General features: G+C 40.9%; 5 protein-coding genes and 1 long non-coding RNA gene across 6 annotated transcripts in view; 4 read left to right on the top strand and 2 right to left on the bottom strand.

Moving 5' to 3' along the window:
- Positions 1–5,295, bottom strand: part of LOC124282903 (transmembrane and ubiquitin-like domain-containing protein 1) — a 5,971-nt gene extending 676 nt beyond the window's left edge. Inside the window, 4 exon segments of the mRNA XM_046718946.1 lie at positions 1–406; positions 408–582; positions 1,695–2,691; positions 5,145–5,295. The exon segment at positions 1–406 is cut by the window's left edge and continues 676 nt beyond it. Of these exon segments, the coding sequence (XP_046574902.1) occupies positions 200–406; positions 408–582; positions 1,695–2,611 (1,299 nt within the window). The 5' untranslated portion in view covers positions 2,612–2,691; positions 5,145–5,295 and the 3' untranslated portion in view covers positions 1–199.
- A 2,152-nt stretch (positions 5,296–7,447) lies between these two features.
- On the top strand, positions 7,448–18,102 carry LOC124282904 (V-type proton ATPase subunit F-like). The gene is made up of 5 exons (XM_046718947.1): positions 7,448–7,531; positions 8,873–8,954; positions 13,207–13,289; positions 15,255–15,377; positions 16,726–18,102. Exons 1-5 carry the CDS (start codon positions 7,481–7,483, stop codon positions 16,753–16,755), a joined length of 369 nt encoding a protein of 122 aa, XP_046574903.1. The 5' UTR covers positions 7,448–7,480; the 3' UTR covers positions 16,756–18,102.
- Positions 18,103–28,342: 10,240 nt separating this feature from the next.
- LOC124282886 (contactin-like) lies at positions 28,343–104,356 on the top strand. The gene is given in 28 exon segments (XM_046718919.1): positions 28,343–28,968; positions 65,721–65,824; positions 66,302–66,396; positions 69,822–69,907; positions 71,118–71,266; positions 72,874–72,987; positions 73,516–73,668; positions 73,671–73,850; positions 75,017–75,112; positions 75,650–75,883; positions 77,593–77,698; positions 78,541–78,725; positions 80,711–80,841; positions 82,668–82,809; positions 83,124–83,414; positions 84,533–84,699; positions 85,540–85,666; positions 86,282–86,437; positions 86,990–87,137; positions 87,268–87,361; positions 89,055–89,144; positions 89,782–89,929; positions 91,023–91,144; positions 92,030–92,216; positions 99,735–99,850; positions 101,690–101,772; positions 102,196–102,290; positions 103,187–104,356. Coding segments are annotated over 27 exon segments (3,678 nt in total). The 5' UTR covers positions 28,343–28,968; positions 65,721–65,757; the 3' UTR covers positions 103,303–104,356.
- A 679-nt stretch (positions 104,357–105,035) lies between these two features.
- On the bottom strand, positions 105,036–127,001 carry LOC124282900 (PP2C-like domain-containing protein CG9801). Its single transcript, XM_046718941.1, has 5 exons — positions 126,671–127,001; positions 115,496–115,653; positions 114,539–114,652; positions 113,075–113,256; positions 105,036–111,660 (listed from the first exon to the last, which is right to left on the bottom strand). Exons 1-5 carry the CDS (start codon positions 126,679–126,681, stop codon positions 110,428–110,430), a joined length of 1,698 nt encoding a protein of 565 aa, XP_046574897.1. The 5' UTR covers positions 126,682–127,001; the 3' UTR covers positions 105,036–110,427.
- On the top strand, positions 108,978–112,986 carry LOC124282902. The gene is made up of 3 exons (XR_006900278.1): positions 108,978–108,988; positions 111,869–111,875; positions 112,769–112,986. It is a non-coding gene; the product is annotated as an uncharacterized LOC124282902 (long non-coding RNA).
- A 7,289-nt stretch (positions 127,002–134,290) lies between the features above and the next one.
- Positions 134,291–144,179, top strand: part of LOC124282901 (HCS2 neuropeptides-like) — an 87,168-nt gene continuing 77,279 nt past the window's right edge. The window contains exons 1-2 of the mRNA XM_046718943.1: positions 134,291–134,437; positions 135,236–135,271. Of these exons, the coding sequence (XP_046574899.1) occupies positions 135,250–135,271 (22 nt within the window). The 5' untranslated portion in view covers positions 134,291–134,437; positions 135,236–135,249. The remainder of the gene's footprint in view (positions 134,438–135,235; positions 135,272–144,179) is intronic.

Genomic DNA, 144,179 nt, shown 5'->3' with positions numbered 1-144,179 from the left:
AGATTTCAATGAGACTTGAAATAGAAATGAAACTGGAACATTTCTAAAATTGATTAATCATTCTGCTCACTTTCAACTTGAAACATATATCAGTATTTTCGAGTGCAGTAAAGAATCACTTGTATACAGTTATCTCCCTTTGAATGCCATAAGGAGAGACATTTTGCCACTGCCAGGGTAAGGGTTGACACTATTGGATCTAATCCATGTGTTGATGCTCTCTGTCCCCACCTCCCCGCCACACTGAAGCACAGGCTAGAAGAAAGAGAAACGTCACTCCTGCCAGAGAGAGAGTGGACACAGCATTGAAGTATTGCTTCTGTGTGATACGCAGGTACCAGATGCAAGCCAGTATCAGGGCAAAGAGAGGCAGCATGAAGGAGCCAATGGCTGCATCCCCATCCCCCGTTGTCCATCTGAGGCTGGGCTGTCTGCTGAAGGTTCTGAGTGACCAGACAGTGTACTACACTGTTGTCAGTGATGTTGTAGCCCTGTAGGGTGTTCCGGTCATTGCGCATGTCTTGTCCATTGAAGATTAGACGTACTAGCTTGTTATCTGCTAATTCAGTGGAAAAATGTGCTCTGCAAAACAATAATACATATCTAAATGTGGTTATACACTTCCTTACAATGATTGGTTGGTTTGTTGCTTAATGCCGCACTCAGCAATATTCCAGCTATATGGCGGCAGTCTGTAAATTATGGAGTCTGGACCAGACAATCCAGTGATCAACAGCATGAGCATTGATCTACGTAATTGGGATATGTTTTTTTATATCGTCAAAAGTTAAACATTGACCTGATTGCATCCTGAAAAGAGGATCAGAATTTAATTTTTTCATATGCACTTTTGGATCACACATGCAGTGTTTGCCATGACGAAGAAAACCTGCATATCTGACTCCCAAAAATGTTTCCATGACTCGCTCTCATGACACAAGGAGTCATAATGACTCGTAAATTTTTATGCATGGATGCAGAAAACCTGTTTATTTGACTCCCCAAAACATGTCCATGACTCCCCTCTCATGACACCAGGGTGTCATGATTACTCCTAAATTTTTATGCCTAGGGCAAACACTGCATGTGTTGCTGTCACAAATCCAATGTTACTTAATATTTCTACCAAGCAGTGAAATATGCAGTATGTATGTGCAACAAATGCACAGCTGCAAGCAAGATAAGAAGCATTCCATAACATGCTAAACGAAAGACCATTTTCTTTCAAAACAAATTTCAACAAAAAAAAAAACCTAGCAGAATAAATTTACATCGGTATCATGAACAGCCTCTTTACAAAATGTCAAACAGGTTTCAATTAACTTTTGCAAGATCAATATTAACATAGGAAAAATTATAATGCTGACACAGTTAAAAATAACGATGTTATTGGCAACCGAACAACCTTCTTCTCAAGCTATTCTTATAGAAGCAAGTCCCTTTTAGCATGTTTAGTGACTGAGTGAGTTGTGTGGAAGGCAGCTTTTGAACAACATTTCAGTCACAACATCACAGCATGTCAGCTGCTGACAGACCTAGAAACATAATCAAGGCAAGCAAGGATTCACTACAACTAGCAAAGGTTTCTGTCTAGCCAAAGGTATACACGTCTCACGCAGCCACTTGAGGCACATCCGAGCACTTGGACACTCAGTTATGCAGTTTGAATATCGTCATAGTTGTACTGCCCTCACCTTCTGAACTGGCCGATTGTATCTCCTGGGTTACTGTACACCAGTCGCTGGGTGTCATTCAGGTATTTTAACCTGATCCGGATCTGTCCTTGATTATCACTGGACTGGTTCAGTAAGTCCTGATGTGTTCCACTTGACACACCAGTAGTGGTGGGGGAGGGGGTTGGGCAGGAGGAGGAGGAGGAAGAGGGTGTTGGGGAAGGTGGTTCTCTTAAAGGCACATGTCTCTGCCTCACTTGTGTAGAGGCTATAACAGGCTGAACTGTCTCTGCAGAAGACGAAGATGCAGCTGTATTTTCGTCTGCATCCTCAGAAGATTCATTGTTTACATCTTGACTATCTACATTGGATGTCTGAAGTATTGGTGATGATTTGGTAGTCCTGCATATCTCTTCGACTATCACATTTGCTGAGTCTTCTGTCTTTCGAAACTCTACGCCATCATCCACTCCAGCCTTATCGTCACCAAGCTGGTTAGTTCTGGCTAGCTCTGTGTCCTCTACACCACTCTCTGATGTGCCTTCCACACTGTGGACATTGGCCACATCTTCATCCTGGACAGAAGCATCCTTCTGTATATCATCACTTTCAACTGTAGGGCTGTCAGTTTCAGAAACTGGGATTGCATCACTCACAGCATCAGAAGCAGCATCACCAGGACCAGCATTAGCTACTCCTTCCTGAGTTCCGCCAGCATTCTGAAGCTGTGGCGTCTCTGGGTGTCCCTGTGTTTGTTGATTTGCTTCCGCAAGTTGTCTCCGAAGAGTCGCCCGCTGTGTGAGCTCCACCACAATGAGGCTGAAGAACGGTATGTCCCTGGTGTGTGTGGACAGCCATGCTATGAGCAGCACCACAATGAACGTGACCAGGCAAAAGATGAGGGTCACCTCATCACCCAGCCCTTCTATGAGAGGCATGGAAAGCTTTGAGGACCTTCTCCAACTCCTATCTCTTGTGTTAAGCTTCAGCTAAAACCCCAGTCCATCCTCAGCAGCATCTGGAACATCAGTTAATGAGTCAAAACTTCAGCAGAAATGTCTATGGGTCCTTGTCATAACCCTTATGTTCAAAGTGTACAAATAGGAGGCTATGGAGAAGAAATGGCAGCCATGTTTAAAAATAATGAGATTTCTGCTACCTTTCAGAGAAGCTGTGGCTGGGATCATTCAAGTTTGAGTAACTTAGTACTTGTGAGAGATTTTGAAAATGAATTACAAAAACTACAAATGGGGCTTGTGAAGCTAAATGTTCTGAATGACGAAATTTGAAAATATGTAAGAAACTGTTCAGTATGTTATTCTGAATACTACGAATGGTGAATGCCAGGGTAACTGACAAAGATAACATATTCAATACATAATAATTTGAAGAAGCCATATTTAATGAAAGACCTAGAAAATCCTAGAAAATCATTTATCCAAAGTTTCAGCTCCATAAACTCTTACAGATCTTGAGATGTCAAAACTATTAAAATAAACAACAGTTAGCCTGCCTGAAATACTCACCACGTCATAAGGTCAAATGGTGAGTCGGGTGAACTAAAATTGCACGGTTTCCAAAAAATACAATATGAACAAGTGTCCAAAAATACAATATGAACAAGTGTCCAAAAAGCCAAAACTTCAGCTTTTTTCAAACATTGTGTTGATTTCACAAATCTGCCCTCATGGGTCAATGTCACCATTATCGACTAACAGGAAAACTTATATCAAATTTGGGTGTGATTATAGAATCCAGCCAATACCCAATAAAGTATGATATGAAATAGAGCCAGTGAGTTTAGTTTTATGCTGCTTTTAGTAATATTCCAGCAATATCACGGCAGGGGACACCAGAAATGGGCTTCACACATTGTACCCATGTGGGGAATTAAACCCGGGTCTTTGGTGTGACAAGCAAACGCTTTAACCACTAGGCTACCCCACTGACCCTCATAAAATAGATATATCTCATATATCTCAAGTATCTCCTCACTGATTTCTCATGCCTCCTTATCCTTCACCTTAGCATCTTTTGAAATAAATAGTGGCAAACATACTCTAAAGTTGCGCCAAACTAAAGGACAGATGAGAGGATATTGCAAATAGAGCTACATTTAATCAACCGACTTTAGCTCTGGCATACAAGCGAGTCCGGTAATTATGCGCAGCTGCAATAGCTAACTTCCGTACAAAGGTAAACATCGTCTGCTACCACATTTACACTTGAAATCGGGATATTTCTATAAGGGACTGACTTTTAATCACTAAAGGTAAGTAAATAACAGTAATTGACAGATAAATTGACTGTTTTATGAAAATTCGTTTTCTTCAGACTTTTAAACCTTTTTCTTCATTATTCATAATTGGATTTAATATGAAACACTCTTCCTTACATTGATGAAGTGATTTTTGAAAATAATCTGGCCCTACTACACTTCCATACTTTGGATCTCCAGCTGGATGTTATGCGCATCAGTTGCTGCGCAGAATTACTGGACAGCAAGCAATGTCGCCAGAACACCGGTAAGGTCAACCGTATGGCATAATGCAATGTATACCACAAAAAGAAGAGACATTAGTTGCCATGTTGCGATCGATGTGCTTAGGAGCACGGAATAACCGGACGGCATTGTAGTAAGATCATATGATTCTATCCGTTCTCTTGCACTTTTACAATGATCTGCTTTAAGGGACCGTTCATGATTTATGGCTGTGTGTGTGTGTGTGTGTGTGTGTGTGTGTGTGTGTGTGTGTGTGTGTGTGTGTGTGTGTGTGTGTGTGTGTGTGTGTGTGTGTGTGTGTGTGTGTGATGATGATGATTTTAAGGGGGGTTCACCCATTTTGTTCTGGGGAGCTAGGGGGGTCAGCAATTTTGTACACATACTAAGGGAGGGTCAGCAATTTTGTATATAAAATTATTATATGTTTAAAATTATGCTTAGAAATTATGGGAAGGGGATGGGGTTCATTGATTTTGTACATGACATGCAAAGGGGGTGGGGGTGTCACTTTGTATATAAATTTTAGTGGGGATCATTCACATTGTATGTTTCTCCAGACTTATGCATGGTCAGTAATTAGGCTACAATTTAACACTTGACAACATCTTCAATAAAAAAAAAGGAAAAATCAAGAGTAAGTGCAATGACAGATGTCAAATAAAGTCATATAGGCTGATATAGCCGGCTCCAAAACCACTTTTGAGTTTCGTTCTGCGATGTTTAATAAGACCAGTTCAGTATTAACGGATGAGAAGTAGACGTGCTATCTATATGTGTAAAAAGGTGACATAACTGCGTCATGTGCTTGAAAGGTTTGATAAACAAGTCTATTGAACATATTACCAATCTTTACACGTCACGAAACTGGATGTGCAAACATATTTCGTGTTAATGTTGTCAATCCTATCTCCTCCCGAGTGACATTCACGCGTATCTGCGTTTGTGAGGATGTTTGAAAGTGAAAATACCTTTTATGGTCCGTAGCTTCTATCATTTTAGACACGTAATGTTTCACAGAAGATGTCGTTTCTTTTCCCCGAGTCTTTACTTCCTCTGACTATGTTTCGGCTAACGTTTGCATTTCGTGGTGTGATTGAAAGACGTATGCGCAACAGGATGGAAGAACTAGTTTTATCGCTGCCTCACCCGGGAGCCGGAAGTTTAGATTCTCATGAATTTCCATGTTCGCGTTAAATGAATTTTTACATTTGCACTAATGCTGAATAATTTTAGGAAAATGTATTACTACCAAATGATAGCGTAAACATTTTCTGTCAATATTGTGACACCGGCGTATTTTCTCCGAGTATATTTGCGACTATTTCCCCAACCACTACTCGGATAGCTCTTGTGACATATATATTATATTGGATAACATAATACAATACAATACAATTCAATACAATACAATCTGACACAGTTTGTCGACAATTATTATTAGACGATTGAAACAATCCATTGTGGTACATGGTAAAATAAAATAGGAATACTCTCGACAAAAAAATGTAAAACGTTTCAATCACTAATCATGTACTTAATCATGTATAAATCAAACGACATTATTGTTTGTGTTCATTGTATTTCTTTCCATAGATCATTATATAGACATGTTTTTTTACCAAAATCTGGCCCTGTTATAGCCAATATCGTACCGCTCTCGTCAGGCTAGGTTGGAGTCGTTTTCACACGGTGTAATTTATGGCCTGTTCGAAGCATCTTCATTATGAATACACTTGTAAACAAACGTTGTTTTCAAATTCATAAAAAAAATAACAACAACACATTTGAGGTCCCCACCACTATCTGTATCCAAAGAAGAACAATTTGTATGCATCTTGAAGCAAGTCATGACAAGGGCATAAGCATCTACACCGAAACGTCGCATCCATAAAGCTTCGTCTTACCAGCTTCCAAATGCCACTTAAAGACGTTTCCTGTATCCAGTGAGGAGTAAACAGACATTATAAAATGGTCATGGACATGTACGTGGTTTGTACTGTTCAATCATTTCTTTCTCAGAATAACTAAGTTCAATTTTAAATTCAACGTAAAACCAGAGACCGCATAATAGATGGTTATATGGTCTCTGGTAGGAGAGGGGGATACCCTCCCACTGGACCGTCCCTGATAATAGTTACTTTTGTGTCAGTAATCTATATGTATGTGCACCAGACCAAGGTTACAAATGAATATTTTCACTCATTAGTTCAATTCTGTGCTGCTATGCACAGGCCCTCGTGTCTTTGCGAAGATTAAAGATTCAGAAAAATATTTTTTTGAGATGACCCCCGACTCGAATTGCCTCACAGTACAGTACAATACATTATGACATTATGTATTGTACTATGAGGCATTTCGAGTCGGGGGTCATCTCAATTTTATTTTATTTTTTCAAAATCTTTAATCCTCGCAAAGACACGAGGGCCTGTGCTGCATTGATCATTATACAAGACACATATCAGTTTCTCTGGAGCAAATTTGCATTACATTGTTGCCAATGGCCCCCAGATTATTGGTCACCATTTTTATGGTGTAAGATGCTCCTATTCCACACACACAAATCTGCTTGCAGTACTAAATGTACTCTGTAGTTATCTGTATATAGATGTATGTTTAGTGCATCTGAAAAGTCTGTAGTTACCCATGTGCATGCAACCTTCCATATGAATATGTACAAATGGGTGTGCATGATACTATACTCATGGAAACAAATAAGGGAACACACGAAAGTAAAAGTGTTCGTTAATTCTTTTCCAGAATTTCACCCAAAGTGCAATACAAAGCTTGTGAAGAAACCTGGAAAAGAATAAAGGAACTCTTGTACTTTCAGGTGTTCCCTTATTTGTTTCCATGAGTATATTTTTGTGTACAAATGTGGGCATGCACATTCCCGTGCCAGGTTCCCTTGCAACTTTTGCAACAGGAACATTATATATAGAGACGTAAATGTGTCAGAAGAGACAACAATGGAATCTTTAATCACGAAAAATAGGATCAGTCTTAGTTATTGTGAAATTAGAGACTGTTCATTTCTTATGTCCCGAACTACAACTCCAAACATGTCAGGCCGTCAGTGAGACCAAGTTAGCCAAATACTTTCTCTGATACTTCATTTATTTTTATGTGTTTTTGTGAAATACAATACATAGCGTGTTTGGTCTGTTGTAGGGTTTTGTATCATTATTGCCACAAGAACTTCACCTGGGCCATTGGAAGACGGCAACACGAGTTTGTAAATAGAACTCCTCTCGTGGTTAGTAGTATATCATAATTTCAATTGGTCACATGATTGCACTTGTTCAAGATGGCGATATCAGCAGCAAGGGGACGGCTGATAGCTGTCATTGGCGATGAGGTAATACATGACACCAGTCCTTGTTTCCCTGTCATCTAACCCATGTTGATTTACGAGCACGTGCAGGAAAACAATAACCCGGTCTTATAATTTCAAAATACACTAGCAATATCCCTAGAGATTATGGTATGCCGGATCCTGTTTGCGCTTCGTTGTTGACGCATCATGTTCACGAGTGCAATAATCATTTCTAGTTGAAAGTCACCTTGTCGGGAAAACCAATAAATTTAAATTCATTTTTCCTTCAGCACATCTGTCATGAAAAATATGCCAACAAACCCCGAATGCCAAATCAATTCACTTGTTTCTCAATTAAAAACAACAACAAACGAAATAAAAATGTTGATATCATATCAATATCATTGAACACAGGGGAATGGGCTTCACATATTGTGAAAATGTCTAGGTCTCACAGATTCAAAAGGGTAAAGGAAAGTGAAGATTACACCTTGCAGACAGATTGGCTTATGGATAGCATAAGAGAAAACCTACCTGAACCGTTACCTTACATATACATTATACAAGAGACAGAAGAGATCAATGAAAGGGAAGCCAGTTACCATGGTTAGTGGAATACTGCTGCAAGGAATGTTTCTAGAATTCCAAACAAAGTGCCTTTTACAGGCAAGCTGAAGAGAACACCCCAGTATTTTAGCATGTTTTGAGTTATTAGTTTCTTAATTATATGCATTAAATACCACTAACTTGCTAAGTTACCATTTAAACTTACCATATTGCCTTATTCTATTCAAGCTGAGACCAACATTTTCATAAAGTATGCCTATATGTCATAATTCACTTTTTGTCTGCACATATATACATTTGTGTACAAGTGTGAGAATTCAGTGCCTTGTAAGTTGTATACTAAATTAAAAACGGGGAATCTAAACAAAAACAAACTTTGACCATTGCGAACATAAAATTTCATTCAACATGTTCAATGCAATATCTTAAACTTGTGCATCAGCCTCTATCTCGGTTGTTATCAGTGATATACAAAGCAGCTTGACCAAGCCACCACATTTGAATATATTATTTTCACTACATGTATATAATGTAAATAATAAATTGGAAAAATTACTTTTTCTGGTACAGTTCAAGAAGTTTTATAGGAGATATGGGACCAAATTCAGACTATGAACAGTTCTACATTAATACCAGGTATCACTCAGTATTATGGTTATAGTGCAGAAATAAAGGTGCAACCAACATGATGAAATTATGAAAACAGTCATTGTATCATCAGTGTATGTCTACAGGCCATGTGTCATAATCACTATTTTCCATAAAATTCTGTTAAAAAGAATCCAGTGTTTAACACCTGTTTGATCTCTGTTCCAGGACACCTGCACTGGTTTTGTGTTGGGCGGAATTGGGGAAATGAACAAACACAGACACCCTAATTTCCTTATTGTTGACAAGAGTAAGTGATGTTACTGAGCCATCCTCTCACTGGCTACTGTAATCTGACAAAAAATCTTACATTATCAAGATCACTAAATGAAATATTTTCTTACTGCAGTCACTTGGATATGTCAATAATTCTTGCTTTGAGAGAGAATGAGCACTTTCATTCTACAAATTTCTAGTCGTATGGTCAGACTCGTTGACTTGGTTGACACATGTCATCGTATCCTAATTGCATAGATCGATGCTCATGCTGTTGATCACTGGATTGTCTGGTCCAGACTTGATTATTTACAAACTGCCGTCATATAGCTGGAATCTTGCTGAATGCAGCGGAAACAACAAACCAAACCCTAAATATCCAACCTATGTTTAAGAAGGATGTTATCAGAACCATATGTTTTGTTTAGAAAACAGGATCTGCATCTGTTACAGGAAACATGTATAATCAGTAAATATGTATAATTACTGAAAATTTCAGTTATTATGTATATTGTCTGATTCACTCAGGAATTATGTATGTTTACTGAAATTTTCAGTACTTATACATAATTCCTGAAATCTAAGAAACAAAATTATACATATTTACTGAAATCATTTGAATTACTGAAATATTGATATTACTCTAAAGTCAGTCAGATTTTCATAGATATCTCTTCATTTTAAGGAACAAGGTACATTGATTTTCATGAATTTTATTTCATTGTGTTCGTGAATTTTTATGTGAACTTGGGAGTGTTGAGTGACACCTAGAACTAAATTGAACCTTTGCCTTGTAACACTTGCAGCGATTGGTCTGACAACGCTTTGAGCCAGCACAGTTGCATTAGTGAAACCTTGTCCACTACAGTAAGAGTGTTGGTGAACACTCTGTGTTGAAGTCATCTGCTGAGTACAGTCTCGGAGCACACACGTCGGATGGGTTACGAGCATACTTCCTATCGAGCACACCACTTCTCACTGCTGTAGTACACATTTCGCTGTCACTGCACTCAATCACAACACCCATCACATTCCGAGGGTCAGCTCTGCCTCTATCAACATTGGGAATGTACACAGCTACATTATCTCCTACTTGGACAGGTGTGAGAACACGTATGCTCCTCTGTACCATACTTTCTACCTGTTCAGTTTGAGCTTCTCACGCTCTTTTCCTCTGCAGCTGAATGGCTTCTTGGTTGGATGAAATGGCTGACTGTTCTCTTCAGTAGTCTTAGGTTCATCATGTGACGCTGTAGTGTTCAGTTCGGAGATGATCTCCTCATCAGGTTCAATTGTTGACCATTTTCCAGCAGTAGTGCCAGATTCCTCAGAGATATTCCCTTGGGCAGCTTCAGCTGTCAATGCTGTAGTGGCATAAATGCCTAAGGCAGCAAGTAAATCGTCTTCTGACTGCAACTGGTGCAAGATGTCAGTCGGCAAGCTAGTTGATGTCAATTCAGTGTGAGCGTCAGACCCTAACAGCACCGCAAATGGAGATCGCTTGATTTCGGTATGGAGACTGGAGTGCTTCTGAAATTGAACGAACTTTACATTCTAAACCCAAGTGTTCTAGTTCTGTGAGAACACCCTTCCTGTAACAGATTTAGAACGCAGTCGGCGTGTTCTGATTTATACACTATGTGTCCTGCCGTCAGAACACTAGTGTTCCACTTACACAACGCTCGTGTTCTAGATTTCAGAACACTCTTTGTGTGTTCTGTATGTGTTCAATTCAGAACACCCCCGGAGGCCTCGGATGCTGTAACAGATTTAGAACCCCCTTTGAGTGTTCTGATCCTCATTTCAGAACACTAGTGTTCTCAAACTTCCACCAGCCAAACATGAACGAATAAAAACAACAACCATATGAAATGATTCAAAACTTTATTAACACCTATATTGAATATGAAATTATTGTTATTATCGTTTTGTTAGACCGCGGATGGCTAAATGGAGTATAGGATAAGCTAGCTTTAACTGCAACAACTCATTCATGCACATCTTATTACATCTGCAGTTAAAGTCATCATTGAAGAAAACGCTGGAAAAAAGAGCTCCTATATGTCAGGGTCGGGAGAGGATGAGATAACTTCCCATTTCTCTGACGAAGTGTTTATACTTTGAGGACACATCTCTTGAAGTGAGATCAGCTGTTCTAATCAGAACACACGCCGCCCGAACAGATATCATATCAAACCTTATAGAACAGTTACAGTCTTAATGTGTTCATTTTGTCAAATGTAAAGGGACACTATGCGTTCTGATACTCTAGGGGCGGTGGGGTAGCCTAGTGGTTACAGCGTTGGCTCGTCACGGCGAAGACCCGGGTTCGATTCCCCACATGGGCACAATGTGTTAAGCCCATTTCTGGTGTCCCCCGCCGTGATATTGCTGGAATATTGCTAAAAGCGGCGTAAAACTAAACTCAGTCAGTCAGTCTGATACTCTACTTTAGAAGTTGCTTATTCAGTTATTATCAATTGTTAACCATATATATCCAGATTTTACACAGTTATTTAGAACATATGAGGAATCATTTTCCTCTTCAAAATACATGTATTTGTATTCTCCCGTGGGAAGAAAAGGTTAAAGTTAAAATACAGGAATTATTAACAATTTCTTTAAACCTTTTTTAAATGTCCCCTTGCGTAATGTTCAACATAGTCTGAAAATATCTTAACAGGTTAATGATAAAAAGTATTTTATTCTTTTGATTTACGAAATCACAGTCTTTTAACAACACATTGTGTTCTGAAATTAGAACACCTACCTCACAGACTTTGAACACGTGTGTTCTAAAACAGAACACGCCTGTTCTAAATATGGCCTATGTGTGCCAATTCAGAACATGCACAGACGCGTCCACTGTTCTGTATGAACACTTGTGGTTTAGAGTGTAGTCCCACAGACCAATCACTTGTATCATTATCACTTGTATCATTGGATCACCCATCCAAGCAACAAGCATATCCTTGATGTCACAATTTGCCCTTTCTACAGAACCTTGACTTTGGGGGTGTCTTGGTTTTCCATGTACCATCACCAATGCTGGCCACATAATCTTCAGCTCAGAAATAACCTGGGCAGTAAATCCAGATCCATTGTCACTTTGAAGAACGCATGGGGCACCTAAGAGGAGGAAGATGTCAAGAAGCTGATATGCCACTTCTGCTGTGCGTTCAGAAGTCAGGGGCCGCAATACACAAAACTTAGTCAGAAGGTCTGGATACACCATGATGACTTTGAACTGTCCTTGAGTCATGGATTGCATGTCGATAAGATCGACTTGTGCTCTGGAGTTAAAGTCTTTTGAGATGATTGGCTTTACTACGGTCCCTTTTGTTGTGGCTCTCTTATGCTTTCGCTGGCATTCAACACACAAGTTCTTAAAGAGGGTCAATGCTTCAATGGTTATGTTTGCTTGGACAGTTCATGAACCATTTTGTCCCGTCCGCAATGTGACCCCGTTTGACAACTTCATAGGTCTCTTCTATGGAAATGAAGTACTGCTTCTTCATGCTGACGTCTTCTTATCAGTCTGTAATGTCACCACACTGAAGAACTTCATTATTCTTAAGTGAGTGAGTGAGTGAGTTTAGTTTTACGCCGCACTCAGCAATATTCCAGCTATATGGCGGCGGTCTGTAAATAATCGAGTCTGGACCAGACAATCCAGTGATCAACAGCATGAGCATCGATCTGCGCAATTGGGAACCGATGACATTTGTCAACCAAGTCAGCGAAACTGACCACCCGATCCCGTTAGTCGCCTCTTACGACAAGATAGTCGCCTTGTTATGGCAAGCACATGGGTTGCTGAAGACCTATTCTACCCCGGATATTATTCTTAAGAAGATAGTGCTGATGAAGAGTCTTCTTGGAGGTCTTGGATGCTTCTTGGAGGTCGCTGATGGTGTTGTAGTATTCTTCCTTTGGTATCAGAACACGTATCTGCATGACTTTAAGAGTAATATCAATATTTCAGTAATTCAAATGATTTCAGTAAATATGTATAATTTTGTTTCTTAAATTTCAGGAATTATGTATAATTACTGAAATTTTCAGTAAACATACATAATTCCTGAGTGAAACAGACATTATACATAATTACTGATTATACATATTTCCTGTAACACATATACAATCATTGCCATTTACTGTCAAACATTTTTGCTCTGATAATATCCAATATGTATTGAAATCTGGATACCAGTATCGCAACATATTTCAGTTTAGGATGGATCTGAGATGCTGGGTTAACCTGCAGACCTTTGCTTTTACTTCAGACACAAGTGTCACAGAGATAGAGGATGTATTCCGGTCTTTCTTGAAGCGGGATGACATTGCCATCATTCTCATCAACCAAACTGTAAGTGATGGGACTCTGCCCAGGACCATCCTTAAGTGAAAGTGTTTGTTAACCTCATGGCAGCATCAGAATACACAAGTTCATGCACGGTTCTTTAGACAACATCAGAATATACCAGCGGCTATACTGTCCTCAACTCATTACTACATATATATATGCCACCTGATAAACTGCCCTCAACACAACAACAGAAAATATACTAGCTGCTATACTGTCCTCAACTCATTACTACATATATATGCCACCTGATAAACTGCCCTCAACACAACAACAGCAAATATACTAGCTGCTATACTGTCCTCAACTCATTACTACATGTATATGCCACCTGATAAACTGTCCTCAACACAACAACAGAATATATACTAGCTGCTATACTGTCCTCAACTCATTACTACATATATATATGCCACCTGATAAACTGCCCTCAACACAACAATAGAATATATACTAGCTGCTATACTGTCCTCAACTCATTACTACATGTATATGCCACCTGATAAACTGTCCTCAACACAACATCAGAATATATACCAGCTGCTATACTGTCCTCAACTCATTACTACATGTATATGCCACCTGATAAACTGCCCTCAACACAACAACAGAATATATACTAGCTGCTATACTGTCCTCAACTCATTACTACATGTATATGCCACCTGATAAACTGCCCTCAACACAACAACAGAATATATACTAGCTGCTATACTGTCCTCAACTCATTACTACAATATATATATACTGCACCTGATAAACTGTCCTCAACACAACATCAGAATATATACCAGCTGCTATACTGTCCTCAACTCATTACTACATGTATATGCCACCTGATAAACTGTCCTCAACACAACAACAGAATATATACTAGCTGCTATACTGTCCTCAACTCATTACTACATGTATATGCCACCTGATAAACTGTCCTCAACACAACATCAGAATATATACCAGCTGCTATACTGTCCTCAACTCATTACTACATGTATATGCCACCTGATAAACTGTCCTCAACACAACAACAGAATATATACTAGCTGCTATACTGTCCTCAACTCATTACTACATGTATATGCCACCTGATAAACTGTCCCTCAACACAACAACAGAATATATACTAGCTGCTATACTGTCCTCAACTCAACTCATTACTACATGTATATGCCACCTGATAAACTGTCCTCAACACAACAACAGAATATATACTAGCTGCTATACTGTCCTCAATTACTACATGATAAACTGTCCTCAACACAACAACAGAATATATACCAGCTGCTATACCACTCATGACTACATGTATATGCCACCTGATAAACTGTCCTCAACACAACAACAGAATATATACTAGCTGCTATACTGCCCTCAACTCATTACTACATGTATATGCCACCTGATAAACTGTCCTCAACACAACAACAGAATATATACTAGCTGCTATACTGTCCTCAACTCATTACTACATATATATGCCACCTGATAAACTGTCCTCAACACAACAACAGAATATATACTAGCTGCTATACTGTCCTCAACACATTACTACATATATATGCCACCTGATAAACTGTCCTCAACACAACAACAGAATATATACTAGCTGCTATACTGTCCTCAACTCATTACTACATATATATGCCACCTGATAAACTGTCCTCAACACAACAACAGAATATATACTAGCTGCTATACTGTCCTCAACACATTAGAATATACAGCCTTACAAAATGACCTAAACACAACATCAGAATATACCAACTGACAGACTGAACTTGTTCCATTCTTATGACAAACTATAGACCTCCGTCATATAGCAGGAATATTGCTGAGTGTTGTGTTGAACAGCAAACAAACAAAAACATTTTGATAAGTCTGTGAATTCCTGGCTCGGATTCAACTGCAACAACAATAAAGTATATTGTTTAATAAATAAATGGTTTATGAGCATGGGGTGTGTTTCAGGTTGCGGAGATGATTCGTCATGTGATTGACTCTCATCTTGAACCCATTCCTGCTGTGCTGGAGATTCCCAGCAAGGATGCACCATATGATGCTTCAAAAGATTCCATTTTGCGACGTGCCAAGGTGGGTAGCAGTAGTCCTTAATGGAAACCATTTTCTTGTTTATTGCATGTGGCAATGCTTTGATGTAGATTCTTATATATTTATTCAGTTGAAACCTACATCTAAACATTGCAGTGGACAAGTTATCAATAAAGTTGTATGTTCAATTATTTACTTATCAGCTTACCAATACCAGACAGTTAGACATTAAGCTGATAGACCTTGATGGAATGGTGATAAAATTAAGGACAACATCACAGACTCAACTGTGAAAACCTTCTGTTCTTTATTAATCAACAGGGGCGGTGGGGTAGCTTTGTGGTTAAAGCGTTGGTTCGTCACGCCGAAGACCCGGGTTCGAATACCCACATGGGTACTTAGTGTGAAGCTCATTTCTGGTGTCCCCCGCCGTGATATTGCTGGAATATTGCTAAAAGCGGCGTAAAACCAAACTCACTCACTCACTCATTATTAATCAACACTGATACCACTGAATGCATGTATTAATCTAAAATGTTTCATGGACTATCCTCAAAAAAGAACAATGCTGCCAAAAATAACCACCGAGTCAGAAAACACTCCTGAGCAGGAGCTGTCCTGGACCAGGACTCAAAGATATAATTGTAGGGAGTCTCAGTTTGAGAAATAGGAAATGTCTAAAATTGAATACAGTACTCACAAGATGTGATGTAAGACTGCACATATTTAGAGGTAGTTCATAAAAAATGATGGTTAGAAATGGAGTTCCCCAAGTCTTTTTGATATTGGGTCGTGAAACATTTGATTGTGTGTTTCTTTAATGGATATATATTTGTTCATAATTTATGAATGAGCAACATTTATTCTTAAATAATTCTTACTGCATTCATATCCAATTCGCGTAAGTATAGAATGTAGGATTTGGCATCTGGTAAATCTCTGGTGAACATACTCAATCTCTTTGAACTTTCCTCTGACACTTGAACCAGTCAAAATCTGTGTTGGAATTGGTCTTCAGCAACCCATGCTTGTCCTAAGAGGCTACTAACGGGATCGAGTGGTCAGGCACGCTGTCAGACTTGGTTGACACATGTCATCATATCCCAATTGCGTAGATAGATGCTGATGATGTTCATTGTCTGGGGCAGACTCGTTGACTTACAAACTGTCTCCATATATCTAAAATATTGCTGAGTGCTGCATTAAACAACAAACAAACAATCCAACACAGGTGTAACACAGGGTGTAGGTGGGAAACTGGTGGATAAACTCCTACCCGGATAGCAATGTCCGTTGGGCCAATGTTGGACCAACGAACATTGCTATCAGGGTATTGTGACCAACTGTGCTATATGCATAAGTCTATATGGCAACTACATTGTCTTTCCAGGGCATGTTCTCTGCAGAGGACTTGCGGTAGAAGATCTTACTGGAGTACAGTGCTCAATGTGATGTAGGCTGGCCTACCTCCAGTCCCATGGAGTCAACCCCGTGTTGAGGGACACAGTCAATATATATTAGCAGAGGACACAGTGTGCAGGGAGCAGACAACAAGAATCAAATTTGATAAATAATTCTTTGTAACTCTAGAGCCTTAAAAATTTGTTTCTTTTTTTTGTTACTAGTCCAGTTTGTAGCTGGTCCGGCTTGAATGAGACGGTTCTAAGTATTTTCTATGTTCACATATTTTGTCAGTTTAATTTCGTTCATTTTGTAGCAAAACTGAAACTGGTGCAGAATTGTGCTCAAATGCCATGAGTCAATAAGGACCACCATCACTGGGCTTCTGATGTCCTCAGTACAATTGTTTTGTCTCAGGCTGGAGGGATTCCATCAATTTCAAAGGCTGCTCCATCAGTTATCAGGTTTAAAATGTTTAATAAATGAAGATAATATTGACTTTTTGTCAGAGTGGATTTCAATTTATGATTGTTCAAACCTTATATGACATTATGACTTGATGTTATAAAGTGAAGTTTAAGATGCCTGTCTATAATTGTCATTGAAGTGAACATGACATGACATGACATGACATGAACTTAAAAGCTGATCGTAGTCTGAATCTCTCTCTGCACACATGCTTTGGTATTGGGTATTCTATGATTTCGAAATCATTCTTATATCTTCTTGTAATGTAATCAAAACTAGATTGTAGAATTTTTTTCCCGTTTTCAGCCATAACGTTAAAATATTTGTAAGTCTTCGCCATGATTTAAATTGTCGCCCAATTTTTCTTTAGTCCAACTTATTTTCAGAATGCCTTTTCATTTTCTACTGATTCACACAGAAGCGAATCATTTTTTTTGCTTCATTTCATTTTAGGGGATTGTTATATATTTCTGCAAGCTATAAAATGATCTCATGAGACCAATGAACACTATCTGATGTCGAGTTTCACTGTTTTCATGTCACATGTCTGAGTTGGTTAATAATAGGTGTTACTACCTATGTATCAACAGAAACACCGATATCTAGTCAACACATTATTAATGAATTGCTTGTGTTACTTGTGAAAACAAGGGAGGTAACTAATGTGTTCACGTCATAGCACTAAAGGGAAGTAACTGTTACACCCAGTAACTCTGAAACAAGGCTCTCACAGTGTCAGATAGCTGTCAGAGTTATCATATCTTTGTTGTTTACAGGTTGTTTCAGCTAGTTACACAGGAGGGTTGGCTGCTCTTTGCTATAAGTATTTGTTTGTCTTCATGTTATTTGAATAAGAAATAGATATTGGAACTAAACTAATAAAATAGACCAGTATTAATGTGTGACTGTTATTTTGTTTAAGTGACATTTTGCCTTTTATGAAAATGTAATGCAGACCAATTTCTGAATAGAAATATTTACACTTTACATTGTAGATGCAGACTTGTTATTTATATTAATGGCCGAATTTGCCCCCCCCAAGTATTTATTCGTGATACTGTGTGCTGTTGTTAGTGGGTTCTCATTCCATCAACCACTAGTTTGTCTGGTATACAGTTTCTCATTTGGTGAAGAGAAATTCGCTTTGCGTGGTGTTAAATAGGATTGCTGGCTTTTATTCCCTGTTCACCCTGCTGATGTTTCTTGCTTTGGTTGGGTAGCCTAGTGGTGAAAGCGTTTGCTCGTCAGGCTGGAGACCCGGGTTCGATTCCCCACAATGGTTGAAGCCCATTGGTGGTGTCCCCCCGTGGTGATGTTGCTGGGATTGTTCTAAAAGCCGCGTAAAACCATCACTTACTCCCGACAGGCGATCGTTGGTTTCACCAAAGCCAAAGTTGAGTTGAGTTGGGTTTTGCATCACATCGGCATTATTCCAGCCATATAGTGACGGGAACAAGTTTGCATTAATAAACATTGTAAGTACATACTCGGAATGAGTTTTATTTCAAAAACATATATTCATTACATTGTCATTTAAAAGCAGAAAAAGTCATAGCACTAACTTTAAAGGCAGGCAATTTGTTAGTCACATTTCACAGTTATAATTTATGATAGTCACATTTCACAGTTACAATTTATGATACAGATCAACTTCCCTCAGGTAGTTCACTATCAGATGAGCGCTCATGCGGGAGAACAGATCTTTCAGGTTTGTTGCATCATAATGTGAGTCCCTTGCAGACGATAAGTCCACGCATTCAAGCAGGATATGCTTGATGGTGAAAACCTCATCGCAAGAGACACACATGGGGGGTCCATCCCCATCCGTTTTCAGCAGATAGTCATGAGTAAACCGACTGTGGCCAATACGACATCGTCGTAAAATTACCTCATCACGTCTTGACTGACAACCCAAGTAGGTATAACAAATTGTTGGTTTCAATTCATACAGTTTATTTCTTCCTACTTGTGTGTCCCATCGTTTTTGCATGAGGTCCCGAGTATAGCTTTTGATAGTGGGTTTGACCAAAGCCAAAACATGTATGACCTACAGCACTTCGGGCTCTGCTCCCAAATTAAGCAGACACACAGTGATGCAACTGAATCATTGTACAAAGCGGGGTTAAAACCAAATTCGCTCTGGCCCCGACCAGGAAGCGTGCTGTGGAGTACTGTACAGGGTATGTCTTCACCCTCACATATAGTAAGACTGGTAATTTGTCTCTCTGTTGCGCACCCTACTTGCACTACAGTTTGCCTGTGCTGTGCTTCACCACATGATATTACAAACGTCGACAATGATCACTTCATCAGTATTATTATATGTACAAAGAATATAATAAAACACTTGTCACGATTAAACAGGTTCACAAAGTTAGTAAACCAGGTTCACAACCAGGCCTTAACAAGAGGCAATCCAAGCTCCACTGGCGAAGGGCTAGGACGACTGCCAACAAATAAAATATGATTCCTTGTCACTTACACTACATAATACGTTTCTGGACCTTGTTTGGGGAGACAATGATCCCAACTATACCCTCATTTCACGTGAGATCCTACTTCAAATTAAAGGTTTCGGTAAGTGACCTCGTTCGTAAACCATATTTAGTGGTTTAAGAATCTCCACATCTTTGAAATGCTGCGGGGGTATAAAAAATAGGAGCAGGAGCAAATGAGGAAAACAAACATATTTTAGTATTCATATTTAAAATTGTTCACACTGATTGCGAAGTAATACCTTTCTTTTGTAACCTTCGCTTATTAATGTTTGGTGGAATTAAAAAGTGACTGCATGTAGTTATGTTATAAACCACTGGTTTACCACACGTTGTCTATACTATCTTTCCTTTTTGAGGATCATGTGGTCAAAAATCAGGGCCTATGACAACGTTCTCCCAGGAACGTCCTGATAATACCCACACTTTTGCCACTATTCAACCGAAAGTTTCAGGTCAAATCCGCCTATGACGTGTTATATTGGGGATTACACTGTCTTAGTAAAGTACTCATTCAAGTACTTTTGTTGTGTTGAGTCCCATCCTTGATTTCCAAAGTGTAATCCCAAATATAACATGCGTTATAAGTTTAGGACCCTCAACGCCGCTGGATATCATTCCACCTCTGGTGTCCCCCGCCGTGATATTGCTGAAATGTTGCTAAAAGCCATACTCGCTCGCTCGCTCACTCACTCACTCACACCCACTCACTCACTCACTCACTCACTCGCAAGAGATGAATCAGGCGGTCTTGTTGGGCCCAGTTACTAACTTGGTTGACTGCTTGTTATCCAAGGCGAAAGAAGTTGCTTAATTATAATCTTACTTGAATCAATGGTTATCTGATTCAAATGTCTGTAGTATTCGTAACTATTCGCCACTTTTCGTGACCTACAAGACTCGTATCCCTATCGCAGTCGTAACTACTCGTGTCATTCTGGCAAGCCGGATGGCGTGTCACGGAAAGAGGCGAATAGTTACGAATGGAAAATGGTGGCACCGTTGGACTTTGAAACTTCGCTAAACTATGCAAAGCACAATTTAAACATTAAGTTTGAGCTAAAGGATCAACAGCTTTAAACTCTGAAACATATTTACAAAGGGAATGACTCAGTCTAAGTAAACTTAGTCTCAGTACTATTAGTTAAACTCAGTATAGTAGGGTAACGAATAATACTGAGGCTAAGTTTACTTAGACTGGGAATGACTGTATTGCTGTTTACCCACGTGATATATAGGATATTCTAGGAGCCATGTTTGGAAATTCAGAGTTATCTTTCCTTGATAATAGTACTAGACTATTTTCACCTCAATGACCGTTTGCGTTTAGACAGGACCCAGTCGTAAACATGGTCACGAGAGGGGTACGAGAAGCCGTCCGGCTTGCCGGAATGACACGAGTAGTTACGAATGATGTCTATAGGTCGCAGTGACATTACGGGAATATTGCTGAACACACCTTTCAATCCACCTGCCCTGCAATTCGTAAACTTCTTAATTGTGTCATACTGCACATATATATACGAAATACATACTAGTATATAATCGACATATATTCGACTAAACAAAGCTCCAAGACATATGACCATAAAAGCCATTTTATTCATTTTACTTTACTAAAGTACACTATTATACATGATACTCCGAAAACCTGGTTCAATAATGTGTGAAGCCCATTTTGTTGTACTTTATAACGTACCCACAACGTAAGGAGCGGTGGGGTAGGCTCATGGTTAAAGAGTTCGCTCGTCACGCCGAAGACCCGGGTTCGATTCCCCACATGGATACAATGTGTGAAGCCCATTTCTGGTGTCCCCCGCCGTGATATTGCTGGACTATTGCTAAAAGCGGCGTAAAGCTAAACTCATTCACTCACTCACTCACTCCCACAACGTAAAATGCAACGTCACGACAACGTGAAATGCAACGTTGGCACAACGAACTCAGCGTTCCCATACCATTGTGACGACGTGAAAATGACGTCACGCCACAACGTTGTGACAACATAAATGGGAGCCCACAGAATAACGTGACACGGATGTAATATAACGTTTCAACAACGCAAACACAAAGTTAAATTTGTGACAACGTGAAAATGATTGCTGGGTTCAGCTTTCTTTTTGTGTTTAGGAGCGGTGGGGTAGCCTAGTGGTCAAAGCGTCACTCGTCACTCCGAAGACCCGGGTTCGATTCCCCATATGGTACGACCCGTGAAGGTCCGGGTTAGAATATTGATCTCAAGTTCAGTAACCCATGCTTGTCGTAAGAGGCGACTAACGGGATCGGGTGGTCAGGCTCGCTGACCTGGTTGACACATGTCATCGGTTCCCAATTGCGCAGATCGATGTTCATGCTGTTGATCACTGGGTTGTCTGGTCCATACTCGATTATTTACAGACCGCCGCCATATAGTTGGAATATTGCTGAGTGCGGCGTAAAACTAAACACACTCACTCACCCATATGGTACAATATGTGAAGCCCATTTCTGGTGTCCCCCGCCGTGATATTCCTGGAATATTCCTAAAAGCGGCGTAAAACTAAACTCACTCAGTCACTCTTTGTGTTTACATTCCCCCGTAGCGACCTTTCTGTGACATTATAAACTCAACATTATTTATACAAGCCATGGTGATGCTTTGCCATTCCTTTAACAACCCTTGTCTCCACCTGTCAGTGGGTTGATCAGCTTTAATACCTTTATTATTAATAATAATAATAATAGTGCATATTTATAACGCGGACATATCCACGCTCAGAAGCATGCTCTTGGCGCTACATAAGTACCTTAAAATAAATACATTATATATACAAAGCAAGAAAACTACAATGAATAGGTGCATAATACATAAACAATAAAGGCTATTGAGGATAATATTTAGCAAAGAGGTAGGTTTTGAGATTTGCTTTAAAAGAGTCCAGAGATTCAGAGTGTTTGAGGTCAAATGGGATAGAGTTCCACAAGACAGGGGAAGTGTAGGAGAAAGTTCTGTATCCAAAGGTTTTAAGTTTGTAGTTCGGCACTGTCAGAAGGTTTTGCTGCTGTGAGCGAAGTTCGCCCGATGGACTGTAGGGGTTGATCAGATCTCCAATGTAGGGTTGAGCCTGGCCGTGAAGGGACTTGTATGTGAGGCAGAGTGTCTTGAATTGAATCCTGGCTCTCACAGGTAACCAGTGGAGCTGCTTTAGAACTGGAGTAATGTGACTGTGTTTGGAAGTACGGCTGACGATGCGGGCGGCTGTATTTTGGACTTTTTGTAGTCTGTCAAGTAGAGTGTCAGGGAGGCCAATATAGAGACTGTTACAATAATCTAGTCTGCTGAGAATTAGAGCACGGACAAGGGAAAGAGCAGATTCTGTGGTAATTAGAGGACGTATACTGCCAATCACTATTCTTGTACATAAAATGTCTTTGATCAAATCGAAAAGATTATAAGATTGTTATTGCTTTGGGGGTTTTCTGTTTGCGCTTTTCCATCGTCCAATGATTAATGAACGTTAATCTTTACTTGAATGTTTTGCTGGTACAAAATGTGAACTCCCTTTGAAGTTTTACCTACGTGTAGGGATGTGGGTATATTGGGGTGTAAGGGTTCATATGAATTGGGCAGTATGGGTATTGGGATATAGGGGTATTAGGATGCTTGAGTATATGGGAATTGTGGTGTGGGGAATAGGATAGTATATGTATTGTGGTATAGGGGTTTCGGACTGTATGGTAATTGTCGTGTAGGGGATTTGGGCAGTGTGGGTATTGGGGTGTAGAGTTTGGGGATGTTAAGGTATTGTGGTGTAGGGGAATTGGGTATTGTGGTATAGAAGAAGTGAGCTGTATGGGTATTGGGGTGTAGAGTACTAGTCTTTGGGATGTTTGGGTATTGTGGTAAAGGGGAATTGGGTATTGTGGGTATAGGAGAAGTGAGCTGTATGGGTATTGGGGTGTAGAGTTTGGTGATGTTTGGGTATTGGGGGATTGGGTATTGTGGTATAGGAGATCAGGGATACTGGGGTGTTGGGGTTTGGGAAGAAAACCGACACAGTCCAGACTCGATAATTTCCGATTGTGAAAACGGGTGGTCGCAGTTCAAGTTTAATCTTGCAGATTGTGTGACGTGTGATCCCAACAACCTGGATCAGCGTCCCTCCGGCAACCAGTGACCTACTTTCTATCATACACAGACCTCCCAGATAATACCTTTTGAATACAACAAACGGTTTAAAACAACACTCATATTGTCTAGTGTGTGTACATCTACTATCTTCCTGGTTGTATCGAGGTCATGTATTTAAATATGCAGCAACGGTTTGTTGGTTTTAGAATTTGTTAACTGAACCATATATAGTTACACTTTACATACAACCAAGGTTAAGAGGGTCCGTGTGCATAACACTGTCGTTTACATTGGGTTTTCAGACCAGCGAGGTGGATGTAATCAATCCAGATCGTCTGTGATGCCCTTTTGACCCAGGTATTTAGTTACTCTCTATAACTGGTACTGCGCTTTAGGGGCTATCCCTTGAACGCCCTGCCCCAAAACGCCGCGAGGCCTGTCTCTGAGAGCCATTAGCAAGTAAGGGGCGATTGTATCTTGGTGCTAGGAGAGTGAGGGGTTCAACTTTTCAGTACCCCTGTACCCGAACTACACTTAAAATAACCTCCCTCTACTCACACTGCACTTACAATAACCTCCCTTTACCCACACTACTCTTACAATAACCTCCCTCTACCCACTCTACTCTTACAATAACCTTCCTCTACTAACACTACCCTTACAATAACATCTCTCTACCCACACTACCCTTACATTAACCTCCCTCTACCCACACTACTTCTTACAATAACCTCCCTCTACTCTTACAATAACCTCCCTCTACCCACACTACTCTTACATTAACCTCCCTCTACCCACACTACTCTTACAATAACTTTCCTCCATATATCCACAGTACCCTACAACATCACATCATAACACGAGTGTCCATATACGTTGTACCTGCAGAAGATCCTCAATTTGCTCACATTATGTCAGCAATACATGTTGTAATACCTCCCACATCCAGTGCGTGCAAACGAACGTAGACAAACATCTAGTCTTTGAATTGAACATTTCTTACTGAAAAAAAGTTCTTAAGTTCACTTAATATAATGCAATAAGCTGCATGTTGTAAATTGCCACATATTATAAATGGGGTTCTTGGATATAATTGCTTCGGCGTCTGTATGAATAAAATGAACCGTCTCTCTGCATCAGCTGATTCCTCAGTCCTGGTATCCCCCTTCCCCCCTCCACTCCCCGCTCAGCTGTGGGATTAAGTGGCCTGTCACCGCATGACGCTAGCCCCAGTATCGCAGTGACCGTGTTTGATCTCGTCTTGCAGCGGGCAAAAACTTTATGTTAAAAACTTAAGCTGAAGTTTGACATATGACGCACGGTCGTACGAGACTAAGACGTGGTTGCAGAGAGGATTGGTACAGTACTGTTGGGGTTTATTGCACAAACACACGCGGTCACTGCGTTGTAGACGGCGAGGGCCATTAGCATGATGTTTACATGTACAGAAAACATGCATAAATTTATTTTTATGTGCATGAAGAATGTGATGAAGACAACTTGATAACAGACGTATGTCTCCATTTACAATGCCTTTTCGTGTAGATATCATAGAGTCAAATATTTGTCGATTGCATTATCTATCTGTAGAAGGAGAAATGTCAGTCTTCACTGGACTAGCGAACAACGATGGTCGTCGAAGTTGTAGACTGACTGACTGAGTTTAGTTTTACGCCGCTTTTAGCAATATTCCAGCAATATCACGGCGGGGGACACCAGAAATGGGCTTAACACATTGTGCCCATGTGGGGAATCGAACCCGGGCCGTCGGCGTGACGAGCCAACGCTTTAACCACTAGGCTACCCCACCGCCCCTCGAAGTAGTAGTAGTAGTGGTAGTAGTAGTAGTAGTAGTAGTAGTAGTAGTAGTAGTAGTAGTAGTAGTAGTAGTAGTAGTAGTGGTGGTGGTGGTAGTAGTAGTAGTAGTAGTAGTAGTCGTGGTGGTGGTGGTGGTGGTGGTGGTAGTATAGTAGTAGTAGTAGTAGTAGTAGTAGTAGTAGTAGTAGTAGTAGTAGTAGTAGTAGTAGTAGTAGTAGTAGTAGTAGTAGTAGTAGTAGTAGTAGTAGTAGTAGTAGTAGAAGTAGTCACATCTTGTCACGGCCAACATCATGTAACACCGACATGTAAGGGCCGTCGCCATCTACATTGATAATTTACTCTTACTGTCCAGCAGCATAATTTGCTGCAACGTAATTTGTGAAATGTTTTCGTGACTGCAAATCCTGCTTTTAGCGTCGCGTGACCGCGGAAGGATTTTAGATATGACTCACTGTCCGTCAGTGGCGAGAATATCAACCCATGTGGGGAATCGAACCCGGGCCTTCTGCGTGACGAGCGACGCTTTAACCACAAGGCTGTCCAACCGCGGCTAAACAGAAGGAGAGCAGAGGCGCAGAAAGCTGAACCCAGCTAACAATTTCACGCTGTCGCAAAGTCACGTCACAACGTTGAGTTTGCGTTGTGAAACGTCCCATGTTGGGAATGGACGAGCGGACGCTTTAAACACAAGGCTACTCACCGCCCCTCATGCAGTGAGATCATCATCCTCCTCTTCTTCGTCGTCATCAATGCGGAAAAGATTAATTATTAACTGTGTCTCGAACAAGTTTGTTTGTTACATGTTACGCACCTATCCGTGACATATGCAACAAGATAGATGAACTCTATAAATGGATGTTTGTGATTATCTTCGTTGCGGTATGTTGAATGTAGACAGAATGCGTCAGAGCTATCGTATTGTTGAATCATGTAATTTGTGGCCTGTACCACATGTAATGCACATAGCATGTAATTTGCAGCTAAGCACCAATATTTAGGTCTGACAGGTGAAACTTTAGTTTGATACAGATGGCCTTGGTTGACAACTTGACCCCACATAAATCATCTGCGTCAGGCCACGTGAGACAGTATGCGTTTGTCGTCGCTGTCGGCGAAGATGCAACGTCATCATGCAGTTTACTGTATGCATTGTCGGCGCTTCTGATAAATATACTGAACAACATTAGAAACGCACCACCCATATAATACAAAAATATCCCCGTCAGACTGAAATGTACCTATGATATCTGAGCATCGTCGGTGTTTTATAGTGTGGTGCGTTTCTAATGTTGTTCAGTATATCTATTTAATTAATCTATATGGATCTAAAGCACTATGTTTTACCACACAATAATCATGAATAACTGCGAGTGAGTGAGTTTGGGTTTTACGATGCTTGGAACAGTTTTCCCACTGTATTACGGTGTATCGGGGGGAACGCCCGAAGTGAGGAAGGTCCCTAGTCTGTCTCACAGTCCCTGTACCGCATTATTTCCCCTCTGTCCTGCACTTCAGCACTGCTAAAGGATGAGGAATCATCACAACTCAGCAGCCGCTCAAGCCATCCTCCAGACTGCCTCCAAAAAGCTTATTATTGAAAGGATCAGGCATCATCGCAAAAAGAAAATCATCAACTTCGGCCAAATAGAACAACACCTTCAAAAACTAAATTCAACAATGTCGCCTGACCTCTACAAAACACTACGTAGTGCCCAGAACCACGCCAACAACAAATTGGACTCCAAAATGTATATATACCCCTCATCATCTGGTTCTATTCGCTTTTATTCACGCTTGATAACGATGTAAGAATCTACATCGAAACGTCGCTCACTAAATAAGAAGTTGTCATCCATGAATTTGTATGTTTCATTTTTGAGTCACCAACTTCTAGAATGCCGATCAAACAATTAATGCTAAACCTCTAAATGAAGCAAGTCTAGATTTCCTCAGGTCTAAATCTTCCTTCTCAGTGGGACTCCTTTCCAAATTAAAATGAATAATATTACATGTATTTGTTTCTATCAAATTTATTTATATTCAGAGACTAAGCCTTAGTCAAGGGAGGTCCCCAACATTAACCACTTTGATGAAACCCGTTAGCACGGTGTGGTGATTAGAAAACAAGAAACAATCTGGATTCGATCCCCGATCTTTGGTTGATGATGTGTTTCCATGCTACGCAACTCCTCACAAGGACATGCTGCCTTGGGCACTCCGGTTCATGTGCGCGAGTATTTTGCGGTGAAATCGAGAGTTTATGGCCTGTTGTTCTAATCGATTTACTTTGTGAAATACCAAGGAAATTACCTCGTAAGGATGAGAAAGCCGCAATAACTCGGTGCGCCTCGTGGCTGCAAGAGTTGGATGCTCCCCGGGGAGTTGAGATTGATGATAAGATGTGCCGTTGAGACTGACATCCAATGAACAATACCAGCATGTACTAGCTGCGTGGATATGTGCGCTATATAAATATCCTATAATAATAAATTGTATAGCATGTAATTATTTCGATTCTGCTATCAATACCATGGCGATAGGATTATCAACTTTGTTCTATACACTGGTTTTGAAATCTCCATTAGCACTACCCGTCCCCATTTTACACCTCCCTTGTTCAAATACGTCATATAATTACCGGCTAAGCGTACAAGGTTCTGAAACAAGCATATCACAACAACCCAAGGCGTTGAGCAAATATCATATGTCACAAAACCCGTGTTTACGCAATTCTTGATTCTACAGACGCTATTGCGTAAGAGTTTGTTGTCTTGGTTTAAATGTGTGTCCAATGGTCATTACACAGAGCAGTGGGGGAAAATGGGGTGGCCGGTGATGTAACCCTTGGCTTACCCCTCAAGGCAACGCCTTCCAGACCAGTTGTCGAAACATACATTGAGCGATGGTGTTGGGTCTTATAGTGAATGCCTTACGTGTGGTGACGGCATATAAAGGCATTGTTCCCCATTTTTCTGTTGACGTAATTACCAGGTTAATTCAACTCGGACACAACCGTCAAAAGAAAGTTATTCAACTCCCACTGGAGCGTAACGCCAAGCAGTCAGTGGATGATCTGATAGCTGTCTCGCCCGAACGATTTGTAATCTCCTTGCTGCAGTCGATTCTATCAGCCGCGTCTACCCGTGTGTTGGGCCTGCGTGTCTGAAAACAGGCTCTGTCTTTCTCAGTAGTTACAGATGGTAAAACCTGCGAGCTTAAGAACCCAGATGGATCTTTAGCAACGGGAGAAATACACTTTAGCGAGGCCCCAGTGTAGAGACTAAGGATACCTAACTCAAACTGAGATCCAGTGGATATTATATACGTGTGACACTAAAAGGTAAGACGCGTCCCTTATTCGTCTTATTTACATGAATTTAGAGATGGTGATATGCGATGTTATTGGTTGTGTGCCATCTTAAGATGGTCTCAAATTTGTTGACAGTTATATCAATGACATGTACACAATCTGTATCGCCCGTGAAGACTGAGTACATAAATTAAACTTTTAACAGTACTCAATAAGGTGATGTCCAGTTATAATTATATATGTTCAGGGGCGGATACAGCTTTTTCAGAAAGGAGGGGTGCACACTTCATTTTCACCCGTTTTCATGGGTCATTTTATAAACTTTCAGTACAAGGGGGGGACCCCTGCACCCACCCACTGGATCCGCATATGATGTTAACTGTGATGTGCTTCAATAATACCTTATAGCAGGGAAACCACCTTCTACTGAAAGAATGTATATAACAAGATCAGTGCCTATGCAAATTTAATGTTTAAATATGCTAGATCAACGGCGTTAGTATTTTATATGGTGCCCATGATGTTGTTATGATGTGCGGTGTGAGACAGGTTGCGTCTGTATGTCGATCCTTGGATCGTCGTGGCATACCTGTGTTAAACACAACTCTTTTAAAGCGCTTTGTCACGCATTGTCACAATGCTTCTGTTGCCGATGAATTTGTGACAATTGTGACAGTTAGGTTTCCGCAAACAAACAGGTTTGTCACCAGCTCATAATGTCCCATGTTGGAACAAACAAGCCATCGTTATTTTTCTTGAAAGGTTCTATATCTGTTTTTGAAACAATAGTTCTAAATGTTCCAATATAAAACAAAACAGTCTAAACTTTCACGTTTATATATATATATAAATATATGTAGTTATTCGAGTTAAGTAAACAACGGTTATAAAGAACTCGAAAAACCATACTAATTAGTTCATTATAACCGTATAGTTCGTTATACACATTTCGACTAAGAGACAGTTCGTTATATCCGATATGTCGTTATAGACTTAGTTTATTGTAAAAAATCGGATCACAACAAAGGTTAACTACGTTTATAACGAACTCGAGGAGACCACTGATTTAGTTCGCTATAACAGTAGCTCGATACATGCATTTCGACTATGCAGCAAGTGGCTGGGACCAAAATCAGTTCGTTATATCCGATATGTCGTTATAAGCGTAGTCGTTATAGACATAGTCTAATGTATTTATTCGGATCACGGTTTTAGTTCGCTGTAACCGTAGTTCGTTATAAACATTTCGACTATGCAGTTCGTTATATCCGATCTGTCGTTATAAGCGTGTTTATTACAAGTGTACTTTATTGTATGTACTCTAGAACTGGGCAAACAATCCACATGCTAATCCATACAAACAGATACTATTACTTCCCACCGAGTGTTTGGGGATCGTATTGATCCTCCTTCATTGCCCTAGCCTGAGGCACCTTCAACTCTTACCCTTCCTAGCCCCGTGACATGATTGAAGGGTCAACGGAAAGCATTGTTGTACATCGAAATTGACCATGTCAGTTAAAAGTTCAATCTTAAGTTTCAAACAGTGATTACAAATGCCTTGTTTGAAATGCCTAGATGTAAATCATTCTGGTAGCGTCGGTATCGTGAAAGACTCTGTAGCTCACCTTTCAGCATTAGGCACGACAGCTGGTTTGTTTGGATACAACCTAAGCTAACATGCACCGACTGTACGCACGCGACACAAAAAGAAATGTAAATATAACCAACAAAACCAGGAACAAAAAAACCCTGAAAGACGCAATCCTGTTTAATCCGATGCTTTGTAAAATGGTGTGGTTAACATGTTGGGACTTTGTATTGGACACACATCTTTTACTTTCGATAAAAGAACTGTTGGAAACCACGAAGGTTTTTAATATTCTGAATTAATGTAACACTGTATTATTTAATATTTAAGAAATACAGTTCGATCTCCCGCTATTTATAGTGTAATAAAGTGCTCTTTTGCCCTGAGCTATTATAGTTAAAGTACTAGGACGTTTGCTTCCGAGTGTGTAACGTTATAATAGTTCGGGGGAAAAGTGTACTTTATTACACTGTACATTGGGGTAGAGCGAACTGTATTTCATTTCTAAGATGCCAAAATTAATACACACAGGAAATAATCTAGGCTGAAAACAAACAGAAAAGCTACGGTGTCGGTGACCTAAATTAACAATCCCTGTTCAGGGCTAACTGACGGGCTCTTCCAGTGACGTGTCTGCCCCCCTACGTAAAGACGCACGTTGTCGTGAAAACAAAAGATAAACAGTTTGGACACGGTTTACGTTGGAGTTAAATATCTTTTCTATATTATTGTAGTTACGTCTGTGATTATTGTAAACCACATTGGGAAATGTGAACGTCGCACTTCTACTACCAACCAATATGTATGGATATTTACATGACTTCAAGTTACATAATCGTTATAAAACATAATGGAGTGTGTTTTCGTTTGGATAATTCTGCGTCGCGGACATGTGTATGTAAACTCTTTTGATCGTAATACGGACCACTGACGCTAACTCATTTATTTCAAAAGCATAAAGATTTAGAGTGACAAAACAAACTGTCCACAAGACTGTATGACAGGAGGGATGCCTTTCCTACTGCCAACTCTAACTTCACATTGAGCAATATTCTTACTACTGATGCAACTGGTGTTTATATTTCACATCTTTTAAGGTACAATTACACATGCTCATTAAACACTTATTTCAATTAGCGTCATATGACTTCCGCGAAATTGTTGTTTAGAGTTACAACAAACAATAGACCGATCCAGTCTGTCAATCAAAACTGGCGCATGCGTCAATTTTGGCCAATCAGCAGGCCGGGCCCGTTGTGTGGATTTGTCAGACTTATTTCCAGGGTCAAACGATGCATCCGAAGCGATGTGCTTCAAATTATGCCATTTACACTCGCTATATTTATTACATATTGCTGCGATTTGATGTGTACCTTAACAAAACCATTACGGTCAAGACAACAAAAATGGAGGCGGATCAAGAAACGCGATAGGCCTGACGATCAGTTAAATGTCTGCACCATCGTTCAGGAAACCTACGTCTGCCTGCTGATGAGAATTTGCACGAATTTGCACACTTTTGCACATGTGCAAAATCATTACCAATTGATGACAACAAATAGCAGTTTAAGACTTTGCAAGTGTTATAAACACGGACAATTCTTGTAACTACAAAATTGTTTTCGCTTCACATTTTAGTCACTACTAGGCATTGAGTTGGTACGCCACAAAGCTCAAAAGAGACAGGCGAGAAAGCCGTGACACAATGTAAACAAATTTTCATTTCGGTTAGGTTCAACCGAAATAGCAAAACATGTTACATGAAAGAACAATGTGGCGGATATTGTCCCCTTCGCTCTTAGATATTCTTCAATTTGTCACACATTTTAGGATGTTTTAAGTTTCATAAGCACAATCTGAAGGCCTACGGTATCTTGTTAACAGAGCAAAATATTCGATGAGTAATATTTTTTATTCAAACGGAAATATTGTCAGTGTCAGCAGTTGCCTATCATGCAATATCCAAGTATCAAAATTAGTTCATATGAGTGCCTATAAAACCATGCTTTAAATATTTCAGATTTTTTATATAGAATTGCATGGGACTTTGACCTGAATTACCATCCTCCAGGTTGATCGAATACGAAAACTATGTGAGAAGAATAGTGACTTTCTGGAGTATTGGACAGAGTGAAATAAAGTGTATATCTTAATTATGAGAACATTATTTGAAGTTTTGTTACCACATAAATTATTCACATATAATGGTACATTTTAGGAGTAATATTACAACTGTAATTTTGATTAATTCACTGGAAATGATATCAAGGTACATGTTTTCAGAATCTTGCTTTTTAGTAAACGTGGAAGGGAAATAAAATTAATAATAATCTAATCAATAATAAATAATTATTTAATTGATTGACATATCAGATTTTTAGATTTTAAAGGCAGAACTAGGCAAACAAACACCATACATATCAAGGCAGGACAATCACTTGGTATTAACTTAGTTTCTTGGCTCCTGCTTTTAGATGTTTTTTTTAAATACTACATTTACTAATAAGATAATTCTGAAAGTGATTGCTAGTATCATAACTCATTAAAGTTATTTCAACATCCAGAATATTTGAAAAAGCAAAGGCTACATTTTGGTCAAACCCTGGACAGGCACTATCTAGTCCTGGAACAGAATAACTTTCAAAAATCTCAGGTGACTTTTCATGTAATGGAATAAAGATTGAAACATATATTAAACCCACATTTGATGTAATTCTTCTGATTAATCATAAGTTTTTTAGGAGGTTACTACTATTTGAAGACTGACCCAAAGCTAGTGTTTATTAAGATGGTGGATTTGGACAAATTGTTCAAGGTTTGTTGATGGTTATTTGCAAAATGAGCTTCATATTAAATTGCACACAGGTTTGTAGGAGGTGAACGCTTCAGGACATTTTCATGTCTGTTTTCCTAAACCTTTGTTATGACTTTTACCAAATTTTGAATCAACTTTAACTACAACTTTTATGACACCAGTAAGTATCTCAGAAAAGGAAATAGATCAAAATCAGTGTTATGTCCCCTAGGGATATGGTCTCAGATCTAATAAAACAAAGATTATCATTGTTTAATTAGGAAGCAATAATTGTATTGACAGAAGGCTTTGAACATAGGATATATTCTTTGCACCTTATTTACACTAGTAGTTAACAGTTAGGCATATCTGATAAAAAAACAATAGATCTACATTTGTATTTTGTGTAACATTCTATTTCAATGCTAGTTAATTGTTCGAATAACTGTGGATTCTCTGTTCCAAAGTTTTGCATCGCATGTTTCCTATTTCTGGAAGATGGGTCAGTTTGTGTACAGGTGCAGACTGTATCTTGGATCTTCTTTGTGTTCTGGTGCTGTGACATACCTGTACATAAACGTTGGTAGTTCATGAAGTCCAGTATTGTGGAACCCAAGTAGCATGCCATCATCGGCCCGACATCGGCCCGACATCGTGTGCAATATCGACCCGACGTCGGCAAACTTCATCGGGCCGATGAAGTTTTGCTCATCGTATAGACGTCGGCCCAACGTTGGCAAACTTCAATGGCCCTGTATCGGCCCTGCATCGGCCCTACGTCGGCTCAGCGTCGGCATACTTTATTGGCACTGCATCGGCCCAACGTCGTCACTTTATAGACACTGCAATATTAAACTAACGGGCAAAAGAACCGATACCAAGTCGAAATAACTGATATTACAAAACGACAAACCACCATTGTGTAAAGAAAGTGAATTTTGATAACAGGTGTATGATACACCTGTTATTAAAATTTACTTTTCCTTTACACAATGGTGGTTTGTCGTTTTGTAATATCAGTGATTTCGAGTTAGTATCGTTTCTTTTAACCCGTTAATTTAGCTTGCTCACTTCTTACTTCTCAACCGTGAATACATATTTGATAGCACGTACCACAATTCATAAATGAATACTATCTTAAATGTGTATCAAAACACATATATAAATGTGAAGAAATATCCCCTAAACATATCATGTTTTTAAAACGATTTATTCATATGAATTTGTATGGTTCCAGAAACAGTGTGTTCTATGAACGTTTGGTTATAAAATTCAGTAACCACCAAAAGGCTTATGAAAACCTTTTATCCATGTGAATGTTTATGGTTCAGGAAACGTTTTAATAACATTTTCTGTCAAGATATGGTTTTAACTTTTCAGTAAAACACTAACCGTTAACAATAAGGTTACATGTCTATGGAAAATAGACATTGTTACTCTTAACAAGGAACATAAAAAACAGAATGGCAGACATATAATCAACACTCTTTATTAATTGTTTTCAGAAAACGCGTACACTTTTCCAGATTATTTCAGAATCTTCTTCTTTGGTTTCGACTTTATCCATTTATCTGAAATGAAGAAAACAAATGTATAGTACGTGTATATTAAGTCATATCAAGAGACAATAATAATCAGTTAATGAAGTCTTCCAGCACCTATGTATATGCAAGTAATTGATGGATACCAGCACACAATGGAAAATAATGGAAATCCTTGAATGCCTAATTTGGTAATAGTATCAAATCACATTGCATAGCAACCACTTCCCCATCACTCTTGTTGGTCAGAGGCTGAGTGCAGGTACAAATCCAATTTTTGCAATAAAAAGTCAAAACGTCATCAACAAGTATATAGACAATGGCATTTAACAGATGCACTTACGTTTACTGATTCACAGCTCCTGGATTATTTGATGTAATCCTCAATAAATCCATCGCTTCTGTTTGCATCTGCCGGAATTCTTTGTGTCTCATATTCGCCCTTGCTGCAACAAAAATAACAATGTTCCGCATTATAACAAGTTAAAAATTGAACTAGATTCCCCAAGCATATATAAATCTAGTTAGTCCGATGCTGAAATATATTGTGTAATAATTATAGCCTAAAGTTTTGGGGGGTCAACGTGTGTAGATTTAACACCAACGTGTATAAAGTTGGGTTGGAAATAACTCTGCCCCTTTACAATAGACATGGATTACTGGACAGCGCTTCTATACATTCTAACCTGGAATACAAACTTGAATTGATATATTAAATAGCTATTGTAACTAGCTACATGATTCACGTCTTACACTCAGAAAAGTTACTGCTACAGTATGATTTTGTTGCGAGCATTGTAACCAGATTCGTTCAGTTTTCGATCACTATATTTTTTTCTCATTGGCAAAATGTTTCGGTGAATTAAGTAAACCATAAGAAATTTATTTGGTCTACATTTCCTGAACAAAGACTAAGTAAATTTGAATAATTAATACTGTATCATGAAAAAAACATGGTGATCGAAAACCGAATAACATTGCCGAGGACCAGTCATCGCTAACACCCCGTTATAGCGCGGGAAACATGTTTATTTCTGGCTCTCGTTGAGAAGAGAAATATATATATATATATATCCGAAAAAGATAAATTGATTCGTTTGGGGAAAATTGAAGAATACACAATGTAAACACTTTATTTTGAAAATAGACCTAGCCTTTTACTGAAAATAACGTGGTAATGTTAGACAAGCAAAACCACAACAAACATGTGGATGATCAACATTTAGTTTAGTCAGTGTTACGGTAATTTACCAAGTATGCTTTGGTCATTTGTGACTGAACAATCATTTTAAATAACATACTTAGACTATGACAGTAACATAATAGCCCACAGTCAGGTCGACCAGAAAGTATTTAATTCCCCATTTTCGTGGTGTACATTTGATGCAACCTTTTCCACCGACTGCAGTGAGCAAACTTTTCATAGCTTAAAAATTTGATAGCAAGTTGTAATGTTAAATTAAAATTATATATTTCAGAAATAACAGGGAACAAAATTAATGACGATAAGTGTCACTGGCTTGTGAGCTGTGCATACGCTTACTAGATCGAAAACCGAACGTAATAGCGACAAATGTCCGCTTGACATGAACTCTGGTTAAGAACATACTGCTTGCAATTGATAGCTGAATAAAATTTGGTATCCAAAATAAAATTAATATGGTGCAAACTCCCTTAGGTCTCCTTCACAACAACATACATAATACTCTCTGTTGGAAACCTAACAACACCGAATCTACTCGAGATCGTGTACGGCTGCTCAAAACTTCGTGATTTCTGAGTAGCACGATCAGTGAATATCAAAATGTACATAAACATAACAACAACCGTGTAGTGACTGTAAAGTTAACTTACCGCAACCGAGGTCAGATCGATGATTCAGTTCCATTTGTTGCTGCACAATGACATTGTCGTACCGTCCTCAATAAACTTCAACTAAGATGGCGGGTGCGAAAATATGACGTGAACGTGTGACGTCATTCCGACGTCCTTTCCCGCGGTAACATTTCTTTCTCCATGAACAAAAAAACATTTGAATAATTAATGCTTTTAAATAGTTGAGAGAATTGTTTTAAGATTGTGACTGTGTTTTGACGAAAATATTTTAGATAAATCAGTTTGAAACCTTATGAACATGTTTGGAAAATGTTATGTGTTAGCTGGGTTACATTGGCCCGCTGTCGGCCCAGCGCTGTTCAACGATGCCGATATTAGCCGACGGTGCCGACCATCAGCCGACGTCGGGCCGATGATGGCATGCTACCTGGGAAGTTTGTTTGTAAATTAGGATTCCACAAGAAAGTACATATAGAAAAATTAAATGGAAATGATGATTAAAAAAAATGATTTCCTTATATTCAGTGTCATTTTATCATGGAGTACAGATTTTGAAGAGAGACACTTTACTGAGAGTTGCTGCAGATCCATGGAAACATATTGTTTACAAGCCCAATTACCTTTTCCAGATTTCCAAATAAGATCAAATAGGTTATGCTGTGATTGATTTGTTTACATTAATTGTACAGACAAATAAGGTGCATGAAGTAGTAGACGGGAAATATTTTCTGCTTTTTATTTACCATTCTCTTAATTCATTAAAAGATAGAAACCCATGTTTTCAGATTATTGAACTAAATTTGAACAACGCCAACGGATAAGTAAAGGCGCCACGCGCAGTGTTGATAATCTATTTATAGATACCGAAACGATCTGCAACATGAACATGTGTTTGTGTTCACGAGGTTTAAAAAATTATAAACCCAAACAACAAAATTCAGTTATCCTTTCCCTGCTAATATCTGTGACGGAGGTGAATTGCCAGATAGATTAATTGATTCGAAAGAAATTACGCTTACTACAGTCTCAGCAGCTAGTCGAGACGCTTTTTCATCGATTACCTTTTCCAGATTTCCAAATAAGATCAAATAGGTTATGCTGTGATTGATTTGTTAACATTAATTGTACAGACAAATAAGGTGCATGAAGTAGTAGACGGGAAATATTTTCTGCTTTTTATTTACCATTCTCTTAATTCATTAAAAGATAGAAACCCATGTTTTCAGATTATTGAACTAAATTTGAACAACGCAAACGGATAAGTAAAGGCGCCACGCGCAGTGTTGATAATCTATTTATAGATACCGAAACGATGTGCAACATGACCATGTGGTTGTGTTCACGAGTTTTAAAAAATTATAAACCCAAACAACAAAATTCAGTTATCCTTTCCCTGCTAATATCTGTGACGGAGGTGAATTGCCAGATAGATTAATTGAGTCGAAAGAAATTACGCTTCCTACAGTCTCAGCAGCTAGTCGAGACGCTTTTTCAGCGGGCATGTAACTCATTTTCACTCGCCAGTTGTAATCTGCCAGCTAAAATATATTAAAGATCACATACGTATAACTTGCCTCTTTAAATAACATTCACAAACGACGGATACCAAAGTATCACAAGCAGAATTCATCAACAACGTTCGCAATCACGTAACGTTTCGCCGGCGGTGACCGCCATTGTGATTTGCCAGTGGTTGTCCCCCCTAACGTCAAAAACGAAGTGGGCGGGGCTTATCGGCCGAGACTGGATCGGTCTATTCCTCTGTTCAGCTTTCAAATGGTTGAAAGGCAGAGATGTGGACTGTTTCCTATCTGACATATTAGTGACAAATTCTTGTCCGACTCTATTCGCTCTTGCGACTTATTCTTTATGTTCCAACGTTTCTACGAACCGTGAAGATCGGGGTTAGGATTGGTCTTCAGCAACCCATGCTTCTCGTAGTAGGTGACTGTTGATCACTGGATTTTCTGGACGAAAGTCGATTATTTACATACAGCCGCTGTATATACTCATGGAAACGAAAAAGGGAACACATGAAAGTACAAGTGTTCCTGTATTTATTTCCAGAATTTCGCCCACAGTACAATACAAAGCTTGTGAAGAAACCTGGAAAAGAATAAAGGAACACTTGTATTTTCATGTGTTCCCTTATTAGTTTCCATGAGTATATCTAGAATATGGCTGAGTGCGGATTTCTTAATAATTTTGTTCCGTATTTGCGTCGCTTTTATTGTTATGCCGAAAAAATATCTGAAGATCATCCGTCCGGAAAACAGAGTGAACTGCAGTCGACTATTTACCTTGTCATCACTGAAATGTATATTGGATATGACAGGTTATTTTGACATAGCCGACTGTAGGGAAGGTCGGTTACGCAAGTCAAACAATATGTCAAATCTTGTTTCAGAAATTCAATACTTATGCCCCTGAAATTTGTGGCCAGTCCCATCTTCTTCCCGGACCTTGTGGTCAGTCCAATCTACTTCCCGGACCTTGTGGTCAGTCCCATCTAGCTACTTCCCGGACCTTGTGGTCAGCCCATCTACTTCCCGGACCTTGTGGTCAGTCCCATCTATTTCCCGGACCTTGTGGTCAGTCCCATCTACTTCCCGGACCTTGTGGTCAGTCTCATCTACTTCCCGGACCTTGTGGTCAGTCCCATCTACTGCCCGAACCTTGTGGTCAGTCCCATCTACTGCCCGGACCTTGTGGTCAGTCCCATCTACTGCCCGGACCTTGTGATCAGTCCCATCTACTTCCAGGACCTTGTGGTCAGTCCCATCTACTGCCCGGACCTTGTGGTCAGTCCCATCTACTGCCCGGACCTCGTGGCCAGTCCCATCTTCTTCCCGGACCTTGTGGTCAGTCCCATCTACTTCCCAGACCTTGTGATCAGTCCCATCTACTGCCCGGACCTTGTGGTCAGTCCCATCTAGCTACTTCCCGGACCTTGTGGTCAGTCTCATCTACTTCCCGGACCTTGTGGTCAGTCCCATCTACTTCCCGGACCTTGTGGTCAGTCCCATCTAGCTACTTCCCAGACCTCGTGGTCAGTCCCATCTACTTCCCAGACCTTGTGGTCAGTCCCATCTACTTCCCGGACCTTGTGGTCAGTCCCATCTACTTCTCAGACCTTGTGATCAGTCCCATCTACTTCCCAGACCTTGTGGTCAGTCCCATCTATCTACTTCCCAGACCTTGTGGTCAGTCCCATCTATTTCCCGGACCTTGTGGTCAGTCTCATCTACTTCCCGGACCTTGTGGTCAGTCCCATCTACTTCCCAGACCTTGTGATCAGTCCCTTCTACTTCCCGGACCTTGTGGTCAGTCCCATCTATCTACTTCCCAGACCTTGTGGTCAGTCCCATCTATCTACTTCCCAGACCTTGTGGTCAGTCCCATCTATCTACTTCCCGTATCTTGTGGTCAGTCCCATCTACTTCTCAGACCTTGTGGTCAGTCCCATCTATTTCTCAGACCTTGTGGTCAGTCCCATCTACTTCCCGGACCTTGTGGTCAGTCCCATCTACTTCCCGGACCTTATGGTCAGTCCCATCTAGCTACTTCCCGGATCTTGTGGTCAGTCCAATCTACTTCTCAGACCTTGTGGTCAGTCCCATCTATTTCTCAGACATTGTGGTCAGTCCCATCTACTTCCCGGACCTTGTGGTCAGTCCCATCTACTTCTCAGACCTTGTGGTCAGTCCCATCTATTTCTCAGACCTTGTGGTCAGTCCCATCTACTTCTCAGACATTGTGGTCCGTGCTATCTACTGCCCGGACCTTGTGGTCAGTCCCATCTACTTCCCAGACCTTGTGTGGTCAGTCCCATCTACTGCCCGGACCTTGTGGTCGGTCCATCTACTGCCCGGACCTTGTGGTCAGTCCATCTACTTCGGACCTTATGGTCCGAGTCCCATCTAGCTACATTTCCCGGATCTTGTGGTCAGTCCATCTACTTCTCAGACCTTGTGGTCAGTCCCATCTATTTCTCAGACCTTGTGGTCAGTCCCATCTACTTCCCGGACCTTGTGGTCAGTCCCATCTACTTCCCAGACCTTGTGGTCAGTCCCATCTAGCTACTTCCCAGACCTTGTGGTCCAGTCCATCTACTGCCCGGACCTCGTGGTCAGCCCCATCTATTTCTCCAGACCTTGTGGTCGAGTCCCATCTACTTCCCAGACCTTGTGGTCAGTCCCATCCTAGCTACTTCCCAGACCTTGTGGTCAGTCCATCTACTGCCGGACCTCGTGGTCAGTCCATCTATTTCTCAGACCTTGTGGTCAGTCCCATCTAGCTTCCCCAGACCTTGGAGATCAGAGTCGAATCTGCTTCCCGGATATTGTGGTCCAGTCCCATCCTAGCTACTTCCGACCATGTGGTCAGCCCATCTACTTCGGACCTTGGTCCAGTCCATCTATTTCCCGGACCTTGTGGTCCAGTCCATCTAGCTACTTCGGACCTTGTGGTCAGTCTCATCTACTTCGGACCTTGTGGTCAGTCCATCTACTGCTTGAACCTTGTGGTCAGTCCATCTACTACTTCGGACCTTGTGGTCAGTCCATCTACTGCCCGGACCTTGTGATCAGTCCTTCTGCTTCCAGGACCTTTGGTGGTCAGTCCATCTACTGCGGACCTTGTGGTCAGTCCATCTACTGCCCGGACCTCGTGGCCAGTCCATCTTCTTCGGACCTTATGGTCAGTCCATCTACTTCCCAGACCTTGTGATCAGTCCATCTACTGCCCGGACCTTGTGTCAGTCCCATCTAGCTACTTCCCGGACCTTGTGGTCCAGTCTCATCTACTTCGGACCTTGTGGTCGGTCCCATCTACTTCCCGGACCTTGTGGTCAGTCCCATCCTAGCTACTTCCCAGACCTCGTGGTCAGTCCATCTACTTCCCAGACCTTGTGGTCAGTCCCATCTACTTCGGACCTTGTGGTCAGTCCATCTACTTCTCGAGACCTTGTGGTCAGTCCATCTTCTTCCCAGACCTTGTGATCAGTCCCATCTACTTCCCAGACCTTTTGTGGTCAGTCCCATCTATCTACTTCCCAGACCTTGTGGTCCAGTCCCATCTACTTCGGACCTTGTGGTCAGGTCTCATCTACTTCCCAGACCTTGTGGTCAGTCCATCTACTTCTTGTGATCAGTCCCTTCTGCTTCCGGACCTTGTGGTCAGTCCATCTACTTCCCAGACCTTGTGGTCAGTCCATCTATCTGCTTCCCGGACCTTGTGGTCAGTCCATCTATCTACTTCCCTGATCTTGTGGTCAGTCCCATCTACTTCTCCAGACCTTGTGGTCAGTCCCATCTATTTCTCTGCAGACCTTTGTGGTCAGTCCCATCTACTTCCCGGACCTTGTGGTCAGTCCCATCTACTTCCCAGACCTTATGTCCAGTCCCATCCTAGCTACTTCCATCTTGTGAGTCAGTCCCAGACCTTGTGGTCAGTCCCATCTACTTCTTCAGACCTTGTGGTCAGTCCATCTATTCCAGGACCCTTGTGGTCAGTCCATCTACTTCTCAGACCTTGTGGTCAGTCCATCTATCAGACCTTGTGAGGTCAGTCCCATCTACTTCTCAGACCTTGTGGTCCGTGCCATCTACTGCCCGGACCTTGTGGTCAGTCCCATCTACTTCCCAGACCTTGTGGTCAGTCCCATCTACTTCCCGGACCTTGTGGTCAGTCCCATCTACTGCCCGGACCTTGTGGTCAGTCCCATCTACTTCCCGGACCTTATGGTCAGTCCCATCTACTTCCCGGATCTTGTGGTCAGTCCCATCTACTTCTCAGACCTTGTGGTCAGTCCCATCTATTTCTCAGACCTTGTGGTCAGTCCCATCTACTTCCCGGACCTTGTGGTCAGTCCCATCTACTTCCCAGACCTTGTGGTCAGTCCCATCTAGCTACTTCCCAGACCTTGTGGTCAGTCCCATCTACTTCCCGGACCTCGTGGTCAGTCCCATCTATTTCTCAGACCTTGTGGTCAGTCCCATCTACTTCCCAGACCTTGTGGTCAGTCCCATCTAGCTACTTCCCAGACCTTGTGGTCAGTCCATCTGCCCGGACCTCGTGGTCCCAGTCCATCCTACTTCCTCAGACCTTGTGGTCAGGTCCATCTAGCTGCTTCCCAGACCTTGTGATCAGTCCATCTACTTCCCAGACCTTGTGGTCAGTCCATCTACTTCCCGGACCTTGTGGTCAGTCCCATCTACTTCCCGGACCTTGTGGTCAGTCCATCTACTTCCCGGACCTCGTGGTCAGTCCATCTACTTCCCGGACCTTGTGGTCAGTCCATCTACTTCCCGGACCTCGTGGTCAGTCCCATCTACTTCCCAGACCTTGTGGTCAGTCCCATCTACTACTTCCCTAGACCTTGTGGTCAGTCCATCTACTTCCCTTGTGGTCAGTCCCATCTACTTCCCGGACCTTGTGGTCAGTCCCATCTAGCCACTTCACAGACCTCGTGGTCAGCCCCATCTATTTCTCAGACCTTGTGGTCAGCCCCATCTACTGCCCGGACCTCGTGGTCAGTCCCATCTACTTCCCAGACCTTGTGGTCAGTCCCATCTACTTCCCGGACCTTGTGGTCAGTCCCATCTACTTCTCAGACCTTGTGGTCAGTCCCATCTTCTTCCCAGACCTTGTGATCAGTCCCATCTACTTCCCAGACCTTGTGGTCAGTCCCATCTATCTACTTCCCGGACCCTTGTGGTCGGTCCCATCTACTTCCCAGGACCTTGTGGTTGTCTCATCTGCTTCCCGGACCTTGTGTGGTCAGTCCCATCTACTTCCCAGGACCTTGTGATCAGTCCATTCTACTTCCCTTTCGGACCTTGTGGTCAGTCCCATCTATCTACTTCCCAGACCTTGTGGTCAGTCCCATCTATCTACTTCCCAGACCTTGTGGTCAGTCCATCTATCTACTTCCCGTATCTTGTGGTCAGTCCCATCTACTTCTCAGACCTTGTGGTCAGTCCCATCTATTTCTCAGACCTTGTGGTCAGTCCCATCTACTTCCCGGACCTTGTGGTCAGTCCCATCTACTTCCCGGACCTTATGGTCAGTCCCATCTAGCTACTTCCCGGATCTTGTGGTCAGTCCCATCTACTTCTCAGACCTTGTGGTCAGTCCCATCTATTTCTCAGACCTTGTGGTCAGTCCCATCTACTTCCCGGACCTTGTGGTCAGTCCCATCTACTTCTCAGACCTTGTGGTCAGTCCCATCTATTTCTCAGACCTTGTGGTCAGTCCCATCTACTTCTCAGACCTTGTGGTCCGTGCTATCTACTGCCCGGACCTTGTGGTCAGTCCCATCTACTTCCCAGACCTTGTGGTCAGTCCCATCTACTGCCCGGACCTTGTGGTCAGTCCCATCTACTGCCCGGACCTTGTGGTCAGTCCCATCTACTTCCCGGACCTTATGGTCAGTCCCATCTAGCTATTTCCCAGATCTTGTGGTCAGTCCCATCTACTTCTCAGACCTTGTGGTCAGTCCCATCTATTTCTCAGACCTTGTGGTCAGTCCCATCTACTTCCCGGACCTTGTGGTCAGTCCCATCTACTTCCCAGACCTTGTGGTCAGTCCCATCTAGCTACTTCCCAGACCTTGTGGTCAGTCCCATCTACTGCCCGGACCTCGTGGTCAGCCCCATCTATTTCTCAGACCTTGTGGTCAGTCCCATCTACTTCCCAGACCTTGTGGTCAGTCCCATCTAGCTACTTCCCAGACCTTGTGGTCAGTCCCATCTACTGCCCGGACCTCGTGGTCAGTCCCATCTATTTCTCAGACCTTGTGGTCAGTCCCATCTAGCTACTTCCCAGACCTTGTGATCAGTCCCATCTACTTCCCAGACCTTGTGGTCAGTCCCATCTACTGCCCGGACCTCGTGGTCAGCCCCATCTACTTCCCGGACCTTGTGGTCAGTCCCATCTACTGCCCGGACCTCGTGGTCAGCCCCCATCTACTTCCCAGACCTTGTGGTCAGTCCCATCTACTGCCCGGACCTCGTGGTCAGCCCCATCTACTTCCCAGACCTTGTGGTCAGTCCCATCTACTGCCCGGACCTCGTGGTCAGTCCCATCTACTGCCCGGACCTCGTGGTCAGTCCCATCTACTTCCCAGACCTTGTGGTCAGTCCCATCTACTGCCCGGACCTCCTGGTCAGTCCCATCTACTTCCCGGACCTTGTGGTCAGTCCCATCTACTTCCCAGACCTTGTGGTCAGTCCCATCTAGCTACTTCACAGACCTCGTGGTCAGCCCCATCTATTTCTCAGACCTTGTGGTCAGCCCCATCTACTGCCCGGACCTCGTGGTCAGTCCCATCTACTTCCCAGACCTTGTGGTCAGTCCCATCTAGCTACTTCCCAGACCTTGTGGTCAGTCCCATCTAGCTATTTCCCGGACCTTATGGTCAGTCCCATCTAGCTACTGCCCGGACCTCGTGGTCAGTCCCATCTACTGCCCGGACCTCGTGGTCAGTCCCATCTACTGCCCGGACCTTGTGGTCAGTCCCATCTACTGCCCGGACCTCGTGGTCAGCCCCATCTACTTCCCGGACCTTGTGGTCAGTCCCATCTACTGCCCGGACCTCGTGGTCAGCCCCATCTACTTCCCAGACCTTGTGGTCAGTCCCATCTACTGCCCGGACCTTGTGGTCAGCCCATCTACTTCCCAGACCTTGTGGTCAGTCCCATCTACTTCTCAGGACCTTGTGGTCAGTCCCATCTACTTCCCGGACCTTGTGGTCAGTCCCATCTACTTCTCAGACCTTGTGGTCAGTCCCATCTACTTCCCAGACCTTGTGGTCAGTCCCATCTACTTCCCGGACCTTGTGGTCAGTCCCATCTATCTACTTCCCAGACCTTGTGGTCAGTCCCATCTACTTCTCAGACCTTGTGGTCAGTCCCATCTACTTCCCGGACCTTGTGGTCAGTCCCATCTACTTCCCGGACCTTGTGGTCAGTCCCATCTACTTCCCAGACCTTGTGGTCAGTCCCATCTAGCTTCCCCAGACCTTGTGGTCAGTCCCATCTACTTCCCGGACCTTGTGGTCAGTCCCATCTACTTCTCAGACCTTGTGGTCAGTCCCATCTACTTCTCAGACCTTGTGGTCAGTCCCATCTACTTCCCGGACCTTGTGGTCAGTCCCATCTACTTCCCGACCTTGTGGTCAGTCCCATCTACTTCCCAGACCTTGTGGTCATTCCCATCTAACTACTTCCCAGACCTTGTGGTCATTCCCATCTAGCTATTTCCCGGACCTTGTGGTCAGTCCCATCTACTTCTCAGACCTTGTGGTCAGTCTCATCTACTGCCCGGACCTTGTGGTCAGTCCCATCTACTTCCCGGACCTTGTGGTCAGTCCCATCTACTGCCCGGACCTTGTGGTCAGTCCCATCTAGCTTCTTCGGACCTTGTGGTCAGTCCCATCTACTTCCCGGACCTTGTGGTTAGTCCCATCTACTTCCCGGACCTTGTGGTCAGTCCCATCTACTGCCCGGACCTTGTGGTTATTCCCATCTACTGCCCGGACCTTGTGGTTATTCCCATCTACTGCCCGGACCTTGTGGTCAGTCCCATCTACTTCCCGGACCTTGTGGCCAGTCCCTCTACTGCCCGGACCTTGTGGTCAGTCCCATCTACTTCCCGGACCTTGTGGTCAGTCCCATCTACATCCCGGACCTTGTGGTCAGTCCCATCTACTTCCCGGACCTTGTGGTCAGTCCCATCTACTTCCCGGACCTTGTGGTCAGTCCCATCTACTTCCCGGACCTTGTGGTCAGTCCCATCTACTTCCCGGACCTTGTGGTCAGTCCCATCTACTTCCCGGACCTTGTGGTCAGTCCCATCTACTGCCCGGAGCCAATCTAGAGTTACCTGAACCTTTAACCTATATAATCATATATGATGCTTATCAAACTGATAGTCGCTATATTTCACTTTGCCATTAAAATGATGGAAGGAGAGGCAGGTTTACGATTGGTCGGTTTCCCACCATCTACTCATCTCCTGAAGCAGAGAATGTTCGTATTGTAAGAAGATAAATTCACTTTAATTTACGACTGCATAATGATTCAAGTATTCGCGATGATCGTTCCGTGTCTGTAGTTACATAATTAACATAATTACACCTGGTTTTTATGGCGGTCCTTGGCCGGAGAATGAGTGAGTGGGTTGTGTTTAATGTCGCTTGGAACATTATTTTATTGCCATCTTACGGCGGGATCATGATGGGGGATGTAAGTCTGAAGTGGCGTGGGTCTTACACGTTTATAACTGGCCCCATAGGCAAGGCTTTTATGATGCGCAAGCGCACAATAGGGGTAATTCTTGGATAGGAACCCACGATCAGTCTATTCAGGCAACGACGGGGCGCAACTCTTGAAGCATTGGTTTAGACGTTTGTTCATTGATTGGTTGGTTGTTTAACGTCACACTCAGCAATATTCAAGCTGCATGCGGCGGTCTGTAAATAATGGAGTCTGTACTACCAGAAATTCTAAGATGTTTCGCTAGAAGATCAAAGTCGCCGACAGTACTTTATCAGGCGATAAAGTACACGTTTTGCATTACATCACACTGTATTGACGTCACTACGCCATTCTCGTCTGCCCCCTCGTTATCAAACGTCCCCTTGGTAACCGACGTCACGATGCATGTCAGTTATCATCGCCTCGTACAGTCTCCTACGGTAAACTACTCGGTTGCACCCCGTTCCTTGGTTTGCAGTTGCTTCATTCGGCTAACATCAATGGTGGAACCATTACGTTTATGCTTTCCGACGGATAAAATGTCTCAGTTCGACTCACAATTAAAAAGCAACGTTCGTAATGCATCCCACAATGCATCCGTGAAATGTCGCGTGGCTAGTCCGCTTCATCTGGATGTACTGATCTAAACTTACATTGGTAGTAGAAATATTGAAATTAAAATACTTTAGAGAAGATATTTTACCTGAATGTCAACCGTCATCAAACTGTTTATTATTTGTTTTTTCTGGTAACGTACGTCTTAACGTAGAGGGGCAGACACGTCAATAGAACAGCACGTAAGTTAGCCCTGAACGAGGATTGTTAATTTAGGTCACCGACACCGTCGTTTTTCTGTTTGTTTTCTGCCTTAGTATTAAATTTGGCATCTTTGAAAAGAGCGTTCTCGTACTTTAACTATAATAGCTCAGGGCAAAAGTGTACTTTATTACACTATACGTGGGGGTAGAGCGAACTATATTTCGTAAATATAGTGATCAACAACATGAGCATCGATCCACTTAATCGGGATGCGATGACATGTGTCAGTCAAGTCAGCGAGCCTGACCACCCGATCTCGTTAATCGCCTCTTACGACAAGCATGGGTTGCTGAAAATCAATTCTAACCCGGATCTTCACGGGTCCGTTTGTCCATTAGAAGGGGCACATCAGTACAATTATACTTTAAAAACGTTGTGTCGAACTTCGAAGTGCCGTTCTACGGTCGAGGTGAAAGTCTGGTCCCTGAGTAATCTTTAGTGATCGCATGTGTCGCATCTCGAAGTACCGATCTACGGTTGTGTCGAGGCGAAAGTCTGGCCCCTGCGTAATCTTTAGTGATCGTTTGTGTCGCATCTCGAAGTACCGATCTACGGTCGAGGTGAAAGTCTGGTCCCTGAGTAATCTTTAGTGATCGCATGTGTCGCATCTCGAAGTACCGATCTACGGTTGTGTCGAGGTGAAGGTCTGGCCCCTGCGTAATCTTTAGTGATCGTGTCTGTCGCATCTCGAAGTATCGATCTACGGTTGTGTCGAGGCGAAAGTCTGGCCCCTGCGTAATCTTTAGTGATCGTTTGTGTCGCATCTCGAAGTACCGATCTACGGTCGAGGTGAAAGTCTGGTCCCTGAGTAATCTTTAGTGATCGCATGTGTCGCATCTCGAAGTACCGATCTACGGTTGTGTCGAGGTGAAGGTCTGGCCCCTGCGTAATCTTTAGTGATCGTGTCTGTCGCATCTCGGAGTACCGGTCTACGGTTGTGTCGAGGTGAAAGTCTGGCCCCTGCGTAATCTTTAGTGATCGTTGTGTCGCATCTCGGAGTACCGATCTACGGTTGTGTCGAGGTGAAAGTCTGGCCCCTGCGTAATCTTTAGTGATCGTTTGTGTCGCATCTCGAAGTACCGATCTACGGTTGTGTCGAGGTCTGAATCTTTAGTGATCTGGTCGCATCTCGAAGTACCGGTCTACGGTTGTGTCGAGGTGAATCTTTGCGTGATCTTTAGTGATCGTGTGTCGCATCGCATCTCGAAGTGATCGTGTCTGTCGATCTACGGTTGTGTCGAGGTGAAAGTCTGGCCCCTGCGTAATCTTTAGTGATCGTTTGTGTCGCATCTCGAAGTACCGATCTACGGTTGTGTCGAGGTGAAAGTCTGGCCCCTGCGTAATCTTTAGTGATCGTGTCTGTCGCATCTCGGAGTACCGATCTACGGTTGTGTCGAGGTGAAGGTCTGGCCCCTGCGTAATCTTTAGTGATCGTTTGTGTCGCATCTCGAAGTACCGATCTACGGTTGTGTCGAGGTGAAAGTCTGGCCCCTGCGTAATCTTTAGTGATCGTTTGTGTCGCATCTCGAAGTACCGATCTACGGTTGTGTCGAGGTGAGTCTTGCCCTGCGTAATCTTTTAGTGATCGTGTCTGTCGCATCTCGGAGTACCGATCTCTGTCTGTCCCCTGCGTAATCTTTAGTGATCGTGTCTGTCGCATCTCGAAGTACCGGTCTACGGAGGTGAAAGTCTGCCCCTGTAATCTTTAGTGATCGTTTGTGTCGCATCTCGGAATACCGGTCTACGGTTGTGTCGAGGTGAAAGTCTGGCCCCTGCGCAATCTTTAGTGATTGGTTGTGTCGCATCTCGGAGAGCCGATCTACGGTTGTGTCGAGGTGAAAGTCTGGCCCCTGCGTAATCTTTAGTGATCGTTTGTGTCGCATCTCGAAGTAACCGGTCTACGGTTGTGTCGAGGTGAAAGTCTGGACCCTGTGTTTGTGTCGATCTTCGGATAGCTCGAAGAATTTCGACATGAAGATGTTTGACCGTAAATTTTACAATTTTACTGGCAGTTTAAAACGAATCATAAAGTAGGATTATTGTCAATTATTACAATTTGCTTAACAGGAATCGGCAAAGCGAACAGGACGCTCCCAGTATAATCACTAATTTTCAAAGACCCATTCCCATAATTTTCATCTCTAATTTATCCTTTCAAATCCGAATCTGTCTGCAAAACACGACTGATTATTCTCGGGAGGTGACGTATTTTAGGTATAGATAAGCTTGATCTCGGCAAGGAGTTTGAAATTATATTTAAGAAAGAATACAGATATGTAAGTACTGTTTCAAAAATATGAAAATAATTTCCTTAAAATACCAAACCAAAATTCGTTTTAATGCACTGTAACATGTATATACGTTGCGTCCAGCTGCAACATCAGTTTGAACCTACAATGGAATTCTTCAGCGTTTCTATTAGCATAACACACTGGGGACGAGTGTGTGGGATGTCAACATATTGGGGCGAGATCTTTTCGACTATACATGTAGTTGATAAAACATTTCTCCAAGTGATAGTTTCTGAAAAAACAAGACGTCATTTTAAATTCCAGGTGTACACACTATCCCTCAAGCATGTTGGTGACGTAATTTGACCACGTTGACAGAGACGTGAGAAAGTCGCCATGTGCGACTGAGACAAACGGCTGCTGTCACCCTTAACATGTGTAAACAATAGAGATCTGTTTTCTTCAAGTCAGACTCTATCACTAACAAGCTGTTCTCTTTGACAAACAATGAAGTGCAACTGGGGCTGATAGTATTGTGTTTCATGACGCTGACAACGTATTGACCGCCAATGTTTTGTAGGAAGAGGGGGTGGGGGTTGCAGTTTGGGAATTAATACGTTCTTCATAAAAAGAACATAATGTTATTGTTTAAAGACAGAGGAACCGGTTTCATCCCGACCGGTGTTATATATATATACTCCCCATCAAAAGTTTAGACTCACCAGTGTAAATGTAGCCACTTACTTCAGTCAACTGTTCTAAACTAGATTTTGCAAAATATCCAATACTGTTTAAAGATACTGTTTACACATGAACTGATGTATTGTAAAACAAATTTGCAACGTCGAAAAGATTATTGTCATGAGTTCAATAAGTTATTAAAGTGAAAATTTATTGAATTCTTAACAGAACTTTACACCAAAACGCAGCTGTTCACATGCACGATATGTGCACATGCTTTCGAGCAATTTGATGCATGGTCCTCGTGCAGTTCATCTGCATAAAGCTTGCAGTTGGTTCCCCCAAGTTAGTGGAGAATTTCATCTTCAATGTAACCACATATATCTACATAACATATAGTGAGTGCTTTAGGTGAGTCTAAACTTTTGATGGGTAGTATGGTATAATATTACAGTTGAGAAAATATTGGTCGACCAGTTGGTGCCGTATTTGCAAGTATTTTCGACCAGTATGGGTTAGGTCGACTTTTGGCGCTGCCGACCAGGTGCCTGATTGTGAAAGTGAGGGTTCGAATCCCGGATGGGACTCAACCTAACAAAAGTATTAAAATCTGTATTTTACTGCGAAAGAGTTATCCCGAATATAGCGTATATTAGATTTGTAACTGGCCATTATCACTGTGTATCCATGGAGATTATCAGTCTGAAATTAAAGCATATTTATCAAGTAGGGCTGAAAGGAGGTGAAGAGTCAGGGGCTCATCTTTAGCGCTGATAGTCGTAAGTTAATGTTAATGTATGGCGCCCATATCTTACTATTTTTTCAATACCCTGGACAATGTGTTCAGCTGACAGAATCATCATGAACTGATTACATATTCCATCTTCTTGAGGTAGGGAATGTAGTATAAATCCAGTTTGTTTGTAACTTTTCTGTTTTAACTTCGTAAGTGATACATAACAGAGAAGTCAACATAAGAGATATTATCTCTTACAAAAGAATGCTTAAAATTCAACATAAAAATATCTCGACTTGGTTCATCTTTGTGAGAGTTTCGCCCATTTACTATTTTTTATACGAAATGTGTCTGGCAATTACATGAACTGACGATCCAGAGATGTAGGTTTATTTGTCTGAGTGGAGTCTGAATAGTCTGAATAGTGGTAATAAATATATATATGAATGACATATGACGTTAGTGAAGCAGCTGTTCCAGAACCAACAACACCACTTTCACACAGTATTACATTGTTCACTTTAAAAACGCCTTTATACAAGACTTCACCTTCCTCTACTATCTCCATTGTCAGTAAAACCTGATTAACATATATGAGCAGTTTTATCACGTTCTTTGCGAAGTTTCTCCAAAACACGGACTGGGTAGTTAAAATACAAATGAAAATATAATTGCATATCAATGTTTAATTTAAAGTGGTCAAGAAGAAAAACCTTCGTTCGATATGTTGAAAAAGTATCAGTAACAAATACTACACATGGATTCGCCGACCCTAAATTTCGGCTCGAATTAGGAAGTAATATATCCGCACGCACGCACATTGTGACCAACCATCCGTTCCACATTCATAGTGGCGCTGAAGAAAGCCAAACAACATGGCACCTTACTCTGCGTCGCAATTCCACTTAGAAATATACGACTGCTGCCTTTAGCAGCGTAGGTCCGTAGCAGGTAGTTCGCGTGTAGGGGCCTGCATTTTCAAAAGTTGTGTTGCTCTTACAGACCTGTTTTAAATATACACATGAATATTTGGTATCTTTTCAAATGAGTGCATGACAAATTTAGACGGGGCCTTCAGCTTCTTAAGTGTGTGGGTCTGGTGGTATATTCCATATATCAAAACTGGATAAAAGTGTACAGCTTCTGGTCCCTATCTCATTTAAAGGCAGCATTTATATATTTTGTGTAATATCCGTATGAAATATGTCATAATAACAGCATTTCTTTTTTTCCTTTACTAGCCTCCATTATACATGGGTATACTGTATTTTGCATACCAATTTAATCAAGGCAGTTGTTTGCGTCTGGTTGATATATCACCAGTTTCAGCGGAAGTGCGTCATATCTAAAATATTTGAATCCTCTACTATCTCCATTGTCAGTAAAACCTGATTAACCTATATGAGCAGTTTTATCACGTTGTTTACGAAGTTTCTCCAAAACACGGACTGGGTAGTTAAAATACAAATGAAAATATAATTGCATATCAATGTTTAATTTAAAGTGGTCAAGAAGAAAAACCTTCGTTCGATATGTTGAAAAAGTATCAGTAACAAATACTACACATGGATTCGCCGACCCTAAATTTCGGCTCGAATTAGGAAGTAATATATCCGCACGCACGCACGCACGCACATTGTGACCAACCATCCGTTCTACATTCATAGCGGCGCTGAAGAAAGCCAAACAACATGGGACCTTACTCTGCGTCGCAATTCCACTTAGAAACGTACGACTGCTGCCTTTAGCAGCGTAGGTCCGTGGCAGGTAGTTTGCATGTAGGGGCCTGCATTTTCAAAAGTTGTGTTGCTCTTACAGACCTGTTTTAAATATACACATCAATATTTGGTATCTTTTCAAATGAGTACAAGTCTGTGGGCCTGGTGGTATATTCCATATATCAAAACTGGATAAAAGTGTACAGCTTCTGGTCTCTATCTCATTTAAAGGCAGCATTTATATATTTTGTGTAATATCCGTATGAAATCATCATAAATCATCATAAAAGCATTTCTTTTTTTTTCTTTACTAGCCTCCATTATACATGGGTATACTGTATTTTGCATACCAATTTAGTTAAGGCAGTTGTTTGCGTTTGGTTGATATATCACCAGTTTCAGCGGAAGTGCGTCATATCTAAAATATTTGAAAACGAAATTCCCTCACCGACATGACGTTATGTTTTCTTGATGCAAATTTGCTTTGGGGTTTGAAATGTTTCTCCTCTGACGAAACACCTGATTTCATCCATAATATGTTTACCTGCGCGTGAGCATATAGAGTGTGTATGTACTCAAAGGTTGCAGTACAAAATGATTAACCCATTATCTTCACAGTCCTTTACATGTAACTTGTAGGCATAATCATAAAATCAGGCGGAATGCGTCTCTTTTAAGACTGTCCAAAATCTAAAAACATTTGGAATCAACATTTCAATTGGATAAGAACAAAAACAGACATCATATTGAATGTCGATAAGAAGAAAATCATGTTTGTATTCTCGGAAAAAAGGAATGCTGTCCTTGATCTCCTGTTAACAGTTGTCAAATGTACTCTTTTAGAATACGAATATAACATGTACACCAAGTTTCAATATGACCAGAAAGGAATTAAGTAAAGTTTACAATATCAAGAGAACACATGCCATCTCTTCTTGTAAAATTACCTTTTATTTTGGATTCTGGCCTGATTGCCATTAGTTGTTTGATTGATATTAACGTACAACTCGCCTATTTTCCCACAATGTCATATGTTATATCATGATTGTCAGTGTGAGATACTGCCAAAATATGCCTGCAAACGCATGATTTATATTTGGTTGTCATTTGATGTCATGATATTGTACCTAAACAAAGATGAAAAAATAATCCTCTGTTATGCTGTCATAAAACGGTGATTTTAAAATGGATTGATATACAAAGGTTATACTCAAATATCGAATTTGTTTTAAAATATGAAACTCAAAGGTTTTTCTACAAATGTGTTCCTGAAACCTCAGTTTGTGAGGTAAAGAGGGATGGGTTAAAGTTACAGCAGTGTCAAAATCTTCAGCTTCCCCTTCATCTGACTCTTCTTTAGTTAATCCCATGACAATATCGTGTTACCAGTATTATCTTCACTGCACCGTCAGTGACCCTGAACGCTATCACACGTGGCTTGACATGCCGGCACGAAGCACTGTCGATGGCGGAATTTGGGCAACACCAGAGGAGGACATATGAAAAGAGGTCCTCGGTGTCACGGATCAAGTAACTACTTAAACTTTGCTTAGACAGTGGGACAAGGTAGCCTTTACTCTGTCTAAAGACCCTGAAACAAATATACACAATGCAGCTGTTGTGTTAAGTCTACATTACAACAGTTTCAGTTTGAAAATGAAAGTCTCCGGGCTCCATTTTGTTATTTCTGAAGATATTTTTCACCTGTTTTTTTTTACGTAAAATATATTGTCAGAGACTGGATGTTAGTCTAGGTAACCTATACTTAGAGCATTCGGGGCGGTGGGGTAGCCTAATGGTCAAACCGTTGGCTCGACATGCCAAAGATCCGGGGTTCCATCCGGGTTCCACTTCGGTACAATGTGTTAAGCCCGCTTCTAGCCGTAGTATGACGTGATATTGCTGGAGTATTGCTAGCAGCAGCGTAAAATCTCGCACTCACTAACTCACTCAAAACCTACCCTATAGATGGAGACCTATTCTGGTGCTCTCTTTTGTCTGACTATTGCTGAAAACGGCCTAGATACACTCACTCATGCACTTGTAAGAGATTGAATCCTGTTGCGGCCATTAGTATACTCTCCCAAAAAAGAAACGCATATAGGAATTTCAACTGTATTTTTATGTTTATTTTGAAACATCTTGTAGGCTTCATGAGTCAAAGAAATATAGCGAAACACTTGGAATGCAGACTTATCCGTCTTATCCGCGGAAAGTCAGTTTAAGTGTCGCATGGAGACGTGTGGTGGCGCTGAAGTCAATACCTCGTGTGACCACCGTGGGCATCCAGAACTGCACGGCATCGCCTCGGCATCGAACGAATATGTCTCAGAATCTTGTGTTGCCCAATCGCAGCCCACTCTGCCTGTAGTGCCTGTGCGAGTTGCTGAAGTGTCTGGGGCTGAGGGTTACGGCGTCGCACCCGTCTGTCCAGGGCATCCCACAGATTTTCGATCGGGTGTAAGTCCTGTGATCTTGAGGGCCAGGGGAGCACATTGATGTTGTGGTTCTGGAGGAAGTCTCTAGTGTGACGCGCTGTGTGGGGCCTGGCATTGTCCTGTTGAAACAACTCCCTCTGGCGATCAATGATTGGAAGGAGGTGTCGGCGTAGGATTTCGTCACGGTACCGTTGAGCTGCCAGGTTGCCCTGGATCATCACCAAATCACTTCTCCTACGGCAGGTGATCTTTCCCCCCACATCATAACACTGCCCCGGCCGAATCTGTCCACCTGGGGAACGCAAGCGTCGGCGAAACGTTCACGTCGACGTCTGTATACCCGCATTCTTCCATCGCGTCGTTCCAATAGAAATCGTGATTCATCACTGAACCAGATTCTACGCCAATTCGGTAGGTTCCAGGCCTGAACGTTGGTGCACCATTGAACTCGATGTCGACGATGTTGTTGTCGAAGCACAGGGCCAAGATAAGGTCTTCTGGCACGTAAACCAGCCTCTCTCAACCTGTTCCTGACGGTCTGTGCAGAAAGCCTCCTCAATCCGGGTATTTGTCGAGCGGTACTGGTCGCCGTAGCTGTTCGATGACGCAGGTGATGTACCCGGATGTACCGATGCTGCGCCGCAGTGGTCGCTCGAGGTCGCCCACTACGAGGGGCATCTGCTACCGAATTCTGCCGGCGATATCTCTCACAGAGCCGTGAAATGGTGCTTTGGTGAACATTCATGTGTCGGGCAACTGCACTTTGAGACTGGCCAGCTTCAAGCAAACCAATGGCGATATGACGGTTGGCTTCACTTAGACGTGGCATTTTGCGTTCGTCAACAATATTCAAATACAGTGAATAATCGACAGACAGCGATCAACATTTTATACCCATCATTGAGACTATCTGATCCCCAACGTTCACGTGCATTGCATGTGAATTGTGTATTCTGTGACACTACACGCCGAAATTGAAAATCATGCTGTTAAATACGGGTATTTTACGGATAGTGCGTTTTGTTGTGATGTTTCAAAACATAAACACCATAGGACTCCTAAACAGAGCAAAACCTTTTGTAAAATGAATCACGTTTTAATTCATTGCTACATGAAATTGCTATGTTCATGATGCGTTTCTTTTTGGAAGAGTATATTATACATGTACATTATATGATGTGATAAAGTGACTGATTCACAGCAGGAATCGTCAACGTTGAGTTAGGAACGTGTGGTGCAACGTAGCAATTAGTTACGGTATCTGTGGTGTTTTGGCGAAACAAACAAAATGTTTGAGACTTCTAAGTCACAATCTAGATGTAAATATTTGTGTGGGTTGTATGTTTTCAGTCACAATCTATATGTAAATATTTATGTGGGTTGTGTGTTTTCAGTCACAATCTAGATGTAAATATTTATGTGGGTTGTGTGTTTTCAGTCACAATCTAGATGTAAATATTTATGTGGGTTGTGTGTTTTCTTTTAGTTTATTATTTGGTACGGCTATATATGGCCTAAATATATTTCAAGAATATTATAGTTATTAAAATACACTATAGTCTGATATTCAGCAAGGATGCTTTATTATTTGATCAATGCGGCCTAATATTCTTCTGGAATAATCTTGTTTCAAATTTATCAATATGGTCTGGTGTTCTTCACGAACATTTGGACGATGAAACCTGGCCTGAATTTCAAAAAGAATTTTCAAGGAGATAAAACAGATGGGTTTTATTCAACAGGGTGTTATATTTAATGACGATGTATAGGGTGACGTTCTCTTGAAATAATTTATAACCCTGAGTTCACGCCCTGGTATTCTACAGAAACATAAACTCACCCCGATAGCTTACAAACACAATAGCCCGGGGCGCTTGTTCGTTCCGCCAAGATCTGACTTCAGGACGATGAACCTCACCGATATCACTGGGATTTGATGGAAGGATAGCCAGTTACAAAGGAGCTAGCTAGGTACGAGTGCGTCGGTGTTTATGCGCCGTTTGCTGAATGTTTAAGCGTTAGCACGGCGGAAACAGCAAGAACGGATTCTCCCAGTACCCGAGGCGGTTGTGAAGCCTAGTGGTTAAAGCGTTCGTTCGTTCGTCACACCGTAGACCCGGGTTCGATTCCCCATACATGGGTACAATATGTGAAGCCCATTTCCGGTGTCCTCCGCCGTGATATTGCTGGGATATTGCTAAAAGCAGCATTAAACCATACTCACTCACTCACCCGCGGCCGGTGTAACCAATCGGGAAATAAAGCTGTACATGTGGCATGGCGACGAAATGTTTGATTGGACGTTAAGGCGGCTCCGCACTTACGGGGTTAATGTGATGTTTGATTGTAAAGTGTACCAAACACCGAGTGAGTGAGTGAGCGAGTGTGTTAGTGGATATTGTTTATGCCCCTATTATCGAAATTTTCAACCATTATTACGGCGTGTGCGTGCGCGTGCGGCGTGTTTTTGATTGTTTTGTGTGTACGCGCGTGTGCACGTGTGTGTGTGTGTGTGCGTGCGTGCGTGCGTGTGTGTGTGTGTGTGTGTGTGTGTGCCTGCTTGTAGTACACCAGAATACTGCCGGCTTTATAGTGCTAACGCTGGTACCAAACCGTAGTTACACATGGGTACCCACTTCAGACACAGTATACCGACTCCGGGCCAACCAGTCCTTATTTTAGCCGCTTCAAGCTGACCGCCAGGCATGGAAACAGCAAGCATCACATGACACAGCCGGGGATCGAACAACCGATCATTTTCGCTATCGGCGGACGCTCTATCCACAACATCACGGCTCTGGTTCTCGATTCTGTGGAATTTAACCAAAACTGGTCCAGATCACAAGGCAAAGACTAAAGGTTTATATTGCTGCTTCCATATGATCATATTGTTCTTTGAACAAGGCAGATCAAGTTCTATAACAAAACAAGATGGCCTGAAGTCAAAGGTCACATGACCTTCACAAACTGACACAAGTTGGTTCGGCTATCTCAGCATATATCAACTTCTAGTGGATTTGAACAAAACTTTTTCTGTAATTTGTTTTCCTTCGTCAGTCGCAAAAGCTCATATTGCCATGATTCAAACTGAAATTGTTCACTGCAAGACATTTCAGTGCATTCAGATCGTGTTCAGCTGGTAAACATGGAACTTCGAAGTCAGATAAAATACATGTGTCATCTGGCCAACCTCAACAAAATCATTGGTTAATGGCTATGGTGATAGGACTAGCTTCTAAAAGGGGCACCATCGATCATTGATGTGTTCGAAAGAATTTCAACTTTCATTCAATAATTCAAAAAGTAGTGACGGCCCCGGGGAAAACCCGGGTTAGAATTTGCCTCACTCAACCCGTGCTGGACAGAAGAGGTGATTCATTCGTTGATTTGGGTCATTGCTTGTCACCGTGACCCCACAGCGTGATGGATATCAGTCACCTGATCGTTTGATTCAAGATCCCAGGCATATAACTGAAATATTGCTGAGAGGGCGTTAAACAACAAACAAACAAACACACAAACAAACAAGACAGAAAGAACAAAGACAGAGACCACATTTGCTAATAAAAATCAAATTCGGCAGGCCGCTGAATTATTTGGATCAAAGGTTCAACAAGGTCAATGTCGAAGGACTTCTACAGTAGCTTGTGATTTAACCTAACATTCTACAGGATATTAATTTAACCTTCTTCTTATCACTTGATGTTGTAAAGGGGCATGATATTAGTTTTTTCGTAGGCACGCTCCTTTTTACCAGACACCATACGTTTATGGAACAATTTACCAACCGAAATAATTAACTCACAATCAGTAAATTCGTCCAAAACACGATTACAGACCAAAAAAGGAAATATTCTCTTTGATAAAAATTTGGATCTAGATTTTGTCAAATAATCCATGCTCGCCTCAGGTTGGGTTGTAGTGACTTGAAGGCTCATTGTTTTGATAGACATATTTCAAATAATCCGAATTGTGCATGTGGGTATCCGTGGGAAGATTCTCTCCATTACTTCTTTTCTTGCCCTTGTTATGACTTAATAAGTTCAGATAATTATTTCTACACTAATGGTTTTTGGTTAAATTCAATTCTCCATGGTAATCAAACTTCAAGCAACATCATAAATCAGCTTATTCTTGACTCTGTTCATAAATACATACTACTTTCAAATAGATTCAAATTATTCTAAACTGTAACTAGCGAATCATTTAATGTAATTTTGTAGACTTTTTCCTGTTATTATGCATTTCATGCCCTTGTGGAAATAATTGCTTCTGTAGATTGTTTGAAATTAATTATTGATGGTATTGCATTATATTTATGGAGCGCCACTCACATAAGCCGTTGGCTTGTTGTGCCAATCCACATTCATGTCATGGTAATATTTCATGAATAAAATATGTTTATATCATATTAGTTTTTATGACCCGATATTCTGCAGTAGATTAATAAAACTTTCTGTTTATGACCTGAAATTCTAACGGAACACAATATAAGCTTTCCATACCCTGATATCCTTACAGGAGATCAATATCTGCTTCTGGTTCTGTAATGACCTTATGACCTTCACGTATTTACAGTGAGCACTTCAGATGACATAATATTACGCTGAAATGAATATATCTGAAAAGTAAAATGCCACCCCATTCTCTACATTTGCAATACTTAATCTGTCTGAGATATATAGAGCCATATGAAAGAAAGAAACTGTTTTGAAAATTTTAGAGTAGAATATGATAATATATGTATAAATAACTTACAGATATTAATACTGCTAGGTAGAATATTTTAAAGAATTGTAATATAACTAGATACACATTTTCCTTCATAAATTACTGCTATCCTTGTGTCAAATGTTGGGATGGATAACTTAGCACTGAAGGAATTTGCATTTAAATACTATTTGAGTTAATAAGTAATTTGTGCATCTATAGACTTGTTCTCGTTGATATATGACCGAAACAGGGCGGATGGAAAGTAAAATATTAACTCATTCACTTACTTAGAATTGAATCTTCTCTTTGCCCAAATCTTGTTATATTATGAAACAAATGTTTGTTGTTTTCATTTTTTTTCATATAGGCCGTTCGTTTTTGTGGATTATTAATTTCGCTAGAGCATTTCGCATATCCACGCATCCTTACATAGATAGTTGCAAAGATTGTACTACAGAGGCAAGTGAATGTTTGGTGTATTCGCTTCTTGGCTAACTATAAATTCTGCGAATTTCGTTGTCAGGCGCATTTGCTGAATTTACAAGGTGATCATTTCCTAACGCTGACGTCCAGGGTGCCGTTCCACTAACCGATCTTAGCCCTATGCCAATCGTAAACCCCTAAAATCCCAATCTTAGCGTGACGTTACGATCGGCATACCGTTCCACTAACCAATCTTACCTAAGTCAATCGTAAAGTTAAGATTCAAAGTCTAAGTTGCTCATGACCAACTTAGGATAGCTAAAACCAATCGTAGAGAAACCAAAATGGTGACTTTCCTATTCTTTGTGAAAAATAAGAGCGAGCATTTCACCGTAAGCGTCCCCAAAGTCCCCCCATGAAATGAATTTGTATATTTCTGTGATGTAAACAAACACTGCACTGATGCCTTACAAATGTCAGGCCAGTCTGACCACTGTCGTCATGGGAACACAACCGAGCGAGTCGGTGTAACACATTTGTACAACAATATTGCAACGTCATGGTTAAGAACAGGGACAGCCGTGAAGTGAACAATGTTCTGAAGCAAAAAGATACAAATATGTTTGATTTCACTGCGCATATTTGGTGTGGGATTCTAAAGACAGGCCGCGTGTTATTCAAGACCACTGACAGATTCTACATACGTTTTATATAGCCTTGTCACGCCTTGCTTATTCTGATTGACAAGGTTCAGGCAAATATTAAAAGCTCTGACACAATTGACATTTTTAAAGTCCAGACTTAAAACCTGTTCTCAGTATATTACTTATAATCTCGGCTGTAAATATTCTCGTGTAAATTATCTGTACACAGCGCTTTGAGCATGCCCAAGGATGTGGAATAGGCGCACTATAAATATGCATTTATTATTATCATATTATGCTTGATACCCAGCGTTCTCACGCACTTGCACCTGAAACCAAGGTGCTCACTACCCTAATATTTTGCTCTAGGTTTTTTCTCCACGTTTACACTTGGTTGGAAAAATACCCATGAAGGCCCGGGTTAGAATATTGAACTTCAATAACCCATGCCTGTGGTAAGAGGCCACTAACGGGATCGGGTGGTCAGGCTCGCTGACTTGGTTGACACATGTCATCGGTTCCCAACTGCGCAGATGGATGCGCATGTTGTTAATCACTGGATTGTCTGGTTTAGACTCGATTATTTATAGCTAAGATACATAGCGTTCACTAACATGAACGCTCATGCTAGTGAACGCTATGCATCTTAGCTAGATTATTTACAGACCGCCGCCATATAGCTGGACTATTGCTGAGGGCAGCGTAAATCTAAACTCACTCACTCACTCAGTTGGTTCGTAAACTACTTCCATCATTTGCTAGACTATGCAAAGGGAGATAACTCGTGCCTCGCATTCCTCTATCTCTCGCACGAAAGAGTCTCGATCTAAGCTTGGATCGGATCGTAAGATCGGGACCGGCTACGATCGGCCTAAGATCGGGTAGTGGAACGGGTGTAACTTTTAGTTAAAACGATTGTAAAATTGGCGTAACTTGCTAAGATTGATCTTAGATAAGATCGGTTAGTGGAACGGCACCCAGGAAGGTTACAAAATGGAAATGTTTATAATACTAATAATAATGGTGAATTTATAATTCACCTTTTCCATTTACAAGGCACATGCTCAAAGCGCTAACACACAATCTGACTATCATTACCTTGGATAACCCAAGGTGCCTGTGAGGCGCTCGATGGTTAATAGCCACATGACTTATCCCACCGGGTACCCATTTTCTGCTGGGCGAACAGAGGCAAGTTTGAACAAACTCACTTGCCTAAGGTGAGATCACATGACATGTGCTTCGTTGTGGGACAGGACTAAGTCCTAGAAATTTCTCTGGAGTCAAGCTGCCAAACACGGTCACCTATCCGAGGATTCCCCAGCGTGTCACTTTCAGTTGCCATGTAGACTAAGGTACATTCTTTCCTGCGTTCCTAGATTTAATGACCCGTGAAGATCCGGGGTAGAATAGGTCTTCAGCAACCCATGTGCTTGCCATAAAAAGCGACTATCTTGTCGTAAGAGGCGACTAACGGGATCGGGTGGTCAGTTTCGCTGACTTGGTTGACACATGTCATCGGTTCCCAATTGCGCAGATCGATGCTCATGCTGTTGATCACTGGATTGTCTGGTCCAGACTCGATTATTTACAGACCGCCGCCATATAGCTGGAATATTGCTGAGTGCGGCGTACAACTAAACTCACTCACTCACTCACTCCTAGATTTAATATGAAATAAGCACAAACAACATTCTAGATGTGTTAGTTGTCTTGGTGGAGAAAACATGAAAGCATATTTCCCCCTAATCACTAAACATGTTTCCATGACACAGTTTTATGGTTCAACAGTTCTACCTCCCTTGCTTTAGAAAACTGCCCGAGAAATAAATTTATGAAGCCGAAATGTTTCTTAATAGTATCTTAACTACTTGTATGACAGTATTAATGCATATCGTAGGCGACAAAATATTTAAATTACTAATATTAATGCATATCGTAGATGACAAAATGTTAAATTACTAGCATGCACTAATATGCATTTAATTTAATAAATTATGACGGTTTGTGGTAGACAGACACATGCACGGTATGTGATGGGTACAGGGTAGTAAGGTCCTGAAAACGTTTGTCATATTCTGGTCAAATCCAATTTTCAAGAATATCCTTTTCTGAGGGCTCGGCAGTATATTTTGTGCGAGACAAAGTATTGTTATACTTTAGATGCCAATGTAATTTTGGTTCTCTAAACCTTTGACGCTAATTATTAATTAAGCATTAATGTTTAAGTAGGTGTCTGTAAGTTAATTTTGATAAACATTTTATTTTTCACTTTCAAGCTATGACATAAATATATAAATATCAGTCCTTTGTATAGAATACAGTTCTTTCGTGATATGTCTTCTGACATTGAGGGAAGCTTGAAGATCCCATGGTGTAGAAATCCTAAATCCACACGCTAAACTGTCAATCACGAGGTGAACAAACCGTCTGAAATGAAATGAATTACCATACAACCCCACATATCCTGTTGAACAGCATCGCATGGTCTGACTAGTGCAAGGGACATAACTCTAGAATATCACTGAAACATCTCTCAATACAGATGTACAAAATTGGTAAATTCTGACTTTTCACAATTCAGTGTGAAAATCTACATTCTGATCGTTTGTTATGTAAAAATGTTTCAGGTATTTTTTCTCTGAAAAGGTTGTTATCAAATGAATGCTTATAACTTGCATCATATTATCATCTGCTTCATCTGTCTTTATTTCGTAGGGCGGTGGGGTAGCCTAGTGGTTAAAGCGTTGGCTCGTCACGCCGAAGACCCGGGTTCGATTCCCCACATGGGCACAATGTGTTAAGCCCATTTCTGGTTTCCCCCGCCGTGATATTGCTGGAATATTGCTAAAAGCGGTGTAAAACTAAACTCAGTCAGTCAGTCAGTCTATTTAGTAAGTAAATGCAACTAATTTGATAGTGTGTATTAAAATAGATAAACTGTCGGGCCAAATGAGAATATATGCCTATGTTTGATGGGAAAGCAACAAATGGTTATTTGATGAAGTATTTCAGAGGCGTATCAACGTCATCACCATAAATCAGCCAGTTTTGATCCTGTTTGTGTCAAATTTAATTTGCAAATGTATATTTCCGGCTGCCTCTGCATGTTTAAGTAGATACGAAGAGTTGGTCATTCGAGAGAATATATACATATATAGAGTGATACGGGTGGAAAGTTTTCACTTTGCTCCACGTGTCTTCAAATGGATGTGGTCTGTGTAAGGTATACGGATAGTTTTCAGTTACGACTGTCTGTTCTGGTACATAGAGCGGGTAGTGGTAATTTTATGGTGAGTCACGTGTCTTCAGACTGTGTGCTCTAACACGTGATGCGTTCTGGGATAGTAGCATGTTGTGTCTGCTTTCTTCAATAAGTGTGCAGACTGTCTCCGCTGACACGTGATGTTGGCTACTGTCACTGTATGGTGAGACTACACGTGTGTCTGCCGACTGTCTCCGCTGACACGTGATGTTGGCTGTCACTGTCACTGAGTCGACACGTATGGTGAGACTACACGTGTGTCTGCCGACTGTCTCCGCTGACACGTGATGTTGGCTACTGTCACTGTATGACACGTGAGTCTACGCTGACACGTGTGTCACTGTATGACACTGTCTCCGCTGACACGTGATGTTGGCTACTGTCACTGTATGGTGAGTCTACACGTGTGTCTGCAGACTGTCTCCGCTGACACGTGATGTTGGCTACTGTCACTGTATGGTGAGTCGACACGTGTGTCTGCACACGACTGTCTCCGCTGACACGTGATGTTGGCTACTGTCACTGTATGGTGAGTCTACACGTGTGTCTGCAGACTGTCTCCGCTGACACGTGATGTTGGCTACTGTCACTGTATGGTGAGTCGACACGTGTGTCTGCAGACTGTCTCCGCTGACACGTGATGTTGGCTACTGTCACTGTATGGTGAGTCGACACGTGTGTCTGCAGACTGTCTCCGCTGACACGTGATGTTGGCTACTGTCACTGCATGGTGAGTCGACACGTGTGTCTGCAGACTGTCTCCGCTGACACGTGATGTTGGCTACTGTCACTGTATGGTGAGTCTACACGTGTGTCTGCAGACTGTCTCCGCTGACACGTGATGTTGGCTACTGTCACTGTATGGTGAGTCTACACGTGTGTCTGCAGACTGTCTCCGCTGACACGTGATGTTGGCTGTCACTGTCACTGTATGGTGAATCTGTTGGCACACGTATGTGATTCTACACGTGTGTCTGCAAACTGTTACCGCTGACACGTGATGTTGGCTACTGTCACTGTATGGTGAGTCGACACGTATATATATATAATCTTTTATTCCTCCATAGTGAAGAGTACAGACCCGTTTCTGCAGATTGTCTGCCCTGCCGCCTGATGTTTTGCTCCTGATAATGGACGTCCTCAACCGTCTCTTCATTGTGCTCTGTATCCCACTGGTCTGCTGCCAAAACCTTTATGGTAAGTAAAACACATCCCTATCGCCTGTACTATTGTAGACCGTCTCTTCATTGTGCTCTGTATCCCACTGGTCTGCTGCCAAAACCTTTATGGTAAGTAAATCACATCCCTGTCGCCTGTACTATTGTCGACATTCTGAAGAATGACGTCTCAGATAATTGTATTTTGAAACGTTCCCCTTCGCCTTTACAGTTTGCTTGAATTTGAGGCTGAAAGACATCGGTTCTGACACCTTAGCAGGCAGGTCGGACACACGCGTCTCCAATGCCATTTAGTTCCAGGTTTAGACATTACCATTGTAATCAACCCATAATACATATTGTTGGTTTGTTTGTTGGTTCGTTGGTTCGTTCGTTTGTTTTGATAGTCTCAAAGCTCCATGTCAGTATTTTAGTTTATTCCTGTTTTGCACTGTGGTGGTGAGACCTACATTGTGTCTGATGATCTGTCTGTATGCAAATGAGCGTGTTGTTTCAGATTGCCCGCTTGGGTGGGAGCAGTTTGAACAGAGATGCTATCACTTTGTGTTTTATCCAACTCGAGTTCACGCAGAGGCCAGCCTGGCTTGCGAGGTAAGCTGTGAAATGTTTTGGAAAAAATCGGTATGTTTGGGTAGACCCGTATTGGTGAAACAGCTTTGCCTGTGGGTGGTTCTTCAAACTGGATTTTACTTTCTGGATACTTGCAGCAAGTAAGTTCATGGAAAGTTCCCGCCCTAAATTCTGAAAGAATGATACCAAGTAGGTTAAATGCAAAAAAGAAGCTAACTACCCGATATGTAAGATTGAGTGAGTGTGTTTAGCAAAATTCCAGCTTTATGGCGGCGGTCTGTAAATAATCGTATATCGACTAGACAATCCAGTGATCAACAGCATGAGCATCGATCTACGCAATAAGGATACGATGACATGTGTCAACCAAGTCAGCGAGCCTGACCACCCGAAATGCGACGATCATATCAGGCGCGTAGCAAGCCATTTTTTCGGGTAAGCCCGATAGGTTGGAAAGATTTATATTTAGATAGTATTGAGGGCTTGCCCAACCTTTTTAGCCACAATCTTGTATAAGCCCGGGCTTTTTTCATAATGGTAGCGACGCCCCTGCATATTGCCCTATATGGTTTATATTAATCACAGATGAAATACAAAATAATTTTATTACTTTAGAGAAGATATTTAATCCGAATGTCAACCGTCATCAAACTGTTTATCATTTGTTTTTCTGGTGACGTACGTCTTAACGTTGGGGGTCAGACAAGCCAATAGAACAGCACGTAAGTTAGCCCTGAGCGAGGATTGTTAATTTAGGTCATCGACACCGTCGTTTTTCTGTTTGTCTTCTGCCTTAGATTTATCGTCGGTAGGTATCAAATCACAAAACANTTGGCATCTTAGAAAAAAGCGTCCTCGTACTTTTGCTATTGTTTTCAATTTTGAATTGAAATTTAAAGAAACAGTTCCGATACACATGTTCGTCTGATTGTTTTCAATCTGGAATTAAAAGTTAAAGATGCAGTTTTGATACACAATAGATGGTGTGGACGCCGCCGTCTCCGTGACTTGCGACGCCGCGTTTAGAGTGGCAGAGGGCTCCGTTTTCATTCGTTTATGTGCAAAAGGTGGATCCAGTTTGTTTTCGATGGCTGACAACAAAGACTGTGATGGTCGCTTGTATTTTCTCACTGCCTCAGCGCTTCTGTGCCCGGTTATTCGCATTATTTCCTGCTCTTCTACTCCCTCTTCGTACAAACGTGTAGCACACGTGCGCTTCCCGGAGTGGTTTGTGAAGTAGCCAGGAATACCAGCGGAAGTGAACATATTCTTCTCTAAAGTGCTCAGTTTGTTGACACCAATCACTTGACTGGAAAATCGAATGTTTTTGTCATTTCCTTTAGCCGAAAGGGGTCTCCTGTAAAACGGCCCACTGTTGTCAATCTTGGATAGATACAGTTCATACAGGCGTGGTAAGTCTGCAGTGGAGTGGTGACGCAATACTTTTGCCTCGACTGCCCGGTGTGCCAAACCTCCAGTGTAATTTTTGGCTGTAGTTCCACGAAATTCGATATATGGTCCCTTCTGATCAGTCCCGACCAAAATTTGATTAGCTTGTAGGCTTCTATGTTCATCACAGGCTCGGAGTCCGGAAAGTTTACAGTTGTAGAAGAACACTGTGTTCAGGAGACTTTGGCTGGTTTTATGCCCAAGCAATTCTTTAGCCCATAAAGTTTTCTCGGTTTCTTCGCTGATGGGTTCATCTTGTTTAACAGTCGTGCCGATACCTTTTGCTGGTAATCTTCGCATCTCGGCACTCAGAACTTATCGGAAACGCTGACACGCTAGATTTTTCGTATCCAAAAAGTTAACGCCGATGTTTCCCATTTCCCGCATGCGACGTAGCAACCGGCACCTAAGAGATAGAGGGATTTGGGTGGATATTCTGAACCATCTACCTTTCGCGCTTCCAACACAAACCTGGACAGATAGTTGTTTACATCGGCGGATGTTAAGTCTTTGATCTCTGGCACACAAATATCTTGTCGGGATCATCGCCATTGGTCGAAAATACGCACTTCGCCTTACTTTCAGCATCAGCTATGCGTTGCAAAATATCGTTCTCTGATTTTTCGCAAATCGTTCAGTTTGAGCGGGTTAACAGGATTAGTAATGTCATCAGGCCTATTTTCTTCAGAAAACGGGTCGAATTGAAGATCATCCATTGACATCCAGGTCAATTTGATCGCGACTTTTCGCAAATGTTCGACTGGGATAAAGTTAGGTCCTCAAACTTTAAATTCAACTCCATCGCCCTCACCAGCTTGGGAAAGTGGAATATCATCAATTTCATCATTCCACTCATTCACTGCTGGGTATGAAACTTGTTTCCACGTCCTCCATGGTTGAGAATTAATTTAAAACGACCTAAGATGCCGCGCATGACGTGATATTCATGACATCATATGGTGCACTCATTTTCCCGCCACTTTGTTTTAAACACACCGCCGAAATCTCATGGTACAAGTCTGTTACCCCACCCACGACTCAGGTTTGTCTGTTACAACACGATTTGTCCTGGCTTTTTGATTGACCGTAGTGGCATCTCGGGCTACGTGCCTCGTGCCAATGGGGTAACTTTAACTTATTACACTATACATGGGGGTAGAGCGAACTGTATTTCTTAAATAAAGTGATCAAAAGCCTGAGCATCGATCTACGTAATTGGGATACGATGACATGTGTCAACCAAGTCAGCGAGTCTGACCACCCGATCCCGTCAGTCGCCTCTGACGACAAGCACGGGTTGCTGAATATCAATTTAACCCGGATCTTCACGGGTTCGATATGTAAGAATAGAGCCCCGTTTCACAAAGCTCTCGTAAGCCTAAGATCTCGTAACTTTTCTCGTAACCTTCGTACCTCCTATATTGTAACATGGGCTTAGGACAGTCGTAGCGCGGCGATAGTTTTGTGAAACGGAGCCTTAATTGTGATAAGAATTGTTCAAAAACAGTTTACGATAGCGTTAGGAAGACATATCAACGCAAAACCATACACACCAGAAAATTGGTAATCTGAAATGTTAAGAGGTTAAAAATTTGTTGTTGTCTATTTCACGAGAAGTAAAGATTTATCTCAACAGGCTGCTTGATCCAAGTTAAACATTATACAGTTTCTCAGGTACACTGGTTGAAAACCTATCGATGTTATTTGAGAATTGTGCATACACAACCTGAGTAAACCGGATTTTACGCCACGTGAAGCAGCATTTGAGAATGTCACTGTGTGGATGGAAACAATGTGTGAGTGAGTTTAGTTTTACGCCGCTTTAAGCAATATTCCAGCAACATCACGGCGGGTGACACCAGAAATGGGCTTCCCACATTGTACCCATGTGGGGAATCGAACCCGGTTTTCGGCGTGACGAGCGAAAGCTTTAACCACTCGGCTACCGCACCGCCCCAAATGTGGTTGTGAATTATTTTAGTGTCTGTCTGTTTCAGGTTGACGGGGCGTCCTTATTGAGCGTTAATTCCAAACAGGAACACGAGTTTGTGTCGACGTGGTTGACGCGCTACGACACCAACAGGTGGGTGTGTACAAGGGGGCAGCAACCGTCATGTCAGTTGCACTGCACCCCCAAGTCATGAATGTAACAGTCCCAAGATAACTGTAAACCAGCGCTCCTTGTGTTTTTTAATATACCTGAATAATATATAACTGTGACTCACTCGGGCCAAACACGTATTTGTTGTAATTTGTGTCAGGATATAAAAGAAAATATAATTATATAATAAGGTACATTTCCGTGCTGTCCATAAACAATAATCATTAAATATAATGAAAAGGAGCCCAGAGACGTTCTTCATTTTCAGCTTGAAACTGAAAATCTAGACTTGCCACATATTCTAGACTTGCGTAGGTGTTCTTGGATACATTTGTTACAGGGTCTGTATGACAGACTATACGTGTGCAAGTAAGGGATGATCTTGTTGTTTTAACCAGATACATCATTCGTGCCCATGCGAAGTTGATAAAGAAAATGTCAGAGTGTCAAAATCGAAAAACGCCGCCTTCATACCACAAGCTGTTTGATGTTGGGAATCGAACCCGGTCTTCGATACGATACCACTATACCCCAGAAATCCTTTCCGAACAATTTCGTGCTTTCGAATAACATTCCCTGAAAATATGAAATGAAATGAATGAAAATATTATTTCTTAAAGCAGTGGGTACAGACGGAATACATGTTTTCGAATTCGACACATACACTTCAAGTTTGTGTGTCAGTTGATCCAATTCAATTTGTGTCCTTCACCGGCGATCAGTTGATCAATTGGGAACATCACCGGCGATATCTTGTTTAGATGTCAAAATTCGTTAAATAACAATTGGTAATGGAACAAACACTGTTGTGTCGAACAATGATGTGTCCAACTTGTCTCGAAGTCACGTCTCTTCGATATAAGTGTGGTCTATTGCCTTCATATGCTTGGCTTTCTAAATCTACAAAGGTCCGATGGAGACGCAGTGGTTAAAGCGTTCGCTCGTCACATCAGAGACCCGGTATCAATTCCCCACATGGGTACAATGTGTGAAGCCCATTTGTGGTGTCCCCCGCCATGATATTGCTGGAATATTGCTTAAAGAGGCGTAAAACTACACTCACTCACTCTTAATCCAAAAAGCGTAATTTGCAAATCACTGTCGCGGAATGTATCGTGACAGCATTCTCACTGGGGATAGTCAGTTAGGACTGTGAGCCCCCGATGTTTATTGTGTGCGTCTTCGTCTGCAGGAAGAACAAGTGGTGGACGAGTGGAATAGGGGCCAACGATGACCTACACTGGGAGGGGGATGGGACGTCCATGCTGCAGGCGGAAGAATACTGGATTCAGCCCGAGGACAGGGACCTTGCCACGAAATACGTTGTCTACAAATACTCAAGTACGTCACTCTCGTCTCGCAGCGTGGGGCTGCAGTAGGAATGTTGCTGGTAGCCGGATTGCAGTAGGTAGATGGTGTGTAGCGGAGAGCCGGGATGCAGTTGGTAGTTGGTGTGTAGCGGAGAACCGGGATGCCGGGTTGATTGGTGCAGTATGCAGTAAGTAGTTGGTGTGTAGCGGAGAGCCGGGATGCAGTTGGTAGTTGGTGTGTAGCGGAGAGCCGGATTGCAGTAGGTAGATGGTGTGTAGCGGAGAGCCGGGATGCAGTTGGTAGTTGGTGTGTAGCGGAGAGCCGGATTGCAGTAGGTAGATGGTGTGTAGCGGAGAGCCGGGATGCAGTTGGTAGTTGGTGTGTAGCGGAGAGCCGGGATGCAATTGGTAGTTGGTGTGTACCAAAGAGCCGGGATGCAGTAAGTTGTTGGTGTGTAGCTGAGAGCCGGGATGCAGTTGGTAGTTGGTGTGTACCAAAGAGCCGGGATGCAGTAAGTTGTTGGTGTGTAGCGGAGAGCCGGGATGCAGTAAGTGGTTGGTGTGTAGCGGAGAGCCGGGATGCAGTTGGTAGTTGGTGTGTACCAAAGAGCCGGGATGCAGTAAGTTGTTGGTGTGTAGCGGAGAGCCGGGATGCAGTTGGTAGTTGGTGTGTACCAAAGAGCCGGGATGCAGTAAGTTGTTGGTGTGTAGCGGAGAGCCGGGATGCAGTTGGTAGTTGGTGCGTACCAAAGAGCCGGGATGCAGTAAGTTGTTGGTGTGTAGCGGAGAGCCGGGATGCAGTTGGTAGTTGGTGTGTACCAAAGAGCCGGGATGCAGTAAGTTGTTGGTGTGTAGCGGAGAGCCGGGATGCAGTTGGTTATGATTTGGTTTGCTTTGTTCGGTGTTTAACGCCGCACTCAGCGTGGGTTGCTGAAGATCAATTCTAACCCGGATCTTCACGAGTGGTTTGTAAATCTAGTACAGTGGGTAATGAAGATGCCCTTGGTAGTTGGGATACATCAGATTGTCGTGATGTAGATACACTTGGTTGTTTTGGTGCTGCAGAGAGTCAAGATGCTGTAGATGGAGTAGATATAATGGGTAGTGAGATGAGGTGGGTTATCGTGATGCAGCTGATGGAAGAATTAGGAAGTGGGGATGAAATTGGTTGGAGGCAGCTGGTAGGATGCATTTGATGGTGGGGATGCATCTCTTGGTGCAGCTGACAGAGAGAGGAAGTGGATAGTTGGGAAGCCGTTAGTTGCCTGGAGGAAGCTCGTAGAGGGGATGCATCCGATGGTGGGGATGCAGTTGATAGATAGGAGGAAGTGGTAGTAGGGATGCAGTTGGTTGCCTGGAGGAAGCCGGTAGAGGGGATGCATCAGGTGTCTGCATATGAATACGTGTCTTTTGTCTGTACATTCGTCGAATGTCGAAACATTGACACGAAGGTGGCCATGTATTTGCTCACAGAAAGTTTATACATGGGAAAAGTTTAAAATATCACCGTACATTTTTCACTAGAAAAGATAATGTCAATCTTTTGAACACACTGATGATAGTAAGGACATATCGTGTTAGATAAGATGTTGAATATTTGTTGATGTAATTATTAACGTATAAAACCTGTTTCAATAGCCACAGAGACGAGGTTCGCGTGGGGTCGTGAGTCGGCGGATGTAAGCCTTCCCTTCATCTGTGAGATCAGCCTGAACGAGGCGTACAGGATTATCCAGGCTGAGAGAGACCACAGTCAGTAACTTTTATCATCATTATCATCATCATCATCATCATCATCACCATCATCCATCAGAATCATCACCACTTGTAACGTATCAATATTGTAACGTAACATGATTATGATAATTATGAAGATATCAATGGAAATCCACCATATACTAATAGTCATCCATCATCATCATCATCATTACTTGTCTTGATTAATTTTTTTAACGTAACATGAGGATGATAATTATGAAGATGCCAATGGAAATCCCCTATATAATCCCTGCGATAACAGAACGAGTGATAACTGTCATTTCATGTTGAAAATGATAATACTGGACCTTGGAAACCACTATATTTAATTATCTGGAATAAGCATGATGAGTGGGTTGTGACTATTTTACACTGACGCATTCAATTGTTCGCAGCATCAACCAATTAAGTCTGACAGTCTGACCACCCAGTCTATTAAGTCGCCTTTAATGCCGGACCAGTAAGGTTTCTACGGGACAATTCGAAATCGGAATTCCACTAATATTTCTCCTAATCATCCAGGCTATGGGGCATCTGTCACCGATCCCAACGAGGTTGTGAAGGGGCCGAAGTTCTCGATCACCCCTCGTGACCTGGTTGTTGTGGGCAAGACTGTGAATGCGTTTATCGAGTGTACGGCCACGGGACATCCCCAGCCTGTCTACCGATGGATGAAAAAGATACTCAAGGTGACTGGTATCAGGTGACGTCACAGACAAGTTCCCGCTACACTCTGACCAATGGGAAGCTGTCCTTCGTCAACCCAGATGCTACCGAAGACGTCGGGGACTTCCAATGTGCTGCTGAGAACGAAAAGGGGATCATACTAGGCGACCCCATCCAAGTGTCCTTTGGTTGTAAGTTGCCTTAAAGTGCACACGTATAATCTAGGTACCGATCTACAAAGCCTTCGTAACGTTACGACCTATCGTAAGTCTATACATTATCACAGGCTTATGAATAGCACAGTGAACGTTTTGTAGATAAGAACGTTTTGTAGATTGGGGCCCCGTTTCACAAAAGATTGTAGAGCTACGACTGTCGTAAGTCTATGTTAAAGTATAAGAGTTACGATCACCTTACCGCCACGATGGTTTTGTGAAACGGGCGGGCCCCAGGCCTTAGGGGTCCTTATGTCATGTAGAGGTCACATATGAGATGATGGTCTCTGGTATGCTTTTGACCCTGATTCTGCTAAAGTGATAACACTATATATGGCCTTTTAATATACAAAACACCGGACCCCCACAGCCCTAGCGGGTATTCATTCCCTTTGGTTCCGGTGTGTGTCTCTTAGCAGTGTGTCTTGTGATTCCCCACACGGGTTCAGTGCGTGAAGTCTATTTCTCGTGTCTACAGCGGTGATATTGCTGGAATATTGCTAAAAGCTGTGTAAAACCATAGTCAGCACTATCGCGATATGTATCTATATATTTACCTAACATGCCACCTTAACACCGAAAGACAGATGTGATGATGTGATCTTAAGTAATGGATCAAGGTTGTGAAAGACATTTAAAGACGACACATATCCGACCCTACTCCTACGTCCTGGGTGCCTTACCACAAAGCGATCATAGCGCTGTCGTAAGTCTGCGTTAAAGTGAGGGCGTTACGATCACCTTTGCGCTGCGATCACTTTGTGTTACGTGACCTTGGTTTACAACAAGACCCTGGTTTACAACAAGACCCGAGCTTATACTTACGACAAGACCAGTGCTTATACTTACGACGAGACCAGCGCTTATATTTACGACAAGACCCGTGCTTATACTTACAAGACCCGTGTATACTTACGACAAGACACGTGCTTATACTTACGACAAAACACGGGTTTATACTTACAAGACCCGTGTATACTTTCGACAAGGCCCGTGCTTATACTTACAAGACCCGTGTTTATACTTTCGAGAAGACACGTGCTTATACTTACAAGACACGTGCTGATACTTACGACAAGACCCGTGTTGATACTTACGACCAGACCCGTGCGTATACTTGCGACTACAACTTCCACTTGCAGACCTGTACGAGTTTTCTAACGACCCCCCTGGAGCGGTACGAGCGCCTTTATACCAGGGCACAGTGGTCAGCTGTAATCCCCCGAACTTCAATCCAGGTAAGTGGTAGACACGCTTAGGTGTTAATTAAATTTTACACATGCCTTACTATTTACCATTCGAACAGCATGTATTAAAACATAACTTAGCTGTCAAGTGAATGTTGTCAAAACGTAATTTAATTTAATGTAAATAAACTGTGTGTATACAATATCTCACTTAAATATCGATTGCGTGTTTTAATACAACACGTTAATGTCGAAAATGTGCTCAGTACATTACTTAAAAGTCGACTATGTGTATTCAACACATCACTTAAACGTAACTGTGTATTCAATACACCACTTAAACGTCGACATTGAATTACATATTTTATAGACATCATATCACGATATAAACTAAAATTTTATGTCAAGATCCAAGATTCGCGTGACAACACCGAGGGGTTGGAAATCCTCCCATACATTGCTGATGTAACCGAAATTTGGCGTTAGATTGACTCGCTCACTTACTCATTCACGCACTCACTCATTCACTCACTCACTCGCGCACGCACGCACGTAGTGACTCACTCACTCACTCACTCACTGTTTCAGTTCTCCGCTACCAGTGGTTCAAGAACAGCGCGGCACACTTTGTACGGCCCAGCCTCAATCAATACATGTTCATCTCCAACAACGGGAAATTGTATTTCTCGGAGACTCAGCAATCTGACGCCGGGGCCTATCACTGTGTGGTCACTCTCACCGCCCCACTCGGACAGACGGTCGCCACCTCCCAGCCCCCTAGCCGGACCAGCCTCGGCATTCAACTCATTATCACAGGAGAGAGTACGTATGACTATGACTAATGATGGTGATGACTTATGATTATTAATCCCATGATCAACAAAGCCTTTCAGTTTGTAAAACCGTCTTTCAGTAATTTAGAAGTTGTAATCCCAATTTTACGATTAAACAATTTCTCTCACAACGTTTCAGACCAATCCCTTCATCAGAACTTAAAAATATCTTGGACATTTGTAAAACCGTTTAAATGGACAAGAATTTCCAGAGACGCATTCCCCACACCCCTTCACCTCCTCCCACCAACCCCAATCGCGTAGGTCGATGGTCATGATGTTGATCACTGGTCCAGACTCGATTATTTACAGACCGCTGTCATATAGTTGGAATGTTGCTGAGTGCGGCATTAAACAACAAACAAACCAATAAACAAATAAACACCCACCACGACCGTCCCGATACATATACCGGTACTTAAAATAATGTTGATGAGAGCATGGATAACTAAAAATACCTGTCATTCAGTGTAAAGAATAGATGGGGTAATTATACATACAATGTGTGCGGAAAGACGAGGCTTCATCTGCTGGCAACCTTTTGTCACGATACATGATCCCAGCTACAGATTCTGTCACCACGTCAACCTCCTCAGTAGCAGTAGGCCGATGTCACAGGGTGCAGTCTCCATGCCGTCAATGCTGAAGCAAAGTAATGATAAATTTTAAAGTAGAAATATAGTTGATATTATTGATTCGTGCACGAGAGTAAATCGTCATGAAAAAGTGTCATTTTACACATTAGGCGAATATCTAAAGATAAAATGTAAAAACGGTGAAAATCGTTTCAATATTGATATGTGTTTCAAATTAAACGTGACGTCACATGACGTTTACCAACACGGGGCGACGTGTGTTGTTCCAAGGTTCTACCTACGCACCTATATTCTTCAGCTTCAAAACATTTTAAAATCAATATACGACACATTTCACGAAAACAATAGGATCACCCATAACAGAAAAGTGACTGAAAATAAACGCTGTTTTAGAACTGTAGCCATGTCACGACGGGTGATGCCTAAAACTGGGCTTCTAACTAAGGCTGCTTGTCCATCCAGCAGAAGAAATAGAATGCTTCAGAAGAGTGAAATAGAATATCATGTCAAGCCTTCGCGCCTTTAGTCCAGTGGATTAAGTGTTCACTCGTCACACCAAAAGACGGTTCGATTCTTGCATGTATGAAGCCCAACTATGAAGCGTTATTCTTGCAATATTGCTTAAGTGGCGTAAACCCAAAGTCGCTCTGCAAAGACACGTGACATGTCAGTGAGATGATTATTATAACATCCGTTCCCCTTCTTTCGTCCTTCAGTATATGGACATAAACATATCTCACTTAATTGTCTATTATTTAATTCACTTTATTTATTTCAGAGTTTAATATATACTATATTGTCCGCTCACCGTATGTCTAGTTATGGAAAGGGCATCTAGTTTAAACATTTTCGCCCAATTCATTTAAAGTTTTATGTGTACAAAGTATGTTTTCAACAATTAAGTTTAAAAGGTAGTTAAACTGTTCTGTTACATCGATGGGGTAGCCTAGTTGTTAAAGTATTCGCTCGTCACGCCATAGACCCCAGTTCGATTCCCCACATGGGCACAAAGTGTGCAGCCCATTTCTACGGATCCCCGCAATGATATTGCTGGAATATTGCTAAAAGCGGAGTAAAACCATACTCACTCACTCTGTTACAGCTGCTAACGACTTCGGCCCCATCGTCCACAACGACTTCCCCGCCGTGTTCCCCAGCCCACCCCTCCGTGGTGAAGACATCCGGTTAGAGTGTCTGGCATACGGACGGTACGGACCTTCATGACATTCAAACCTTTCATACGTAAATACGTCAGGGTGTCACCTCAACAATAAGAGAATACGTCGTAGGAGAAAACTGATCTGCTAAGTGGTAGAAAAATATAGAATAGCGCATTGGTGACCCAAAATAATTGATTTGATTTAAACATATTTATTTAAGAGAATGGATTGGGTATAAGTTATTCCAACTTAGTGAAACCCTCTCCTAGTGAAACCCAAAATAATTACCCACAATTATTTGGGAAGTCTCTTCTAGGGATCTGATATTCAGCATTATTCTGGGTTGGATTTTATTCTTTGATATATTACTAACTGCTAGTTACGCCAATATTACTTGCGCCAGCACTGACTCTCGTGGTAACACTTAGGTTAATGCCAACTGGTATTAGCAATAACGCAAAGGTTCATTGCGATGTCAACGTTTTTGTAACTCCCATATAGCTGTACAACTGCTTGAGGTTTAGCTTTGTGATGCAAGACTCCGTTTCTAAATTTACTCTTGGTTGACACGTGTCATCGTATCCCAATAGCCTATATCCATGCTCATGCTCTTCATCACTGGATTGTCTGCTTCAGACCCCACACCTGGAAAGTTACTGAGTGTGGCGTTAAACAACAAACAATTTAAAACATACGATAAGATATGAACATTGTGCGTCCATGTAGAACGAAATTACATGTTTGGCATTAAGTACGCAGCAACTACTATACTAAATGTGCTAGAATAATACCTTGACCCTTACTTCCACCTAACCTTCCATTGTACTACTCGAGGACAACTAATATAATATACGCGCTAGAGTATGACCTTGACCCTTACTTCCACCTAGTCTCCCACTGTACTACTCGTGGACACGAGACGATGCTCCTATGGCAGGAAATGTGCGGTACAGTGACCTCAACCGCGTCTTGGTTATCCCTAACGCCGCCGTGGAGGACAGCGGCAACTACACCTGCCACGTAAAGAGAGGATCTTCTGCCTCCGATTCCAAGAGCTTATACGTCAACATAGAAGGTATGTCTCTAGAAGGGTAAAAATACACGAGGTGGTGATGCTGGGTGGCAAGTTAAAACGTTAAAGGTCACATGCAACCACAATTAAAACACAATTATCACTTATTCATGACATATAATATACATTGCTGATTATGAAAAAACAAATAAACAAAATTATAAGCGTACAATCACAAATCAAAAGTGCTATAATTTGTACTTGGGGTTACTTCCCTCGAATCGAAGCACCCGGGATACCGAACCCAGTCAGAGCGGGTGGGCGTGCACTTAAGTGTAACGAAGGCTTTCATTGGCTGGTTCATTTGCCGATACGCTCTTTGTGTGTGTATAGAAATGCTGGGTTTTGTAAATACATGCTCATTTTTTGTGTATAACATTTTGCAATCAACATACACCATAACATGTCGAAGGGTACAAGTATCACACCTGCCTGTCTGCAATAATGTGACAGAGACAGAACTCGGGTGCACGAGCCATAAATCAATGCGTTTTGTTTATGGAATATAGCCTGAAACTTGTTAAGTTCAAATTGCATGTGGTCAGTGATCGAAGTTGTGCATTGCACATTGTCATTAGCAGACAGGCAGGCAGCCACATAGGTGTCAATAAAACAGACACTGAGTTTTGTCTGTGACAGAGGCATATGTACATGTATATCACAGTTCGAATTTGTAACAATGTTAAAAAATGAACTGAGACAGTGACTCGGTAAGAAGAACGTGTGGTGAAATAGTCAAATGAAACTATATAAACAGTTAAATCGGTAATCTCCTCTCATAACACATAAGAAGATTGCGACTGTGAAATATCGGAGAAACATAAGAAAAATAGCTCACATCAAAGCCTACTCCGAGTACTCACCGCCAGCGAAGGTTTTCCGTCTTGAAGTGTCGAATGCCTCACTGGCTGACACATAGCTGAGTAGATCTAGATCCTTAACAAGGTTCTTTTTTTATGTAACGAGTAGATTGTTCACTATTTGTTGTTTGTGTACACAACCTAGATTAGACTACTCCTGCTCACGACCTTATAATCCGGACATCACGCTTCTAAGCTGCGCGAACCAATTCACTGCGCATGCACCATGAGCGCAGTGAAGCGCAGCGTATCACAGCTGTTGGAACCACTTTTCACCCCAGCTGGGGCGAATTTAGTGAATCAGTTGAACTCCGATTTCGCGGGGTTTTTTCTTCGCGTTATTGTTCAACTTCATTTATTATCATTTGTTACTGTAAGTCCATACCGAAATGTATCAGAATCTGCAAAGTTGTGTTTTACGTTGCATGTGACCTTTAACAAATCTACAGATGACAATTCAAAATCAGTCAAACACATCTGGCGTTTACAAAATGATATTTTGTAGGTTCGTGTAATAAATTTACAAAATGTAAATGGACCAATGCAGATTGTTATTCAACAGCGAAATAATCTTTTCAGCTGCAATATAATGCATGGTAGGGACCACTGCATGATTGCCACGGGCAATGAGCCTAAATTGCAAATTACTGGTGAAAATTACAGGGCAGGATAACCGAAAATTGGCTGTACATAGTTACGGTGAAGGGTGTAAAATAGATTGAGGGGATGAATGATAGTGTTTGTTATGGAGAGGCATGTACAATGTGTAAGACACACGCCCCACACCCCACACCCGCACACACACCTTGAATTAAATTTAATTTAACCTGGTTATCTACCTTAGGTTCTTTTTCAACGTCTAAGAAGTTGTACTTTGAATGAAATACTTATGTCGAAGTCATTACTTTATGAAATATATTTTAGATATTTTTTTCAGTGATGACAATTCAATATAATAGTATGGTATGTGTGATTTGTGTTACAGGCAGATTATGTTTTCGACTCTGGTTCCAAACATGCCCCTAGCCGAAGACAATAAAATATTAGCTGTTTTAGGAAATATAGTAATATATATGAAAATAAGATAATATTACACTATACGTACACTTTCACATTATCCATCGACAGCAAAGCCATACTTCATCTTCCCATTGAAAGACCAACACGTGGATATTGGCAGTCAACTCACATGGAGGTGTGAGGTTGTAGGTCGGCCCCGTGCTCGGTATTCGTGGTATAAGAACGGTCAACGTCTACAGGTAAGATATCATCAGCCCACAAACCACTAACTGTCACTTGACTCGTAACATTCCAGAAATCTAACATTTTGTTGTTTTAACATGCGACAACTTAGATCATAGAACGCTCCTTAGCAACTTCGCAACTGAGTACGATGTCTGTGGTGGCACAAAGTCTGTGACTTGTAAGTGGCAATCAAGAGACTTTTCAAAATATTTCAATTCAAAACATTGATTACACAACAGTATCGTTTCCTGATGACTGGGTTCCCTCCTATTGCGCAACTTAGTACAATAACCAGTCGAGAATATTTAGACAGACTCATTCAACTGGATATAAAAATATTAATCAGTATTATTTGATACATCTAATCACTTGTACATTGCAACACTATGCTCCTTCTAATCCTTGCAAACACGTCCTGTAGCGTGCTCTGTCATACGGCGTGCTCTGACAAACGGAAATCATGGAAATCTCAAAACGAGGCTCGGCCGCTTGAAAAGTTGGCGGTCTGGTACGGACTTGATATTATATCAATCACATTGTACGGTACAAGCGCAAAGAACACATAACAGGTGTAACCAGTGAGCCAGATGAATTGTGAATCATTTTACGACCTCATCAAACAGGGGCAGTCTGTGACGTCTTAGTTAAGGTCATGCTGCCTAAACCTCGCCATAAAATATAGAAATACGATTTTATTAAAGTTTAAAATTAAAACTTATTTGTAAATACCATTTTCTTATGAAACAAGAAATTGAAATGTAGTGTAACCATAGTTGTTTGTAGTGTCTCTTTTCACTCATACACGAGAAAATTCGGATCGGCTGAAAAGTAGGTCATTGTTTGAATTGGTTAATGAGACTCATGTTTCGGTTTGCTCTTTTGGAAAACAATACCAAAACAATAGGCATGTACGTCAGTTTATCAACCCATATTGGTTTCCAGAGGAGATATTGCTTGTAGAAGATCAAGCGATATCTCATAGGACATAAGTTTTGAGCTAATTGTTGATTGGTCAAAATTTTCGGACTACTTTCATCTCCATTAGCTGTAAAGAAAGATGTCCACCGCGATAAGTTATTTTTGTTCATGATTTGTTCTGACGACATAAAAGTTTACTTAAAATGCCACCAAGAAATGGTGAAACGTATGCATTGCAGAATTTAAAGCAATAAAAGATAGCACTACTTTTGTATGTGCTTGTTTTTTATGACATAATGGTCTCACTCGTACCCTTCAATCACTCTTGTTCACTTGGATGTATTAATGCGCAAGTCTTCAAAATGAGCTTGTTACTGGTGACGTTTCAAATTAAGTATGATACTGGATGATAAATAGAATCTCACCCTCGTGTCTTTTGATATCAAATATATCACCACGAGTTGATAAAAGTGAGAGCTCCTCGGCAAGCCTTGGAGTTTGCTGTTTTATCAACTCATGGTGATATATTTGATATAAAAAGGCACTCTGGTGAGATTCTCTATTTATTGTGTACACGTTCTTTTGTACGTAAGTATATTTTGCCGAGACCAGGTAAATGTAACACAACATATACGGTTAGTCTACACTGCACAGCTGTTGCTCATTCCGTACATCAGTAGGGGTGGCAGGGTAGCTTCGTGGTTAGAACGTTCGCTCGTTGCCGAAGACCCAGGATCGATTTCCCCCATGGGTACAATGTGTGAAACCCATTTCTGGTGTCCCCCGCCGTGTTATAGCTTGAATATAACTAAAAGCGTCGTAAAACCATACTCACTCACTATATACCTCAGTGACACCGGAGATTGAAACATCATAACTCCCTTTATGTTCGCCTTTAAACTCTGACACGTTTTGTCTTTAGTCTGTACCAGGGGACGTGGAAGTCTCTGAGAACGTGCTGGTGATCAAGTCTGCTCAACCCTCCAAACATAATGGAATGTACCAGTGTGCGGCGGACAACCTGCATGGTTCTACTTACAGTAGCGCTGAATTGCGAGTGCTGGGTACGTCCATTCCATTTCAGGGAGACCATACAGCAGTGTTCATGTTACTGTGAAACTTTGACGGATCAATCGTCACGTACAAATTCTACACGATTACGATAATATTGTTACAGCATTCTAGAAAATACCGGAAGCTTCCCTCTCTCTCTCTTCAGTTGAAATACGGTCTTACACACTGTTGGAAAAACAAACCTCAATTGCTGACACATGGTTTTTCATATACGCAGTAGAGCATTTCTGATACATTATGACGCTACCAGACAACCGAGATCTATTTAAGACGGATTCTATTATGTCGGATATTTCGTTTTTAGAGTTTGCGCCGTCGTTTGCCAAGCGCCCAGTCGATCCATCCCAGCTCGCCACCATAGGAGGAAATGCAACGATCATCTGCCAACCGGAAGCTGCGCCCAAGCCGGAAATAACATGGAAGAAAGATGGCCGAAGTTTAGGGTTATCTACCGGAGTGACGGGGCATTTCCAGTTGTTGGCGAATGGTAACTTGTTGATTAATGACGTCACAAGCCAAGATGCCGGAAGATACGAATGCACAGCTACCAACGGCGCCGGAACTGCTTCTAGTGGCGGTAAACTAGAAGTCGTAGGTGTGTGTTTAGATGGTTTAAATAGGCTATAGACACACGTAATAGGACCTCTCGCTAGGGTCTACTTCCGGTACTAATATGGTTCCCGGCTCCCTTTGCGCTCGCCAACTTGCGATATGCGAGACGTGGCTCAACTTACTTCCGGTACCAAATTTTCGGTGACAAAGGTATATTCAAGAACCAGTTCTCGTTCCAAATTGCGCGACCGCCAAATATGACTTTACTAGACCGGACCAAGTGTACAACCAGCTTGGCTGTCACAGCTGTTGACAGTCATGACAGTTGTCTAATTTGGTGATAGTTAGATCGGACATGTGTCTCTCCTGCAATAATTATCGGTTCATTACTGTCAACTGACAACCATACATGAAACCATTCAAAAATGGAATGAAACGTTGTTTGTCACCGGAAGTACAAAACAACGAAAGGTCTCGCGAAGGGCCGTGACCTACTTACGGCCCTATAGCACACAAGCTGAAGACTTGAATGAATGGGGCAGATGGTTTTATGTATTTTCCCAACACTTCAGTGACTGGGATCAGTAGTGTGAGACCCGCGAAGGTCAGGGTTAGAATACTGGCCTTCAGTAACCCATGCGTGTCGTAAGAGGCGACTAACGGGATCGGGTGGTCAGGCTCGCTGACTTGGCTGATACATGTCATCGTATCCCAATTGCGCAGATCGATGCTCCTGTTGTTGATCACTGGATTGTCTGTTCCAGACTCGATTATTTACAGACCACCATATGGCTGGAATATTGCTGAGTGCGACGTAAAATTAAACTCACTCACTCACTCAGTAGTGGGATGTTACAAAGGGAACTTATGATTTGGGTTTGAAGAGGAACCACACTCTCCGCCATTATGATTCCGATTGTATCTTTGTACATATATGGTCATGTCGAGTTATTGAAAATAAATTAGAAATCAAGGTTATATTCCGTGACATAAATGTATACACTTAAATAAAGTCTATTTAGAAAGTCGCCAAAACGACTACAACACAAAAAGCATTAGCCATCATTTGGCAAAACTGTTACATGTAGTGTAAAATAAACTTACATTCAGTATTGCAAGCATATCTAATGTTACACACTTCCTTTGGTAACCATTTTTCAGGCCGGACGACCTTGACAAGCAAGCCAAGCGACACTCGGGTCGTTCAGAATAACACAGCTTTTCTTTTCTGCGAAGCGTCCTTTGACCGTCGCTCACACGACCTCGTATACATCTGGTACTTCAACGACGTCATGATCGACACCGACAAAGATCCCCATTTTGCTAAGGTGTCGTTTTTTTAAATTCTGTTTCTTTTCGAGAGCAAGTGGTATCCTTTCGTAAAACTTTCACAGCTTTAGTGGCCTTAATGCGAAATGGAATCTGTCTGAAAACTGGCTATTGTGTTGTATTGAGGTTATATATTTAATGATCATCAGTCTATCCTTCGGATAACTACTTGAATACATGTCTTGTACAAAGTTACTGAGTAACTGAACATAACTAATGTGTCATCATGTGTCATCACTAAACACTTCCATTGAATTTTAGGAATATGGCAGCGGTCATACCTGACGGTACCTCCATTATCCAGCGTATTTCTTCATTCTATGTTATCATGATAGATACTCCAGGCCCTTTCACCAACATAGCTACGGCTTGGAAGTGATATCATCCTTTCTCAAATCTCGCACATATACTCTCTCGCACATGACAGCAATTTGATTGGACGATAAGTTCTTCGTTCCATACGAATCAGATCACGACGAGGCTGTGATGGTGAATTTCTCATTAGAATAGAGATATCGATACACTCGATGCAAAGACCGTCAGACAAAACGTTCCCTTCATAATTTGAAGAGGGGTCACTCTTTTGCCAGTGGTGAGGGTACGTTACCTGGGCCTACATGCCCAAAAGCGATCTTAGCGCTAAGTCAATACTAAATCTTAAATAGAGTATCTTTGCACTGGAATCGTGAGCCCTGCATCAACTCCATTATTTTGACTTCGCCGGTATGAAATCCATTTGCATTTCAGAATGAATCGATTGGTTCAAAATGTTGTACGTGGTTCTTCGTGATGATTTGTTTTGTAACTGATTGTTTTGTCTGGTTTGATTGACTTGTCAGGGCATGCGTGAGATGGTACCTGGACTCTATATCAAGAACGCTGAGTACAAACATGCCGGGGAGTACACGTGTACAGCGCAAACTGTACAGGACAAGGCAGCTATGTCCGCGGACATTACTGTTCTAGGTGAGTACAACACGAATCACATCATCAACTATAACCAGTATATTCCTTCTTAAAATATAATGGAAACGGGTAGGTCAATGATCAAAGTAGAACTTACAGTTAGGAATTGTGTCCCTCAGGTACCAGGATCCGATTTCCTCACGTTCGCTTCGATTATCATCTTTGGTATGTCTGAACTATATTTTCGAATGGGTTTCACCGAAATATTAAACATAGTGTGGTTACAAGCATCAGGTCCCCGAGCCAGGTTACTTAACTTGTGGGTTCGAATACAAGACACACACCTATTATGGCCCTTAATCTGTCAACAATCATGAACTTGAGATTCTCGGGTGGTGGGTGCCACCGGTAGGGCAGGACATGCTTACGCTTTTCGAGAACACCTGGTGTCATCACTGTTTTTCAGCGATCCATTCATATAATTTTCACGACAATCTTTCCCTTCATAGCAGTTATTGTTTTTGAGGATAGTTTGGATTCATAACTCTTTTGAATTGACGTTCTTTATTTGTATATGTGAAGTTTGTTTACTCAAACTTTATGAGCCTTAGTGGCCACTCTAAATCGACAGGAAAAGGAATTGTTATATATTTTCCAAATCTGCCAACCCTTCAGGGCCGCCGGGAGAACCAGCGGGGGTATTTGCAGAAGTAACCGGTAGGTCAGCATCCCTCACCTGGACGATCGGTGCAACCCACGGAATGCCTTTGACGTCATTTACTGTCCAGTTTCGTACAGATTACCGGCCGGAATGGAGGGTCATTCTAGATGGTACGTGAACACAATACTACCCTCCGAAGTCCGATATATCGAATGTTTGTTTATGCCAAACCATCCTGAAGTGACGATGAACTGTATAAAGACCTTCTGCTCGCCCAAACCCAGTAAGATCGCCCATCACGTCACAATAATATGCGATAATATACGGTGCTTGTTGTTTCCTTGCCTGTTCGGTAGCAAAGGTGAGTGAGTTTAGTTTTACACCGCACTCAGCAATGTTCCAGCTACACAGCATGCACATCAATCTACGCAATTGGGATACGGTGACGTGTCAGCCCAGACGGCGAGCCTGACCACCCGATCCCGTTAGTCGCCTCTTACGACAAGGATAGGTTACTGAAGATCTAACACGGTTCTTCACGGGTTCGGTAGTAAAAGCATAAAACAAGGACTGGTATGCTTGGAGTCAGTGTCGTGTGGTATCTAGATAGGCACCAGGAAACTCGCTCTAATCAGGGCTAGTACATGCGCACACGCGCGTATGCGTGCTTCCTCGTCGCTCCAGTGCAGTTCAACTCGCCCTCATTTCACGTTATGTTTCAGGTATTCCCAACGTGGAAGCAGTAGACACCAAATTTCCAGACAGGCGCTATGCACAACTATCAAACCTCAGTCCCGGGTCGTCATACAACTTCCGGGTCGTGGCCAGCAATATTTATGGAAGTGGGACTCCTAGTGTGCATTCACGTAAGTTGGGGGAGATCGGAATATTTAAACAAGCGTCATAGCGAGTGAGACATAAATGTTGACGCCTCAGTTACCAATATTGAAGAGATCGGATAGTTCATCACTAAACTCCTCACTAAACTCGTTCCTTACAGCGACGTACAAGATTCCAAACGCAGCTCCATCATAGCCCCAAAAGACGTCGGAGGCGGAGGAGGCACGGTTGGGGCACTAAAGGTCACGTGGGAGGTGAGTCTGAGGAGAGTCTTGTCATCTGAACTCTCAACTTATAGGTGACTGACACACTTCGGGAATGCGGTGCTAGAGACAAACACTAATTTACTTCGGTAATGGCGGGTGCGTGATGACTGAAGGGGAGATAACACCCATTCGCTGTATCACTGGCATACCGCTATAACTAGTTTTAAACAATTGACAGCAAACGTTAACATAAACTATGACAATATAGTAAGAATGTCCTCGACCTAGGATGCAGTCGTAAATAATTCAGGGAAGATATCTCACACATGATGTTAATGCACGAGCATACGTTAGAACCTTGATGGGCATGCACACACCTAAAAGGCTTAAAACAATGTTGTACAGATAATTGTCGTACTACAAAGGGCATTACTTCCTTAACTTGTCGTCAAAATGGTATTTGAATTAAGTCTTCTTTGACTGCCAGTCAGCCCTATAATCAGCTTTTTGAGAAGGTGTGTGCGTGCATGCGTGCGTGCGCACAATCCATTTTTTCCCTCTTATTGGTCATTTAATAAACTTTCATGACAAAAGGGGGGAAGGGAGGTGCGAACCCCTAAACACACACACACACACACACACACACACACACACACGTGTCTTGCGGGTATATTGGTAGAAATGGTACGTGTGTTTACAAGAATCAGTTGTCAATGAGAGGCGGCCGAGTCAGCAATGCCACGGCCATATCACTGTGGCTCTTAAACGATATAGTCAATAGCCAACAACTCAGTGTCGACAAGCTGATCCATGCAATAAGCCAAGTCACAGAGCCAAACACTAATCGGTTTTACGGCCAGTGCGTGCTGTGGGCGTATTTCAGGCCCTCTCTTCCAGAGGTTGCTCTGACTAGACAGTCTGTAGGGAGAAGCAGCGATGCTGATACATGGCACGCTGACTGCACATCCATGTACCTCGCTCGTAAATTGAATTTTACGGACGTTTTACTTCCCCCAGCAAGACGCCGTTTAGATCACTGGGACCCAGGCACACTGTCATTGTAAGCCGAAATGTGTGGATCGTGAAGGGGATTACTCTGAAACATCTTCATCAGAGTGGTCCATCACAGTTAGGCTCTGTACACTAATCACTATGATTCGTTTGAGTGGCATTCTAGGAGTTGGTGGTATAGAGATGACAAAAAATGGATGATCAACTTCTTTATTTTCACAAAAGCGACGTTTCGGTATAGCTTCTTCTACCGTTTTCAAGCATAATGCAATACCGAGACGTCGCTATTGTGGAAATAAAGAAGTTGATCATCCATAAAGTGTTGTCATCTCAATAATCACTGTGTAGATGTTAAGCAGTCTTCAGAGTTTACTCACAAAATATATGGTTCTCTAGACAAACTGGAATTTTTTAACCAAATGTTTTGTGTAACTACTGATCCACGTATCCCTTTATAGAAGGATATATGACCGAGTCGCCTCAGGCAGAGTTGCAGAGTTGCGTCCCTTGTTTAGGCCAGAATGCAACTATGGTGGATTCGAACTAGGTTCTCATCGATTATGTTATGTTGGTTTGTCAGTGTCTCAAGCTCGTGGTTTCACACAATGGTGCGTCAAAGCATGTCTGCATTTATGTTCCTTTATGTAAGACATGGGAACTACTTCTCAGGATTTATGTTCGCTTTTACATTACAATTGTCTTCACTCTACTCCTTTGATCTCCGCCCCAGCCCCTGCATTCGGAAGATCACAATGGAGAAAACCTTGGTTACAGGATTTACTACCGGAAACAGACGAACACCGCAGGACTTTGGCAGAAGGTATTGATGTATTTCAGTCTGATGATACTTGTCACAGGAGAGAATACGTGGTACCAGCAACAGGAATAATGACAATAATAATAAGAATAACGAAAACAATGAATGAATGGACAATACAAAAAGTAGTGGTATTATCACGTAACTTTGTAACGTAATGAAGACGTCATATTGTATTTTTTTCCATAAGTCAGCAGACAAAATGGTATCGTCATAAAAACGAGCAATATCGGAAGTTTTTGGATCTACCCACTCTCTGTCGTAATACTCAACAGCTATGTCGATGCAAAATATTCTTAAGTAAACATGTTAACCCTCCAGCCCAAACGACTTAAATTTTGAAAAGAAAGAAGAAAAGTGTTGACCAGAAATAACTAAAATGCCTAAGACAATTCTCATTAATTATCACTATTTTTATCAATAACTTATATGAAATGCTGTAAGAAAAACTATTACAAATGTATCCTAAAATACTCACAGCTGAAAGAAGCTGAGGGAGTCAAACATATTTGAAATTCGACTTTTTCACCTACTGACCGTCCTGAATAATTGGTCAAAGCATCAGATTGAGACTCTCCATCCCCGTCCGGTCTTGCATTGCATATTCCACCTTGTTATCTCCTGTATGTGCGTGCTTCAGGGCACGGTAGAAGGTCAGGTGGGCGAGTGGGTGACGACAGTCGGTTCAGAAAACTACTACTTGGAGTATGAGGTAATGGTGGCCGCCTTCAACAGTCTCGGCCAGGGCCCCAACTCCACCATCAGCATCGTCTTGTCGGCAGAGGACAGTAAGCTTCTTCCCGTACCCATGAATATCCAGCATATCCTCATCAATATTTAGGTATAACAGCGTGAGGTATCTCCGTTGGCGCTTTACAAGCATCATTTGTCCGGAGAAGGGACCCGTGAAGATCCGGGTTAGAACTGGTCTTCAGCAACCTATGCTTGTCGTAAGTGGCGAATAACGGGATCGGGTGGTCAGGCTCGCTGACTTGATTGACACATGTCATCGTATCCTAATTGCGTAGATCGATGCTCATGATGTTGATCACTGTATTGTCTGGTCCAGACTCGATTATTTACAGACGCCGCCATATTGCTGGAATATTGCTGAGTGTGGCATTAAACACCCACCAACCAAACAACCGGAGAAGGGCGTGTTACCGAATGTCCGAATGTCGAGCTCGTTTTGAGGTGGCATTTTGATCGATTGTTGACTTGAATGTGATCTTTGGTGCCAGATATAAGCGAGACGAAGCTCGTTGATTTACTTCCGAAACAAAGTTATAGCCAGGGAATATGCCAAAACAAAATGGAGGCATCATAAGAGTCGAGGATATCAGCCTTGTCAAGGTTCTTTAAGGTATCCGTCAAGTGACTTTATCATTAAAAGTCATAATTCGTGTTCGATACAATGATAAACTATTAATTACGTATATTTAAGGATTCCTTAGACGGATAATTACTAATAAATATTTATTGATTTGATTATTTATACGATCTGGAAGATGACGATTTAATTTTTCTCATCTAATAAAAATAGGGTATTTTAGAAAACGTTTGTAATGTTATAGTCAAATCAAACTTTTATACTTTTTGTTTGGCCCGGAAATGTATCAGACAATAAAAGACATTGCCACAGAAGGAAACACTGTTTAAGGCAACATCGTGATATAAAATCCTCTGATTTGAGTGGTCGGCAGGGTAGCCTAGTGGTTAAAGCGTTCGCTCGTCACGCCGAAGATACGGGTTCGATTCCCCACATGGGTACAATGTGTGAAGCCCAGTTCTGTTGTGATATTGCTGAAATATTGCTAAATGCGGCGTAAACCTAAACTCACTCTTATGTGAGCGTCATTTATAATAAACGTGTTTTTCCAGTGCCTACAGCGACACCTTCCAATCTCAACGGCGACTCCTACAACGGAACAGCCATCATGGTGACATGGGACCCTGTGCCCGACACGCGGCTTGCAATGAAGGGAAGGGTGCAGGGATACCAGGTATGGTCAAATGGGAAGATCGGATAACGTTCGAATAAAGTTTACAAGATAAAACATTCATCTCTTTCGACGAATGTGCCATATTGTATTTCAACAGCTATCAACGTCAGATGCTGGGAATACTCGTAAATCCCTCTCATCCGTGTGGTCCTCTCATCCGACTGCTCTTTCTCCCCCTCATACTACTACTACGACTACTAATGCTGCAGGGGCGGTGAGGTAGCCTAGTGGTTAAAACGTTCACTCGTCACACCTAAGGCCCGGGTTCGATTCCTACATCCGTAAAATGTGTGAAGCCCATTTCTGGTGTCCCCCGCCGTGATATTGCTGGAACATTGCTAAAAGTGGCGTAAAACCATACTCGCTCATCCACTTCTGCTGCAGCAGCTTCTACTGCAACTTCTACTGCAACTACAACCATTATTACTACTAATACAACGTCAGGGGACACGGGTAGGCCAGGCTAAGTCCTCGCAATTCGCTGTGTAAAGTTGCGTCCCTTACGCTTGTCAGAAACGCACGGTCATGGGTTCGAATCCCAGATTCGACATTATCCTGTTTTATCGTATCCGTCAGTGCGTCAATTCGAGCTTATCTCTCACAACAGGCTGACATGGCGTAACTGAAATATGGTTCCAATTGTAGTTGGTCAAAATTCCTTCGCTCCTACGACAACTACTGCAAGAAAAATGTCAACGACGTACTTAGACGACGACGAGCAATATGAAAGGCGACTTCCGCTATTACGACTATCAATCAAGCGTTCTAATCACCTAAACGTATGCACACGGTCGATCAATTGACTGATAGGCATTGACGGTTACGAAACATGTATGTCCGAAACTGCAAAGTCACTGACGTCAGTGAAAACATTCACGTCTACAGATCAACTACTACATGGAGGGCGAGGAGGACCCAATTCTCCACTCCATCTCCCACTACGGCCAGCTTGACGGAGGGTTAGTCATCGGTCTGCAGCCAGACGGGGACTACTGGTTCAACGTCCAGGTATTCAATACCGCTGGACTTGGACCTCGAGGAGAGGAGTACCGCATCAGTACCTTCACTTCAGGTAAGAGTAACTCATTAGTACCTTCACTTCAGGTAAGAGTACCGCATCAGTACCTTCACTTCTGGTAGGAGTAGCTCATTAATACCCATTAGTACCTTCACTTCAGGTAAGAGTACCTCATTAGTACCTTAACTTCAGGTAGGAGTAGCTCATTAATATCTTCACTTCAGGTAGGAGTACCCCATTAGTACCCTTAATTCAGGTAAGAGTACCTCAGTACCTTCACTTCAGGTAAGAGTACGTTATCAGTACCTTCACTTCAGGTAGGAGTAGCTCATTAATACTCAGTAGTACCTTCACTTCAGGAAAGAGTACCTCATTAGTACCTTCACTTCAGGTAAGTGTACCTCATTAGTACCTTCACTTCAGGTAAGAGTACCTCATCAGTACCTTCACTTTAGGTAGGAGTAGCTCATTAATACTCATTAGTACCTTCACTTAAGATAAGAGGACCTCATTAGTACCTTCACTTTAGGTAAGAGTACCTCATTAGTACATTCACTTCAGGTAATAGTACCTCATTAGTACATTCACTTCAGGTAATAGTACCTCATCAGTACCTTCACTTCAGGTAGAAGTTCCTCATCAGTACCTTCACTTCAGGTAAAAGTACTTTATTAGTACCTTCAACTTCAGGTAAGAGTACCTCATAAGTACCTTCACTTCAGGTAAGAGTACCGCACCAGTACCTTCACTTCAGGTAAGAGTACTTTATTAGTACCTTCACTTCAGGTAAGAGTACCTCATTAGTACCTTCACTTCAGGTAAGAGTACCCCATTAGTACCCTCACTTCAGGTAAGATTACCTCATTAGTACCTTCACTTCAGGTAAGAGTACCTCATGAGTACCTTCACTTCAGGTAGGAGTAGCTCATTAATACTAATTAGTACCTTCACTTTAGGCAAGAGTACCTCATTAGTACCTTTACTTCAGGTAAGAGTGCCTCCAAATTGAGTACCTCCTCATCAGGTAAGATTACCTCATCAGTACCTTCACTTCAGGTAGGAGTACCTCATTAGTACCTTCACTTCAGGTAAGATTACCGCACCAGTACCTTCACTTCAGGTAAGAGTACTTTATTAGTACCTTCACTTCAGGTAAGAGTACCTCATTAGTACCTTCACTTCCAGGTAAGAGTACCCCATTAGTACCCCTCACTTCAGGTAAGATTACCTCATTAGTACCTTCACTTCCAGGTAAGAGTAACCCTCATGAGCACCTTCACTTCAGGTAGGAGTAGCTCATTAATACTAATTACCTCCACTTTAGAGGCAAGAGTACCTCATTAGTACCTTTACTTCAGGTAAGAGTACCTCTTTAGTACCCTCACTTCGGGTAAGATTACCTCATCAGTACCTTCACTTCAGGTAGGAGTACCTCATTAGTACCTTCACTTCCAGGTAAGAGTACCTTTTAGTACCTTCACTTCCAGGTAAGAGTACTTTATTAGTACCTTCACTTCAGGAAAGAGTACCCCACATTAGTACCTTAACTTCAGGTAAGAGTACCCCATTAGTACCCCACTCACCTCATCAGTACCTTCACTTCTAGGTAGAGTAGCTCATTAGTACCTTCATTTCATGTAGGTAAGATTACCCTCATTAGTACCTTCACTTCAGGTAAGAGTACCTCATTAGTACCTTCACTTCAGGTAAGTGTTACCTCATCAGTACCTTCACTTCAGGTAAGAGTTCTTTTATTAGTACTTAGGTAAGAGTACCTCATTAGCACCTTCACTTCAGGTAGGAGTAGCTCATTAATACTCATTAGTACCTTCACTTCAGGTAAGAGTACCTCATTAGTACCTTCACTTCAGGTAAGTGTTCCTCATTAGTACCTTCACTTCAGGTAAGAGTACCTCATCAGTACCTTCACTTCAGGTAGGAGTGCCTCATTAGTACCTTAATTCAGGTAAGAGTAACCCATTCGTACCCTTAATTCAGGTAAGAGTACCTCATTAGCACCTTCACTTCAGGTAAGAGTACCTCATTAGTACCTTCACTTCAGGTAATAATACCTCATCAGTACCTTCACTTCAGGTAGGAGTAGCTCATTAGTACCTTCACTTCTAGGTAGGAGTACCTAATCAGTACCTTCACTTCAGGTAAGAGTACTTTATTAGTACCTTCACTTCAGGTAAGAGTACCACATTAGTACCTTCACTTCAGGTAAGAGTACCCCATTAGTACCCTCACTTCAGGTAAGATTACCTCATTAGTACCTTCACTTCAGGTAAGAGTACCTCATGAGTACCTTCACTTCAGGTAGGAGTAGCTCATTAATACTAATTAGTACCTTCACTTTAGGCAAGAGTACCTCATTAGTACCTTTACTTCAGGTAAGTGTACCTCATTAGTACCTTCACTTCAGGTAAGAGTACCTCATCAGTACCTTCACTTCAGGTAGGAGTAGCTCATTAATACTCATTAGTACCTTCACTTCGTCCGAGTTGGCAGTAATAGGTCGGATATATTCACAACTTCACATGGCGTCAGACAAGGTTGTATGTTGAGTCCGGTATTGTTTATATCTTTTATAAATTATTAAGTAGAGGAAATGCAAAATAGTGGTATAAGGGGTATATTTGTCAAATCGGAACTGGACGACATTTTACTGCTGCTGTTTGCCGATGATGTCACCTTGGTAGATGATTCTGTCGTAGGGCTTCAGTGAAAATTTCCTACATAAATATTGTTTGAACTGGGGTCTGGAGGTGAATTTAGATAAGTCTCAAATTATTGTTTTTAGAAATGGTGGCTATCTTAGAAGTACAGAGAAATGGTTTATGATGGTCAGGAAATGGAAGTTGTTAGCTATTATAAGTATTTGGGTGTCATATTTTCCGCAAGGCTAGTATGGTCTAAAGCTTGTGAAACTCTGTCGTTAACAGCAATGAAAGCGAGCTTTCCTGTCAAACAAATTTTGATAAAGTATGACGCACCTCATGAAATGGCTAAGAACATATTTGACACGGAAATAGCACCTAGTTTGCTTTATGGCGCTGAAATGTGGGGATATACATATAGAGCAGATATTAAGCTGAAAGCTACAGGGCACGTTCTTCAAGAAGTATCTAGGTTTAGGAAAATTTGTGGCTACAAAGCTGTGTTAGGGGAGCTGGGCAGATATCAAATGGCTGTTAATTATTTTAGTCGTTGTATCAGGTACTGGTGTAGACTCGTGACAATGAGTAGCCATTGGTATCCCTCGAGCTTGTTATGAAATGCTTAATGTCTCTGACGAAAAATGGAAATGTTAACTGGGTTTCTCATGTTCCTTCACTGTTGTTTAAATTTGGATTTTCTTTGTGTGGGATTACACTATTGGTAGTAGTTCTTTCTCTTAGAGTTTATTCATCGTACAAGTCAGTTTTGGAAACAGAAGTATATATAGCACTGCGTTGTACACTAATAGAGACTTGAGGCGTATTTTAGTTGCTTATCTAAAATTGTGTGGCCAACAGTTGCACGTTTCAATAAAGACAATTAGTACCTTCACTTCAGGCAAGAGTACCTCATTAGTACCTTTACTTCAAGGTAAGATTACCTCATCAGTACCTTCACTTCAGGTAGTAGAGTACCTCATTAGTACCTTCACTTCAGGTAAGATTACTTTCATTAGTACCTTCACTTCAGGTAAGAGTACCTCATTAGTACCTTCACTTCTGGTAAGAGTGGCTCATTAATGCCATTAGTACCTTCACTTCAGGTTAGAGTACCTCATTGGTACCTTAACTCAGGTAGGTAGGAGTAGCTCATTAATATCTTCACTTCAGGTAGGATTACCCCATTAGTACCCTTAATTCAGGTAAAAGTACCTCAGTACCTTCACTTCAGGTAAGAGTACGTTATCAGTACCTTCACTTCAGGTAAGAGTAGCTCATTAATACTCTCTAGGACCTTCACTTCAGGAAAGAGTACCTCATTTAGTACCTTCACTTCAGGTAAGTGTACCTCATTAGTACCTTCACTTCAGGTAAGAATACCTCATCAGTACCTTCACTTCAGGTAGGAGTGGCTCATTAGTACCTTCACTTCAGGTAGAGTACCTAATCAGTACCTTCACTTCCAGGTAAGAGTACTTTTATTAGTACCTTCACTTCAGGTAAGAGTACCTCATTAGTACCTTCACTTCAGGTAAGAGTACCCCATTAGTACCCTCACTTCAGGTAAGATTACCTCATTAGTACCTTCACTTCAGGTAAGAGTACCTCATGAGTACCTTCACTTCAGGTAGGAGTAGCTCATTAATACTAATTAGTACCTTCACTTTAGGCAAGAGTACCTCATTAGTACCTTTACTTCAGGTAAGAGTACCTCATCAGTACCTTCACTTCAGGTAAGAGTACTTTATTAGTACCTTCACTTCAGGTAAGAGTACCTCATAAGTACCTTCACTTCAGGTAAGAGTACCGCACCAGTACCTTCACTTCAGGTAAGAGTACTTTATTAGTACCTTCACTTCAGGTAGGAGTAGCTCATTAATACTAATTAGTACCTTCACTTTAGGCAAGAGTACCTCATTAGTACCTTTACTTCAGGTAAGAGTACCTCTTTAGTACCCTCACTTCGGGTAAGATTACCTCATCAGTACCTTCACTTCAGGTAGGAGTACCTCATTAGTACCTTCACTTCAGGTAAGAGTACTTTATTAGTACCTTCACTTCAGGTAAGAGTACCTCATTAGTACCTTCACTTCAGGTTAGAGTACCCCATTAGTACCCTCACTTCAGGTAAGATTACCTCATCAGTACCTTCACTTCAGGCAAGAGTACCTCATTAGTACCTTCACTTCAGGTTAGAGTACCCCTATTAGTACCCTCACTTCAGGTAAGATTACCTCATCAGTACCTTCACTTCAGGTAGGAGTAGCTCATTAGTACCTTCACTTCAGGTAAGTGTTCCTCATCAGTACCTTCACTTCAGGTAAGAGTTCTTTACTAGTACTTTCCCTTCAGGTAAGAGTACCTCATTAGTACCTTCACTTCAGGTAGGAGTAGCTCATTAATACTCATTAGTACCTTTACTTCAGGTAAGAGTACCTCATTAGTACCTTCACTTCAGGTAAGTGTTCCTCATTAGTACCTTCACTTCAGGTAAGAGTACCTCATCAGTACCTTCACTTCAGGTAGGAGTGCCTCATTAGTACCTTAATTCAGGTAAGAGTACCCCATTCGTACCCTTAATTCAGGTAAGAGTACCTCATTAGCACCTTCACTTCAGGTAAGAGTACCTCATTAGTACCTTCACTTCAGGTAATAATGCCTCATCAGTACCTTCACTTCAGGTAGAGAGTACCTAATCAGTACCTTCACTTCAGGGTAAGAGTGTTTTATTAGTACCTTAACTTCAGGTAAGAGTACCTCATTAGTACCTTCACTTCAGGTAAGAGTACCCCATTAGTACCCTCACTTCAGGTAAGATTACCTCATTAGTACCTTCACTTCAGGTAAGAGTACCTCATGAGTACCTTCACTTCAGGTAGGAGTAGCTCATTAATACTAATTAGTACCTTCACTTTAGGCAAGAGTACCTCATTAGTACCTTTACTTCAGGTAAGTGTACCTCATTAGTACCTTCACTTCAGGTAAGAGTACCTCATCAGTACCTTCACTTCAGGTAGGAGTAGCTCATTAATACTCATTAGTACCTTCACTTCGTCCGAGTTGGCAGTAATAGGTCGGATATATTCACAACTTCACATGGCGTCAGACAAGGTTGTATGTTGAGTCCGGTATTGTTTATATCTTTTATAAATGAGTAAGTAGAGGAAATGCAAAATAGTGGTATAAGGGGTATATTTGTCAAATCGGAACTGGACGACATTTTACTGCTGCTGTTTGCCGATGATGTCACCTTGGTAGATGATTATGTCGTAGGGCTTCAGTGAAAATTAGATTTCCTACATAAATATTGTTTGAACTGGGGTCTGGAGGTGAATTTAGATAAGTCTCAAATTATTGTTTTTAGAAATGGTGGCTATCTTAGAAGTACAGAGAAATAGTTTATGATGGTCAGGAAATGAAAGTTGTTAGCTATTATAAGTATTTGGGTGTCATATTTTCCTCAAGGCTAGTATGGTCTAAAGCTTGTGAAACTCTGTCGTTAACAGCAATGAAAGCGAGCTTTCCTGTCAAACAAATGTTGATAAAGTATGACGCACCTCATGAAATGGCTAAGAACATATTTGACACGAAAATAGCACCTAGTTTGCTTTATGGCGCTGAAATGTGGGGATATACATATAGAGCAGATATTGAAAAGCTACAGGGCTCGTTCTTCAAGAAGTATCTAGGTTTAGGAAAATTTGTGGCTACAAAAGCTGTGTTAGGGGAGTTGGGCAGATATCAAATGGCTGTTAATTATTTTAGTCGTTGTATCAGGTACTGGTGTAGACTCGTGAGAATGAGTAGCCATTGGTATCCTCGAGCTTGTTATGAAATGCTTAATGTCTCTGACGAAAATGGAAATGTTAACTGGGTTTCTCATGTTCCTTCACTGTTGTTTAAATTTGGATTTTCTTTTGTGTGGATTACACAAGACTTTGGCGACGGAGATGTATTTATGATAACGTGTAAGCAACGCTGCAAGGATATCTGTTTCCAAACTTGGAGCAGTGATATTGGTAGTAGTTCTTTTCTTAAAGTTTATTCATCGTACAAGTCAGTTTTGGAAACAGAAGTATATATAACTGCGTTGTACACTAATAGAGACTTGAGGCGTATTTTATGTAAATTTCGTTGCTTATCGCACAAATTGGGTGTCCAACAGTTGCGTTTCAATAAAGACAATGTCGATAATACTATAGTAATATGTATCAAGTGTCATTTAGATGTCGTAGAAGACGAATACCACTTTTTATTAGTATGTCCTTATTACCATACAAGTCGGATGCAGTTTATACCTGAATATTATCATATACATCCATCTGTCTTTAAGTTTAAGCAGTTGTTATGCACCAAAAATGTGAATGTTATTAAAAGTCTAGCAATCTATCTGAAGAGAAATCTACCTGTTTGACTGCTATATATTGCTATATCACTTCAGGTAAGAGTACCTCATTAATTCCCTTACTTCAGGTAAGAGTACGGCATCAGTACCTTCACTTCAGGTAAGAGTACCTCATCAGTAACTTCACTTCAGGTTGGAGTACCTCATCAGTACCTTCACTTCAGGTAAGAGTACCGCATCAGTACCTTCACTTCAGGTAGGTGTACTTCATTAGTACCTTCTCTTCAGGTAGGAGTACTTCATTAGTACCTTCTCTTCAGGTAGGTGTAGATCATTAGTACCTTTACTTCAGGTAGGAGTACTTCATTAGTACCTTCACTTCAGGTAGGTGTACTTCATTAGTACCTTCACTTCAGGTAAGAGTACATCATTAGTACCTTCACTTCAGGTAGGTGTACCACATGTACATTGATACTTACCTGTGGTGACATAGATGTAACTGTCGTTACCCTTTTCTTCTAAGTGTTCTGCTGGATGTTCCACATTGTCGTGTTTGTTTTCTGACAGCGCCGTTTCTATACCCGAGATACGTTGAGATCCGCTCCCACACCTTCGACAGCGTGTACGTCGCCTGGCAGGGCGTCAGCACAGGACTCGCCGAGGAGACTCTGCTAGGATATAAGGTAAGAAAAGATAATAAAAATAATAATAAAAATGATAGTGATGATATTCCAGCTTTATGTCGGTGGTTTGCAAACCAGACAATCCAGTGATTGACGTCACAAGGATCGATATACAATGCCATCCGGTAGTTCCGCGCACCTAAGCACATCGATCGCAACACGGCAACTAACATCTCTTATTTTTGTGGTTTACGTGACTAAACATGAACCTATTTACCTAGAAATATAGGTTTTATTGACGACTATAAGATTCTAACGTTGCATTATGCCATACGGTTGACCCTCCCGCCGTTCTGACGACATCGCTTGCTATCCGGTAATTCTGCGCAGCAACTGATGCGCATAACATCCAGCTGGAGATCCGAAGTATGGAAGCGTATTAGAGCCAGATAATTTTCAAAAATCACTTTATCAATGTAAGGAAGAGTGTTTCATATTAAATCCAATTATGAATAATGAAGAAAAGGTTTAAAAGTCTGAAGAAAAAGAATTTTCATATAACTGTCAATTTATCTGTCAATTACTGTTATATACTTACCTTTAGTGATTAAAAGCCAGTCCCTTGTAGAAATGTCCCGATTTCAAGCGTAAATGTGGTAGCAGACGATGTTTGCCTTCAATAATGAAGTACGCTATTGCTGCGCAGAATTACCGGACGCGCGGACTCTCGTTGGTACTCAAAACGGATACGATACCTTGCATCAGTGCTGATGATATACTAACCTGGTCAATCTACCAGTGTCTGTCTCACGTGATCAACATCATTAGACAGGTTCACTCCCAAAAGACAGACCTCCCACAAGACAGACTCAGTGAATACACTAATTAGCTGAGCCATGCTGTCCACCCCTATTTAATTAATGACCTGACCCAGAGTCACCACAGAGTATAGTAACAAGCAATCGCCATGTGATGGCTGAGGAATGTGTATTTGTGTCACTTAAACGTGCCAAAAACGGCCAGGAATATGCGTCGTAATCTTAGCTTATGATCCAAACTGGGAGACATGCTGTTCCCTCAGTAAACTGACCGAAATACTGTTTTATCGGCGTAAAGACCCAAAGGTAACTCAGTCAGTCACCTATGAATTTGAGTGAGTGAGTTTTGAAAATCAAGCCGTTACAGAGGCAGCTTGATTTGTGAGAAACGCCTGAAGCGATATGAGTCTCAGACATTTACCTCTGTGGCGAAAGCCACGTGTACTGCTGACGACCTGGGCTTCGTTCCTCAAAGCGACCGTAGCGCTACGACTGTCGTAAGTCTATGTTAAAGTATGGGAGTTACGGACGCATTAGGGTTATGATCGATTTGAGGAACGCGGCCCTGGAAACGTAATGAAGATGAGTCAGTATTCGAAGCCACATTCCCAGGTTTCATTCACACTGAGGGACACAAACTCTTCAAAAGCAAATTCCAGTCGTTTTATCATCCAAAATGGTGGGAAGAATGTTATGGCAGTAATGTTTATGTAAATTAGTATGTCATAAGAAAACGAAGCTGACGACGGTGACGTTAACAGCGCACGCTGCATGCGGTTACTGTTGCGAACGCTTGTTTGACCACGCTTCGTAAATGAACTGCTGTCATCATCAGAGACTGGCCAGTGATCGTATCTATTACTGGAATTAAAGGAGAGGGGCTGATAGAGGCTGTTATTGCAGGCCTGATAGATGCAATTATTGCAAGCATAAAGATCAATGGCATGGTTGCAGGCCTTCCAATCAAACATTTGTAATTTGCCCATAATTGCACATTGCCTCGCCCGACTCGACAGATGCATATCGGTATATGACAAGCTGTAAACATTGACTGGAGTATTGATGGCTATTCTGTTCTCAGATGCGATATTGGGAGTCTTCGGAGAACATCCTTACGGCCAAGGACGCTACAACGCTCGGGAAGGAGACCCACGGTATCATTAGGTAGCTGATCCAGGGAAGATAACTAAGGGGGATGAAAGAGAGATGTTGCACGTTTCCATCGAACGTGGTCAAGACAGAAAGAGATTTTTGGTTTTTGCTTTATTTCTTTTTTAAATATTTTTTGTTATGGGCATTGTTTTAATCTAAGGACAACACTGTTGCTAAGAATAGTTGAAATTGTATTCACGAAATTATTTGGCTATCGGTTTGACAGATTATCACTTACATCGTTTGCTTTTCACATCCATAATATCGCACCCCCTAAAATCACTCATGTTTTCATATCAGAGTTATAGGGGCTCTTATCATGCGAGATGGTTTTGTTAAGTCTGCACTCTTTGTCTGTTTTTAGCAAAAACAACAACCTTCAATCCGAAAGACTGGTTTGTTTTTGCCCCTTAATGACGTTTCTCATTTTGACAGAGGTATCAAGAAGGGCATAATCTACCGACTGCGGGTCTTAGCATACAACTGGGGAGGAGATGGCAAGAAGAGTCCACCAGTTTTCTTCACCTTAGGTAAGATCATAAAATGATTTCATTCTTACCGCTGTTCAGCATTCTCTTGATCTTAACTCACCTAACAGATCTACAGTAAGGCAGGGCATGTAGCCTTCTTTGTCGAACACCTGGTGTCCTGATGTTCAGTGAGCCATTCAGTTTCACCAATGTTTACTCTTGCGCCCATTGTTTAAGCGAATAATCGTGACTTGTTATGCTCTTGCGTTACACATCCCCCCACCCACCCCACGCACCCACCCTTCTTGCCCGAAAAGAATTCCCCGAGGAACATTTCCCCCAACCTTTGGACTTCATCATTTATGCACCCTTTCTAAATCCTGGATCGCCTCTGCATGTGCTTCTGAAACCCGTGAAGATCAACCTGTGTTTGTCATAAGAGGCGACTAACGAACGGGATCGGGGTTCACTGACGTGGTTGACACATGTCATCGTATCCAATCGTATCCCCATTCGCTCATGCTGTTGATCACTGGATTGTCTGGTCCAGACTCGATTATTTACAGACCGCGGCTATATGTTACTGAGTGCGGCGTTAAGCAACCAACCATGGGCTTCTGAAGACCCTTTCTATTCCCGACCGTCCTTAGTGAGGAAACAACTGAAGCACTGTTTGTAGTAACCGATTAAAAGGACTGCAGGTTTTACTTGGAGCATACATTCCCTTTATATGTCACTGGGTTCATAATGTTCCCGACAAGAGGAGGCTATCTATGCCAGACGCAAGGGGGAACTCAGTTCTAGTGGTCAGGCTTAGTACATTGGTTGACCGCGCGTTATCGTATCACCAGCGGATATTTCAGATATCAATCACAAGCTTTTCTGGTTTAGGCTGAAACAAATATAGTAGTATTACGGGAGTGCGGAGTAAAACAACATTGCATTTTTTTTTTCAGAGGGCCAGGTGAGGTACGACCCCACGACGAGTATCATTATGGCCTCTGGCAGTCACGTGTTACCATCCATTGCATGTCTTGTGGTCTCCGCTGTGTTCTTAATCAGTTGGAATTAGTCACCTTCATCATTGGGATATAGACACCTTCATCATTGGGATACACACACCTTCATCAGTTGGAATTTACACACCTCGGTCAAACGACCCATGATGAAAACAACGGCAGAACAAGGACACCTACTGACAAGAGTATACGTGTCAGTAGAATGTGCCAGAGTAAGGGTGTTTACAAAGATGCATCTGAAGCAGTGGTGTCTTGTCTGTGCTGCAATAAAAGATTGTGGCATTGCAAAAGGACCGTTAGAACATTACACAGTGTCTAACAATATGCCTATCACCAGAGGGCGCCAAGCAATGCTACAGCGTTCATCTCCGCGCCGGAAGTGTAAAAAGAAGTACAGTGTGGACACTGTGTATTCCGGCAGTGCTACCAACGGGGCGCTGGGAAAAGCGGACAGTGACCCTTCTGACTGCATAAACAGCGCAGGGTTAATGTGTTCGTTGATGTCGCCGCTTCCAGCTTATCCTGCGTCAGTGTAATTCACCACCAACATTTGCTAAAGACCGATATAGTTATCTTTAGTCAAAGGCGTAGTCCTCAGCAAATGTAGTATATTGATGAGCTTTGCGCTCCCAATACACGTGTTCCAGCGGACAATGTGTAACATTACCCTACTAACCATCATCGATAACGTGCTGTATCAATATAAATAAGTCATATGGTCCAGCTTACAGAGGTACTAATACATTTTGTATTCAGGCGATGGAATATATTTTCTTACAGTGTATATTTTCATAGTTGTATGTTATGAATGTTATTTTAATTTAGATTGCTGTTTCAATAGCAGGTGTTTTGTCATAATAGCCTAGTTTTGCTTTTACTTACAACTTTTATTTTTATTGCCCTTATGTATATTTTGCAAAGTAGTCCCATGGGTGTAATGATAATGACTGTAGTGAATTGAGGCATCTCAATGGGGCAAAAGTGATGTGGGTGGCAATTATCTGCCAGTGATGTTGTATGGCACAGTTTCTTGATTGGATCCCTCAGGATCCTGCAGTTCTGGATGGGCGGAGTGAAGCCTTTTATAAATAAAACAATTTAGAATCATTGCAGTTGTCACTTATTTCCCTGTAGACAGACAAGTGTGTTATATCAGAAAACGCTCTATGGGGAAAGGTTAAATAATTCATAGATCCATATATTTGAATAATTACACAAGTAGGTTGCGAACTGAATGTGGTATTGGCTTTGTAGTTTGCGGAGCAGATCGACCTATTGGCAATGTTGAATTTTGCAGTTGTGATTATCAACACATTATCAGTAAAGGTTATTATATGGACATAGACCCGTAAAGATCCGGGTTAAAATTGGTGTTCTTTAACCAAGGCTTGTCGTTTGAGAAGACCAACGGCATCGGGTGTTTAGGCTCGGTGACTTTGTTGGTGCATGTCATCGTATTCCAATTGCAGAATATTACAGTCCGGCGTATAAGAAATATGGACATGTTCTGAAGTTGTGCCATGAGCTGGAATCCGCGATTCCTCTTGACAATGACTCTGTGTCTGTCAAAGCATCGAACCATGGCCAAAGGTCTTACCAGAGTCGTGGATATCTGGGACTTTTGTCCCTCACTAAGTATGATGTGGATTACCTCGGCCGCGGTATCTTTATCAGAGAGAGAGAGAGAGAGAGTAGTGACGTAAAACTCAACATTCCCCTCCCTGATAACATGTAAATCTTCTTTCCACGATCGCAAAATAAACTCAAAGTAAAAAAAACACGACAATAATCAGTAACAATTTTATTGGCTATGAAATGGAATGATTGTATATTATCTTCAAAACCAACAGTTTGTTGTAACCGGTCTTTGCACATACATTTACCAGCTACTGTCACAGGATAAATACAACGGTTGAAAATTCGGAGATTCGAGTTATCAGGACTTCATGACAGCCTTGTTTCTAATGCATCAGCCGCCTGTCGACTTCAATATATTCAACTCGGACCCGCTCCACGTTCGCAATGCATGTAACCAGTATATTTTTTAAGTCATAGCTTCGCTTCAAGGGTCTGCCACAGCACGGAAACTTTTAAAAACTACGTTGGAACACCACTCGGGGTCAAAACTCCACTGCAGAAAATAAATGGTGATAACCAAATGTTACCCGGATGTGATGACGTCACAGCAGCCGCTGAAGACGATGAAGCAATGTTTTAGACGTACTGCTACAAGCTGATCATTTAACTCGAGACAACTGTCCATGCAAAATAGTTGATGCGCACGTGATCAAACTATAAATAGATATAAAAGGATACCATGTCAAATAGAAAAATACAGAAGAAATTGTAAATAAAAATATTACACAGGACAAACTTATTTGCTTACGACAAACAACTTGCAACGTACACAGCCGAACCGAAATGATAGGTTTTGCATAGGAAACGTGATTGTCTTTGGAGATTTGGTTATTTTACATACACTGCAGCATTGACGACGGCAACTTCCCCAACCCTGTTAGGAACCTTACAATGTCCTATTTGTATGAACCCAGAAATAGGCTTCAAGCTTTAGATCTGACAATTTGGTGATTCACGGGGGTCAAAGTTTTCTAGCACATATTTACGTGTTTTAGCCGTCTAATTCACAACCACAAACCTACTTTTCACGTTGCGCCATATGCCCACGTGTGCCATTCAACATAGAAATCTTAACTATTATTCTAACACAGATGAGGTCTTTCTACTCGAACTGTTGCTACTTAGCACAACCTTTGAAATAGGGGATTTACTGGGCAGCTTCAGCCTTAAGTGGTCTACATATAATTTCTGTTCACCTGGAACCAAAGGTCATTCCATAACAAACTGAGTCATATCAAACTCAATGACAGTCTGTCTGTCTGTAGCCTCTAGTCTGTGGTATGTATGTATTATACATGATGAATATACTAGCATGTACGAATTAACTGAAATTAGTGAATGACTAATTTCCTCCTGTTGAATTGGTTTTAAGGTTTCAATACAAGACGTGCAGTAATACATTTACACTTATGTCAAATACTATATGTCAAAAGAATCGAAGAGGTCAAACTCATCTGGTTCAGTAATTGAGATCATAAACTAAATATCGTCATTATCTGCTGATCACTTGCATGCAGAAATACTGATATCTGTCTATCTTTCATCAAATGCTGCTGACTTAATTAATGTCACAAATATGTAGTCTGTGCTTGAAATATTGTTGACATATTTTGAAGTTATTTGTAAAGTATTATGTCAGTGGGAACCCAAATTGGTGACTATCCATGAACACGCACAGATCTTATTTACTGAAAATGGCACTACATAATGTTTAACCCTTGCTACATAATACACATACACTACACTGATAAACAAACCTAAATAATAATAAATAAGAAATTCCAACTGATTAAACACACCTTTCCTTTGTTGTTCTTGTTATGACATAACAAAACACATCTATCCATACATGCAAGGATATCTTTGAGGTATGAAATTCCAATTTGAGTTAAGTAAATGGGAGTTAAATATGATGTGAGTCTTACATAAGCTTGCTATGATGGTACTAAATAGGCAGGTCATGGGAGGTGCTTAATCTCTGTTCAAATAATATCAATCCATTGTACCAAAGAGGTTGCATAAATGATTACCATATTATGAATACTGACTACTGTGCTTTTGCTACCATCATATAACAAACCAGACAAACTAAACCTGCTTGAAAAGTTATAGAAGACTTAATGGAAGAATATGTTAAATAAAATTAGTTTCTGTGTGCATGAACCATAACCCCCTAATGAGAAGTCAACTTATGTAGCACTTCAAAAATTAAACATTACTTATCATAACCCCTTAATAATTAAGGGGTAATATATTCAAGTATATTGCAATGTATATCAGTTTTAATGCCCTTTCAGTAGTTTGTTAAACCTCCTTTTCATGACAGATCTCAAACCCCATGAGATTCTTAATCATCAAGTTAATGTGTCATTATCAAGTCTTTAAACACAAAATGGGTATTCTACAGAAAGCCCTACATGCATAGGTACAGAGATATATCAACATAAATAATTCACATCAACCCTGTTTCTATGGTTACTAAAAGATGTAATAGAGAAATTTGTGAACCACATGCAACAACAACAACACTAACAGATAAATAATACTGTTCCTGACTCATTAAATCAGTAAAATTCAGATAATGAAAAAAATGCATAAAATTACATATTAAAATACATTTCAGTGAAATAAATAACATCAACAATATTACCTCTTACAGAATCAGAGTCGTAGCTACTGTACATGCCGTTACTCTTGAAGATTGGTTAAGGATATCACACGTGAGGGTGGCATTAGCTCAGTCGAACCAAACAAAGAAAAAACAAAGAAATATGCATGCTATTCTTTTACCACACTGGGTTGTATTAAGAAAATGACGATATAAAACCCATCTGTTGTTATATTGTACTCAACCAGCGAAGTTTTAGTTCTCAAAATCCAATAATCCAATATTTTTGCTAGTCAATATTTTAGTTTGGATAAAAGACAAACAGCATGCAGAGTTCTGTGTCTTTGAACTCACTTTAGTAACTTTTCTATAATAGACCTGTACATACTGTATACAAACTACATACTGGAAACTGAGGTTTCATCTTACCTCTCTTGTTGTTTGCCAATACTGACATTGTGATGTCATTAACAGAAATAGTAATCATAAGACTTGTTATACAGAACAGCACCAATATACTGGTGTTTGCTTCAAGCTAAGGATATACAAAATCAAAATATCACCATTTTAAGCCAAGAATCACAAGCTAAAATAGTCAAATATATGAGGTTCTGAATAAAAAAAAATTGAATTACATTTCTTTTCATCATGTTATACTGCTTATGACAGAAGTGAATGAAAGTAGCCCTGCCATATTCTTTATACAATGACGTCACTGCATGGTAACCTTGGTGTGTGACCTCTCAACACTGTATGACGTCATCAGTTGAATGTCACAGCATATTGAGATAAATAAACATGCATATTTTCAAAATCTTCATCCAAACATAGGGAAATTATATTTTCTTATAGATAAATAGTCTATTCATATGTTGGCAAAATATTTAAAATATATAAATACTATAGATTAAAGTATTTAGCAAAACTACCAACCCTGCCAGTTCTCGTAAGCACAAACTTTACATGATTGAAGCTGAACAAATCACAAATTGTCTCAGTTTATTTGCTTTGTTACCTAGCATTACAAATCTTGTGGCCCAGGTACCCAAATAGTCTTCCTGAGTTATGCTATACACATTACAATCATGTGATGCAAGTATTTGTTGCATGTCTTTTTATTTTGTCTGTAAGACCTCAGCAGTAAATGTTTAACATGCTGCTTTTCCAAGAAGTATGCAATTTATTTGATAACATTTCATAAAGTGTTAATAGTAAATACATTACTTATGTTATAAACAACTCACACATTAAACACTATTCACTTTGCTTCCAAATCTCATGAAAATCAGATCAAGTGCTTGCTATAACTACACAAAGACCCGAAGATATTCCATTACACCTTATGTCAGCTGATATTGGCAAATCAGAAAACAGCCATCTCAAGCTCTACATTTAAAAATAGACACTTCCATTCTGGACAACTTTTTGACAAATATTTTAATCAAGCTCTCAATTCAAAGTTTGAAAACCGTATATTAGAATATCCTGCAAGTGTAAAAGCTTGTCAAGATTGTATGGCAGTACTTTAACAGACTATGGAAAATAATTCCATAATATTTTATCCCATTGAAGCGAGAGATGATGCTTCAATCATTATTCCTAATATATACCTTTTTGAGGCTGCATAATGAGAAAACACAGTTGGACTTTTACTTTTGCTATCGAGATAGCAACACTCTTGATCATGGTGATTGGGTGGAAAAGCCATTCTGATGTGACCTGCGATGTTATGTCCACAGATATTTGTGTAGTGACTTAGAGCAGTAAGATCTGATTTTACTGAGACTGGTTTGGTTTCATCACCAATAAAGAATTACTTTACATTTTTCTTCTCCATAGAACCATGTTATACACTGGCACATATAAAATAACCAGTTTTCTTTGGTTGTCTCCATTTTACAGATTTGTTTTCATCACTTCACTACAACTAACCACAACATCAATATCCTATCACTTTAACATATGACATTCCTTCACTATCAGCTTATATAAAATAATCACAATCTATACAAAAACTGCAGTATATAGACACTAGACAGATACAGTTGGTGTGATCATGGAATTTCAGAATCATTCCTGTCTTCGTCAATAACATCAGTAATCAGAACAAGTTAAAAACCACTCAATTCTTTCATATTACCGAGTTAGAGTAGTGTAGAGTAGTGTACAGTAGTGTAAAAGAATTGGTTGGTCCTTTAACTCTTTGGAGTAGAATATCATCATGATTAGGACTTTCAACAGCAGTTTTGACACTTTCAAAAGTAAAGGACCAGCAACCAGTAAGATATTAGTAAGAAAAAGATTGTTAACCCAAATGTTTTAAAATACCTTACTAATCATAGTAGTAACAATAACTCCTAGTACCGAGGTAAGAAACACATAACCTTTTAGGGTAGCCATTAAAACAATGCCACTGGAGTACCACTGTTTCCTTGTAAGGTATAATGATCAAATACACAACAGTAGACTACTTGGATTGGGGGAAAAAAATTTGCCATCAAGTTCTGTATAAAATGAGGAGAATGGGCTTTCATGATGTTCACTCTCTGGATTAAAATTCAGGGCTCAATTTAAGGAAATGAAACCTACTTGCATTCAGTGCAACTTTCGGTAATAACCATGTGCCAAACAAAAAATCTGATAAGATAATTTATCTTACTTCATAAAATTTCATGACATGAACAGTAACACTGGTTCAGTCATTGTAAATATGGTTACCAGTCACTGCTTCAACCAGTTCCTCATCATTCTGTTTTCCAGCTTAATCTACCTCCATAACTTATCATAACACACAAACATTATTTAACTAGGACTCCAAAGTATATTTCAAAACATCTTTTGTACAGTTTGTGAATAATACCTAGAGAAACATTAGATACAAATCTACGTATCACGTTTACCGAGTGGTAGAGATCACAAAGTCACCATTGGCCTACAGAGCAGACTCACACGATAAGCTTCTTTGGTACTCTTTTCCTTTGTTCTTAGTCTTCGGGGAGCACAAGTGTCTAGCAGGGTCATATTCTGCCTCTAGTGGAGATTCAGGTATGGTTGGAGATTGGGGAACAGTTGGGGAGGTGGGCACTCCAGATTCAGATTCATGCCGTGAACGTCCCCATCGATGCCGGGACTTCCTGGGGGAGATTTGGAGGGAGGATGGGGTGGAACGACTTGGAGAAGGAAGAGTTGGAGATGGGATATTCTTCAGCTTAGCAAAAAACTTCTTTGGTCCGGATTTTTTTGAGTTTGGTGATGTTGGTGAGAGAGGTGAGGTTGCATGTGTGGGGCTGGGCAGAGGGAGAGTCTGAGGGCCTGCTATGACAGGGTTACAGTCAGAGGTAGTTGTATTATCAACAGGGAACACATTCTCCTCATTCTCTTCATCCACTGGATCAAAAGCACCAACTTCTATAGCAACTATGGATGCATGATCTAACTTCCCAGGAGCTTTGGACATTTTCTCAACTATCTCAGAATCACGTCTTTTTCGCTCTGTGGAAGTCATTTTCCTTCGAGCATATAGCGCAGGGTTCTCAAGAATCTTACGTTTCCCATCAGTTAGCATGAGGACATGTTGCACCATAGCTCCACACAGCTCCTGTGCAGAGCAGTTCTCCTCTGTGATGAGTTCATACTCATGAACCACACGCTCCATCTCCTTCATTGAGTATATGTGTCTCTCTCTGGGTTCCATCTCGGGTTTAGCATGCATTGCAGCGTGTGGAGAATCAGGGGACATGTTATTAAAGTTGTCATCATTTGATCTACGAGGAAGCGCAATCTTAGTCACAACCGGGTCAAAATTGTCTGAGATCCCGTCAGTGGTGAGGAACACAACATCTCCTGCACGACAAAAGGTCAGAGAATAAGTCAAATTATGCAGTTCTGGGTTTTTGCCATCCACTGGACCCAAGGCTCCTCCCGCATCACGGATGTCACGCTCAGAAGAAACGTCATGTGATCCTATCGTCACTTCACGTATGCCGTTGTTATGACTGAAAACAAATCCAAAACTATCTCCAACGTTCACACAGCACACAGCATGTTCATCAGAGTTGGCTACAGGGCAAATCATACACGCACACATCGTTGTGAGACCTCCTTCCTTCTCCAGAATGATACGATGAGCTTCATTGAACGAACGTCGCAACAACTGGAGAACATCCTGTGAAAGAAACATTACATTGCATTCATGGATACATTGGTTATGTATGTGCCAATGCACAACTGCATATTTTAATTTTTTTTTTCAAAATGCACAAATACATAATTCACATATAAAAGCCAAATGATGCCATAAAGTGTTCTAGTTTACTGAATCTAATGACACTTGACATGACTGTCAGTTGACAGCTGACATGTTGACATGAAAGTGCAAAGGTGTCAACATCATTTTAAAAATAATTTCCACATTACATATATACAAGAGAAGGTATTACGTGCTCGACTGATGATAGCACACAAAAGATTCAGGTGTCATACCCAAGTAAGTGACATTGGCCACAGGGGCTTGTAACGCTAAAAACTGCGATCAAGGTATGTACTGTCATTGACGGGGTCTTAGTACTATATAAAAGTCCTTCTATATAGTACTAAGACCCCGTCAGTGACAGTACATACCTTGATGGCAGTTTTTAGCGTTACAAGCCCCTATGACATTGGCAAGAACGAAAATATAGAATGATATTGAGAAAGGTACCTCTAGTCATTATATGGAAGAAAGAAAGATGGTTTAAGTTCATAAGACCAGCTAAAGAACCTTTTTCTATTTTTGTTTCTAGTTGAGTACTACATTTAACACTTTCCCAGCTATATGATAGCCTATATCATTAAATAAGGACCAGGCAATCCAGTGATTGAAATTGTGAGCAACAATCCACGTCCACCAGGATACAATGACATTGTCACCAAGACTGACACCCAATCCATTTTTACTGGGGCACTTTACCGTATGGGAAAGCTAATAATGCTTTCCTGTTAAAAGCTTCTGCAGAACCCACATCAAGCTGAAAACATTACCTGTCTCTTGGGATAAACACATCCCATATTACTGATGGAAACCCACCAGGGAGCTACAGATAGCTTTTTGGGTCATTGAGTTATGTACTCGCTTGTGTTCATCTCATTTGGGTATCCTAATTTTCCTTTGAGTAACCTAACAAATTGTACCCACCTCACTTGAACTCAATTTGGTATTTTGCCATTTTCCATTAACTGTGAAAATATAATAAAGTTTAAATGTCGGTTTACGTGTTTGTTATTTATATTTCAAGTTCATGTGTTGAAATAGAACCTCTCAATATACCCCAGTTGTTTTATCTATCTACAGGTACGCAAGCTAAGATTTGACATTTTTGTATGCATGCATGTAAGATCAAATTTATTGAGCCTTTACAAAACCTCAAGGGTACTTGTACGCAAAGAACTCAATGGGAATTAAGTTTTCACATAAATATTTGCGTAATTTACGCAGATTCGCAGCTTATCTGTACCTCTGCCCATGCTTTGAAACAAGTCACTCAAGACAAGGTAAAAGCCTGATAACATTCCACAGGACAATGTAAACAATTAAGACTAACCTGTGTTGACAAGGGTGGTTTCTTATCCTCAAATATCCTCTTGTTGATGAAGTTCATGCTGCCATAGAGAGCACAGCGAGCAGCCAGCCTGGACTTTTCCCCCCAGTTGACACCATCAGCAATCAGCAGGATAGTGTTGTTCTTCCTGGCACAGATCGCAAAGGCATCAGCTACCGGGTCACCTGCATAAAGACACATTTGAGAGATAATGATCACAGAAAGATGGTGCATCTTAATATTTTCATACCTAAACAATGAAGCTTTCGTATTCCTCTAACTGGTACAGCATACATTGAACAGGAAACTGAAACAGACACAAGCTTGCTAATATTAGACCAGAAAAGATTTGTTAGGACTCATAGTTTTCTCTTCAAATATAGTTGTAATGGTACAGGGTACGATACAGGGTGCCCTATGGAGTCTAAAACTGTTAGATCAATTGATTAGCTGATACTCATTATGTATGTGAGTGAGTGAGTGAGTGAGTGAGTGAGTGAGTGAGTGAGTGAGAGAGGAGAGTGAGAGAGTGAGTGAGTGAGTGAGTGGTGAGTGAGAGTGAGAGTGAGTGAGTGAGTGAGTGGTGAGTGAGTGAGGAGTGAGTGGTGAGTGAGTGGAGTGGAGTGGAGTGGAGTGGAGTGGAGTGGAGTGGAGTGGAGTGGAGTGGAGTGGAGTGTGTGACTCATGTGGGGAATCGAACACAGGCCTTCAGCATGACAAGTGAATGATTTAACCACTAGGCTACACCACCGCCCCATACTCATTATGAAGGATTTGACATATAATTTCATCTTAATTTTTCAGTGTACTTTTCACAGAAATCAAATATCCTTCACCTACTTTATTAACAATCTGAACATGAAGCCAAACTCTAAACTGGGTTTGACATAGACACAAGTCTGCTTGTGTGAGATGAGAGTAAAGATGGATGCATCACCCAAACAACTTTACAACAATTTTTGTCAAATTATGGATTGGATGGATTTTATTGTCTAAACCTGTTCACTTAAAACTTGACTGGTCAGTTGATACTTGTTACATATGAAATATAAGCATTCACAACCATCCCTTTTATTGTTAGTAAAAGGCCGAGTGAAATGAGAACTGGGAAATGACAACATGTGACCTGTCATCAGGCAGTCTTCAAACCCCAATAGTGAGAGAGTATGGTCTTACACCGACTTTAGCAATATTCCAGCAATATCACGACATGGGACACCAGAAATGGGCTTCACACATTATACCTATGTGGGGAAACGAACTCCGGTCTTCTGTGTGACGGGCAAACGCTTTAAACCGTAGGCTACTCCAGCGCCCCCAAACCCCAATAGCATGGACCGTGAGGCATTGACCACATTGTGTGGTTCAGAACTGTTCAGTCATTAAAGGTCTGCTTGAAACCTGAAGATTTCATCGCCAAACATCATTCTCTTCCCTAGTCCTCTGGTAGCCAGAGTACGGACCTACCTGACATCTTGAAATTGATTGGATGCTGCTCATATAAGGATATACAGATGCCATATGCCTGCTGTTCCTTCTTGTTCCAAGACAAGCAGCCAGCGACTTTCTTCTCATTGCCATCTGAAATTACACATGCACCTGTTACTAAAAGAAGTAACTGTGATACAACTGTCTCCAATATACTGCTAAGTGTATTTTGAAAGGAAAATTATTTTGCAAATTAAGAAGAAAAAGAATGCTTTATTAAAACATTTAATTGTTAGAGAATGACGAAAAAATAAACGCATAATGTATCAATGTTATTTGTACACATTATAGAAATCATATGGTCAAAATAACATAAGCCTATTGTAATAATGACAGCACGAACAGTATGAAAAAGCATATCTAAATATCACTAATTACTGAAAACAGTCATCTTAACACTTTGACTATTTTCTAATTTGTTTGAAGACAATACGAAACTATTCCATTTTCATTTCGGGCAAGTGAGTTGAAATTTATCATCCCATTCGCAGTATTTCAGTTTTATGTTACATATATTTATTTAGAATAAAAATACCAATATCTCCCAGACAAGACAATGATCAAGCCAGCATGAACATAAAATGGAGTATCCTTTTTCAAAGCCTGGTAAACCTTCTCTCAATGTATCATCTATGCTAAAAAATAGCCTGCGATTTCAATAGATTTTAGTGTTATTATAGATCATGTGGACTATTACTAGCAGAGCTTACTTGCATGAACATAACTTCACTAGACTAACGCTTTGGACTAGTGCTTAAGTAGCAGACCAAGTCTAAAAAGCTTACCGGTAGCTTATATGACAGCCAAGGGTTATAATTTAACAGGACATTTACAAAATTAAGTTTGGGTTAGTCAAGTCAAATGCTTTTGGCAATGAATGTATGGTTCCAACTGGGGTTGGTTATTTGAGGAATGGTACATAAGGCTAGACCCTACTGTTCTCATCCTTGTCATCCACGAATGCAAGCCCCTTGTCTGGTCCAGAGTAGCTTGCAAACTGTTCCTCTTCCAGCTCCTCCAGCTGCACCAGAGGCACGTCTTCGTACGAAGAGCCATGATATGTGTCTGTGCCGAACTTGATCTTCTTTACTTTCCTGTAATCACAGAAATGGTATCACACATCAGTGATGATTTCCTTATCTTTTCAAAGTGATCTTACTTAATGCAAGACTATCACTCCTAGCACTGCAAAGTTATTTGTAAATACCATACTTACCACAGATCAAATTTAACATGCTCAACAATGACAAATGAGCTGATTAAGAGGCAAAAATATCACAATGGAATTCAGTAAAAAATTAAACAGAAAACTTGTGTTGATGCATGAATTCTATTTACCATATTTGACATATTTAGCACACCTTCCTTAATAAGCACCCTCCATTAGGATTATGTAGCAGTAGCACCCACTGCTCTCCCTTCCCAAAACATGAACAGGCTGCCCAGTTTAGTAGTGGCCTTTTGCAACAAGCAATGGGGTGATGAGGACATATTCTATCCCAGAAGCATGTTGGTGTTTGCGATGGGTAACGATACCTGTTGACTGAATGTTCTGTATTATTATAAACCTCTTCTAATTAGCGTCCGCCTTTACTGAGGTATCCTAACATGTGCCGCTTTTGGATTTTAATTAGCTAAGTGCCCTGGGTGATAAACATGTCAAATACAATATCATCAAAATTATTCTTTTTCAGCATGTACACAGTTATAACATGTCTTTTGAATGTAAAAAGAACAGTTAACAAGCTGCCAATAGTGGTGCGAACCATGAAGATCCGGGTTAGAATGGTCTTCAGTAACCCATGCCAATTGAAAGAGGCAACTCACGGGATCGGGTGGCAGAGGTAAATTACGCAAATATTTATGTGAAAACCCAAATACTATTAAGTCTATTGCGTACAAGTACGCTTGAATTTTTGTAAATACCCAATAAATGTGATCTTACATGCGTACACTCAAAAATGTCAATCTTAGCTTGTGTACCCGGGGTAGATAAAATAACTGAGGTATACTGCGAGGTTCTATTTCAGGAAATGAACTTGACAACTTGCAGTTTCTCATAATACAGATAAAATATAAATAACAAACTCTAACATTTAAACTTTATTATATTTATAAAATTAATGGAAAATGGCAAAATACCCAATTGAGTTTGAGTGAGGTGAGTACAAATTATTTGGTTACTCAAAGGAAAATTAGGATACCCAATTGAGATGAACACAAGCGAGTACATAACTCAGTGACCCAAAAAGTTATCTAGATCTGGGGTGGTCAGGCTCACTGACTGGGTTGATACACATGATACATGTCTTTGTATCCCAATTACGTAGATTGATGCTCATGTTGTTGATGACTGGCTTGTCTGGTCCAGAGTCAATTATTTACAGACCGCCACCATATAGCTGGAATATTGCTGAGTGTGGCGTAAAACAACCATCATAGTGATGTCACATCAAAGTGATGTCATTTGCTTGTGACGTCACAGTAACTGAATGCCAAAAATGTTTGCAATGCATAGTGATTAGGTCTAATGTTAGTGATATCTCCTCAAAACCTAGTATCACCTATTATGAAATCCAATTTTGCATGGCAAAATACTATTTAGGCACTACCATGTAATCTCATTGGCTATTGTTACGATCTTTATAGTCGTGCATCTCTCCCTTCGTTGAATTAATTATCTTGGTCACCGGAGAAAGCATGGCAGACGACGGTGGTGCTGTCAGATGCGGCATGCCACTTAAAATCAAAGGTATGGCAACATTTTGGATTTCGGAAAGATTCAAAAGATAAGGCAACTTGTCGTGTATGTTACGTAGATATTACATACAAATCAGGCAATACAACTAACCTGTCAAACCATTTAAAACGAAAACCGCGGACTTCGATATGACCAAAACTTCGAAGAAACTCTGACCCAAAAAGCGAACCAAAACGGCTAACGAATACAAATTCTGGGCAAATGAAACTTACTGAGGTCATGAGACAGGTAAAATTGACTGCTTGTCATTCCGGTGCTATTTCTAGCTATCGGGGATACTTAGCTTGTGACATGAGGCCATTCTCAACTGTTCAGAATGAGGGATTTAAAAAATATGATTCACATGCTTGAGCCCAGATACACATTACATTCGCTACGCCGCATTACTCTCAACACAGTACTGCCAGCAATAATGAAAAACGTAGTCATGAGGAGTTAAAAACACCTGAAAGAAGCTGAAACACTATCCATTACAACTGATGCATGGACGTCAAAGGCGACCGAAAACTATGTTGCAGTAACGGGCGCATTTTATTGACAGAGATTGGACAATCAAAATTACACTCTAGAAACGTAAGAAATTCAGTGAATCCTCGCCACGGCAGAAAACTTAGCTGAAAGTTTGTCATTGACTATTGATGCATGGGAGCTTTCAAGAAAATGAAGTCCTGCTATCACCACAGACAACGCTTAGTAATATTGTTAAAGCTGTCAAAGAAGCTGGTTTGGAACCACACATTGGCTGCTTCCATACATACAATTAATCTGGCCACTCAGCGTGGGTTGAAAGTCAACCAAGTAGAGACTTTGGGGAGAGTGAGAAGGGTGGTAAACTTTTTCACAAGAGCACATCTGCAACAAGCAAACTTACTGTAATGCAGCAAAAACTTGACTTGAAAACTCTAAAACTTATAGGTGATGTTCCCCATGCGATGGAACTCAGCGTGACGATATGTTACAAAGATATTTGGAACAGCAAGCTGCTGTCTTTGCCACCCTCATAGACATTAGAAGGAATGTCAAAGATCTTGTGACTCTGAATGATGATGACATTACAAAAATAGAAAATTATCCAGGTTCTGAAACCATTGAAAACAGTCACCACTTTGATGTGCAGCCAGAAAAACCCTACAGTTTCTCTCATACATCCCCTGAAGGAGATGCTGCTCAAACAATTGCAAGTCAAACCAGAAGACAGTGACCTGGTGTCAGAATTAAAATCAACTATCAGCAATGACCTTCAGCCAAGGTATGAATTTTTTCTAAATTACTAAATGTGACAAAACTCGAAACTGTCTATAATTCATCATCATTTAGCAATGATTGAATTTGGTTTTTGAGATTTGAAATATTTGACAAATTTACTGAATTTATTGTAATGGTAGTTTCATGTATAATTTCTTTGTTCAACATTGAACTGACATTATTTGAAATATTTCATATGAATATTGAATAATATCATATTATCACATTATGTAACTTATTATTAAAACATTGTCCCAATGTTTGTTTTTAGATATTGCAAGGAGGATGTGTTTGAAGTTCTTGCTACATGCGTCAGCCCTTGACCCCAGATTTAAGGCTCTGCCTTACCTTACAAGCACAAGAGGCATGAGGTCTATCACTCAATTGGACAGAAAGCTGTCAGTAAATATTCTACATCAAACATTTATTAAAAGCATTTAAAAGCAATACATACAATAAAATATAAATAAAATATAAATATTTTTATAAATATAAAATATAAAATATAAAATGAAATATGGATATAAATATAAAATGAAATATAAATATAAATATAAAATTAAATGAAATAAAACTTTAACAAATAGGCAATAGCCCAGTAGTCCACAAATGATAAGTTAAAAGTTAAACTATTCCATTCTGTCAATTTCTGTGCAGTTGATTGAATCCTTCCACTTAAAAGTCTAAATCTATCTGTGGCTGTCATATCATGAAAATTTATATAATGTGATAAATTAACAAAACACAATCAGTTAAAATAAGTTTATGTGCTTTAGGTTAAGGTGAAGACTGAGCCAGCTGAGCCCACTGATGGTACTGAACCCAGACTCCCAGCATTCCCACAGAACCAACTCCATCAACATCTACTGCTGCAGCAGATGACCAAGCTGCTGATGATGATGTTCTGCAGGAACCACCTTCCAAAATAAAAGAGAAGTAGAAGAAAGTTGTGCTCTATCAGATCTCTTTGGGGATGTGTTTGTCACCCATGTGGAGGAAGGTAAGAGTGTCTATGAGAGAACAGAACTGGAACTTCAAATGTATAAAGAGGGATGAAGTTGCCAATCTTGACTCTGATCCCTTGAGTTGGTGGAGGGTCAGAGAAGGGAAGTATCCTTTGCTATCCAAGTATGCCAAACAATGCCTCAGCACACCTGCCACAAGTGTTGCCAGTGAGAGAGTTTTCTCTCAACAGCAGGGGATGTTGTTACTGCCCAGAGGGCTTCTTTGAGTAGTGATAATGTCAACATGTTGGTATTTCTGTCCAAAAACATTATCATCCCTGCTGATCTGGTCCAGCAGTGAAGTTGAACTGTCTGAACAATCAACAATGAACATTTTTCTTGCAATTGCAAAGTTCTTTCAGTTACTTGAAGCTTGTTTTGATGTTGAGGGGCTACAGACTCACTACTTAAGTGTTTAATAAATGTGTTGAAGTTAAAAGTGTTGTGTAATCATTTACACAGTGGTTGATTACAGTTTGGATCAAATTTTTCATATATTTATGCAAAATTTCTTAGATTTGATAATCGAATCGAAAATAATCGAATCGAAGGTATGAATCGAACATCGAACCGAATCGAAGCAATAGTGAACCGTGATCAATGCTGATACGCCACAGCTATCAAAACACAATCAATATAATGTATACATGCAGTGAATAGAGTTGATATTCGGATGTGAATTACATGTAGAAATATGTAGCCAGCATTGTAAATGCAAACATGACAAATAGAGTTTCAACCCCATACCTCAATACCAAGTTGTAATTTTATACAATATTCCACATGAACAGGTTATATGCCACAAAACCATTTGATAACCATAACAATAAACACTGCACATGTTGTAGTTTTCACATCAATCCAATGTTCATGTCAATAACACTCACACAAACAAGTTACTTAGTTAGGTATATAGATAACGCATGACACTGATTGTGATGAAGGACTTCCAAATTCTGTTCATGTCAAAAGACATTAGGTAACCATAGTAACACAAAACTATACATTAATCATGATAATTATTATAATCTGAATATATTCATATCCTTCAACATGTTTAATGCAGAGATAGACATGTACTCAGTTTCGAGTGTACCACAGGACACCATAGAGATGTTTACGTGTGGGCTTGGGGATTCATGTTTGGTCCAACTTGAAGGGGTTAGGTCCCATACTGCCTACAGTTCCAAACTGCCTACATCCCTAACTGCCAACAAAAACATTGTAGGCAGCGTGGGAAAAGATTTTTTACCCTGTAGAATAATGGAACAGCCCGAGTATCAATGAAGGGTGCTTCGTTTGGAGTAAGGGATAATTAGGGGGATCATATTAGTATATATCTGTGCATCTACTTCTGTGTATAGTATGTTTTGAGTCTTCTCTGAAAGACTGTAAAACCTATCAGTTTTTCATGATAAATCCATGTCTCCATGTAAAGTCTGAGAATTCCCCGAATGAATAAAGATGTCCTACCAAACAACACTTGTCATATTTTTAAACTTCTGTAGGCAGAGTGGGAAGACACCATAGAATTAACCAGCTAACTAGTCAAGTTCATTTTAGCAGGGGTAGAACAGGTCAGATTGGTGTATTCACTTCCTGATCACTGGACCATATCATGTTTTTTAACCTGTAGGCAGTTTGGAACTGTGGGCAGTATGGGAATACACCACTTGAAGCACTGAAGAAAGCTCCCAACTATATATCCATTCATCCATTCAGAGAATGTCACTTCACCATGACCCAGATAATAAGCAGTTATAACATAATGTAAAGTTTCCACTGTCCTATTTATTCCGACTGATAATAAGCTTGGTAACTTCTGAATTCTCAAGTATATTTTGTGAGTCATATATATTAAGCCTTTTCACATGTTCATAACTGTGTTAGTTCATTTGTGAAAAAATACATTAACAGGGATGTATTCGGCATTCCAAACTAATCAGCTACATTGTAATTGCCCTTGGCAGGCAATCTGGATTTTATTTTTGTCCCTTTTTTAGCTCAGATTGGTTCCTGAAATACATGTCAACTGCAATTTAAAACAAGACCACAACAAAGGCTACTGCTATATAACATGAACTAGGAAATTTGTAATTCCAGTGTGTCTATTTTTGTATACTGCATATTTGGGGCTAAACATCGACCTCTGAGCAGGACTAGATAAATTCCTGATTTATCACTTACTTCATGTATTAAACATGGTCACAAGATAAGCTGAAATATTTCAGTGTTAGAAAACATATGATTCATCAGGAACTTATTTTAACTGATGAGCCATTACGATTTTACCATGCCATCGGCACTGATGTAAATATACACATGCACAATGTCAAAAACATATTACTTGACACTCTAGATATAGCAATTACAGGTATCATGTCAGTTGTGAAGTGAAAATAGTGTCAGTGACAGTGGAGTTGCAATCGATTGAACTCGAAGATTTACCGCAGTGACTAAACGGCCAAGCAATGGATCATGTTTTCTCATAATCAAACACAAACAATTTTTGAACACTTGTTTGCATTAACAATATTTTTCACAAGGTTGTTTTTGTCTGTGTCGTTAAATTTACATTTCTTAAGCACTACAAGTTCGTTCCAAGTCATGACTGAATTTATCTTAAAGACTCCATGAAGTTCATGTTCCTAACATATTAGTTGTCGTTTAGAGATTAAGTTGGATGTGAAATTTGCAAAGTAGAATAACTACATGTTCTTTGTGTATTTTTATGTGCATTAACAACCATAACAGGAAAATGAGTTAAATGGCGCAAACCAATTTTTTTCGATGATTGAACGGTTTTAATGAATGAATCATCAATTCTTAGATTTCAACAATTCCCAAGACTAGTCAGCAGTGAGCATAATGATGATGATGATGACAATGAAGATGACAAAAGTTATGACACCGACGAGATAATTCTTAAACTATGAAAACATATTAAACGAATTTAAAGAATTGAATAAAGTGTTTCTAGATCTTGTGCCATTTCATGGGCTAACTGGATGTGAAAAACTTAATCGAATGAACATGATGAAGCACAAATTTTCAACTGGCACACACACACACACAAAATCCCACAGGGTGCAGCCCCTGGCACACACTCTCAATATTCCAGCTACATGACAGCGGTCTGTAAATAATCACGGCATGTCAGACGATCCAGTAATTGACATCATGAGTATTGATCAACACAATTGGGACACGATGACATGTATCAACCAAGTCAGTTAGATTGACCACCCAAGTGGCCTCAAGCATGGACAGCTGAAGATCAATTCTAAACTGGATCTTCATCATTCGATATTTTTCGACAATATATGAAACAGAAAATGGGGCTTATGGTTATTCTGATTATAACGCCCCCTTTCAATAATATTTATCATGATTATATCGACCACAAATATGGTGTCACAAGAAATTCTGACAATGCAGTTTGTTCGTTGTTTAATGCCTCACTCCACAATTTTCCAGCTCTATGAGGTGAGGTGAGGTGAAATTGGGTTTTACGTCGTACTTGAGAATATTTCGCTCATATGACGACGTGCATGTGTATGTGTATGAGTGGCTGCTTGTACTAGCCCAGACTTAAACTGGTTTAATAGTGCTAGAACACTGAGATACCACGCCGCAGTGAAGCATGAATACCCCACTCAGACAAATTATACTGACTCCGAGCCAACCAGTCCTTGTTGTACCCATTAATGCCGAGCGCCAGGCAGGGACCAACAAGTACCATATTTTAACGTTTTTTGATATGACGCGACTGGGGATCGAACCCCTGACCTTCCGATCTCCCGGGCAGATGCTCTCCAGCTCTATGAAGGTGGTCTAAATAAATAATTGAGGCAGATCAGACAATCCAGCGATAAACATCATAAGTATCAATCAATGCAGTTGGGACATGATGACATTCTATGGTTCAATCAAGTCAGCAAGCCCCACCACCCCATCCCTTTAGTCACCTCTCACTATGAGCAGATCGTTCCTGAAGATCAATTCTAATTTCTATGGACAGACATATTTTGCAAATGAATGCTGTCACATAATTCAACTTCCTTACTAAATCATTTTAACTGCAATACAGAGTCAGGTGCTTTGCATTTGGAAACAGGAAACAACTTCTCATCATCTGACTCGTAACTCATACTCCAGTAGCCTGATGAAAGTTTGCAGAGATTTGATCTGCTGTTTGAGAGTGATTTTGTAGAGCCTTGTTTTGCATCAATCGATCCTGTATTCATGTTGTTCACCTTGGACACCCTGGAAGAGGTGGATCTCCAACATTTAATTTTGTTGGTACCTATTCCATGCTCAGCTGATCACAGAACTTGAACTATTAAATGTATTGGCATCTGTTTCCACTATGACAATAGCCGATACATGTTCTGCACGATGCAGACACAGGATTGCTAGTTCATGCACAAATAATGAATGAAATCAAGTATACCACAACTGTACAATAAGCAGAATCAATAACATCAACAGAAGCCATTGTTCCATATAGATTAATTAATCTTCCTTGAAAGTCTCAAAATCGGGAATGACAGCCTACCCACATGGAGACTACGAATAGTTGTATTTTGGTGTTAAGTTTCACAGACTAAATAAGTGTTGTAAACACTAATCTCTTCTATGCTTTGTATCAACATTTACATTTCATGAACCCCAACTTTTTTAAGGAATACAACTATATAGTTTGGGTAACCATGCTATGGTACATTCAGCTGAAATGCTGTTCTGACTGAAATATGAAACGAGTGATGATCAATGTCATGACTGAAGAGGAATTCATGGAGGGAAATGTGATCGTCTTAATTACATTGGCAATACAGATGGTGCACTGCTGAGTTTACGATCCAGTAGCCTCTATCTATCTATATTCCTGTACAATATGTGCAGAACTTACTCATTTGCTTGATGACTATCTGCCTCCTAAATAAAGATTTCTACTGCTCAGATCATGATAAATATATTTTATGTGGTTAGGTACTGCTGAAAAGATCAACTTCAATTCTTTAGTCCAAATTTGCTTTCATGTGGGGTTTTACGTGATACAAAATGTGTGTCAAGTATGCATAATGACTAGAATAGAGATTTATGGAATATGCGGCATGTCCCACACTCAATAACAGTCATTGTACCAAATTCTTGACAAGAAATATACATGTATTATTACATCTTAACGTATCGCCTACAGTAGGGCTGTGTATTGGCACATAAATTGTTTTGCAATATTTTGCGATTCTGGTACCCGTATTCCGATACGTATTGCGATATATTGGAGCCAAAGTGTTTGACAGTGAGTGATATCGATTGTACATGCAGAGCCTATATTTTCTACATACAAAATCCATAAAAATAAATTTCATGGTTGTGATAAAAGAAATTCCCGGATGTTGATTTGATTTTGAGGGATTGTATTTTCATTTCCATAAAATACATTGTTTGTAAAGTATGCTGTTTTGTCAATTAATCACAATGGAAAACTTCGGTGTGAATGAAAGTCTGTGTAGATTTTAACTTAAACCATAGAGATAATCACAAAACTTCATATACATATTTTATTACACAATGTACCGGTTCTGAAAAAAAACATTGCAATACGTATCGTTTAAAGGGCGTATTGCAATATACCAGTATACCAGCAATACCATGCAGTCCTAGCATACAGTATAAAAACTTTACAGGACCCTCAAAATCAAATTACTCAGTAAGTTAACCTGGAAATAGAAAACTGGAGGTCCTTTGGTCCCCTACAACAGGCAAGGTAAAACCAGGCCTGTATTCATAATCTGTCTCACCATAACTGTTTTCAAGGACATACATTGAAATCTAGACAACAATGCTGTAGCATCATGATCTGTGTGGACATGGCAAAATCATCAACAAATATATTGAATGACAAACATCACTGGAGATTTTGTATTACCATGATATCAGAGTTATGGCCCTTGTTTGATCTCTTAGATATGGAGCACAGGAACCCCTAATGTGGACAGTTTGCTCTAAAACTACTATAAATACAATGATGATATGTTATATACACCATTAATGGAAATAAATGTTGACTTTGTTCTAAAATGAGCACATAGAAATGTTATTTTATAGACTAAGTGACATGTTTGAACTACCCAACCCTCATTTTGTGGACTTTGACAAGTAAAAACACTGCAGGCCTGTCTTGTGGTTCAGAGAACAATGGGACAGGAGGTCAGTGGACCATGAACTGTTGACGGTGAATCTATAAAACTATAACCTTCCTCTTCTGAGCACCACCAGTCTAACAGTAACAGCCACTGTGTACAGTTTGTATGCCAAACCTGTTCTTTTTCACATCACAATTCCAATGACAATTTAACTCTAAAAACAACCTTGTGTAGTTTCCTGTTATTATGACTGTAACACCACCACATCAAAACAAATCTGTGCAAGTTGCCATGGTGACAGCAATTTGAATGTTTTTCATTGAGTAAATGATTGAATGTTGTTTATGTGTGAGTAAGCACTATTCCAGTTACATCATAGTAACCAGAAAGTAAGGTCTCTACCCAACAATCAGCGAGTGACAGCATGAGCTACAATCAACTTTAGACAGGACACAATCCAGCTCATGGAGTCATACATTATAAAAACATGGATCCATTAGCAATCTAACATTAAGATAAGCATTGGGCACTACTGCAAACTTCTTACACTCCAGAATCAAGACTGTGATTGATCGATGTTGGCGGAAAGGTATCCTGTTACACATGCATTTTCAGTGTCATTATTACCATATATGCTAGTGTTCTGTGATGTCAATCGACTCAATGGGCTCAGAAGAAACCTGACCTTCTCGTAAAACTGATGAGTATTTGAGGGTTGGGATCAACTGCAGTATCTGGTTTCATACTAAATCTCACAATTCAGTGAATATTTCAACACCGATTATTTTCATATCGAGGCGTTTCATATCAAAACCTAACACGTAAACAAGTAATAATAAGGTCCCTTGACAATCACAACTGTAAACAACCCCGTCAATATAGCGAGAGCCACTGCATGACACAAAGACGATTGACGACTTATTGAAGATTCATAAACAAAGGCACCTACCCCTTCTCCATTATGCTTGGAGATATGTATGAATACTGCAGTTGCAATCAGCTGTCAAGTCTTATCTCGCAACTCGGCATTCCTCCTGCGATATCATCTTCATCATCAGCAGACTTGCACTTCCTCCGAATCAAAGCAGACGCCAAGTAGCTGCCATATTTTAGCATGCAGCAGTTTCTCACTCCGACAAATTACATCACGGCTAATTGTCACTCTCTGTCGCTGTCATTCCGAACGTGGAGTGAGTCATATGTTGGCCTCGTTCACTAGCTAGATTATGTTAATAGAACCACCGACATTCATGAATGAAAGAAAAAGCTGCCGACGACCAAGCAAGTAGGTCAAACTGTATTTTCCACACAGCTCATTATAATAAATGTTGACAGTACTCTGTTGGACACATGGTTTCACGATTCTTTTCCATGCATTGTACGGTTGATGCGGAGGTACGAACTTCAGTGCCATACCTACTGCTAAGTCTTATTCTCTAAATATATATAAGGTAAAATAGCATTTTTATACCATGATAAATGATGCACAAAGCTCATATTTTCACTCATGGATATATATCTATTCGAAGTCCGAACTAAATTATACTTGATCATTTATATTTTAACTTTGTGTTGTTGTTTTTTGCTTTTATAGGGAATTACTCCGTCCGTAGGAGAGTTATTTAAAGTTTTATTCTTTGTAGGAAAATAATAAAGAAAACGGAAATATTTTGTAATAGTTTAGTAAAATAAAATACTGTTATTCTACTAGTTGACATGCAGTTGTAATGACAATCATTAAAATCAATTTTTCGTTCGTTCATGCGAGAATCACTATGTCCCTATAAACCTAATATAATTCATCACTAATATTTGACAGTTAAAAAATACATGTACAAACTACTTTTACATTGAAATGAATGCAAAGGTTTCTTCGGGACCCTCAGACACAGAAATAGTAGACAAGAAGCTCGGATCAGTCCTACTTTTCATCGATACAGAGAGAGTAGCAAGGGAAATCGTGTATCAATAAGCTACATATATTCATGCTACCGATAAATCAACCTTAGCGTATCCTAGTTAGACATGTATCCGTTTGCTTTGCTAACTGAAATTAGGTAACCAAAGTCCTTCCTATTGGCACATTGAATAATGAATTATCACCATATTTCACCACAAGCTCTTTACTCAATCTATTATGTTGTCTAGAAAGTAGCACAATATATACAGGGGGCGTTACTCACCAAGTGACATTTCAGGTTTCCGCTAGGAAATTTTGTGAGCGCCAGCTATGACGAATGATCGATGTGTCCACGGGTAAAATCGCTATGGCATTCCGATTGGGATAGAAACCGCACTCGACATTGTAGTGTAACTGTAGTGGAAATATAGATTGATTCCCGACAAACAAAATAACAACATGAAAGGTTAAAACATTCTATTCTCGTTTCCTAAGTGCAGGTCCACTCTAATAAACAGCCCATCCATTTTTCATTACACTAGACCCCCCGAAAGAATAATTAAACAACTCGAGAATTTATTGAAGAGTTGGTCATCCGATTATTAAAACTACAACTTCTTTTCGTTATGACTGATCACAAAGAGTCAATAACCGTTTATGTACAAATTACATCATACGCATTAAAAAGCATATTAAACGTTTAATTATTACGTAAGGTGGGGTTTGTTTTCTCGTTTGTTTGTTTTAAAAAAGTCCTTTACGTGTACGTGTGTCAGTCAAATAAGAATATTTTCCTCTGAATTTGGCACCCACCTATCACATCCACTATCGTAGACCTCACTACTTTAGGTTTGTTTTCGCTATTTATTTACGTGCCGCAATATTTCAGTAGGAGAGCGCTGTAAACAATTAACTTGTCCAGACCACGAAATTATGAGCATCAACTCTAGCTATTACGGTGCGATGCAATACCATCTATCGTGTCACCAACATTCACCACCCGATCCATTCAGTGTCACTTATAGGTTTAGGGTTGCTGGGGACCAATTCTAACCTGCCGAGTGAGTGTGTATAGTTTTACACCGCTTTTAGCAATATTCCAGCAAATATCACGGCGGGGAACACCAGAAACGGGCTTCACACATTGTACCCATGTGGGGAATCGAACCCAGGTCTTCGGCGTGACGAGCGAACGCTTTAACCACCAGGCTACCCCAACGCCCTAGGTCTAACCCGGAATCCATACGAGTAAACTATGCTGCATCTCCACTGACATTTTCATTACACATTCATCAAATTTAATGGCGTCACCCATACGGCAAGAGTTACTCGGCCGTTTGACCCCCGTCACGTCCGTCAAATGATGAAGTCACGCGTCTAGCCTTACACAATGCGATCTTAGTGGCGCAGTTACTGTAAGCGTATATGTTAAAGCATTTACGACAGTCATAGGGCAAATCATTCAAACTAAAATTGAGGGAAGTCACTTGAACGAGTTCAGGTCATATACACATCATCGTCACAGAATTAATGATGTAATAGTTGTTATAAATCTAAATTAAATTACGGTTTATTTGAGAGTGTCCTTTCTTTGCGGTTTTGTAAATGCTCTAAAGATTAATAAGGATTAACTTCAACATCAACATGACAACTAGAATTACACAAGTCTATATATATATATATATTGTTCAACACATTGTTCAGGACAGCCTTGGAGCGAGGTTACATGCCAATCTCTCTCTCCCTCTCTCTCTCTCTCTCTCTCTCTCTCTCTCTCTCTCTCTCTCTCTGTCTCTGTGTGTGTGTGTGTGTGTGTGAGAGAGAGAGGGCGGGATGGGTGAGTGTGTGCGTGCGTGTGTGTATTTTGGGTAAGTTAAACTAGAGTATCTCTAAAACAATAACAGGCTCGCCGACTTGGTTGACACATGTCATAGTATTACGATTGCGTAGATCGGTGTTCATGCTGTTGATCACTGGATTGTCTGGTTTATTTACAGGCCGTCGCCATATAACTAGAATATTGTTGAGTACAGCGTAAAACTAAACTCACTCACACTCTAAAACAATATCACTTTTGTCTGGCCTGATGTTTATTGTTTAGAGCGGGACGGTGCATGAGATAGTAAGCGTCCGTTGAAGAGCCGGATTCGATTCCCCACATGGATACAATTTGTGAAGCCCAATCATGGTGCCCATGCCGTGATATTGCTGGAAAACTGCTTAAAACCATACTCACTCACTATTGTTTAGAGCAAACATATTTAAACTATATGACACGTATATGTCGGTCTGTAAATAATCGACCTTGGACCAGACAGTCCATTGACTGACATTATCAACACTGGTATACGCAATTGGGATACGATGACATGTGTCAACCAAGTCTGCGAGCCTGACCATGTGCTCGGTCCGTTAGTCCACTCTTACAAGTATAGGTTGCTGAGAACCAATTCTAACGCGGATCTTCCCAAGGATTGTCAGTCCTGAACGGACCCATGAAGATCCAGGTTAGAATTGATCTTCAGTAACCTATGCTTGTCGTAAGAAGCGACTAACGGGATCAGGTGGTCAGGCTCGCTAACATGGTTTTGACACGTGTCATCGTATCCCAATTACGTAGATCGATGCTCATGCTGTTGATCACTGGATTATCTGGTCCAGACTAGATTATATACAGACCGCCGTTATATAGCTGGAATATTGCTGAGTGTGGCGTAAAACAACCAACCAACCAAACAACTAGTCCTGAACGGCGTCTGTACATGTGTGTTATTATTTCATCATCATTTCCTCCGACTGATGCGGGAGAATGTTTTGAGGGAGAATTCGTGCGGCGTTAAACAACCAACAGCGTGTGTGTTATTTTTTCATTATCATTTCCTCCGACTGATGCGGGAGAATGTTTTGAGAGAGAATCCGTAGTGTGGCAGATGCTGCCTGTGAAAAAGATACCCGCCAGCTGTCTTCATGCACATATTAAACACCGTAGTTGAAGGCGAGCAAGCCAACAACCACGTGTCAAACACATCAGATGAATGGAATATACACCAACAGTCGATATGCTGCGTTACTGGGAGGATGCTTTGCGAGATTTATATACATAATAACATAAACTTCCAGACAATAATAATATACATTTCAAAACTGTCAAAAATTGTAAATTTTATCAACACGTTCCTGAACTGGAAACACTCGCCGAAACATTGCAAGCTTATAGTTGAGAACACTGAGATGATATTCGTATCAATGCTTACCATCTTGACTGACGCTTAATATAATATATTATTATGATAATAATTATACATAAAATGTATAATTTATTTATACAAGTTTATATAATTCTCTCTCTCTCTCTCTCTCTCTCTCTCTCTCTCTCTCTCTCTCGTGCGTGCGTGCGTGCGTGCGTGCATGCATGCATGCATGCATGCATGTATGTATGTATGTATGTATGTATGTATGTATGTATGTATGTTTGTATTATAATATATTTTTTATAATTAAATAATAATATCATATTGATCTGAATAAGAAACAAGTAATTCCATTTCTATTTAAAACGAGTACCAGTGAAATGTGACATTCAGAAAGTAAACTTTAGGGCTTAAGCTTTGCAGGAAGGGCAGGGCAGAAGGGAAAATAATGCGGATCAGAGACTGTGAGACAAACAAATCTTCATCGAATAACCATTTCTTGCTAGTTTCATTTTAGCCGCCATCGAATATGGGCGTGTACTTTCTTTTGCCCGGCTGGTCAGTACGGCAATGACGGACATGCGGCTTTATGCATGCATATGTACAGTTGGTGGAGTTCAGATAGAAGGACACAGCTGCAGCAGCAATGTGTATGTGGTGTTCATTTCACCGCTGGTGTGAATATCGATCAACTGACATCTCGCCTCTGATGTGTGTTGACGTGGAGGCCATATCACACGTGGGTATATCCGATGGCCTTACGTCGATAAGTTGATAACGTAAGGTTTTGAATGGTGTTATTGATAGAAATGACTACACATTATGTAAGTATCGACTTTAATTCTTTTCTTCGTTGCATACAGTATTGCATTAGAATTTGAAATTAAACTGCAATGACGTAATATGTAACTATTTCTTTTAATCATTTGTAATAACTGTGGTTATAAACAACTGGTATAATTTATTGTTTTGTGAATCACCTTCGAGGGTTTGTTTTTAAAACAATTACAGTTCCTATCAGACCGATTCCAAATGATAAGTGATTAAATGCTTTAAAGTGTAAAAGTTAAAATTGTGAAGCAATTCATCAGTGGTGAGTGTACATTTTCTGCGGAAATATTTGAAGTGGACAGTGACTGTACCTAGTATTTAGTGGTAAAACGGTTCGATTCCTCAATGGGTATATCGTGTGATGCCAATTTCTGGTGTTCCCTGCTGTTGTTGGAATATTGCTAAAAGCGGCGTAAAACTAAACACACTCACTGTTACAGATGACTCACAACGGACAATACCTCTTAACAGTAATCCACACAAAGCAAGCAATTGATTTACACATAACTAAGTAATTAGGAAACACTGCCCAGTTCTTAACAAAGTCAAAGATGAAATTATTTCTCCAGGTTTAATAATTGAAAGATGATGCAACATGTGGGCGAGTGAGTGAGTGAGTGAGTTGGGTTTAACGCCGCTTTGAACAGTATTCAAGTAACACCACGGCGTGCCTTTTTGATGTGGGAAGAAAACCCGAAGTGATGATGGTCTCTGACGTATCCCACATTGGTGAAGCCCACAAATACAGGTATGGTGCTGACAAAGCAAGAAACATGGTCGGGGCGAACAAACATCAAAGGAATAGAGGAAAAGGATCATGATAAACTGGAAGCTGATTATATTCAGTTTGAGCTGACTGTCAACAATTACTAGTTGACTGCAGTTAACTTGTCTGACGAAAACCACGCAGGTTGTTATGAGAACGCCCACTAGTCGTGTCAGGAAGATAACTATTGTATTGTGCTGAAGAAAGTCTGTGATTATTTTAGATACAGCTTGACTGCACGTTGTCCTTGTCATAATTATTTGAACACAACTTATCAACTCAACATTTTTAATTCTCCTGAAACACACACACCAACCATGGTGCATGGGATTATTTTTGTACACTTTCCAGTAGGTTGGAAATGGCAGTATTTACGAAGAGTAATGAAAATGGGATACACAGAGGCTAATGGTTGTACCAGTTGTATCATCTGGAGAATATGAAGAAATTACAGAAACACTTTTTGGATTGGCTGTTTAAGGTCGGCGGGCTATAAAGTATTAAGTCTGGACCAGAAAATCCAGTGATTAACATCTTGAGCATCGATTTACGCAATTGGGATTCAATTACATACACCATCCAGAAACCATTTAGATCTCTTTCACTCTTAATGGTCTTAAAATGTAATATATGGAAAATTCAGCTTCTATTAAGTTATTTTAAGGTTCATATCGGTGTTAGAGAAATAGATGACGCAATTCATCTACATCAACAACCGGAACACAGAGTAGGTGTTTGGCGGTTTAGCCAACGACCATTTTCAACTGGTAATCAATCTATGAATTGTAGTTTGGCATTTTTATATAGGAAAATATTTTACTTTTGTTTAGTTATATATTTCTCAAATGAAGGTTGATCCTTTAGGTCTCTGTAATTCTTCCCTTTGGGTTGGCTTGGTTGACACATGTCATCGTATCACAATTGCACAGATTGATGCTCATGCTGTTGATCACTGGATGGTCTGGTCCAGGCTCGATTATTACAGACCGCCGCCATATAGCTGGAATATTGCTGAGTACGGCGTAAAACTAAACTCACTCACTCACTCACTCACATTCTAAAAGGCACGTGCATGCAACTTACACTTATCAGAGGGGTACACGATCTACACTACCAGTTATCAGACTTCTGGTTTGTGGAAACCGCGGTAGCTGAGTCGGTTACACCGCTGACTTTGTGTTTGCAAGAAAACTACTATCTAGAATCTGTACTTTACCGAAAAAGTCTAATCCCAGATATTATACATGCTATATTACCTTTTAAAAGCATTGTGTATTCACATCTTTACATTTATTGTTCAGCAAATATTGGAAGGATCATTTAGGAACACAGGAATTAGAAGGGGGAGAGCTTTTCACCCTGTCGTACACCACCGTGGCAAATAAAATCAGAGAGCTGGTGGTTAATGGTAACTTAACTTGCAATGTTGTGGTCCATTGTCTAAACCTGGATCAAAGACCTTCTTCTAATTCATGTCAAGTTTATGTCATCGACCGACCCTCCTTACTTTGTCAAATCCTTTGCGAAAATATCTGGCAACAAAGCTTATTATTATCTTGTTCTTTTGTATCTTCAGAAATTACTTCAACATTTGCACTGCAAAATGTTGTCACAAGCAGAAAACATTTTTTCTATTTTTTTGCCTGAACAGGATCATCAACAAATTCAGCTAGTTTGTTCTCAGTATTCGAGTGAAAAGTTTGCAAAAACAATTTTGGTCGCATTTGTTTTTGTGGTCAGTATATGTTTTGACACAGTTTCTGACTCCTGGTGGGATGAACAAGTGTGTGACCTTTAACCTGGCCGTGTCATAGATCAATGCCCCGTGAACCCCAGTCTCACTTTCAGCACGTGTTGGCGCAGTCAATTCACTTACAACGTCCCTCGTGATATTTGACAAAACGTGGTGGTCAAACCTTAGTCTGACCAGTTTGATGGTTTACTCTCAACTATACCAAGTATGGATTACAAGGAAACTTGAGGTGTTTGGCAAAGACGTGTACTGACCTGCAGCATTAGAGTAGAGAGGTAAGTAATTCAGAATTCTGGTGCACAGAGGGAAACATCATTGTTGATCGATCCTCGAGATGTCAATCACTGGATTGTCGGTCCATACTTATTTACAGACACACATTTCCGATCCAAGTAGGTGTGGCTGTTTGTAGCATGAACACAGGGAGAAAAACACAACAGCGTAATTTACTGTGTGTTGAGGAGAAACAGGGCTGTCATGATTGACGTCCTAGTCAGATCCTGCTAAGATAATCCTTTATTAATCGTTTTATCACTTTTTCGTTATCATTCATTCAATCATAGAGATCCTATCACTTTGAATATGACAGAAAACTGTTAATGTTGTCATTGATACTAGAAAGAGAAGGTACTCTATATCCCACAAATCCGAGAGAATGCGAAACTGGTTTAACGCCGTTTTGAACTGTGTGACATATATAAATTGAGATCTTGGCATGAAAGGGAAGCTCGTAGCGCTGCTGGTCGTTGAAGTTTAGTCCAGGATTACACAATCCTTAATGAAGGATTTCACGTTATTAGTAAAGCAACAGCCGAGGAACATGTGGTGGTCGAAATAAGAGAAACATTGGAATTATTGCGGTTGATTTTATTATGTGTCCGATTTAAAGAATTTCTGAAGTTAGCGATATTACTTAAAACATGAATTATACTGGCGTAAACACAGCTTACGGAACACTTCTGCATGGTTCTATTATTAAATATATTTTGCTTTAAAACTTTGAAATAATTCCATATATTAGACATCTAATGTTTGAAAAATCCAAATGAAACCAGAGCAATGCTTTATTTCAGGAGCTGAGTTAGACATGCCAACTCATTGTTCAGTGGGTAAGTATTCCCATATTGGTCTGTATCCGGATATGGGGCAGTGGGGTAGCCTAGTGGTTAAGCGTTCGCTGGTCACGCCGAAGGACCAGGTTCGATTCCCCACATGGGTACAACGTGTGAAACCCATGTCTGGTGTCCCCCGCTGTGATATTGCTGGAAAAGTGTTAAAAGCGGCGTAAAATCATAATCACTCACTCGTATCTCTGTGAGACTTTCTGGTGGTCACAGTTACAATACAAACGGATCGCACTAAATTACGGTCTCTCTCTCTCTCTCTCTCTCTCTCTCTCTCTCTCTCTCTCTCTCTCTCTCTCTCTCTCTCTCTCTCTCTCTCTCTCTCTCTCTCTCTCTCTCTCTTTCTCTCTCTCACTCACTGTATCTGGGTAGATTAGTACACCCGATAACATGTTACTTCATAAATATATAATTGGCTTTAGACATTATATACATGTGAATATTCGAAGCCAGATATTTGGTATTCCGAGCAAACACTTTAACCGCTAGGCTAACCCCACACCAGTTATATCAGGAAATGAGTTCATATAACTTCCAGCTTTCAGTTAATTTTGAACTATTTCTGAGAATCTATTGCTGGTATTATCACAAAGTCTTCTTTTGTCCTAAAGACAACTTGCTAATACGAGTAGAATTGTGGAATGAATGGTGCTTCAAAAAGATATCCTACACTACAACGTCCTTTGGTATGACGTGGCCGGGGTTCGAACCCGCTACCTCCGCTCTCCGGGGGGACGCTCTAACCACTACACAACGGAGGCGGTATATATTGAAAGGACAAATTGTACCAGTGATATAACCTGTTTCTGACACGATCTGCTTAAATACTGTGCGTGATGGTTTTGTCAGATACCTCTGGAACACATTTTGCCACTCCTTCACGTATATTACACAACCATATTTAAATTGTATCCTCTATTAATTGTGTGGTGGCATCTTCATACTAACATACGGAAACCGGACACGATATACAACACGATTTGTCCTTTACCATGGCAACAAATGATACATTTGGGATTACACTTCCCTGTTTTTGATTTGAGTCCTGTTCGGTATTGTAATTATCTGACTTTCATTTCTGTGGAAGCGTTGGTGGGTGAGTGGGTGAGATCGCTGTCTTTGTGTGCCAAGTGATTAATCTAAAATGTTGGCTCGCAACCTTAACGCCACTCACCCAAAGGTACTAGATTTGTAACTTCATTTAGAAAGTGTAATCTATAATAGAACAGTTGCGCCATTTGACTACTCTGTAAAAGGCATTGTGTCTTCATTGTGTTAAGACACAATGTTATTTATGTGTCCTTTTAGTTTTCTCCCCTGCGTGTTAGTGACAGCCGGGATCATGTGATGTGAGCCGCTTGTCACTGGAGACGAACATAGTGCTAACAGTAAACACCTGTTATCATCAATATTTGATAGTGATTCACAAACACAATGATAAAGTCGGAGACGTGCTGTAGATTCTGGATTCGATATTTACCTATTTTATTAGGCATCAGTGGTATCTTAACGATTCAGTTACACTACAAACTGTTCACTAAAAATGACGGTCACGGCCTCATCTCAACATTTTACGAGAGCCTCAGTCATTTTGCTGCCCCCTTAGAGCGTGTGAGTGAGTATGGTTTTACGCCGCTTTTAGCACTGTTCCAGAATCGTAAACGACTCGTCGGTGATCCTGCGAAGTTAGGTTAGAATTGATCTTCAGCAACCCATGCTTGTCGTAAGAGGCGACTAACGGGATGGGGTGGTCTGGCTCGCTGACTTTGTTGACACTTGTCATCGTATCCCAGTTGCGTGGATCGATGCTCATGCTGTTGATCACTGGATTGTCTGGTCTCAGTCCGCTGCCATATAGCTGGAATGTTGCGGCGTAAAACTAGACTCACTCACTCACTTGTCGGTGTGACGAGCGAATGATTTAATCCCAAGGTTACCCGACCACTTAAGATGTACTTTAGAATCCGCACTACTGCATGTAACAAAACTGACGTTGTTTCTTTAGCTGTGGAGATGATTTCGACACCCCCATTGTTGTGAAGCGATATCTAGTTGTAAAATGTCTAACATCTACGTCACAGGATATGTGATCATAGGCGGACCCAGAGCGTGTGTGTGTGTGTGTGTGCGTGTGTGTGTATGCAGGGGTGCGCACACACCCCACCCCCCTTTTCCTTTTGTCCTGAGAGTTTATTACCCCCCTTCCTCAAAAATCTGTATCCGCCCCTGGTTTTGACTCAAGGATTGGTGGCAGTGTTATTTGTGGTGCCATAATTCGCTGGAGCGTCCCTTGGGAACGCCAGACATCGTAGATTAGTATCCAGGTTCACCCATCTGGTTCTGGGGAGGCAGGCGAAGGGGGTCATCGATTTTGTGCACGTGTACTAAGGGGGGGTCAGCAATTTTGTACATAGTAATATTAAAGTATTATGCTTAAAAATTATGGGAAGGGAGGGGGTCATTGATTTTGTATATGACACGCCATAAATTATGAACGGTCCCTAACTCACTCCGTAGTTGCAAAGCCTTTGTTAGCAGTTCGCGTCATTTCCTGCTTGGCATGATCTTAGACATTTGTGTGTAAGTAACTATGGGTTTATGGCACTAAGTAACTATGGGTTTATGGCACTAAGTAACTATGGGTTTATGGCACTAAGTAACTATGGGTTTATGGCACTAAGTAACTATGGGTTTATGGCACTAAGTAACTAGGGGTTTATGGCACTAAGTAACTATGGGTTTATGGCACTAAGTAACTATGGGTTTATGGCACTTTCAACAATATTCTAGGTATGGGCTTCATCTTTACTGAAGTGGGGAATCGAAGCACGGCCTTTAGTATCCCGAGAAAACGCTTTAACCATCATCCCAAAATAATACAAGGGTAGTGCTTCTGACGTAGATTGTTGCGTCACCTATTCGTATATGAGTGAGTGAGTTTAGCTTTACGTCGCACTCAGCAATATTCCAGCCATACGGCGGCGGTCTGGACCGGACAATGCAGTGATCAACAGCATGAACATCGATCTACGCAATTGGGACCCGATGACATGTGTCAACCAAATCAGCAAGCCTAACCACCCGATCCGTTAGTAGCCTCTTACGACAAGCATGGGTTACTGAAGATCAATTCTAAGCCGGATCATCACGGGTGTATTCGTATGTGAGTAGCGCCGGATAACGACTTTGGTGTGGTATGAATGGGACTATTTAAACGTAGCTTTGTCTTGTTTTCCGACAAATGTCCAAATAGAGAGGGATCCCTGGGGTTGATGACGGAGGTGATGTGTGGTTAATTATTTGCTGATCACGACAAGAGTCAAGTCTGATTCATCACAAGAGTAAGAAATCTGAAATGCTCTCCTTCCCAGCTCCTCCATTCTCTACACCCTGTCCCACATTTCTCTCCTCACCACCTCACGCCTCTCTCGCCGAAGGTGCGGTGGGGCAGTCTAGTGCTTAAAGCGTTCGCTCGTCACGCCGAAGACCCGGGTTCGATTCCCCACATGGGTGCAATGTGTGAAGCCGTTTTCTGGTGTCCCCCGCCGTGATATTGCTGGAATATTGCTAAAAGCGGCGAAAAACCAAACTCAGTCAGTCAGTCAGTCAGTACTTGTTATGCATTGAAATTAACATCTTTTAACACCTATGTATGTACCCTCTTGTAGATGAGTTTACTAGCTTTTTTTATATTAGACTCCTGTACCTGTGTTTATAAGGAAGATATGAGCGTTTATGCTGCTCCCATACTGTGCCTTGTCTTAATTTCGGAAGTTGGATTACCTTTTCTGGGAAGTGAATATCACCATCAATGTTTGTAGCTGTAAACATAGACTAACATCTAGTCTCTGAAAGGAACACAGTTTACAGAAGAAGAAAAACTAATCGTAAAATATAATGAAAAGGAGCCGAGAGACTTTCTTCAGTTTCAGCCTGAAACTGTGGAAATCTAGACTTGCCACATCTTCTAGACTCGCATGGGCTTTCTTGGATATGTTTGTTTCAGGGTCTGTATGGCAGACTACTATACTATTCACACTTTGCTAAGGATCAAATCATGGATTCAACAGAAAACTATTATTATTTATCCAGTTTTAAATGGATACAATTTCAAATATAAGGGACATATTTAAGCTTTTATGCCGCTCCCACCTTTATGTATACCCTTATTTTATCAGGGTTTTTGCTTACTACAAAATTTTACAAACTATTGTCTCAATATCCACCTACATGTATATCTATTTGTAGTAGAGCCTACTTATACATATATTCCCTTCACTGTACATATGCTTACAAGTTAGTTATAGTCGTTTATGTACCCAAGTATTAGCACATTTCTTTGCTGGTCAGAGGCTAGGTGCCAACTTTCACCACGGGTCGGGTATTGTCCTCTGCGACGTCCGCGCGGTTACGTTATAGCTGGACGTGGCCAGTTATCCAGATACACACGGGGAAGTCTAGACTGCTCTGTGCATGTCGGCCTGCTACCAGTTGTTAATCGCCGCATCGTGGGACGACCTGAGGACTGAACTTGGGAGCTCAAGACTGGTTTTTGTGATGGTACATCTTGTTCTGGTCTGTTTGACCTATTGATCACTTGGGGTGTTAAATGTTTATTGGCCCGACACTCTCCCTGTAAGTGGCAGTAGTTAGGTCCTTATCACCCCCCACTCATTAGGTGTCACCAGTCAATATATGGTCTGATCCCTGAGCTGGCTCCGATTTCTCGAAACAAACTTAAGATTTTACTCAAATTTCAAACTGAGTTTGACAATTTGAAACAACTGAATTTTAAACTCAACTGCATTTTTTAAATAAAAGAGCCCAAATATCTTAAGTAATCTATCCACCAAACTCAAATTGTCCACTATGTTTGAGTTTATTATCGATTTTAGTTCATTCTGGGAAATGCATTTTCTCAAATTTGAGTAAAAACTCTAACTTAAGTCAAAACTCAGACTTAAGTTGTTTCGAGAAATCGGGGCCTGGTCTAGTAAGGCGAGTTTACTTAGCTAGTTAGCTTGTTGTTTCAAGCAGCTTGTTGTTGTGCTTGTAGTGCAAGTTCATTCATGATTGTGTCCAACAATCGGGTTGTGTATTTGCTTACTATTCTGGATCATTTTCCGTCCAGTCTCCCTGGACCGTAGCTGGCGCCGTGACAGTTATCACCGAACAGCATGTGTCCCTGGCAACATTTTGAGATGCGTTATGCGTGTACATCTCTCAGTGTCCGTGTCTCACGAAAACTGGAAACACGAGACGCACGGATAAAACGTGTTTTGTTAACGACAGCTTTCCTCCATCCGTGTCCGTTCCGCCCTTAGGACCTGCTTTCTGGCGGCTCTCGGGACAGGGAAGGCTGAGATACGGGCTTTCCGTCGATAACAACCACGTTGCTGTGCTGATAACACAGCGGGTAACCTCAAAATCTCAGTTTCATTTGCACGTGTAGCGTTTATCTTAGGTCTGAGTGCCGTGTCGCGGACAGCGCCAGCGTCCCAACTAAAGAAGGACTGTGCTGCAGTTATACAGCCAGGTTAAGACTGGGGAATATTTAATAGGTTGCAATTCTATGAATGCATCAGATCTTTCTCTCCGACCTATCCTGGAAGTCATTAAGACACCGTTAAAGCAAAATATCTAAGCAAGACTAAGTACTGGTATCTTTGATCCTTACAAGCATGTCTACAGATCACAGCTAAACAAACTTTGGGGACACGTTGTATCTTCTAGATCTTCTTCCACACCTCTCTATCTTCACCCACACCTCTCTATCGATCTCACCTCTCCCACACCTCTATCGATCCTCTTCCCTCACCGCCTCTCTCTCTCGATTTTTCCCTACGCCTGTCTTGGTCTGCACCTCTCATACATCTCTCGATTTACACCCATACCTCTATCGATCTTCACTAACACCTCCATCGATCTTCACTAACCTCTATCGATCTTCACAAACACATCTCTCGATCTTCTCCTACACCTCTATCGATCTTCACCCACGCTCCTCTGGGTCTTTCCCAATACTCCACATCTCCCGTTCGCTACCCAACACGTCTCTACCACGTCTCACACGTGACCTCTCTCCCACACCTACCAACCACCCTATTCTCGCCCCCCACGCCTCCAATCTCTCCCCGTCCCCACATCCCCACATCGCGTCCTAATCCCTCTCCATAGGCATCCCCGCCCCCTTACGCAGCACGTAGACACCCACCAGCACCGCCATGCTGCTTCAACACTGGGGACATGGCGATAGTATTTCGGGGAAGGTTGTATATGAATACATCAGTCGTATCGACTGTCATGACATTCTCTTCCCACAGAGGTTACTCCTGTCATATCTTCCTACGTAGGAAGATATGACAGGAGTTACCTCTGTGGGAAGAGAATGCTGTCATGAGAAAACTGAGGAATTTAACGTCTTTTCAAGATAAGTGAACTTACTTAGCGACAGCACACAGTGTGCGCGTGCGTACGTTTGTGTGTGTACCTTTTCGTGTTGACTCCCATGTTGAAACTAAAATACTTACCTTGAATCAGCACGTGAAGAACTATGTGTAAAACCAACAAACAATAAAGTAATGTAAAGTGATGCAATTAACAATTGTACTCTAAAATTAACTAAGTTCTCAAATCAATACAAAGTTTTGACTATTGCACTACAACACAATGTGGCAGTTCAAACATTCAGTTTAATACAAGAGCAGTGGTTATATACTACTCACACTTTGCTAAGGATCACAAATTCCACAACTTTACTTAAACGTAGATTAATAATTTGAAATTGTATCCATATAAACATCTGTTGACGTCTTTTAGTTTTACGCGACTGAGAGTCAAACCACGGACGTTTCACTCTCCGGGCAGACGCTATATCAACGGGGGTGGTAGAGTAACCTAGTGGTAAAGCGTTCCCTCGTCATGCCGAAGACCCGGGTTCTGCCGAAGACGCCGTGATATTGCTGGAATATTGCTCATAACAGCTGCGTAAAACTAAACTTACTCACTATATCAACGAGACCATGGACGCGGTTTGGTAGATTTGAGATGCAATGGAGTAAGTAAGCGTTGAGTAACACTACGATTTTTCAATGTTCGTTTGAAACATCTGTGTTTATAATACAAACTAACACCTGAATACCATACGTGCAATGAGATAAATACCACCCAACACAGAGAACTGGCAATCCGATACAGAGAGGTTTATTTCAGCAACAGGCCTTCGAGCCAGAATGCATTGATGATTTGTTTCCTTGGCCATGATCATTCACCTATATTCTGTTGCTTTAAACATTTCTGACATGGTATGATATCAGGGTTATTGTACTGAATTAAAGATACCAAGGTGTAGCTAGTGTATGGTTTCGTAACATACTTAGTGATATGTTTGTCTCTTAGTGTTGTGGTACCCGTGACGGTCCGGGTTAGAATATTGATCTTCAGTAACCCATGCTTGTCGTAAGAGGCGACTAACGGGATCGGTGGCCAAGCTCGCTGACTTGGTTGACACACGTCATCGGTTCCCAATTGCGCAGATCGATGCTCATGCTGTCGATCACTGGATTGTCTGGTCCAGACTAGATTATTTACAGACCGCCGCCATATAGCTGGAATATTGCTGACTGCGGCGTAAAACAAAACTCACTCACTCACTTAGTGTTGTGGGCTCGCTGACTTGTTTTGGTTTTTTAAAGAGATTTATTCATTCAAAATCAGTAGATACAAGTATACAAAGTACATGATGCAACAACACTTGTACACCGTAGAACAGAAATTCATATGGGTTGGCATTACAGATATTGGGATCTTCATTAGGCTGGGAATGTGTGCAGTAGAGATGACCATTTTCTGTCAAATTGTAATATGTTTTGACTCTTACTGGCAATAAACTTTTCTGTCTTGAAAATATCACTCAATATTTTTACAAATGTATCCAGTGATAACTTATTTTTTTAATACTTGATATATGGATATATTTTTTACTGGCAAGAAGTATGTGATTCATAAGGTCGTTATTATATCCGCCAATTAAGACTGTATATTTTGTCAGGGTAAAATTTTCTGTTGATTTATCTTCAATATATTCTTTCAGTTTCAGCCAGAACGTTTTCACACACTCACATTCCCAATAAACATGTATCAAATTTTCTGACATTAAATTACAAAATGAGCAAAGTTCATCATCTACTAATTTCATTCTCAATAATTCTTTCTTTGTGTAGACAATATTGTGGATAAATTTAAACTGGAAGTCAATCAATTTAGTATCTTTTGTACATCTTCTATATTTTCTAAAAATATCTTGCCATGGAATTGCAATATCAAAGATATTTTGCCATTTTTCACATGTTGATGGTAGGTTTTCAGTAGTTATAAGTTTATCATAGAAATATCTGGATTTCTTTGGTGCTGAAAGTAAATCTATCAGTGGTGTGTTAAGATAATGATTATGAACAATCAATAAATTCTTCTTGTAGTTTCTTTCCATTTTTTGGGTATATTTGAAAGAACCTGATAATAGTCAAGAATTGTGCCTTTAATTTTGTAAGATTTCTTAAGTTCACTAAATGGCAAAATACCTTGATTTATACACAAGTCTCTTATAGAGTGAATACCTTTGAGATGCCAATGTCTTATAATGAAATTACTATTTTGGAATTGGTGATTGAACCAAAGGGGTTGGGATAAGATTTGATCAATATCTGTAAAATCAGTGTTATGTGTTTTATAGAATATTCCCCATGCAGCCAATACATCTTTTCAATAGGGATTCATAATACTCACATAATTTTCAATATTGGCTCCAAGCAGAAATATATCTTTAAATGGAAAGATACTAGGGCTAGAACTGCTATTATTTTGAAGATATTTATGTAAAACTGACAGTTTTAAA

Source organism: Haliotis rubra, unplaced genomic scaffold, assembly GCF_003918875.1.
Source record: "Haliotis rubra isolate DU_JTF1 unplaced genomic scaffold, ASM391887v1 Scf306, whole genome shotgun sequence".
In the NCBI taxonomy this organism is placed as follows: Eukaryota; Metazoa; Mollusca; class Gastropoda; order Lepetellida; family Haliotidae; genus Haliotis; species Haliotis rubra.
This window is presented reverse-complemented; position numbering and strand designations above follow the sequence as displayed.

Bases quoted from the DNA above. Each gene is read 5' to 3' on its own strand.
- LOC124282904 (XM_046718947.1), top strand. From the start codon at position 7,481: ATGGCGATATCAGCAGCAAGGGGACGGCTGATAGCTGTCATTGGCGAT. The intron at 7,532-8,872 runs GTAATACATGAC...TCTCTGTTCCAG, and splicing joins TAGCTGTCATTGGCGATGAG to GACACCTGCACTGGTTTTGT. The intron at 13,290-15,254 runs GTAAGTGATGGG...GGTGTGTTTCAG, and splicing joins TCATTCTCATCAACCAAACT to GTTGCGGAGATGATTCGTCA.
- LOC124282900 (XM_046718941.1), bottom strand. The intron at 114,653-115,495 runs GTAGGGTCTAGC...GTGTAATTTCAG, and splicing joins GGATGACAAGGATGAGAACA to ATGGCAATGAGAAGAAAGTC. The intron at 111,661-113,074 runs GTTAGTCTTAAT...TTTCTTTCACAG, and splicing joins AACCACCCTTGTCAACACAG to GATGTTCTCCAGTTGTTGCG.